At 42.8% G+C, this 144,179-nt stretch overlaps 1 protein-coding gene across 5 annotated transcripts; it reads right to left on the bottom strand.

Annotated features, from left to right (window-relative positions):
• Nucleotides 1–43,380: 43,380 nt before the first annotated feature.
• Nucleotides 43,381–126,392, bottom strand: ANO1 (anoctamin 1). Of its 5 annotated transcripts, XM_061453101.1 has the most exons (28): nucleotides 126,103–126,392; nucleotides 93,791–93,969; nucleotides 89,067–89,390; nucleotides 86,371–86,469; nucleotides 84,672–84,823; nucleotides 83,048–83,102; nucleotides 81,090–81,141; nucleotides 78,205–78,270; nucleotides 77,664–77,719; nucleotides 76,176–76,217; nucleotides 72,630–72,694; nucleotides 71,928–72,062; nucleotides 70,557–70,717; nucleotides 66,798–66,880; nucleotides 64,800–64,811; nucleotides 63,944–64,015; nucleotides 61,945–62,022; nucleotides 60,603–60,677; nucleotides 58,636–58,837; nucleotides 55,823–55,934; nucleotides 54,666–54,723; nucleotides 54,456–54,556; nucleotides 54,082–54,227; nucleotides 51,651–51,803; nucleotides 49,516–49,568; nucleotides 48,025–48,209; nucleotides 46,131–46,236; nucleotides 43,381–45,358 (listed from the first exon to the last, which is right to left on the bottom strand). In XM_061453101.1, the coding sequence occupies exons 1-28, from the start codon at nucleotides 126,143–126,145 to the stop codon at nucleotides 45,098–45,100; spliced, it is 3,126 nt and encodes a 1,041-aa protein (XP_061309085.1). In that variant the 5' UTR covers nucleotides 126,146–126,392; the 3' UTR covers nucleotides 43,381–45,097. The 5 variants fall into 5 exon arrangements, with proteins under 5 accessions (XP_061309085.1, XP_061309081.1, XP_061309082.1 ...); XM_061453097.1 differs by lacking the exon at nucleotides 61,945–62,022 and having other exon boundaries at nucleotides 126,103–126,389; XM_061453098.1 differs by lacking the exons at nucleotides 61,945–62,022; nucleotides 64,800–64,811 and having other exon boundaries at nucleotides 126,103–126,389.
• Between the last annotated feature and the right edge of the window lie 17,787 nt (nucleotides 126,393–144,179).

Genomic DNA, 144,179 nt, shown 5'->3' with positions numbered 1-144,179 from the left:
TTGAATGTCAACCAACTATCTTGGGCCCCTTTACCTTCAAGCAGCCCTGCCCATGGGATTTCCCATAGCAATTGCTTGAAAAGGCCAAAGTTTGCCCTGCTAAAGTCCAGGGTTGCAATTCTACTTGGTATTCTACTAGTCCTGCCACACAAGATCCTGAACTCCACCATCTCGTGGTCGCTGCAACCAAGGCAGCCCTCAACCCTTACTGCTTCGACCAGAGATTTAAAGGAACCGTGAGCCTCTCCAACCCACTATGCCCTAGAGTGGAAAAAAATAAAAAAAAAATTAAAATTTTAACTCAGTCACAGAGGAGCCAGGTCTGCAGATGGCTACATACCGAACGAGAGACATCTGATAAGAAAGACACAGCTGCAAGCAACGGAGACCCCGAGTTCGGGCGCAGGATCAGCCCCCGAATCCCCTGAATCCGATCCAGATTTATATCCTCTGCTTCCAGACCCTGACTCTTCGTCTCCCGGGTCGGTCTGCTCAGACTTACTGGCCCTGGAGACGCTCAGCTGTAACAATGGGTAACCAAAGATGCGATCATTACTGGTGAATTTTCTGCAATGGGCATCTCTGCATATCCTGTGTTAACTACACAGCAGGGGGCTAAAGAGTGGGAAGCTCTTGATCTCAAAACAGTTAAGGAGGCCTGACAAACAGTGACCACGTATGCATTAAAATCCTCTTATACTCAAGCTGTATATGTTATGATTTTTTCTTGCAATTGAGAGGGGGAGCCCATACAGTTTCTCTGTGATACTCATGTACTAGAAGTTGGTAAATATAAGTATGTCCAGGTTTCTATCAACCCTTGGAGACCTCTGTAGATACTGCTGGCCACTTCTTCCAGCACAGGCTGGCCACCTGTGTCGGAATGAGTGTGCATTTTGGTCAGTATAAAAGCCCAAGCCTCATACGATGTGGGGGAGGCAGAGCCTCTGCGGGGACGCCCGCTAAGGTTGAGCCTGCCACCTCTCACTGCAATGATGCTTCTCGGAGCTGGTTTGCTGTTAGTCTCCACGGGGTCCTTGTGCCACATTCTGTACGTGGGACTGTGTAGTGGGAGTAATAATTGTCTTTTTGTGTTTCAAATATTGTAGTTGTGTGGCGTGTGCTTGTGGGATCCCACACGTGTGTGTGTGTGTGTGTGTGTGTGTGTGTGTGTGTGTTGAGGGCAATCGGTGTTCTGTGTATTGTTGGGTTTATTGTAAAAGTTTTTAAGGGGTAGCTGTTTAACATTTTGGGCATGAAAGAGTTAATGTAAAAGTGCGGCTGCCGGCAGGTATTTATGTTCCTGCTGAAGCGGGCAGGCGGCTGTACCTGCTGCCGAGCAGGCCGGCTTTTGCAGGGGTAAAAAAAAAAACAAAACCAAAAAAAAACACAAAAGGGGGGGGGAAGAGCAATGATGCAGCAAACTCCTCGCCAGTTGACAATGTGCAGTTTAACCTGTCTGCTTCTCAAGAACTTATAACTTGAGGGAGGAGGGGCTATATTTGTGTCCTCCTGCCTACAGGTCCATGGTGACTGCCTGCAAAGTTTGTCAAGCCTTGCCATGAGCTGGACAGACAAATGGAAAAACCTGATGCCTCAGCTACAGGAGCTGACCGTGAATACCCCAAGCAGAATGAGATAGAGGAAGAGAAAAACAAATGACTGCAAAACATCACTTGGGGGCAACTGAAAAGTAACATCCTGAATATGTGTGCTTGTAAAGTAGCTATTATTAGAGGTTGTGATTTTGTGTATAAAAACCACCTGTATTTACTAGCTAGCTGCTAATAAGAAACTGCACCTTGTATTGTATAGATTTGTCACTTGTAAAAGAGATGTTAGAGTATGGAAATTTGCAGTAGCTGCTAGAAAATGCTAAGGCAAAAGCTAGAAAAATTTTAATACAATGGTAGTGTTATAAAGCAGGTGATGGAACAAATTTAAGAGGCGGGGAGAATTCCACTGGTAAGAAATTTCTTTGGCTAGTCCTTCACTGCCATCAGCATCTTCAACATGCTGCTGCACCCTGTAATAGTTACTCTGCTAATGTAAATGTGTGTGTGCCTTGCTGTAGTAGCCACTTGTTACTGGATGAAGCAGGTGAAACTGTGCATTGACAACAAGGTGCAAGGACTGAAGCTGACAAAATGCCTGCTGCCACAATCCAGGGCAAGACTGGGTTGGCTTCTGTGTTTGCCACCAAGAAGAACCTTTAGCTCCGCTGTTGGCTGCAACCCAGCAGGCATGGAGCGGTGGGGACACATCCATGCCAGACCTTGATGGCAAGGATCAGAGAGCTATACAGCCTGTTATCAGAGAGCCATACAGCAGAAAAAAGGGGCAGGCCCAGGCAGCCTCTAATTGGCATATGTTGGGGATATAATCTAGCCCAGATCCCCTGCTCAAGTAGGGTCACCCAAACCATACATAAAACATAAAGGGAGAGTATGCACAGCTCTGAGGGAAGAATGTTGTCTGTATGCCGATCACACTGGCATAGTGAGAGATACTATGGCCAAACTACGGGAGAGACTAGAAAAACGAAAAAGGGAACGAGAGGCGGAACAGAATTGGTTCACATCCTGGTTCACCAATTCACCGTGGCTTACCCCCTTAATATCTACCCTGATAGGGCCGGTTATAACAATCCTGATAGCATTGATTTTTGGACCCTGTATATTGAATAAGCTGATGTCATTTGTCAAAAGCCGTTTGGGAAAGGTTAACATCATGTTAATAGAACGCCAACAGTTGCTTTAGGAATGTTCTTGTTCAGAGTTTTGGTCTATCCCCAGTTATACCCTGTCATTCTCTGCTATCACTTGTTTCACGTGCCTTGCCCGATGTGCTCTGCATCCCTATTTCAAGCATATATTGCGTTTGCAGAAACTGTTTTCAATGTTGTGTGAAAGCATAAACCATATACTGTTGTTATACCCAGTTAGTTTTATTAAGCATAGGGAGGGGGGAAATGTAGGTAGTTAGGGCCTGGCGGCCGGAAGATATTGCACTGTATGGAAAGATAGAGCCCCCTGTTTAATAGCCAATAGTATGTAGCTTGTGATGTAAGCAGATGGAAGTGACGCTGTAAACCCAGAGTATATAACGCTGTGTTGCGAACTAATAAACGCCATTTGCCGTCCACCACACTGGTGTCTGTGAGCTGATGGCCCGAGCGGCCTGGGGTTGGTCGCCATGCCGTTCCTGAACCAGGTCGCCACGCCTTGCGAAGGCAACAGGCGAGAGCCACCAAGGGAGCCTCAAGTCCTGCCCAGGCCTTGCCCAGGAGCCAGCAGCTCAGCTGACGCGAGCAGGGGGTGGAGCCAGCTCTGACTGGTTAAAAACCTGCCTTAGTGCGAGAGGATAGGAGTGCGAAGACCAGGGCAGATCGGGGCAGTTTGCACTGCAGCTCGCGCGGGCAGGCGAGCCGGGTGGTGAGCACTCGCCTTATTGACAGGGCATGGCCTGGGAGCTCTGCTCTGGCTGCCCCGGTGGTGGCCAGCATAGGCACCCAGACAGAGCCGATGAGAGGGGAGGCTGCAATGCAGAGCTTGGAGCGTAGAGAGTGCCTGCACTTGCCTCCTGAGGCGAGGTTGCACAGTGGGCAGAGCTGTACTCAGTGCTCCTGGTGGAAGTCCTCCTGCAGCAGGGGCTGAGCTGCAGGACGCTGCCTGCTTGCTCCAGGCCCAAACTGTGCAGGGGCCTCAAGCGTCCACTGTAGCTCATGCAGGAAAGAAGGAGGCTGCTAACCCAGGAAGCTGGGAAATAGTAACGAAAAAAAAAACACAACAAAAAAAGGAGGAAGAGGACAATTAAAAGCAAGAAGCTTCTTCCTAAATCTGTTGTCCCCACCCACAACCCCTTTGCAGTTCTGCAGGGGTCTAATGAGGAAACATACACCTCACCACATGAACCACTGGCTGATGTACCAGTGAAGAAGATCACTACTAGTGCTGCCAGGAAAAAGTGGCGGGTCATAGTGTTAGGGGACTTTAATTTAAAAGGCACAGAGGCACCCATCTGTTGGCCTGACCCATTCTCAAGGGAGAGGTGTGTTGCCTAGCAGGGGCACGGTTCAGGGATGTTGCAGAGAGGCTGCCTGCTCTAGTAAGTCCCACTGACTATTACCAACTTCTAGTGGTCCATGTGGGTGCTAGTGATATAGACAGCAGTAGCCCAGAGAATATAAAAGAAGGACTACAGAGCCCTGGGAGAGGTGGTTAGGGGCTCTGGAGCTCAGGCTGTCTTTTCATCAGTTCTCCAGGATAAAGGGGAGTACCTTAAAAAGGGTAGGAGTATTGCCCAGGTTAATAAATGGTTAGAGAGGTGGTGCCATAGTCAGGGGTTTGGGTATCTAGAACATGGGACTCAATTTAGTAGGCTGTGGAGACAGTGTTCTCACGGGAGAATGCATAAGTAAGACATAAACTCTGAATAATCCTGAAAGATACAGCAAGGCCATGAGAGGCCCGAAGAAGCTTAAGCAAGCAAGATAAGAAGAAGCTGGAATTCACTGAGTTAATGAGAACTGTGGACTGTTGGCAAGCTTTTGAGGTCAAGTTCTCACACCTGTGCTTAACCAATTATATGTTAGTCACTAAGGGTCTTCAAGACATGTATCCAATCATAATATGCCAAATCACTGTAAGTGCATGTAAGAAATAGTATATAAGGAGTTAAGGCTTTGTAATAAATTTAGCAATTGCTTGATCACATTGATCGTCTCTGCGTTGTCCATGACTCCCGCGTCAACAAGTGGCACCCAAACAGGGACCCTCCGATCAATAACTCGACAAAGATGAGTTTGAAGGTCCGACGAAAAGGAGGGGGCGGAGAGCCGGCCGAAATTCAGCACTGCTCCAACGTCTGCAAAACTTTGGGAATCTCGCCCTGATCAGGTGAGTGGCCGGGGAGGAGATGGGGCACTTGCTGTCCAAAGAGGAACAGGCGGTGGTGAAGCTCCTCCAACACATTCTCTCTAAGAGAGGACTGCAATACGATAGTGCTGCCTTACAGAGGCTGTTAAAGTGGTCCCGTGATCGCAAGGTTAGTAAAGGGACCAAAGGTGCACAGAAACACTCTACACAAAGGAGATTGTTGTTCGAGACTTTGAAAGAGATGAAATTGGAAAGGGCGGCGGTAGCGTCTGTATTTGCCGCCACAGCTCCAGAAGGGGCTGTCTCCCCTAACCCACATCATAGTGCTGCGGCTATGACTTTTGCACCTCCTGTGGTACCTGGAACAGCACCGAAAAAATCAACGCCCTGAGCTGATGAAAGCAAGAGCCAGGTCACAGATGGCCACATACCGAACGAGAGACACCTGACAAGAAAGACATAGCTGCTAACAACGGAGACCCTGAGTTCGACCCAGGATCAGACTCCGAGTACCCTGAATCCGAGCCAGATTTATATCGTCTTCTTCCAGACTCCGACTCTTCATCTCCCAGGTCGATCTGCTCAGCTCATCAGCAACTGCTCACTTTCCTTGGAGACGCACAGCTGCAACAATTGCTGAAAAAGCTTGAAGCCCTGGAGACTCGGATTGACACATCTCCATCGGCGCCTCTACCTTATCCTCCTCAAAACCCCTTCCTTAAAGAAGGCAAACAGGGGGAGGGGGTGGGAGAGGTATCGGGGGGCCCAAATCCTGCGCACAGTTGGCACGGGTTTATCAAAGATGCGATTATTACAGGTGAATTTTCTGCAATGGGCCTCTCTGCATATCCTGTGTTTACTACACAGCAGGGGGTAAAGAGTGGGAAGCTTTTGATCTCAAAATAGTTAAGGAGGCCCGACAAGCGGTGACCACATATGGGTTAAAATCCTCTTATACTCAAGCTGTGTATGTTATGATTTTTTTTTGTGATTAACAGGAACTAAAACTCCGGGTATTCTGGTCCAGTACAAGGATTTGGAAACTGGCATTTGGAAAGGTCCTGCTGTAGTAAAACTAACTGGTTGAGGTTATATGTATGTAAATTACAGATTCCGGTTTGCAGTGGGTGCCACCTCGATGGGTGAAACCCTGGAAAGAGTCAGCACCGCTCCAGGACACCCCTCTTGTCAGTGATTGAATGAATTGAAATTTGAGCTCAGGGCATCCATTTTATGGATGTTTTCAGTCCCTCTTAAAGTGAAGGGCGCAACCTTTTTTACGTTAAAAAAAAAAAAACACAAAAAACCCAAAAAAAACACAAAAAAAAAAACAAACAACAAAACCACCACACACACACACACACACACACACACACCAAACCTCCAGGAAAGCGAGATCAGCGCGGGATACAGATGTATTGTGTGCTTTTCTGGTGGTGGGAAGGTCTCTCTTATGCTCTTATCAGGGGTATTGGGCATACTGTGACGGATCGTGGACTTGGGACCCCATATACAACTCATTTAATACAGTTTCTCTGTGATACTCATGTACTAGAAGTTGGTAAATATAAGTATGTCCAGGTTTCTATCGACCTTTGGAGACCTTTATAGATATTGCTGGCCACTTCTTCCAACATAGGCTGGCCACCTGTGTCGGAATGAGTGTGCATTTTGGTCAGTATAAAAGCTCAAGCCTCATGCGATGTGGGGGAGGCAGAGCCTCTGCGGGGACGCCCGCTAAGGATGAGCCTGCCACCTCGCACTGCAATGATGCTTCTTGGAGCTGGTTTGCTATTATCTCCACAGGGTCCTTGTGCCACGTTCTGTACGCGGGACTGTAGTGGGAGTAATGATTGTCTGGATTTTGTACTTCAAATATTGTAGTTGTGTGGCGTGTGCTTGTGGGATCCCATATTTGTATGTGTGTGTGTGTGTGTGTGTGTGTGTGTGCGCGCGTGTGTGTTGAGGGCAGACGGTGTTCTGTGTATTTTTTGTTGTTGGGTTCATGTAAAAGTTTTTAACCGGTAGCAGTTTAACATTTCGGGCAAGAAAGGGTTAATGCAAAAGTGCGGTTGCCGGCAGGTATTTATGGTTGCTGCTGAAGCAGGCAGGCAGCTGTAGCTGCTGCCGAGCAGGCAGGCTTTTATAGCTGCTGCCAAGCAGGCCGGCGTTTGTAGCTGCGCAAAGCAGGGTAAGCAACTTTTTGAAAACAAACAAACCAACAAACAAACAAACAAAACAAAAAAAAAACCAAAAAAAACCTGACCTCCAATTCAGCTCCTGGTGCTCCACTGGCGGAACGGCCAGGATGGACTCCAGAGCCAAGGAGTGAAGAAAAAAAAAAAACAAACCCAACAAAACAAACAAACCAACAAAAAACAAAACCAAACCCAACCTCTCAATCTATTGAGGTATTGAGGCAGTTTGTAGAGACACCACAGACAAAAGTTAAAGAGCACCTGCAACACAGTGGGTGCATGGTAGGAGCCTTGCTTAGTATGGTTAAGGTAACCTGGGTGTGAATCCAAGACTTGGAGGAATAAGGAGATTGGTTGAAATAAGAACTGCTAACTAAAAAAGTGAGAGGGGTAGTGCAACCACAAGCTTTATGAGTCGTCACATCAGCAGCATCAGGGTGGCAGAAAAAAAAAAAAAAGAGGCAATGATGCAGCAAACTCCGTCAATGTTAACAATGTGCAGTTTAACCTGTCTGCTTCTCAAGAACTGATAACCTGGAGGAGGGGCTATATTTGTGTCCTCCTGCCTACAGGTCCATGGCGACTGCCTGCAAAGTTTGTCAAGCCTTGCCATGAGCTGGACAGACAAATGGAAAAACCTGATGCCTCAGCTACAGGAGCTGACTGTGAATACCCCAAGCAGAATGAGATAGAGGAAGAGAAAAACTAATGATAGCAAAACACCACTTGGGGGCAACTGAAAAGTAACATCCTGAATATGTGTGCTTGTAAAGTAGCTATTATTAGAGGCTGTGATTTTGTGTATAAAACCACCTGTATTTACTAGCTAGTTGCTAATGAGGAACTACACCTTGTATTGTATAGATTTGTCACTTGTAAAAGAGATGTTAGAGTATGGAAATTTGCAGTAGCTGCTAAAAAATGCTAAGGCGAAAGCTGGAAAGATTCTAATACAATGGTATTGTTATAAAGCAGGTGATGGAACAAATTGAGAGGGTGGGAGAATTCCACTGGTAAGAAATTTCTCTGTCTAGTCCCTCGCTGCCATCAGCATCTTCAACATGCTGCTGCACCCTGTAATAGTTACTCTGCTAATGTAAATGTGTGTGTGCCTTGCTGTAGTAGCCACTTGTTACTGGATGAAGCAGGTGAAACTGCATTGATAACAAGGTGCAAGGACTGAAGTTGACAAAATGCCTGCTACCACAGTCAAGGGCAAGACTGGGTTGGCCTCTGTGTTTGCCACCAAGAAGAACCTTTAGCTCCGCTGTTGGCTGCAACCCGGCAGGCGTGGAGCGGTGGGGACACATGCCATGCCAGACCTTGATGGGAAGGATGGCCTCCCCTGTTATCAGAGAGCCATACAGCAGAAAAAAGGGGCAGGCCCAGCAGGCTGTAGTTGGCATATGTTGGGGATATAATCTAGCCCAGATCCCCTGCTCAAGTAGGGTCACCCAAAGCATATATAAAACAAAAAGGGGGAGATGTGGAGACAGTGTTCTCATGGGAGAATGCATAATTGGTAGATAAACTCTGAATAATCCTGAAAGATACAGCAAGGCCATGAGAGGCCTGAAGAAGCCTAAACAAGCAAGATAAGAAGAAGCTGGAATTCACTGAATTAATGAGAACTGTGGACTGTTGGCAAGCTTTCAAGGTCAAGCTCTCACACCTGTGCTTAACCAATTATATGTTAGTCACTAAGGGTCTTCAAGACATGCATCCAATCATAATATGCCAAATCACTGTAAGTGCATGTAAGAAATAGTATATAAGGAGTTAAGGCTTTGTAATAAATTTGGCAATCGCTTGATCACATTGATCATCTCTTCATTGTCCGTGACTCCCGCATCAGCAGTAGGCCAGGACTACTAGGGGCTGATGGACCTGGTCTAATGAAGGGGAAGAGAGGTTTTGGTAGGAGGCTTGCCAGGCTGGTTAAGGAAGCTTTAAACTAGATGTGTTGGGGGAGGGGGGCATCCCAACACACCCGGTCAGTTGCCAGCACCTATAATGAATGCTTGGAGCAATGTAGAGATATTCCAGGCACTCTAGCCACTGAGCCGGCTTCATTTGGAGGTTGGCTCAGATGCTTCTATACAATCGCCCATAGTATGGAGAGCAAACGAGGAACTAGAGATGTGTGCATGTCTATGGGGTATAATAGGCATCACAGAAACATGGTGGGATAGCTCCTATGACTGAAGCGTTGGAATGGAAGGTTACAGGCTTTTAGAAAAGAAAGGCCTGGCAGACGGGGAGGGGGAGTTGCTATTTATGTTAGGGATAGGCTGGAGAGTATGGAACTCTGGGGACGGGTGAGCAGTCCACAGAGAGTTTGTGGGTCAGGGTTAAAGGGAAAACAGCTCTGGGAGATATTACTGTGGGCATCTGCTACAGACCACCTGATCAAGAGGACTCTGTGGATGAAGAACTCTATAGACAGATAGGAACAACCTCACGCTCGCAAGCCCTTGATCTCATGGGGAACTTCAACCTCCCTGATATCTGTTGGAGGGATAGTACGGCCCGGCACAAGCAATCCAGGAGGTTCCTCGACTGTGTGGAAGTTACTTCTGTAGCAATTACTTCTGCAAGTAATAGAGGAGCCGGCAAGGAGAGGTGCCATGCTTGACCTCATGCTCACCAAAATGGAAGGGGTCGTTGGAAATGTGACGCTCCAGAGCAGCCTTGGTTGTCGTGAGCATGAGATGATAGAGTTAGAGATCCTCAGGACAGTGAGACGAGCATACAGCAAGCTCACTGCCCTGGACTTCAAGAGAGCAGATTTTGGCCTCTTCAGGAACCTGCTTAGTAAGGTTCCATGGGATATAGCCCTAGAGGGCAGAGGGGCCCGAGACTCTTCGTTGATATTCAAGGATCACCTGCTACAAGCTCAGGAGTGTTGCATGCCAGCTAGAAGAAAGTGCAGCAGGAGGGCCAGGAGACCTCCTTGGATGGATAAGGAGCTGCTGAGGAAAATTCAAAGGAAAAAAGAGGCTTACAAAAGATGGAAGCAAGGACAGACGGCCTGGGAAGAATACAGGGATGTTGTCCGGGAAGCTAGGAACCAGGTTAGGACAGCTAAGGCCCAGTTAGAATGAAACTTGACTAGGGAAGTTAAGGATAACAGGAAGGGATTCTGTAGGTACATTGCAAATAAAAGACAGACTAGGGACAATGCGGGCCTTCTCTGGAACCTACTGGGAGAGCTGGCTACCCTGGGTTTGGAGAAGGCTGAGGTTCTAAATGACTTCTTCGTTTCGGTCTTCAGTGGCAAAGGATCCTACCACACCACCCAAGTCTTGAAAGGCAGACGCAGGGACTGTGAGAATGAAGACCTTAGGCCCACTGTAGGAAAGGATCTGGTTCGAGACCATCTTAAGAACCTGAACATACACAAGTCCATGGGATCTGATGAAATCCGTCTGCGGGTCCTGAAGGAGCTGGTGAATGAAGTTGCTAAGCCACTGGCCATCCTATTTGAAAAATCATGGCAGTCAGGTGAAGTTCCCAATGACTGGAAAAAGGGAAATATAACCCCCATTTTCAAGAAGGGGAAAACGGATGACCCAGGGAACTACAGACCAGTCAGTCTCACCTCTGTGCCTGGCAAAATCTTGGAGCAGATTCTCCTGGAAGGCATGCTAAAGCACATGAAAAACAACAAGGTGCTTGGTGACAGCCAGCATAGCTTCACTAAGGGGAAATCCTGCCTGACCAATTGTCCTGGGTTCAGCAGTAGCAGTCATGTTTTTTTTTCCTTTGTGGTAGCTGGTGCAGTGCTGTGTTTTGACTTCCAGCCCGAGAACAGTGTTGGTGAAGTCGATGTTTTGAGTTGTTGTTAAGTGATGTTTACCCTGACCAAGGACTTTGTGAGGCTTATGCTCTGCCAGGGAGGAGGGGAAGCCGGGAGGAAGCAGAGACCGGGGGTGCCTGACCCGGGCTAGCCAGGGAGGTATTCCATACCACAGCACGTCATGCCCGGGGTGAGGGGTGACTGGGAGTTACCCAGAAGGACAGGGGCTTCCGGGTGGAACTTGTTTTCTTGGCCGGTGGTATCGTATTCTCTTCCCTTGTTATTTTCCCTTATCATTGTTGTAGTTGATAGTAGCGGTGGTGATTTGTGTACATTGGTTGCTGGACTGTTCTTGTCTCAACCCGTGGGAGTTGCAGTTTTTTCGATCCTCCTCCCCGTTCCTCCGGGAGTGGGGAAGGGGAGAACCCCGGTGGGGGGGACAACAGACACGGACCTCGATTGTTGTCAGCCCGGCACCACTCACTGGGAGTGAGTGAACAAGTTACCTGACTGGGTTTAAACCACGACAGTTCTTTTTGGCGCCCAACGTGGGGCACGAGGGGTTGAGATAAGAACAGATCTGACTGGATTGATAGTCGCTCGTCACAATGCTGATTTATTGGCTCTCAAGGTTGTTCCTCTTGATCTCACAGTTTCAGTATATCGTATCTTACGTCCATCCGGTATTTGCTGTATTAGTGTTTTTCAAGTGTGGGGCTTGGGCTAAGGTTTTTGTCCCATTGTAGTTTATGGTAATGACTTGTAATACAATAGAATCATTGATCATGAAACTGATCTGGCTTATGTTCCCAGTGTGGTCACCACCTTTATACTTTGGGAGGTATATGATGGAGGTGCTTAGCAATTACACATCTTTTTTCTCCTTCTCAGGTGCTCAACCTGTGAAGGAGACATCCTTTTACCCTCCTAGTCGTCCCCCCAGACCATTTACATTTGAGAGTTTTGAATTTTTTGAATGGCCTTTTAATGCTGTTGAGACTTGTTTGCTGATGGTGATGGGAATTACCATGCTAACACGCATACAGAGTGTGTTTTGCCCACTACTGATTTCAAGAGTTAAGCAGAGTCAAGTTTGGGTCTTGTCTGGGGTCAAAAGACGATTTTCCCTGAGGCTGGACAGTCATGAGTGGCAGGGTGTGTGGCATAGTATGGGCAAGTATCTAGGTCAGTGGGCCCCTCCAGTACTTTGGAATTTCACTACCGAACAACTGCAAAATCCAGAAGAATTAGTAAAACACTTAAATGAGGTGTGTGGTCATTCTGGCCATACCAGAGATGGACAAATCATGGCAACGTGCTGGGGCTTGGCCTATGCTTACAGGGCCTTGTTCAACACTATCCAGCACCTTCAAAAGGAAAAGAATGTCAGCGGATCTGAGGGCAAAGCGACAGTCGCTACTCAAACTTTGGCTGCAGTGAACTGCGCAGCTACCCCAGTGGCAACTACAGCAGCTGCTCAAACTTCAACTGCAACAGACAGCGCGGTTACCCCAGCTCCAAGCACAGCAGCTGCACCACCCCCAGCAACAAGTACAGTTCCTACTCAAACTTTGGCCTCATTGAACAGAGCAGCTACCCCAGCAGCAAGTACAGCAGCTGCTCAAACTTCAACTGCAACAGACAGCGCGGTTACCCCAGCTCCAAGCACAGCAGCTGCACCAACCCCAGCGACAAGTACAGTCGTTACTCAAACCACAGTGATAATCACTGCAGCCAAATCAGGGGACCAATTCGTACCAATATCGGTTGCCCCTGTACGCAAGAGAACAAGCAAAAAGGAGGCAAAAAGGGTGAAGCGAGATGAAGAACCAATGAATTCACCACCCGGTCCAGAATCTGATCAGGAGTCATCATCACATAGCGAAGAAGAAGAGGTAACTTCTCGACCTCGGACCTCAACCGAGCTGAGGAATATGCGAAAAGATTTTACCCGTCAACCAGGGGAGCACATCATCACCTGGTTACTCCGATGCTGGGACAATGGGGCCGATGGTCACGAACTAGAAGGTACAGAAGCCAAGCAGCTGGGATCACTTGCTAGAGAAGGGGGAATTGACAAAGCAATTGCAAGAGAGAAAACGTCCCTCAGCCTTTGGAGGAGGCTCTTGGCAGCTGTGAAAGAAAGGTTTCCGTACAAGGACGATGTTATGAGTCGTTCGGCCAAGTGGACTACTACAGACAAAGGCATCCAGTCTCTGAGGGAATCGGCCATCGTAGAGATGCTCTATCACATCAAGCTGAATAACGAGGAGACACCTATAGATCCAGATGAAGTTGAATGTACACGACCCATGTGGCGAAAACTTACACGGAATGCACCGTCATCATATGCCCATTCATTGGCAACGGTGACCTGGAATGACATAGTACCACTAACAGTGGATGAAATGGTTCATAAACTCCGAGAGTTCGAAGACAACCTCACCCCTTCCATCACATCAGCTGTGAAAAAACTGTCCCAGGACCTCGAACAATTGAGTGACGATGTATCTGATTTATCCAGCTCCTCACATGTACCAACACACGTCTCAGCTATTAACAAAAGGCGTCCTATTGTTCAAGAGAGGAGATACAGGACGTATACGGCACGGGGTACCCTATGGTTTTACCTGCAGGATCACTTAGAAGACATGACAAAGTGGGATGGAAAACCTACTTCAGCTTTGGAGGAACGGGTGAGTGAACTGAAGAGGGGAGCAAGGGCCAAGACTGATCGTCCCATGAGAGCTACGGCTTCAGTCTCTGGTGAGCAGTTTCCCAGGTGGAGTGGAAGAGCTGATTTTACTCCAGCTCCTGTGATAACGAAGAATAATCCCTTTCACCACGACTTAAGTGTCCAATGCTGTGACGACCATTAGAGGGGCCCTGCCTCCAGCCAGGTGGAGGTAGGGGGCAATCGGATTTACTGGACTGTGTGGATCAGATGGCCTGGCACATCAGTCCCACAGAAGTATAAGGCTCTAGTAGATACCGGTGCACAGTGTACCCTGATGCCATCAGGCTGTCAAGGGGTGGAACCCATCTATATTTCTGGAGTAACTGGAGGATCCCAAGAGTTGACTGTGCTGGAGGCTGAAATCAGCCTGACTGGGAGGGAGTGGCAAAAGCACCCTATTGTGACTGGTCCAGAGGCTCCATGCATCCTCGGCATAGACTACCTCAAGAGAGGGTACTTCAAAGACCCAAAAGGGTACCGGTGGGCTTTTGGTATTGCTGCTTTGGAGACTGAGGAAATTGAGCAGCTGTCCACCTTGCCTGGTCTCTCAGAAGATCCCTCTGCTGTGGGGTTGCTGAAAGTTGAAGAACAACAAGTGCCAATTGCGACCACAACAGTGCACCGGCGGCAATATCGCACCAACCGAGACTCCCTGATTCCCATCCATCAGCTGATCCGTAAACTGGAGAGTCAGGGGGTGATCAGCAGGACCCGCTCACCCTTTAATAGCCCCATATGGCCAGTGCGAATGTCTAATGGAGAATGGAGACTAACAGTAGACTATCGTGGCCTGAATGAAGTCACACCACCATTGAGTGCTGCCGTACCGGACATGCTAGAACTTCAGTATGAACTAGAGTCAAAGGCAGCCAAGTGGTATGCCACGATTGATATTGCCAATGCATTTTTCTCAATTCCTTTGGCAGCTCCTCCTGGCACCCCGGTTGCCCGTGCTGGGCTGGATGTTCAAAGGCAGGGTCTCCTCTACACATCATGCAACTGATGCTACATGGAGTAAATGGGCTGCACTAATTACACAACGAACTCAAATAGGAAATCTCAGTCGTCCAGGCATTCTAGAAGTCATCATGGACTGGCCAGAGGGCAAAGATTTCGGAATGTCACCAGAGGAGGAATTAAACAAGCCAAGCGGTTAAAGCCTCTTTGGTACGGAGGACGATGGTTGAAGTATAAATATGGGGAGGCCTGGCAGATTGACTGTATCACACTGCCCCCAACCCGCCAAGGCAAGCGCCATGTGCTTACCATGGTGGAAGCAACCACCGGGTGGCTGGAAACATACGCTGTGCCCCATGCCACTGCCCAGAACACCATCCTGGGCCTTGAGAAACAGATTTTGTGGTGACACGGCACCCCAGAGAGAATTGAGTCAGACAATGGGACTCATTTCCGGAATAACCTTATAGATATCACATCCCCTACCATGCACCAGCCTCTGGGATGGGTATATTGCATCATCTACCATGCACCAGCCTCTGGGAAAATTGAACGGTACAATGGGCTGTTAAAAACTACACTGAGAGCAATGGGTGGGGGAACTTTCAAGCATTGGGATACACACTTACCAAAGGCCACCTGGTTGGTCAACACCAGAGGATCTGCCAACAGGGCTGGCCCAGCCCAGTCAGAACTTTTACATATTGTAGAGGGGGACAAAGTTCCCGTGGTGCATATGAAGAATTTGCTGGGGAAGACAGTCTGGGTAATTCCTGCTTCAGGTAAAGGCAAACCCACTCGTGGGATTGCTTTTGCTCAGGGGCCTGGATATACTTGGTGGGTAATGCGGGAAGATGGGGAAGTCCGATGTATACCTCAAGGGGATTTGATTTTAGGGGAAAACAGCCAGTGAACTCAATTGTATGCTGTTGCCTGCTGTGTAATGCTTTTATAGCCCATCAACTAGATGTCTCCAGGTCACCAGCGACTGGCCCTGACTTCCCTCCAGCCATCATCCCAACAGAGAATGAACTTGGAACATCATGGACCGAATGGACTCGGCAGCATTATAGGGATTGGTCCATGCACTAAGAAAATGATTTTTTCCTCTTGGTCTGTATATATATGGAAGAGCGATGGTGTATTGAAAATGTGGGATCTGAGCACGACATGAATGGTATGGAATAAGGGGTGGATAATGTCCTGAGCTCAGCAGTAGCAGTCACGTTTTTTTTTTCCTTTGTGTTAGCTGGTGCAGTGCTGTGTTTTGACTTCCAGCCCGAGAACAGTGTTGGTGAAGTCGATGTTTTCAGTTGTTGTTAAGTGATGTTTACCCTGACCAAGGACTTTGTGAGGCTCATGCTCTGCCAGGGAGGAGGGGAAGCCGGGAGGAAGCAGAGACCGGGGGCGCCTGACTCGGGCTAGCCAGGGATGTATTCCATACCACAGCACGTCATGGCCGGGGTGGGGGGTGACTTAGAGTTACCCGGAAGGACAGGGGCTTCCGGGTGGAACTTGTTTTCTTGGCCGGTGGTATCGTATTCTCTTCCCTTGTTATTTTCCCTTATCATTGTTGTAGTTGATAGTAGCGGTGGTGATTTGTGTACATTGGTTGCTGGACTGTTCTTGTCTCAACCCGTGGGAGTTGCAGTTTTTTCGATCCTCCTCCCCGTTCCTCCGGGAGTGGGGAAGGGGAGAATCCCGGTGGGTGGGGGGACACGGACCTCGATAGTTGTCAGCTCTGCACCACTCACTGGGAGTGAGTGAACAAGTTACCTGACTGGGTTTAAACCACGACACCAATTTGGTGGCCTTCTATGATGGGGCTACAGAACTGATGCACAGGGGTAGAGCAGTTGATGTCATCTACCTGGACTTGTGCAAAGCCTTTGAGACTGTCCCACACGACATCCTTGTCTCTAAATTGGAGAGACATCAATTTGATAGGTGGACCACTCGGTGGATAAAGAACTGGCTGGATGGCTGCATCAAGCCAACCGTGTCCAGGGCTGCATCAAAAGGAGCGTGACCAGCAGGTCGAAGGAGGTGATCCTGCCCCTCTACTCTGCTCTCGTGAGACCTCACTTGCAGCACTGTGTACAGTTCTGGTGTCCTCAACATAAAAAGGACATGGAGCTGGTGGAACAAGTCCAGAGGAGGGCCACAAGGATGATCAGGGGACTGGAGCACCTCTTGTATGAAGATAGGCTGAGAAAGTTGGGGCTATTCAGCCTGGAGAAGAGAAGGCTGCATGGAGACCTCATAGCAGCCTTCCAGTGTCTGAAGGCGGGCTACAGGAATGCTGGGGAGGGACTCTTCATTAGGGACTGTAGTGATAGGACAAGAGGTAATGGTTTCAAACTTAAACAGGGGAAGTTTAGGTTGGATATACGGAAGAAGTTTTTTACTGTGAGGGTGGTGAGGCGCTGGAATGGGTTGCCCAAGGAGGTTGTGAATGTTCCATCCCTGGTGGTGTTCAAGGCCAGGTTGGATAGAGCCTTGGGTGACATAGTTTAGTGTGAGGTGTCCCTGCCCATGGCAAGGGGGGTGGAACTAGATGATCTTAAGGTGCTTTCCAACCCTAACTATTCTATGATTCTATGATATTTTGAATTTATACCTTTTTTATTCTTTTCTCTTTTATTTTTATAGGCTATGTCTTTTGGGAGGAAGAGTTGATCTTAAAAATTAGGAGTACTTAGTTGTATTCCTGCAAAAGAAAAATTTGTTTGATGGTATGGGAAGATAGATTAGTTTTCATTAATCTTTTTCACCCCATTATTGTTCAAAGGAATAACTCTGTAGAAACTTAGATACAGTTTATTTGCACATACCTGTTATATTTTTTTCCTTTCAAAAAGTACTTAATGGTAATTGCTTCTCATAAATCCTGCTGGGGGGGGGGGGGGGGGGTCAAGAAACTTTTGTTCACATCAGGAACCATGGGGAAGTGATTCTGAATGTAGTATTCTTGCACAAATCTTGAGATGCTTCATGCTGCTTCTGTGGTGTTTATAGAGATTGTACCTTTGAAGCATCTGTTGGTTACCAGACGTTAAATTATGTGGGCAGATCATTCAAGGATTTTTGTCAGTGCTGGGAGCAAAATCTAATTTCTGTCTGCCATATGCACAAATGTAGAGCTATCCTTCCTGTTAGCAAATAAGACTCCACAACAACACAAATTCCCCCCTGTGTTTTGTTGATGAAATTAATGATTTTGTGAACAAAGCTACTGTTTGAATTTCATTTTTCTCCAGTTGTGCTTAGATCTGTGGAAAAATACAATATTTTCTTCATAAATACACCATAATTGTTTCATACCAAATATTAAGTTTGAAGAGGCACTTGGAGCAACCTGGTCTAGTGGAAGGTGTCCCTGCCTGTGGCAGGGGATTGGAACTGTATGAGTTTTAAGGTCCTTTCCAACCCAAACCACTCTGTGATTCTATGGTTCTATACTGCCACATTTGCAGAAAGCTCACTAATTATCCTAATCTAAACTGAAAATCTTTCTTTTAAACTTACAGGGTTTTTTCATTCAAGTTCTCTGAAAGCACAGGTAGAGAAAGGGGAAGGGGGGAGGGGGGGAACAACATAAACTCTTCCAGTTATGGACTGCATCAAATTCCCTTCTGAAAACAGGTTATTTGACTGTTAATCCAGGTACTCAGGAACTTAAAAATCCTGAAAGCATTTTCCTCCATACAGTGCATTTTTGGTACAAAATAAATTCAAAATTTAAATAAAATATGTATTTTTTTTCATCTCAGTAAGTTATAGAGTGCTAAATATTACATGGTTAAATTTGTATTAGAAATGCCTGATTAAGCCTCCAGGCTTTTCAGCAGAGTTTTTGGTTTTTTTTGAGATTTACACATTTCTCTGTTTAGTTCAAGAGGAAAATTGTTCCTTCCACCTAGAAATACTGTAGATTACTGAAGAATTTCAAAAGAAATAATTATTTCAGCTTTATTTAGTAAAGATCAGCTTGTTTATTCAGCTTAAAATTATGAAATATATTGAATAATAACTTCTCTTCAAGTTTTGATCCCTATCAAGTTTTCAGTGTTAAAGTTTTGGCAGGGAGGCCAATGACAAATAGCTTTTTGTTTTGCTTCCTGCTTTCGCATTGTTCCTTTCTGCTTTCTCAGTCTAGTAGTCATTAAAAATACAAGTTGTTTATAATTACATGCTGAGCATAAAATCCTTCTTGTATGATACCAGCAATCTTTCTGTTTTCCTGCTCTTATGTTTGCGTTTCAAAGGTATGCACATCAGGGTTTTTTTCTCTCTTCAAATGATTCTGCTGAATTCAGTTTGTTGAACAATACTTTGCTCAGGGTATTTACGATGGACACTAAAGGTAATGGAAAAATTTTGCTATAAATGTCTCTTAATAATACTTCCCAGTCTCTAGTAGGATGACAAAATGACTCATTTTTTTATCTTGTCCATACAATGCAAAAGTAAGACACACACTCATAGTTCCATTTTTACAAATGATAATTTTTTCAGTAATTTTGGATCAAAATTATTCATCCCAATAAAGAAATGTGGATTTTTATATCAAGCTACATAAAAATGTTGATTTTTTTTTTTTTTTAGAATTTAGTATAACAAGTTTTTTAAAACGTTTCATGGAGTCTTACAGGAGGAAGCTTCTTTCTTCTGCATTGAAGGTTCAGCTCTTTTAAAATAATTCTAAAATAATTTGCATTACCTGATTTATTTTCCACTGGGAAGATTATTCTATCAAATTCTTTGGGGAGAGGATATTGTAGTGAGCAAGCCATAAGGTTCCTCTCCACAAAACAGAAAACCCTGCCTGAGGAGGTAATGACAAAGGAAGTCGAAGAATTCATTTTGAGTAAATCAAAGAAGGTGAGTGTCTTGTTTCAGTACAAACTTCAAACCGTGCCTTATCACTGGTGCTGCTTTAGAGGTCTGTTTGTTTAAACCACATGTAGAGTTAAGCACCATACAGACATGGTCTTCTAGTTACCCTAATTCTGTTCCAGTCCAAACTTTACAGCATTTTTTCTGTAGGAACACTAAAATAATGTTACGCTCTATTCATTTTGTAAGAGCAACTTTTATTAGAATCATAGAATCATTCACATTGAAAAGGGACTTTGGGAGATTGATCACCTCAGTGAATCATGCTCAGCTGAGTTCAGATCAGATTTCTTGGTGCTTTGTCCAGTTGGGTTTTGAAAACTTCTAAGGATGGAGATTTCCCATACTGTCTGGGCAGTGAGCTCCAATGTTTAGTTGTCCTCAACGTGATTTTTCTTTATCCAGTTGAACCTCCTATTTCAGTTTTATATCATTGTCTCATTTCCACCGTGTCCGCTTCAGTAAAGAACCTGGCTCTTACTCTTGGTGACTTACTCTTCACTGTTGGAAAATTAGTGTTGGGTTGCCTCACCCCCTTAAAGACTTTTTTCCTTTAGGCTGACAAACCCATTTCCTTAGGTTCTTCTCACAGGTCATGTCCTCTAGACACTGATCACCTTTTTGGCTGGGCTTACAGCTTACCAACAACTTCTTCATACAAGAGGGCCTGACGGTGCAGTACTACAGATTTGGTCTAGTGAGGGCATAGCAAAGAACAGTCCTCAACCCCTCAGTCTTCTGGTGTGCTGTTGTCACAGCCCAGGGCATCATTCATCACTCAAGGAGTGTTGCTGACTTATGTTTATCCTGCTGGCCCACAGAACCCTCAGGGTCTTCTCAGAAGAACAGTTCCCCAGCCACTTAGTCCCCAGCATGTGCTAATGCAGGGAATTTAATTCATCCCAGGTGTGAGACTTCGCAGTTTTCTTTGCTGAATTTCATGAGTTGAATTTCCCTAAGCTAAGAAAGATACAATAAGTATTAATAATGAGCAGGTACTCTTTTAACCTTTATTCTGCCTGAAGCACATGATTTTGTTAGATAGGAAATTTGTTCTTAAGGTTGGAGTCCAAGAAAAATAATGTTTCCTATGCACAGCTTGGTGGTAGTTACTTTGATTTGGAGGTGCCTACACTTACACTGCATGTTTTCATGTATTCCTTTAAACTTATGTCTTTAAATAACTAGAAGCTAAATTTAAATGCTAAATATTTACATACTTTACCTTTTCAAATCAACTTGGAGGTTTGCAAATTCCTGCCATAGAAATATGTTTTCTGGTGTTCTGTTAAGGTGCTTGAAGATGCAACGGTTGAGGAATTTGTTCTCTTTATGAAAATATTGTCTGGGTTAAAAAACTTACAGAAAATAAGTGGGAGGCAGTGGAGCTGATAGCTGAACAAGCTGGCCTGGGGCAAATGTGCAATCCATCTGATCCAGATTGTGTGGACAGACTTTTACAGTGTACTCAGCAGGCAGTGCCACCCTTCTCAGAGTTTTTTGCTTTGCAGGAGGAATACTGTGGAAAGTTACTGGCTGTAGCTTCTCTTCAGTGGTTTTCATTGTGTTAGAATGACAGCATACAAGTACTTCTCCACATTCATCATCTAATGTATTAAAATGTTAGAAAATATCCTTAAATCCTCTGAATGCAAGGATCTTTTGTGTTATTCTCTGCTCTTTGACATGTTCTTTCAAATTTAAGATGTTACAGTGAATGAATGACAAAATTCTCTCACTGGGTTCATGAATGTGTGAGTTTGATTATTTCAAGTCTAGTGCCAGGCACATGCAACATTTAAAGGCCTATTCTTGACTTACAGGCAATCTTTTCAGCCCCTGTTGCAGACAGCCTCTGAGTTTAAACTACCTGGAAGGGTCTCTGTGTTTTAGGAGTTAGAGGGAACTAGCAAAGCTTTAAGGTAGCTGTGTGGTAGGCATTTATTTATGAAGGTGGCAGAGTGATGGGGGAAAACATTCAACTCCTTCAAACTCAAAGAGTACCCTGAATCACATGTTTTCTTCTGCAGAAAAATGTTCATTCCACAAAATTTGTTAATTACTCCTGTGAGCAGGTTCTGCCAAACCTTAGCTCTTTGGCTACTCCAATAGAGGGTCTTGATATCCAATTAGAGCTAAGCCAGAGCTAAAATGTCTTTGAAATTGTAAAAAAAAAAAAAAAGCACCTCAAGTGAAAGCAGCTATTTTAAAAATTGCAAGCTCCTTTCCGAAGAGTTTTTCAGTTCTTGGCTTGGAGGCAAAAGATGCTTGCTGCATTGAGGCATGACTGAGCATTGCCTTTTAAAGCATGTGTCATTTGTCTCAAGCTTTTGAGGCAAGGGTGGAATAAATAAATGGGTGTAATAATTTTTATATTACTGTCAATTTATTTTTTTTTAAGCATATAGCATTTACTGAAATGATTGTTGCATGGCTTGTGCTAATTTAGCCTCCTAAGGGAGTGCCTTAATGCCTGTAATTTTGCCTATGTTAATCAGTGCTGCAGGTTCAGTTAAATCTGTCTGAATCTCACTTTGAAAGTGGGCTGTGATGCAGACATGGGAGGTGAAGTTTTGTCTACCATTAACAAATGATGCTTGTTGGGATTAAACACACAAACCTGTATTTCTGTTTGAGGACATGAAAAACAGACTAGGTATGCTCATTTTTGCAATCTATCCTGATATTTGGGAGGGGTTTAATTGTAGTAGCTGACCAGCTGCCTGTGCCAGCCAGAAGACTCTTCATCAGGGATTGAAGCAATAGAGCAAGGAGTGATGGGTTCAAACTCAAACAGTGGAGATTTAGGTTAGATATAAATAAGAAGTTCTTTACTGTGAGGGTGGTGAGGCCCTGGCACAGGTTGCCCAGAGAAGCTGTGGCTGCCCCATACCTGGCAGTGTTCAAGGCCACATTGGACAGGGCCTTGGGCAACATGGTCCAGTGGAAGGTGTCCCTGTCCGTGGCAGGGGGGTGGAACTTAAGATGATCTTAAGTTCCTTTTTAGCTGTCGTGGTTTAAACCCAGTCAGGTAACTTGTTCACTCACTCCCAGTGAGTGGTGCCGAGGTGACAACAGTCAAGGTCCGTGTCCGTCTCCCCCCCCCCTGCACCGGGGCTCTCCCCTTCCCCGCTCCCAGAGGAACGGGGAGGAGGATCGAGAGAGTGCAACTCCTACGGGTTGAGACAAGAACAGTCCAGCAACAAATCACCACCGCTACTATCAGCTAAAACAATGATAAGGGAAAATAACAAGAGAAGAGAATACGATACCACCGGCCAAGAAAGCGAGTTCCACCCGGAAGCTCCTGTCCTTCCGGGTAACTCCCAGTTACCCCCCACCCCGGGCATGACGTGCTGTGGTATGGAATACCTCCCCGGCTAGCCCGGGTCAGGCGCCCCGTCTCTGCTTCCTCACAGCCTCCCCTCCTCCCTGGCAGAGCATGAGCCTCACAAAGTCCTTGGTCAGGGTAAACATCACTTAGCAACAACCGAAAACATCAGCTTCACCAACACTGTTCTCAAACTAGAAGTCAAAACACAGCACTGCACCAGTTAACGCAAAGAAAAAAAAAAAACATGACTGCTACTGCTGAACCCAGGACATTATCCACCCCTTATTCCATACCATTCACGTTGTGCTCAGATCCCACATTTTCAATACACCATCGCTCTCCCACATATATACATCCATATACATACAGACCAAGAGGAAAAAATCATTTTCTTAGTGCATGGACCAATCCCTATAATGCTGCCGAGTCCATTCGGTCCATGATGTTCCAAGTTCATTCTCTGTTGGGATGATGGCTGGAGGGAAGTCAGGGCCAGTCGCTGGTGACCTGGAGACATCTAGTTGATGGGCTATAAAAGCATTACACAGCAGGCAACGGCATACAATTGAGTTCACTGGCTGTTTTCCCCTAAAATCAAATCCCCTTGAGGTATACATCGGACTTCCCCATCTTCCCGCATTACCCACCAAGTATATCCAGGTCCCTGAGCAAAAGCAATCCCACGAGTGGGTTTGCCCTTACCTGAAGCAGGAATAACCCAGACTGTCTTCCCCAGCAAATTCTTCATATGCACCACGGGAACTTTGTCCCCCTCTACAATATGTAAAAGTTCTGACTGGGCTGGGCCAGCCCTGTTGGCAGATCCTCTGGTGTTGACCAACCAGGTGGCCTTTGGTAAATGTGTATCCCAATGCTTGAAATTTCCCCCACCCATCGCTCTCAGTGTAGTTTTTAACAGCCCATTGTACCGTTCGATTTTCCCAGAGGCTGGTGCATGGTAGGGGATGTGATATACCCACTCAATGCCATGCTCTTTGGCCCAAATATCTATAAGGTTATTCCGGAAATGAGTCCCATTGTCTGACTCAATTCTCTCTGGGGTGCCGTGTCGCCACAAAATCTGTTTCTCAAGGCCCAGGATGGTGTTTCGGGCAGTGGCATGGGGCACAGCGTATGTTTCCAGCCACCCGGTGGTTGCTTCCACCATGGTAAGCACATGGCGCTTGCCTTGGCGGGTTGGCGGCAGTGTGATATAGTCAATCTGCCAGGCCTCCCCATATTTATACTTCAACCATCGTCCTCCATACCAAAGAGGCTTTAACCGCTTGGCTTGTTTAATTGCAGCACATATTTCACACTCATGAATAACCTGGGCAATAGTGTCCATTGTTAAGTCCACCCCTCGGTCACGGGCCCATCTATATGTTGCATCTCTGCCCTGATGGCCTGAAGTGTCATGGGCCCACTGGGCCAAAAATAATTCACCTTTATGTTGCCAATCTAAGTCCATCTGAGCCACTTCAATCTTAGCCGCTTTATCCACTTGTTGGTTGTTCTGGTGTTCCTCAGTGGCCAGACTCTTGGGTACATGGGCATCTACATGACGTACCTTCACCACCAGGTTCTGCACCCTGGCAGCAATATCTTTCCACAGTGCAGCAGCCCAGATGGGTTTACCTCTGCGTTGCCAGTTGCTCTGCTTCCATTGCTTCAACCACCCCCACAGGGCATTTGCCACCATCCATGAGTCAGTATAGAGATAAAGTACTGGCCACTTTTCTCGTTCAGCAATGTCCAGGGCCAGCTGGATGGCTTTCACCTCGGCAAATTGACTCGATTCACCCTCTCCTTCAGCAGTTTCTGCAACTTGTCGTCCAGGACTCCATACAGCTGCCTTCCATCTCCGATGCTTTCCCACAATACGGCAAGAGCCATCAGTAAACAAGGCATACTGCTTTTCACTTTCTGACAGTTTATTATATGATGGGGCCTCTTCAGCACGCACCGCCTCCTCCTCTGGTGACATTCCGAAATCTTTGCCCTCTGGCCAGTCCATGATGACTTCTAGAATGCCTGGACGACTGGGATTTCCTATTCGAGTTCGTTGTGTAATTAGTGCAGCCCATTTACTCCATGTAGCATCAGTTGCATGATGTGTAGAGGAGACCCTGCCTTTGAACATCCAGCCCAGCACGGGCAACCGGGGTGCCAGGAGGAGCTGTGCTTCAGTGCCAATCACTTCCGAAGCAGCTCGAACCCCTTCATAGGCTGCCAGTATCTCTTTCTCAGTTGGGGTATAGCTGGCCTCAGATCCTTTGTATCCCCGACTCCAAAAGCCGAGGGGTCAACCTCGAGTCTCCCCTGGAGCTTTCTGCCAGAGGCTCCAGGTAGGACCGTTCTCCCCAGCTGCAGTGTACAGTACATTTTTTACATCTGGCCCGGTCCGGACTGGTCCAAGGGCTACTGCATGAACTATCTCGCGTTTAATTTGCTCAAAGGCTTGTTGCTGCTCAGGGCCCCATTTAAAATCATTCTTCTTCCGGGTCACATGATAGAGAGGGCTTACAATCGAACTGTAATTTGGGATGTGCATTCTCCAGAACCCCACTGCACCCAAGAAAGCTTGCGTTTCTTTCTTATTAGTTGGTGGAGACATTGCTGTTATCTTGTTGATCACATCTGTGGGGATCTGTCTACGTCCATCTTGCCATTTTATTCCCAAAAATTGAATCTCCTGTGCAGGTCCCTTGACCTTACTCCGTTTTATGGCAAAACCGGCTTTCAGCAGGATTTGGATTATTTTCCTCCCTTTCTCAAAGACTTCTTCCGCTGTATCACCCCACACAATAATGTCATCAATGTATTGCAGGTGTTCTGCAGCTTGCCCCTGTTCCAGTGCAGTCTGGATCAGTCCATGGCAAATGGTAGGGCTGTGTTTCCACCCCCGGGGCAGTCGGTTCCAAGTGAACTGGACACCCTTCCAAGTAAAAGCAAACTGTGGCCTGCACTCTGCTGCCAAAGGAATGGAGAAAAATGCATTGGCAATATCAATCGTGGCATACCACTTGGCTGCCTTTGACTCTAGTTCATACTGAAGTTCTAGCATGTCCGGTACGGCAGCACTCAATGGTGGTGTGACTTCATTCAGGCCACGATAGTCTACTGTTAGTCTCCATTCTCCATTAGACTTTCGCACTGGCCATATGGGGCTATTGAAGGGTGAGCGGGTCCTGCTGATCACCCCCTGACTCTCCAGTCTACGGATCAGCTGATGGATGGGAATCAGGGAGTCTCGGTTGGTGCGATATTGCCGCCGGTGCACTGTTGTGGTCGCAATTGGCACTTGTTGTTCTTCAACTTTCAGCAACCCCACAGCAGAGGGATCTTCTGAGAGACCAGGCAAGGTGGACAGCTGCTCAATTTCCTCAGTCTCCAAAGCAGCAATACCAAAAGCCCACCGGTACCCTTTTGGGTCTTTGAAGTACCCTCTCTTGAGGTAGTCTATGCCGAGGATGCATGGAGCCTCTGGACCAGTCACAATAGGGTGCTTTTGCCACTCCCTCCCAGTCAGGCTGATTTCAGCCTCCAGCACAGTCAACTCTTGGGATCCTCCGGTTACTCCAGAAATATAGATGGGTTCCACCCCTTGACAGCTTGATGGCATCAGGGTACACTGTGCACCGGTATCTACTAGAGCCTTATACTTCTGTGGGACTGATGTGCCAGGCCATCTGATCCACACAGTCCAGTAAATCCGATTGTCCCCTACCTCCACCTGGCTGGAGGCAGGGCCCCTCTAATGGTCGTCACAGCATTGGACACTTAAGTCGTGTTGAAAGGGATTATTCTTCATTATCACAGGAGCTGGAGTAAAATCAGCTCTTCCACTCCATCTGGGAAACTGCTCACCAGAGACTGAAGCCGTAGCTCTCATGGGACGATCAGTCTTGGCCCTTGCTCCCCTCTTCAGTTCACTCACCCGTTCCTCCAAAGCTGAAGTAGGTTTTCCATCCCACTTTGTCATGTCTTCTCCGTGATCCAGCAGGTAAAACCATAGGGTACCCCATGCCGTATACCTTCTGTATCTCCTCTCTTGAACAATAGGACGTCTTTTGTTAATAGCTGAGACGTGTGTTGGTACACGTGAGGAGCTGGATAAATCAGATACATCGTCACTCAATTTGTCGAGGTCCTGAGACAGTTTTTTCACAGCTGAGATGATGGAAGGAGTGAGATTGTCTTCGAACTCTCGGAGTTTATGAACCATTTCATCCACTGTTAGTGGTACTATATCATTCCAGGTCACCGTTGCCAATGAATGGGCATATGATGACGGTGCATTCCGTGTAAGTTTTCGCCACATGGGTCGTGTACATTCAACTTCATCTGGATCTATAGGTGTATCCCCGCTATTCGGCTTGATGTGATAGATCATCTCTACGATGGCCGATTCCCTCAGAGACTGGATGCCTTTGTCTATAGTAGTCCACTTGGCCGAACGACTCGTAACATCGTCCTTGTACGGAAACCTTTCTTTCACAGCTGCCAAGAGCCTCCTCCAAAGGCTGAGGGACTTTTTCTCTCTTGCAATTGCTTTGTCAATTCCCCCTTCTCTAGCAAGTGATCCCAGCTGCTTGGCTTCTGTACCTTTTAGTTTGTGACCATCGGCCCCATTGTCCCAGCATCGGAGTAACCAGGTGATGATGTGCTCCCCTGGTTGACGGGTAAAATCTTTTCGCATATTCCTCAGCTCGGTTGAGGTCCGAGGTCGAGAAGTTACCTCTTCTTCTTCTTCTTCGTCATGTGATGATGACTCCTGATCAGATTCTGGACCGGGTGGTGAATTCATTGGTTCTTCATCTCGCTTCACCCTTTTTTCCTCCTTTTTGCTTGTTCTCTTGCGTACAGGGGCAACCGATATTGGTACGAATTGGTCCTCTGGTTTGGCTGCAGTGATTATCACTGTGGTTTGAGTAGCGACTGTACTTGTTGCTGGGGGTGGTGCAGCTGCTGTGCTTGGAGCTGGGGTAACCGCGCTGTCTGTTGCAGTTGAAGTTTGAGCAGCTGCTGTACTTGCCACTGGGGTAGCTGCGCAGTTCATTGCAGCCAAAGTTTGAGTAGCAACTGTCACTTTGCCCTCAAATCCGCCGACATTCTTTTCCTTTTGAAGGTGCTGGATAGTGTTGAACAAGGCCCTGTAAGCATAGGCCAAGCCCCAGCACGTTGCCATGATTTGTCCATCTCTGGTATGGCCAGAATGACCACACACCTCATTTAAGTGTTTTACTAATTCTTCTGGATTTTGCAGTTGTTCGGTAGTGAAATTCCAAAGTACTGGAGGGGCCCACTGACCTAGATACTTGCCCATACTATCCCACACACCCTGCCACTCATGGCTGTCCAGCCTCGGGGAAAATCTCTCGGTCCTCCTACATCGTCGTTTGACTCCAGACAAGACCCAAACCTGAATCTGCTTAACTCTTGAAATCAGTAGTGGGCAAAACACACTCTGTATGCGTGTTAGCATGGTGATTCGCATCACCATCAGCAAACAAGTCTCAACAGCATTAAAAGGCCATTCAAAAACTTCAAAACTCTCAAATGTAAATGGTCTGGGGGGACGACTAGGAGGGTAAAAGGATGTCTCCTTCACAGGTTGAGCACCTGAGAAGGAGAAAAAAGATGTGTAATTGCTAAGCACCTCCATCATATACCTCCCAAAGTATAAAGGTGGTGACCACACTGGGAACATAAGCCAGATCAGTTTCATGATCAATGATTCTATTGTATTACAAGTCATTACCATAAACTACAATGGGATAAAAACCTTAGCCCAAGCCCCACACTTGAAAAACACTAATACAGCCAATACCGGATGGACGTAAGATATGATATACTGAAACTGTGAGATCAAGAGGAACAACCTTGAGAGCCAATAAATCAGCATTGTGACGAGTGACTATCAATCCAGTCAGATCTGTTCTTATCTCAACCCCTCGTGCCCCACGTTGGGCGCCAAAAAGAACTGTCGTGGTTTAAACCCAGTCAGGTAACTTGTTCACTCACTCCCAGTGAGTGGTGCCGAGGTGACAACAACCAAGGTCCGTGTCCGTCTCCCCCCCCCCTGCACCGGGGCTCTCCCCTTCCCCGCTCCCGGAGGAACGGGGAGGAGGATCGAGAGAGTGCAACTCCTACGGGTTGAGACAAGAACAGTCCAGCAACAAATCACCACCGCTACTATCAGCTAAAACAATGATAAGGGAAAATAACAAGAGAAGAGAATACGATACTACCGGCCAAGAAAGCGAGTTCCACCCGGAAGCTCCTGTCCTTCCGGGTAACTCCCAGTTACCCCCCACCCCGGGCATGACGTGCTGTGGTATGGAATACCTCCCCGGCTAGCCCGGGTCAGGCGCCCCGTCTCTGCTTCCTCACAGCCTCCCCTCCTCCCTGGCAGAGCATGAGCCTCGCAGAGTCCTTGGTCAGGGTAAACATCACTTAGCAACAACCGAAAACATCGGCTTCACCAACACTGTTCTCAAACTAGAAGTCAAAACACAGCACTGCACCAGTTAACACAAAGAAAAAAAAAAAAACATGACTGCTACTGCTGAACCCAGGACATTAGCCCAAACCATCCTGTGATTCTGTGATTCTATGATTCTGTGGTGGGTTAATCACTTTTAGGTTTAAAGTTAAGCCTTCGTCCTTTTCAGTTAACACTTTTCAGTTAAACCTGGCTATCCTTACATATCGGTTTTGAAGCTTCTTGCTGAAATGAGTTCATGGAAAAGCTTGAATCAAATTTGAAGAAGCTGTTGGATAAATTACTAGTAGCACTCATTCAACTTTTACTTATGTAATGCACTTTCATCGTAAGTTTCGATGAAAACTTATTTTAGTTTTGATAATTAATGGTTTTTAAGAAAACATTAATAATGGTTTTATCCATTAATTATTTATTCTTTTTCTTATGTGGCTATATCAAAGATAGCTCTGTCTGCAGCAGAAAATCAAACATCATTTTGCAATTCAAAGCCTTTATAGGCTAGAGAGCTGCTACTATATAATGCTTTTAATCCAGTAAACCCCTGTGGTTTTGTTCTCGTTTTAATTTTACAGTCATGAGAGTCTCATGCTGACCTCATTAAAGGCTATACCTGCACTAACAATTCTAAGCACTAAATTCAGTTCTGTTACAGAAGCACTGGCAGTACATTGTTGTTCTCTGTGGTAGCAGTGCTACCCTAATGTCTCCTCTGAGTCAGAGGCGTCAAGTAAGTGTAGGCAAACCATCTGCACCAGGTCTTCATGCAGCAGTTCATCATGTTAGTATAGGCATGCGGGATACTTCTTAAATTGTGCTAAAGAAGCACAAATCAGATAGGTAGTAAAATTTATTAACAGATTGCTTTTACATTTTTTAGGTTCCAGTATATTGCTTGAGGGTTGCAGGTGTATATTTGACAGCTTTGTCTAGCACTGCAAGGCAAAACAGCAGGAAAACTCCTCTTTTCCTCTCCTTGAAAGCAGAAGAGGTAAGTATTGTTCAGGAATTCTGATTTTTCTACTTGAATCTACCAAAATAATCATTGACACAGATGAATGGGCTGCAGTCTGTTGTAAGTATGCAAACAGATTAAGGGAATAACACTGCTAATATTGCAAATGGATCTTATCTGATGCTGCATTTTGCCATCTAAGATCCTACAATCCCAGACTGGTTTGGGTTGAAAGGGACCTTAAAGCTCATCCAGTCCCAAACACCTGCCATGGGCAGGGATACCTCACACTAGACCAGGTTACTCCAAGCCCCATCCGAACTGGCCTTAAACACATCTTTTATTTTCTGCTGTTAGCTCCTCACTGCATCCCCATATATTTGGCTTTTAACTGGGCTCTGTTTTTGTTATGAGGGGAAATTTTCATATACTGGGGAGAGGAGGTTTAGTGGGAAGTACATTGGAACATTAAAAGCAACTACTGTAAAACTGCCAGAAGCCTAAAAACAGTTGTAATGAAAACTCAGAAGTGTACACACTTTTCACTATTGTTGTAGTGATTTACTGGGAAAAGCAGTCAGTTTAATTTTACAACTTCAACAAATGTAGTTGGCATAATTTAAAGCTACTGGAATAGTTGTTCAGTGGTGTTTCTTCTTTTACAGAACAATATCGAAGTGGCTGCATTGAAAATAACTGATAACACTAATGTCCTAATCAAGGCAAGTCCTCACATTGGGTAGGAGTAAGATAACACAGTAGAGCAACCTATGCAGAAGAAAGGAACAGATTAATAGATTTTAACAAGGTTGTGCTGTGGTATTAAGTTAGTCGGGGGTAGCCAGCTCAGAGTTGCTGCTGCTTTCCTGTTTCTGAAGAGACATGGATCTCCTGTTCATGAAAGCAGCTTAGCTTTTGCTGCTGCAGCTCTTGGGAGGGTGTCACTGCCTTGTTTTGCAGTATTAGTTGAATGTCTCTGGAGAAGGACACTCCACAACCCTCAAGGCAGCCTGTTCCAGTGCCACCCTCAATGTAAAAAGTTCTTCGTCATGTTGAGGTGAAACTTCTTGTGTTTTAGTTTATGGCCACTTCTCCTCATCCTGTTGCTGGGCACCACTGAAAAGAGTCTGGCATCATCCTCCGGCCACCTGCCTTTGAGATACTGATCTGCACTGATTAGGTCCCCTCTCAGCTCCTTCGGTCTCTCCTCAAAAGAGAGATAGATGCTCCAGACCCCTGATCATCCCTGTGGCCCTCACTGGAACCTCTCCAGTAGCTCCTTGTCTGTCTCATACTGAGAAGCCGGCAGAGGTGGCCTCACCAGGGTCGAGTAGAGGGGGAGGAATCACCTCCTTCTGAGTACTGCCACACTCCTTCCAATGCACGCCAGGACGTTCTTGTCCCTCCTGGCAGCAAGGGCACACAAAGGCCATATCAAAGCCATGCTCCCAAAAAGGCAGGATTCCTGTGATGTCCCTCACTGGCAGCCGTTCATGAAAACGGCTTCTCCCCTCCCTGTGCGGCTTCTGCTTCCTCTGGAAACAAGGGCTTGCAGCTTGGTCTTTGTTCCTTTTGGTCATGACATGAAATAACTCCTGACCTTTAAAAGGGAATGAATGGAGAAAAAATTCAGTCCCTGTGTTCTAAAGGCACTTTTTATGCAAGGTGAAAGCTTGTGAGCTTTATCTTAAATGGGACAGTTTGAATTCATCCCGTTGTTCTGTAGGTCCCCAAGGTCAGAAAAAACTAATTCGTTTTCCTCACAGCAGGTGTAGGTAGATCAGTGATTTCCTTGTTCCTCTGTGGCCACTGGCATGTTGATTCCCCAAGCTACCCCATTTCTAAATTGTTTCCAGTACAGCCTTTAGTTTATTATTATTGCAACACACAAATACACCTATGGTCCTGATCATTAAATATTGCCATGTCAGATACATGAGCTTAAGTGTTACCTCCTGCATCTCCTTCTCCAGGCTCTCATTCCAACATGAAGAGAAACTCCTACTTCCAAAACATCTGTAAAAGTCCAACAGGCACAAGCATTAGCAGTATTTTCTTAGATTTTTAACCAGATAATCCCAAAATTGACAATAAATTCCACCAGCCTCCTTTCTCCTCTTTATGTTGCTCATCCAGGAAAGATGACAGAGCACCTTACCATGCCAACCTGAAAAAGCAGCCAGCATGCATATTAACTTGCAGTCTCTTAGGTAAAGTATTAAACCTGTTTAAAAGAGAGAGTGTTGTTTAGTCTATAAATGCTGTAAATTGGAGGGAATTCACCTATTGCAGGGTAAAATGTGAGAGGAGTTGGCACTAAACTTGAGCTGGGGTGAGATGTGCCTGAGTTGAGAGCTGTGTTTTCTTTCTGAATATACTTTGAAGTGAAGTGTTAAGCACATTAATAAAAAGGGTAGTATGATGCCAAGGAGAAATATATTTGCAGTGTGTAGATTAATTTAGAAAGCAGATCTAAGATTTAGTAAGAACGTAAGAAGTACAAATGAATCCAGTTAAATAAAATCTAATTTTAATTTGGCCAAGGAAGGTGACTCTACAAAACAGGAGGAGCCAAATCACTTAGCACATAGCTTGTGACTGGGGTTGGCAGCCAAATTCAGAGACAAATCTACATGAAGGAAGTATAAATAAATCAGTGTAATTTATAGCTTTATTCTCCACCCCTTGACATGCAATTGAATGCAACATCAGCTGAGATTTTAATAGGTCCATACAACTTCAGTGGTCAGATGCAGCACTGATGTATGAGGAAGGGTGAAAGAAATTCCATACATCGGTGTAATTCTAATGGTGTCAGTATTAGTAACAAGCGTGGAGATAAAATACGCAAATCATCATTTAAATAAGATATAAATCATCACTTAAATGCTTTTAAAGTCACTCTTAATGCCTGGCATCATGATTTAGTAGTCCCTTTTATTATGTCTGAATTGGACTTGTTAACTCTGACACATTGACAGCTGAAAATATCCAAGCAACTTGCTTTCCTCCAGTTATTTCCTTTGAAAGCAGTTTGAGAGGCTTTAACAAAGCAAGTATTTGCCAAGGTCAACAGATCATAACTTCTGCACGTCAGAATCAAACTATATAGAAATGATTTATTAGACCAGCTCAGATTTCAGTGGAGATTTCCCAGAAATTTAAGTACTGTGAGTGATCCGGTTCCTAACCAAAGAATTGGTTTCTTGATGCAAGACTATTTCCTGCAAAATACTGCAGAGGGAGCTCGAAGCCTAGGAGTGTTCATACCGAGCCTTTTGCCTTCGTGTTCTCCTGTGAAAGAAGCAGGGGAAAGAGGGCAAAGAACAGCTTCATTTCTGCAGAGCTCTCGGTGAGGTCACCAGGACATTCAGGCCACAAACACCTATTTGGAGACTGTGGACAGGAAACAGTGAAACTGCCCATAGCAGGGCCTGTGCATTGCCAGGGGGCATAAATATATCTGGGGTGGCTGAAAGGTTGCTTGGGAGGGTTCAAGACTGCTTTAAAAAGCTGTATATTAATTCATGTGCCTTGAATAGTCGATGATTTGGTAAAATGTACATGGCTGTATTAAACCACAGGTGACCACGATAACAGCTGACAACAGGCTGAGAGAGCTGTATTTGTTCAGTCTTGAGAAGAGAAGGCTCTGGGGAGACCTTAGAGCAGCTTCCAGTGCCTAAAGGGGCTACAAGAAACCTGGAGAGGGGCTTTGGACAAGGGTTTGTAGGGACAGGACAAGGGGGAATGGCTTTAACCTGACCGAGGGGAGACTGAGCTGAGCTCTTAGGCAGAAGTTCTTCCCTGTGAGGGTGCTGAGGTGCTGGCACAGGTTGCCCAGAGTGGCTGTGGCTGCCCCGTCCCTGGCAGTGGTCAAGGCCAGGTTGGACAGGGCTTGGAGCAACCTGGTCTAGTGGAAGGTGTCCCTGCCCATAGCAGGGAGTTGGAACCGAGGGAGCTTTAAGGTCCCTTCCAATCCAAACCAGTCTGGGATTCTATGATTCTGTGATAAGTTTGCATGGAAACTTCAGCAGGTGCTTTGTGTTTTCCAGCCAAGGCAGCCTGCATTTCTGGTTGGCCCTTCTTCGCTCTAGCATCAAACTCTGTTCTGCTGTGGGGCTGTGGAGATGTCTTTGTTTCTGCAACTGCTGCAATCCCTTTGATGTAGTTTGATTTTCTATTAGGGCACATTAACAAGTATATGAGTTGCTAAATCTACCTTTGATGACTGTTTTTCTCTGTTTCTCTCAACTTAATATTTTTCTGTAAATATTAATAGCTTGCTTTCTTTTTTCAGCCAGCCCCTCTTCTCCAACATGGGTTATGCTTGCAGCCCGCTGTTCACACACCACAGCTAGTTTTAATCCAGCAATTTCAGATGCTGATTGCAACAGAGCTACTTCAGCACAGTACATGGTGTGCTCAAATCAGAGATGGTAACACAGATACTCAAAGTAATCTCTTTTCTGAGGCCCACAGCAAGGTTAGAGTAAGTTTCCAGTGTTAATACCTGTATTTTTCTTGTTTGCTTTTGTTCTGAGCTATGTACCTACTTCTTCATACCTACTTTGCTTACCTTTGATATGTTTAAAGCTTAAGTTTGTTATGTTTGTAAATTTGATATGTTTAAAGCTTAAATTGAACCACTCTTAATTCACTCCAGTTGCATGAGGTTAAAGCTCTGCTCTGGGTTTGTCAAGTGCAAAGGATGTGCTTCTGTAGGGTCTCCTGTCTAGTTTCACATAGCAGAGAGAGGTGAAAGACTCAATGGATATTCAGGTGTTCTATCAGGTTGGACAGAGCCTTGGGTGACATGGTCTAGTGGACGACGTCCCTGTCCGTGGCCAGGGGCTGGAACTACATGATTTTAAGTTCCTTTCCAACCCAAACCATTCTGTGATTGCCTCTTGACAGTCTTGACGGTGTAATTTCTTTAAATAATATGTCGGATGAAGAGGTAAGTCAATAGGTGTCTTCAGAGGTGGAAGCTGGAATCAAGTCAAGGAGAGCTTGCCGGTCTACTGCTCTTTCTTTACAAGCTGCTTAGTGATACTTAACAGATCAGCTGGGCTGATTAAGGGGGAAGTCAAATTGTCAAAGGAGGACTTGCTGCTTCTTTTAGTAAGTGGAAGGAAAGGGGGAAACATCCATACAGTGGACATGGCATCAAAATTGAAGGCATTTCATTATAATAAGAGCAATCTGATGCAAGCCCTGTGGATGGACAGCATGTTGGTTTCCAAAGCCCTGCAGCTAGAGAGGGGGGTACTCTTGCCCTTTTGAGTAATAAAAAACATGATGGGGTGCAGTTTCTAGTCACCCAAGTCCATAGAAACTAGAGTATTTGAAGCTAAGTGTTTTTTAATGAAGCCACCTGGATAACATTTCTAACTTCATCAGACAAATCTATACTAAAGAACCCAGGGAGGATTTAAAACTCCCATCCCTGGCAGTTCTGAGACACAGGTTGGACAAGCTCCTTGACATAGACTAGACCTCTTTTATCCTGTCTCAGTGCTAAGAAATTGTTTCTCTTTTGAGGTCCAATCAATTGTACACTTCTTTGATTATAACTGATGTTTTCTTCTCAAGGAAATTAGGAATCTTGCTTTCTTTTTCACTCCTCCAGTGAATAAACTGATTTTCTTAAAATTGGTTAATGCACTTATCCAGTGTCTCTCATAGATTGTTTGCAAACTCCTAAAATGCATGTTTTCAGCAAAGACAGCTTTTTTTGTTGTGAATTAACTGATCTATCCATGTTTCTTTTATCAGATATTACCTCTCTGTTGCTATAGCACAGAAGGAACTGCTCTAGCAAAGAAGTTAAAGTTGTGAAGAGACTTAGTATTCTAGGAGAAAACTGTGACAAAAGAGCCTATAAGAAATGTCAAATTCTTGTGGGTTGAAAGGGAGGAAATTAGAAGCAGAGTGTGGGAAAAGTAAATAAGTATTGAAAAGAAAGTGAACTTCTGCATGAATAGGTTGTATACAGAGAAAAGATCTAGCCAGGTAATAACAACAAGCAATAAGCTGTTAACAGATGCTTGAACTTAATATTGAAACAGAAGTGTTGATATAATTCTGTTGATACAGGTCTGTTGTATTATTGTTGGCAGAAGAAATCAGTTTAACCTTAGGGGAAGGGTGAAAATTGTGGACTTTTTTTATTTTTTCCAGTTAAAACCTCTGACTTGACTTTCTACCTATTTTTGTAGCGAATTTTCATCATACCATGTAAGTATGAAATCGTTCAGAACAACATTTCACATGCCAGTAAAGCTGTGTGTATACATTAGACCAGCACATTTCATTCTTCTAAACCATATTTATTACTGAAGCTCTGCAACATCAATATAGCACTTGGAAAACCAGAAGAACAGAGAAAACAGAAAACAACGGTTGTCTGCACAGGAATGCTGTTGTGAAATAAGCCTCCCCAAACAGCAGTGAATGGTCATTAGATCTCTTTTGAGTCATAGAATCATAAAACAGTTTGGATTGGAAGGAATGAATCAATTCTATCCAGTTGCAGCGCCCTGCCACAGGCAGGGACACCTTCCACTAGACTAGGTTGCTTCAAGCCCTGTCCAACCTGGCCTTGAACACTGCCAGGGATGGGGCAGCCACAGCTTCTCTGGGCAACCTGTGCCAGTGCCTCACCACCCTCACAGGGAAGAACTTTTTCTGGCCCTTTCTATCTCTATTCTATTCAGTCCCTGCTGAAACTAGTCTAAGTTGACATGGGAAGAGCATTGGAAGTGTCCATTCTCTGAGGGTTACCTTAGAATCACTGTGTGAGGCAGGTGTTCTGAGCAATTTCCTCCTGAAGATAAGCCTATGGCAGAGTATGACCCAGGGATATGAAGTCTTGTGTTAACTTATGCCGAGGAATCTCCACATGCCTGTCTTCTGCTGTGCCATAACAGAACCCCACAGAGATACTAGCATGGGTCTGAAGGCAAAATACCTCACTTAGAATGAGGAAGAGCCACTGGACTTAGGTCATTTGTGCGTCCAACACTCCCTCTGGCCCATTGACTCTCAAACCCATTGTTGGGATCGTGCCCCATGGTGCAGTGGTGGGCTCTCTGACTGGCTGAGAATGAAGTCAACGAAAATAGAGGAAGTTTCTATTCACCCAGGCAAAGAATCCAGTGGTTCTTATTCCAGGCTTGAAAGGTTCCTTATTTGTTCTTTATTTTCCTGAGCTGCTGTATTGCTAGTTCCCAAGCCCAGTAAAAACATGAAAAGGTAAATACTTACCATGTTAAGTTTTATTTTATTGGTTAGAAAATAAATGGAGGTGTTCTTCTTCAGTCTTCTTTGCATTGGAAAATACAATATTCAGAGCAGCTATAAAAAAGATTAGAATAACTTAATATTAATTACATGACATGGTCTAGTGTGAGATGTCCCTGCCCATGGCAGAGGGGTTGGATTTAGATGATCTTAATGTCCTTTCCAACCCAAACCAGTCTGGGATTCTATGATTTTGCAGAACGTGGGTAGTTTTTGCACTAGCTTGCACCATTTGGAAGTGTTTCTTCCAAGCATGAAAATATTCCTATACCACAGGACTAGATCCTCCCAAACAAGGCAAGGGGTTTTTCGCCTTTCCTCACCAACTACAGAAGCACTTTCAGTTAGAAAAGGAAAGGCAGGGATTTATTTTTTATATCTGTGAATATTCCAGCATTAATCTCTTCTGTATTAACAGACTCTGCTTTGGACCTGGTCATTATCATGAAAGTGATATGAAAAATGTAATCTTTTCCCAGCTATGTCTTTGCAGCCAGACTTTTTTCAGACCAGAGAATATCCTGGTCTCTAAATGTCTTCCACGGTTACTAAATTTTTGCTTTAATAAACATAAAGGAATAAACGTGGTCATACTTGCTTGATTTCATGAATCATGGAATGGTTTGGGTTGGAAGGGACCTTAAGGCTCATTCAGTTCCAATCCCCTGCTAATCGACCAGGTTGCTCCAAGTCCTGTCCAACTTGGCTTTGAAGACTGCCAGAGATGGCATTTCTGAGTTAAACTTAGCTCATTACAGTGACTAGAGGTAATGACAAACCAAGAGGGTAAGGGATACATTTCCTTAAAACAAGTATTACCCTAGATATCTGTGATTGTCAGTGAAATCACCCATTTGAGGAAAGATCAGTGGTTATCTGTTCTTCCCCTTAGGCATGTGCCAATACAGTATTTTCCATATGTCATTATCTCTCTATCATTGAAGTTGGAAGGTGTAAGGGTTTCTTTCCAATTCAATTAGGTAGGGAGTGCCTTGTCTGTTTGAACACAGTACCGTTATTATCCAGAGCCCTCATTTCCTTTTGAAATATAAATAGTTTTCTGCAAGCAGTCAGTGACACAGGATATGAGTAGGTTAGTTACTCATGAGGGATTTAGGTATAATAAATAAAAAAGCAAATCTGATTTCGTCATCCCTTTTCCTTGATTCTTCGGGGGGAAATATGTTTTTCCGCTCTCTAAAGAAACACTTTCATTTGAGCTAGTGTTGTAGTTAGAACCAGATGTGAGTTAGTCTTAAGCCACCATTTGGAATTCGTTTTCATACACAAACATAAGGGAAACTTGTTCCCAGAGATGAAAAGTCTCTTACTGAGAGAAGATTGGATTAATATAATATGACATATAGCATTTATGTATTTTCCTTCTGGTCTGCATACTTGACAAGTAAGGAAGGCCATATTGGATGGGGCCTTGAGCAACCTGGTCTAGTGTGAGGTGTCCTTGCCTGTGGCAGAGGTTTGGAACTAGATGAGCTTTAAGGTCCTTTCCAACCCAAACCATTCTGTGATTATATGATTCTTTAAGTTACAAACACAACAGCTTTATTAGCTTTATGCTAGCAAGAGCTAACATAACTGTATATGGTGAGGGGAGTATGGGTATATGTATTGTAAAACACTACCCAAGCAGAACCTAAGTTTAAGATAGCCAAAAAGGGCATACCAGAAGCATCCTGGTGAAGATGAGAGAATGCTAATGTCCACAAGACGATTGGGACCTAGCCAAGTAGAGAAAAGGTGAAGAGGACAACCTGAGGAAGACTTCTTACTTCATCTGAGGAAGACTCCTTCATCAGGGCGACCACCAGAGGGGGCTGCGCAAGCGCAAAAGAGGCTGATGTCGTAATAGACTGATGTAGCAATCCTTGATGCGTATGTATTAGTCAATGATGAAATCTGTGTTGAATATGTATTAGTTACGAAATTTTTAGTGTATAAATTGTGAACGCAATGTGATGGGAGACGGAACCAGATTTGGGTGCATACCCCTGGTTCCCAGCACCTCAATAAAAGCATCTCATATAACCATCCCGGTGGTTATGTGTTTGTCTCGACGCTGACAAACTGAATCTCAGTTTTACTTCTTTTCCTCTTTGAAGACATGAAGATGACGTAACTGACCACATTTACTCTCAGGACTTCCACTGTTCCTTCCCTGCTCCCAACTCCCTCCCACTCCCAAGGGTGCCCGAGTGGAGTAAAATTCTTCAATAGATCTAGGAGTGTGGCCCAGAACCCACCAGACTGCAGAGCTGCTGACCTGGGAGGCCATGCAGGAGACTTGGAATAGTCTTAGCCTGCTAAGATTCAGTACTCTCCCACTTGATGGTGACTACTTGCAATTACCTACCTTCTTTACGTACAGATGTCTTTTGAAGATTAACAGTAAGAAGTGCAAGCTGCTCATCCAATTACATGCTTCTACCAGGACAGATGGGAATTCCATGCTTGTGAGCACTGTGCCACAATGATGGTTCAAAGCAGACAGCACAGGCAGATCAACCACATGCCTGCACATCACCTTTGGGGCTTAAGAACCAAAAGCCTTGTGCCAACTGGGAACCAACTTCAATGTTGGAAGCTGTGTGAGAGCTTATAAGTTGTTCTGATCAATGTTTAAAAGAAGTGTATCCTAGAGGAACCATTTAGTTTTGATTGCCTAGGATCTTATTATTTGCAGTTTAGTACATCACTGGGGAAGGCACAGTCACCAAGCCCTTACTGATGTCAGTCTTCTCACTTTTACTCTTCATTTCCTTCCAATGGAAGTGTTCAAGGCCAGACTGGAGAGGGCTTGAAGCAACCTGGTCTAGAGGAAGGTTTCCCTGCCCAGGACAGTTCCAACCCTTCCTGGCAGGGGGTTGGAACTGGACGAGCTTTAAGGTCTCTTCCCACCCCAACCATTCTATGATTCTATGACCAAAGCCTTCCATCTTCCACCTGAACACAGTATCAACAAAAACCTCAGCAAAAGCCATCTAATGACCTGATGATATTCCTTTCTCTATCTGCACCTTTTCCCTAGCCTCCATTCTTATATTTGAAGTAGAGAAGATGAACACTCTTTTTTTCATTTAGAAGTAAAACCAAGGAATAACCTTTCCTTTTGCTCTAAGGAAGGTGTCTTAATACCCACACTTAACTCTTGCTCTGAAAAATGGATTTGTTACACTGTTAAGCTTGTTCAGCACAAGAATTCCTCTAAATATTTTGATTCTTTTTCTCATGAGCATCCATATGGATACATTTCCCATTTGGGCATGACTTTTTTCCCCCACAGAAAAATGAAAGCTGTAACCTCAAAACTTTCAAATTTGTGGAATGAAGTTCACATGACTGTATCATGCCTTAGATTTTCTGAGTCATTTACCTCATGGGAAGTAGCACAACTTCCTTGCTGCTTGCACAACTCAGGTGAATGAATGTATTTTGGCTTTACCTGACACTTTCGCTTATAAAAGTAACCAAGCTTCACAAATTCTTATTGTAACTTATCAAGAAGCAATGCTTAGTCTCACGTAAGGTGCACTGCAGTCAAGGGGAATCAAAAGAAATACTTTCTTTGGCTTCAGGTGGCCTTGACTCAGGTGGCATGCATGGTATTATTAAGGAAGGAGCTTAAAATTACAAAGAAGCCACATTAGTAGCTTCTTCTTCACAAAAGGCCTGCTGGGCTTAAAAAAAGAAGGAGGTTAAAGAAAGAACGTTTTTCTGTGCTGTACTAAAAATGGCATATTGTGTTTGGTCATGGAATAAATAGTACTCAAATGTGCAAAGAATTGAAGAAGAGTTTGAATGGAATCCATATAAATTTTAAGACAGTTTCTTCAGTGGCAAAAAAGGGGAAAAAAATGTTGCTTTCTCTGAAAACTTCATAGGAAAATATAAATGCACTCGAGTGATCTACGGGACTTCAGGAGAGTTCAGATTCCTGAGGTGGTAAGATGAAAAGTATCTAATTTTATTATTGCTTATTGGAAATCACAGCAGCCAAAAAGATCATTAACAGCTCAGGACCAGAGAGCATGGAGGATTTAAAAATAGAATAGTGTCTGTGCCTTGACGTGAGACTTATTCACCCTTAAGCTATTTAAGACTGCAAAATATTTGTAAGACAGTATCTTAGAAACACAATGACATAGAAATCCAGAACATTCAGACTCATACCCACCCTATTGTGCTGACAGGATGATTTCCTAATACCTAATGAACCCCTAGCTACTATTTTGTCTTCAAGAACTGACAAAACAAAACCAGTTACCAACTAGGCAGAGATTTACCTGCTTCTGGTTTTCATATCCACTACCTCGAAACAGAATTCTCACTTCTAACTAAATTTTGTTAGTTAGAGCATTAATATTTTTCTGGTTAAAAGGGGAGAATTGGTATGAAGCCACATTAAATGGGAGAAGGAGAGAAAATTGGAAAGGACAGGCCAGGTTCTGAGCGCAGCTTTACTTGTGCAGGTCCCACAAGGCAATAAAGGTGTGACATACACAGTGGAGCCCTTCTGCTTCCTCAGTCACTTCCCTTCAGAGCTGAATTCAGCAAGACGCAGCAGAAGGAATCCCCAAGTTTAATTCCTTCAGTTTTACCATTTCATTCGTAAGAGTGAATGCATTTTTCAGTTTAAATGAGCAAACCAAACAGCATCCCTCCTTGTTGCAAGCCCATTTCAAATGCCTTACTGAAAGTTCTTACATGTTAGATCCTGCTTAGTGCCTAAAACTAAAATCAGAAGCAAATTAAAGCTCCCAGGGTAAAATCAATCAGCTAATATTCAGTGTTTAGGTCAGTGCTGGCAGCTCTCCCATTTTAGGTGGGATTCACTTCATCCCAAAGTGAGAATCTAAAGCAGCCCAAACACAAGATCTACCTTGGATGTTGTGGGGAAGATGTCTGGAAATGAAGTAGTCGGTACCTGCAGATCTCAGTTATGGCCTCTGCCTTCCAAGTACACAAACGGCATCATAGATGCAGTCTGGAGCAAACTGCAGCATGAATTCCTGCATTTCTCGAACAGTACTCAGTTGCGTGTTCAGATCCCAAGGAGGACTGGGAACAGAACCTGTCCCACAGAAGAAACTCGTGCATATTTATTTCAAATAAGCATTCAAAGGAAAAAACAAAACAAACCCACAAAAAAAAACAAAAAACCACCACAAAGCACACAAACAACAAAAACCCCCAAACAAACTAAACCAGAATTTATATATATTTGCTTTTCTTAAAAAATGATTCCATGAAAGTTTTATAGTTCTCCAAGTAGTAATACAGGGGTTTTATATATACAAAATTCCATTTCGAACAATTTACTGTACAAAAGAAAGTATAAGCAACTGTTAATATTTCATGATTTCAGCAAATAAGGAACAATTATGATAAGTATGTGTTCAGGATATAGTTCCACCATTTACAGGAATGTCAGTATTAAGTCGGGAATACTTTTGGATAAGTATTTACAGATAAAATCCCCTTTGAGGCGGTTCCCCAAAGATTTCTCTTCTGAATAGGTAGTTCACATTTGGCTTTCTTCTGGATCGTTTGGGTTCCAAGGAATGAGAGGAAGAACATGGATGTACAGACAGAATTCTGCTTGATCTATTCCCACTCACAGTCCTGTTGCAGTCAGTGGGCCTGAACTAGTAAATACTACCAGGAGTAATGCTTGTGTGAATAGACCAGGCAAGATTTGTCCCTACAGTTGTAAGCTATCAAATTTACAAATCAAAGTTACAAATTTTTAAAATAGTGGCATTCCTGCAGGTCAAAGTATAACAGAAACAAGAGTTAACAAAATATAAGCCCTTTATTAATAAAAATCTTTGGTTGGATCAATATCTTAAATAAGCTTCAAGAATACTTGGTTAATACCATTTTCTTTCTTCCACACAATTACTCTTCTGGTACCTTCTTTGGACAGACTATAGAAATATATCAAGTTTATCACATACTTTAAAACAAATAAATAGATTAAAAGCTAAATATGGCATTTTTCTTTTTTGAAGTTCTAGCATTTATCTTTAAATTAGTTTGGCAAAGAAAAAAAGGAAAGGAAAAGGGAAACAACTAACTTCTCTTGAAAACAGTCTTTTGATGTTTGGTTTTGTAACAAACCATACAGTAGTTAGACTTTAAAGGAATCTTTCATTTTTGTTTTATTTTTCAGTTTGATATTTGTAATGTAAGCGCCATGGACAAAACAAAGCAATAAAAGAGAGGAGGTTAATTGCACCAATATTATTTGGAAGTGCAGTTTTGTCATTTGACAAAGCAAAACTGAAATGTCCTATGCTTCAAGAGGTGTATTGCTGGGATTTAGCTAGGCATTTTAAGTAAGGACTTTAGACTTCTACTTTAAGGAAGCTCCTTGTACAAAAGACAGAGTATTTTAAGACAAAAGAAAAGTCCTGTGACTAACTGACGGTCTGGTCCTATAGCCATAGTGCAGGCAAAACTTCCATTGAGGACAGTAAATGGGACGTGGTTTGGATTTACCCCTCTGGCACAGCCTCCTTGAAGTGCCATTCAACAGCAGAACGTCTGCAGGAACAACTGGCTGTGAAAACCTCTTCTGCAGAGGATAGAGGGCTACAGACAAAAGCCTGGCTGAGAAAGGGATGTGCTAAACTAATGGGAAAAGGGAATTTCCTCAGCAACACCAGTGTCTGAGTACTAGGCAGGGCTCTCTACATGTGCTAATTAATTCAGGGCATTTAACCAAATGCTCTGTGATCATCTACCTTCTGGGAGGATCTCCAGGGTTGTGCTGCTGCTGCCTGGCCGTAAGCAAGGAGCTGCTGGGGTTCTGCAGACACACAGCTGAGGCAACTTCATACCCACATCAGCCCTGCACTGGTAAGAAAGAACTTTTCCAGGTTCATTTTTCTGATGTTTCTGAAAAGACCAGTACCCTGGTGCTTGTTTCACACCTCCAGGGTCACACTCAGATGTCTGCCAGCAGAGCTACAGCCTGACAGGGAAAGCATGTCAGTCTGATAGGCTTTACATGGTGTCTGTCCTGCCAAAAGGAATACTAGGGCACACTCTAAAGCTGATTTTGCATACACTTTATGGAGTTATCCCATAGACCTTCAAGCCTGGGATTTCAAAATTTTTTTAAATATTTTAAATTACTAGTATTATCACTTAAATTACTAGTATTATGACTTAAAAGTTACCTTTAATTAGTTAATTAATAGGCTAAGGTCAGATTCTCAGAGAATATCAAGACATACTAAGTACCTGCATTTCTTAACACACACCACCATCAATAGTGTTATTAAAAATTCCCTGCATTGCTGCTTGTGCAAAAGAAAAAAAACACATTATCAGAAAAAGACTGTGGTCCTCCATGTTTGTAAGAAGAGCTTTTCTCACAAAGATGGGAGTAAAATGGCAGCACATCCTTCAACATGCACCAGGTTGTCCATTAATCAAGTCCTGCTCCAAATGCAATGGCTTGTGTATCAGTGGAATGCCCTGACATACTCAATTCCCTCCTCTTCTAGACATCAAGAGGGTATGAATGGCAGGAGGACAAGCTTCCACTGTGGCTCCTGGAGAGTCTGGGGCTGTGATTGTTACAGTTTTCACCTTTTTTCTTGTCCTTGTCTTTCCAGGTTTCTAGCAACTGCAGCTTCCCTTGCTCTTCTCTCATGAAGACCTCCACCATGAGAACTTTCTCCTTATGAATCTGCTGACTAATGTCCTTGGGAATGTCTGGGATAATCCAGTCAACAAATTCACTCATAAACATGACCAAGTTCTGAAAATGAAATTGTGAGAACATGTCAGCAAGATCAAATGAAAGGATGACTGTAGGGGAAGGGGCCATTCTCAGTGTACTTATGAAGGCAGAATAAAGAAAGAACAGTGTTTGAGTTGGGTTCAACTGCATGTCACAAGCCTGATACCAAGCCAAATTCACCTCTACTCCTTGCTAGAAGTAGAGAAAAATGGCAGACACAGATCTCTTGTTTTATGTACAAATACTGTCACAATCACCTAGAAATCCAGTAGAATACTGCCATTGATACATGCCCTAAAAGTTTCACATCGGAAGGACAGAAGCAAACAGCAAGAAGTAAAATGATGCAAGTTAGTAAAATACATTCCAATGAAATGTTCCTTATTTAAAAACTCTAACTTCGGAAATTTTGGACATTTAATTTCTTGGCTAGGTTTAGAAATTATTTGGGATGAAACTGATGCTGCTTCAGTGAATTTGTTGTTGCTCCCCTGGAGAAATTGGTGGGATCTAATCAATATTAGCCTTGTGCTTTGCTGCTTACTAAGGTTATTCTGTTGCTTCTGCATCAAACCGGTTCAGGGATTCTCTGGGGGTTACTTTTTCCACTGAGGATATAACTGGCTCTGCATGGGTGAAGAGGGTGAATAAGGATGGGCAGCTGAGAAAGAAGATCATTATTTTTTTTGACCTAATAGCTTATTTCCAAAGGTGGCTTGCCTTATGCAGCTAAAGAAATAGTATAACTCTTTTTCTTTCTCAGATAGAAAGTACCTGCAGTACAACCTACCTGGAAAACTATCACAAATGCTAATCTTGCTGCTAGGACAGCCCAGAAATCCTTTGAAATGTCATACTTGTTTTCAGACCAGGGGGGTTCTCGATAATCTTTGTATCTGCAAAACAAGACTCAGTAAATCAGTGATGTCATTCAGAAATTTTAGCACTATAAGGAATTAATACCAAAGGGTTGAACAGGAAATCAAGCCTTCTAAAAAAAAGTTCACTACTACAGTATGAGACATTATTAACCTCTTAACAACTGAAAGCCTCCCACAAGCTTTACTCCAAATTAAAGGTCTTCCATCTTACTACCCTCTGATTAGTACACATAATACCAATTCTGCATAAAGACGAAGTAAATTACACAGTTAGATAATTTATTTTAAGATTGGTAAAACCCAAGCCAACCTATATTTATAAGACTAATTTTAAAGACACAAATACTGATCTCAGATCCATGGGGTGTGTTATACTATGTAGTATTCTCCTTGCTCATGATCAGCTCATGTTTGCCATATAGACAGAAGATGAGTATTTTGCCTTAGCTGTTGCTCACAGAAAATCTATGAGCTCATCAACAGTAACTTGTTAGAAACGGGACCAAGAAAAACCACACTAAACTTGAATCACAGCATGATTCCTATGTTGAAGCAATTAGGGTTCTATGATTTCAAATTATTTAAAAGTCCATAGAATATAAAGGAAATGATGAGATGGGAAAGAGTCTAGGAGTAGAAAGCAAATAAAACTGGCATTTTTGTACTGGACTTCTATTCCATAAATTCTGTGCTAAAAATATGTTTGCAACCTTATTTATCCTGTGGCTGAGATGACCAGGACAAAATAAAAGGAAGCAAAGCTAGTCAGCTTTCTCTTTTTTCCTCCTTGAAATGTCTCTTCCCTCCTTGTTTTCCTCTTCTTCACCTCCTTTATCCCCCTTTCAGTTTTGCTGGCCTAAGTGCTTTCACTGTTATATTACAAGGGCCTGTAGGGACAGGAAAAGGAGGAATGGCTTTAAGCTGAAAATGGGAAGATTGAGATGAGCTCTTAGGCGGTTATTCCCTGTGAGGGTGTTGAGGCGCTGGCACAGGTTGCCCAGAGAAGCTGTGGCTGCCCCATCCCTGGCAGTGTTCAAGGCCAGGTTGGACGGGGCTTGGAGCAACCTGGTCTAGTGGAAGGTGTCCCTGCCCGTGGCAGGGGGTTGGAACTGGATGAGCTTTAAGGTCCCTTCCAACACAAACCAGTCTGGGATTCTATTATTTGGCTTTGGTCCCCAATTCTAAATGTTAAAATATTTGTTTTGAAGGTAATGCATATGCAAGGAAGCTTAGACAAAGTGTGTGTTTCAGCACTGACCTAGACTGCTTCCTAAGCCAAACTATGTGACAATAATTTCCTTTAAAAATGAAAAGAATATGTAGATATTGTTACAGGCATGCAGATTTCCTGTACAACAACAATTTAAATAGGTCTTAAGTTCCAGTGGAGAAAAGGATGCTATTAATCTCATCAGGAATTGTTACAGAAACATCATATCAACAGCATGTGGTATGACAACATGACATCAGAGTAACATCGTTTTCTTCCCTTAAAGCATCACTGTACTCTTTATCATAATTTATCTCTTTTCTTGAAAAAAGGAATACATAAGAAAAATCATTGCATGGACAAACACTGACTTGAACAACTCTAAGCCCTGTTTCCCAAAATAAGCAGGTTTTGTGGTTGCTTAATATGTAAGTGAAAATGTTCAAGGCAATGGATCCATCTGATAGAAAAGGCTACCAAGGTGCTAAAAAGGTCTTGAAAATACAAGGGACCTGCCCCAAGAATGTAGAAATTTGTCCCATTCTTAGTCAACTGTGAAAATACTTAACATTAGTTATCATTCAAGAGAGTACCTGCATATCTGAACCTCGTAGCCAAGATCCATGGGGTCATTGGGAGCTGTTCCTGCTTGAAAATCGCTGACATTAAAAGAAGACAGTGTATGGTTCACGAAGCCATGCATGGTGCCATTCTCACTGTACATATACAGGTACACGAGGCGTGGAATGAAGTCGGATGTGAATGAGATCACAAATGCCTAAGCCATAAGAGTAAAGAGTGAGCGCAACATTCAGGCAGTGGTTAAGTTCATAATATCCTCAAGTATGTCTTGTCCAAACAAACTCATGCAACTCAGGGACTGCTTTAGTAAACAAAGGGGGAGATTCCGGCCAACGGGGTCCTAAAAATGGAGTATTCACTGATGCAACAAGGTAGGATCTATTGCTTACTTTTTTTAGTTGCAGAATATTAGGTGGAATAGCTCCATGTTGACTGAGATTCCTACCTGGATAACAACTTGGACTCTGCAGAGAATGAAGCGGCCATACTCCCAAGCACCAGAGGAGAGCAAAATATGGCACTACATAAGCCACAGCTTGTCCCTGATGCATTGTATAAGGTCCAACTGATTGATTTCCAAGTAATTTTGTGTTCCGCAAACAACCAGCAGTGAAGTGACTCTTTAAATTCTCACTGCATTGTAAAATCAGGTATGTATTTCAACTCCATCAAGAGAAAAGGATGAGCAGGCTGAGCCCAGTTTTATATTAATAGTCCCCAAAACTGCATTGTATTTTGTGATTTAAAAAGGCTTTCTAAAAATGTGCTACAGAAAATGCAAGAGAACCAGTTCAGCTGAGCTCTTCAGGACTTTAGCCCTTCTTGTCATTCTTATGAAACATTCTCACTGGTATTAATCTCATGTACATGTGGAACAAACACAGTACAAAACATTTTACTTCTTTTACAATAAAGAGGCGTAGTACATAGATCAAAGAGGGGAAAAATAACACTGGATAATGACAAAGAGAGACTACAAGGAGGAAAAGAAAAAAAAAACAAAAAAAAAGGAGACATTATTTCCAAAAGAAAAGAGAGGAAATGGTAAAGACAAATGAGGGCAGTCTGCCAAATAACCAAAAGAATGGTTTGGTCATTGCACAACAGACACCTGTGAGCAAAATGAAGGGATTTCTAGTCTGGGTAATGGTGGAAAAGCCATAAGGGCACATGGAGACGTGGCTATAAGGCCCTACACGGCCCCTGTTTTTCTGTGTCTCAAATATGTTTTCAACTTGTCATTCATCTTTTCTTGTTTCAATTAATGAAACTGATGATGATCATCGTGGATGTCTATTCATATAGAATATTAGGTAAGTACATACATTAATATATTAAAGTGAGCTAAAATTTTCTAAGGGCTGGGATGTTCTAATATTTCAGAAAATATTTAAATCTACTTTCTCTTGATTTTAAGGGATTTACACTGAAATAAAACTACTAGAGCAGAATGGAAAAGCAGGCCTATTGAGTTAAAATGTTATTCATGCCAAATTACTTACATTTATGATGACGGCAAGCTTTCCAATACCTCTGAGGATATTATACCAGATTCCTGAGGAAGGAGACAAACATGTAAATGCTATTCCAGTCACTAAATTGTGATAAATTACTTTTTTAGTTAACAGTGTTAGGAGCACTTAAGACTGTGCCAAACTAGCGTTATATTTTAAATTAAAAGCAGAACAAATTATAAGAGATTAATTTGACAACCTGTAGGCAAAGGGAGCCCAACTCTGTCAATGTTTAGGCACCTATTTTTTGAGGTCTTAAGTTAAAAACTTCTTTGTGGAAGAGGGAGGCAAGTGTAAGACAGAGGAATGCCTGCATAGGTAGAAAAGAAAAACATCAGGAAATCTCATTCACACTTTTCAAATGCCTGAGGAGAAGAAAGCTACAGACAGGGAGCTGGAACTTTCATACACATGGTGCAGAACATACTGATTTACCAGCTTTAAAGATCTACCTGAATCTGTGTCTACACCTTCTCATCACTCTTGATCCTAGCTCAGTTTTGAGAAAGCAAAGCTCCAGTGGAGCCACTTGATGGGATTTTTCCAGTTGCATCTGGAAACCCCACAGGTACGGCTTTCCTGAGCATGGGCTCTGTGCAGACAAAATGTAATACCAACCAACCCTATGCTGAATCAGGTTCAACCCCTCCAGATTTAGCCTGAGAATGATGCATGAAGTACCCCAGCTCTGACCCATCCCCCTCTGGAGATCCCACTCCTCATGGAAAAGCTTCTTGATGAAGAAATACAGGGCTGCTACAAGATCCCTGTGGTTACAGTGCTGACGAGCCACTCTCCTATTCTGGGTCTGAAGAGGAAGAAAGATGTAGGAGGCTTTACACAGGGAGATATCCCTGTAAGACTCCTCCAGCCTGGCCAAATCATTTGCTTGAAAACTAACTGGTCTCCTGGCACAGCAGACAAGCCAGCCTGGACAGAACTGAAGGTCAGAAGTACAGAACTGAACTTCAGGAAAAGATATTACAGTAGCAGTGGAAACAGAGATAGATCTGTGTTTGCTGCCAGTGGTTGCCCACTGCGTTGAGCAGGTGGGACTTTCTCCCTTTCCTAATTTTTCCTGATTCTGCTGATGCCTGCCCTAAAAGCTTGTCTGGTATGTCTGTGACCATCTTACAGTCTCTGACTTCAGATCGTCTCTGAAAGAAGTGGGCTTCTTTCACCCACAAGATCAGGATTGAATTGCACCCTCTCAAAACCAAAAGAAAAACCTCAAAACCCCTACCACAACCATAAAACCAACAACACCCTGCCTAAAACGTCTCACCAGCAACCTTCACATACATCATCAAGCTGAGCCAGCCACAAAACACCCCCAAAAAAATGTGGTAAAGGCAACAGCATGCTAAAATGCATTGTGTTCTTCAGCTCTAGGATGATCTGAAGGCACAAGGATGAGCCCAGGGAAAATCTCTGCTTCCACAACTGGAATAAACACTGAGTTTGGTAACAGATCATGAACTCCACTGCTCTGGCTGAGTGGTCCTGTAACATGAACAATTACTTGAATGACCTTTTTAATGATAAGTAACCAATGCTTGGGAGAAATAGGTTCCTCATTACACACACCCATAGCTGTTACCCCCCATAGTAGGGGGAGGATTGGCCTGGTGTCGCCATACTGCTGCAGAGCCCAGTCCCACCTAAATTCACTGAAGCTTTCAGCTTAACCCTTCCAACGTTAATGCTGTGTAGGTTTGAAGGGATACATTTACCCACAGACTTCTGAGTCTTCTCTCATTCCCAAGGGTATTTCTCCAGGCTAACTCCAGAATTATTAAATGCAGGAATTTTTACTTCTGCAAGAAAACTGCGTGGCCAGGAAGGATTGTTGATGTGCAGAGCCAAGTGAGATATTTAACTATTGCATTGATCATTTTGATTTGAAAAATGATATTGTTTACTTAATAAAATATTCGAGCTCTGGTGTTTCTATTTTAAAAGTAAATCCTTGATAAGTTATGACAGTTCACAGTTAAAGTGCAGTCTAATGTTTTGAATTTTCCTATAAATATCTTCCTGTTAATGAAACTAACTCAGTGTAATAATATCCTGCCATCCATCCAGGAATAAACAAAGGGATAACAATAGCAATGTGTGCTTACCTATATCCTTTGCTCTGACTGCTACCGGTCTCCTCAGCTCAGTAACAAACTTTTTTGCATCTAGACGGATTTCAATTATGTTGTTCAACAAAGCAAACAAAGGTGCCAATGGGAAGGATGCAACAAACAAAGTCACAAACCCAAACTGAATAACTAGAAAGAAAAAGAAACCATTTCATTAGCTGTGTTCAATATTTATCAAATTGCATCATCCCATCAGTGCCATCCCATTAAATTCTAACAAGATGACATGTGCTGTGAAACTAAATCCCATTTTTGGCATCAGGCAGGGTTTGCCTGACTGCTGTTTCATTTGGGCACCAAAGGGCCAGTTGCCCCTCTTACAAAAGAGAAGATAAATTAATCAGAATCATAGAATCACTTAATCACAGAATCAACCAGGAAAAGACCTTTAAGATCAAGTCCAACCATTCCCCAGCACTGCCAAGGCCACCATGAAACCATGGCACTAATGGTCTCATTGCACAGTTTGTGAACACCTCCAGTGACTCCACCACTGCCCTGGGCAGCCTGTTCCAATGCCTGAACACCCTCTCAGGGAAGAAATTGTTCCTAATCTCCAGTCTAAACCTCCCCTGGCACAGCTTGAGGCCATTTCCTCTTGTCCTGTCACTTGTTATTTGGGAGCAGAGACCAGCCCCCTCCTGGCTCTATCCTCCTTTCGGGTAGCTGTAGAGAGTGAGCCTTCTCTTCTCCAGACTAAACCCCCCAGGGCCCTCAGCCATTCCTCACCACACTTGGGCTTCAGGCCCTTCACCAGCTCCATTGCCCTTCTCTAGCTCCATTGCCCTTCTCTAGCTCCATTGCCCTTCTCTAGCTCCATTGCCCTTCTCTGGACCTGCTCCAGCACCTCAATATCATGGATAAAGAAACTCCTAAACTAAATTTGCCATCAGTGAGACTGGCACAGGAGTGATCTGAAGGAGTGGGAATATGGCAGCAACTGTGTGAGCTCTATAGAAATGTGCCATACTCCACCCAGCAGGTTTTTAGCACTCATTCCCACTGGAAGCTTCATCTTCTGAAGTATAGAAACTTGCAGGCTTCAAAAGGGACGTGACTGATTCTCTGCCTTTATTGGGAATAATTTGCTTCCTACAACCTGGGGTCATACTTGCTTTTGTCTGATGAGGACATGACAATGATATCATACTCACCCTGATACTGTCAGTGCTCCACCTTTCTCTTCCTCTGTTACTTCTAAATGCTGATCTCAGTAACTGCATCTTTTCATATTTTTAGGAACTGACAGCATGACCTTGTAGCTTGTACTGTGAAATTTCAGTCTGTTTCCCCTACTCTGAACATCAAGGTCATCAGCTATTCTAATTTGCCTCTGCATTTACTGGAAATGCAAATTTTTGGTGTTATTTTACTTCATTACCCTTCACCACTGTTTTGCTTAGTCATTTCTTAAAATACTAAATAAAGTTGCTCTTTTAAGAAAGATCCTTCAGGAATGCTGGATACTGTAGCAAACAGCATTATAGAATCATGGAATCACAGAATCAACTAGGTTGGAAATGATCTTTAAGATCATCAAGTCCACTGTCAAGACCACCACTAAACCATGTCACTAAGGGCATTATGTTGAGCAGTTCTCAGCCTTTCCAAGATTAAAAGTAGGAAAAAAAATAGAGTTATGCAGCAACACAGAGCTGATATCCAGTGCTTAAATTTCATATCACTCACTAAACATAACATGTTATTTTAAAAATCCCAATTGTATGTGATGTGTTAAGTACAACCTCGCCTACAGGCACTTATCCCTAAGAAGATTTAGTCCAGATTTCATTAAAAAGAAACAATCCTGTGTGACAATATGCAGTGGAAATTATCAAATCTGAATTAAGTAACTTATTTCCAATGCAGGGTGCAACTGATGAGAAAGTGACAATCTCAAGTTTATGCCATTTAATCATTTGCATTTGAAACTTGACAGTGATATATCACATGGCTTGAGAGAAAGTATCTAAACAGGGGAAGTTCAGCTTAGATCTTAGGCAGAAGTTCTTCCCTGTGAGGGTGGTGAGGCCCTGGCACAGGTTGCCCAGAGAAGCTGTGGCTGCCCCATCCCTGGCAGTGTTCAAGGCCAGGTTGGACGGGCTTGGAGCAACCTGGTCTAGCGGAAGGTGTCCCTGCCCATGGCAGGGGATTGAAATTAGATGAGATTTGAGGTCCCTTCCAACCCAAACCAGTCTGTGATTCTGTGACAATATGCTGCCAAATTCATCCATGAAGCAGCCAGTGGTTGGCTTAAACATGCTACAGTCCGAGACTATATACTTCAATAATTAAGTTATGCCTCATATCTAATGTCCCCTTTATCTACAATTCAACAACCTCAGCTCTCCATCACAGTTTGTCAGAATAATTGTGGTTTAAAATGCCTTCTTCTCATCCCACTCACTCATTTCCATATACTCAGGGGTAAGTCCAGCAAAAGGCTCCAGGTTATAGTCCACTTCATAGCGCTGCTTTTTTTTAATGTGCTCTTCATGGTCTAAAGAATGCTGACGCTTTAACTTCATGTAGCGTATAAATTTCTTCATTTTTCTGGGGGAAAAGGGAAGGATTTCATTAGCATGCCCTTGGGGGCACAGTGCCTATTTTGCAGCTATTTTACATTAGCAGACATAATGAGCTTCATACCTATTTTCATAAACACTGTGCAAGAGCAGAGTACAAGTCAAGGGGCAGTGGACACACCGTGCATTTCACATGTCCTAAAAACCATGCGTTTAATAAAACCCCAACAAGAAACAAGCAAAAATTGCTACTTACGGGATGCCAATCTCAAATAAATTGTTCTGGATCAGCTGCTTGCCCAACATGATAATACTGAGCTGGATGCACAACTCCATTAGGCAACCTCCTGGAGCACACTAGGGTGGACAGAGGAAACAACAGTCAGAACATCTGCTGCATCCCTGTGGCAGAAGCAGATGGTGCTCACACCCAACAAGATCACAGACAGAGGGAAAGTGAAATTACCTCTTCCATTCGGAAAGAGTGGAAAATGTAGACATAGTCTCCTGGACGTCCAACAAATCTAGGGTACAATGGTTAGAATTATAAACTTGCTATGGATTTTATACTTTTGATATGTGATTCCTAAAGTCAAACTCTATGCCTTTGAATGGGACCACTTAGTGTTTAGTCCTGAAAAAATGAATGACATTATCTTTGGTTTTGTTTTAAAGAGCAAGTCCTGTTTACCGAGTAAACGACTTGGTAAAACTGCAAGTGTTGTGCCCTACAATATTCCAGGCAGAAATCCTCTGAGGTAATCCTCATTACTGTTGCACTAGCTGGAATGTGCCAGATGGATACTTTATTTTAGCTTTATGTTTTCCTGCTGATTGCAAGAAGAGAGATGATACTTGCTATGACATTAAATTAGGAGTGGTAAATAGAAAACAGTTAATAGTCTGGTGGGAGATTGTAGCTGAATGCATAGATTTATTAGTACAGGAAAAATATGGACCTGTTGGAGAGGGACCAGAGATGGGCCAAAAAGTGATCAGAGGGCTGGAGCACCTCTGCTATGAGGAAAGGCTGAGACAGATTGGCTTGAAGAAGGGAAGACTCCAGGGACACCTTATTGTGGCGTTTCAGTTCTTAAAAGGAGCCTATAAGAAAGATGGGGAGAAATTTTTTAGCAGGATTGTTGTGACAGGATGAGAGGTGGTTTTAAACTAAAAGAGGGGAGATTCAGGCTGAATGTGAGGAACAAATTTTTCACAGTAAGGGTGGTAAAACACTGGCACAGGTTGCCCAGCGAGGTGGTGGATGCACCATCCCTGGAGACACTCAAGGCCAAGCTGGATGTTTTTCTGGGCAACCTGATCTAGTTGAAGATGTCTCTGCTTATTGCATGGGGGTTGGAGTAGATGAGCTTTGAAGGTCCCTTCCAACCCAAACTATTCTATGAATCTTTTCTATGGTTATCTTAATAAATGGCTTTAACAAATTTGAAACTGCAGAGTACAAAGTCTGTGCATTATCCCATGAGACTGAAGAGGTTTGGGGTCAATACTGAGGCATGCTTAAGCCAGATTTACTTTACTGTCTGATTATGGTCTTAGCTCAGCAGCAGCTGTCTCATAAGCAACGAGTGGAAACAAGGAACAGCATTTAGCATAACTCACCGGCCTTTGAAGAAAGCAACATAGAAGATGGGTGTGTAGGCATTGACGAACTTCAGGAGGAAAGCCTTAAAAATCAGCCGCTCTTCAAAATTCTTGTCAGTTTTTGGCACCTCTGGAACAAGGTGAAATACGTAAGAAATGTTAAGGAATTAATCCTACCTGGAACATTTAAAGATCTTATAAAGGTGGGCTTTGGAAAACATGAGTCATCTTTTCATAGAATCATAGAATAGTTAGGGCTGAAAAGGACCTTAAGTCCTAGTTCCAACACCCCTGCCATGGGCAGGGACACCTTACACTAAACCATATCACCCAAAGCCTCTTCCAGCCTGGTCTTGAACACTGCCAGGGATGGAGCATTCACAACCTCCCTGGGCAACCTGTTCCAGTGCCTCACCACCCTCACAGTAAAAAACTTCTTCCTTATATCCAACCTAAACTTCTCCTGTTTAAGTTTGAAACCATTACCTCTTGTCCTAGCACTACAGTCCCTAATGAAGAGTCCCTCCCCAGCATCCCTATAGGCCCCCTTCAGATACTGGAAGGCTGCTATGAGGTCTCCACGCAGCCTTCTCTTCTCCAGGCTGAACAGCCCCAACTTCCTCAGCCTATCTTCATACGGGAGGTGCTCCAGTCCCCTGATCATCCTCGTGGCCCTCCTCTGGACTTGTTCCAATAGCTCCATGTCCTTTTTATGTTGAGGACACCAGAACTGCACACAATACTCCAGGTGAGGTCTCACAAGAGCAGAGCAGAGGGGCAGGAACACCTCCTTCGAGCTACTGGTCACACTCCTTTTGATGCAGCCCAGGATACGGTTGGCTTTCTGGGCTGCAAGCACATACTGCCTGCTCATGTTCATTTTCTCATCAACCAACACCCCCAAGTCCTTCTCCGCAGGGCTGCTCTGAATCTCTTCTCTGCCCAACCTGTAGCTGTGCCTGGGATTGCTCCGACCCAGGTACAGGAGCTTGCACTTGGCATGGTTAAACTTCATGAGGTTGGCATCAGCCCACCACACAAGTGTGTCAAGGTCCCTCTGGATGGCATTCCTTCCCTCCAGCGTATCAATCGAACCACACAGCTTGGTGTCATTGGCAAACTTGCTGAGGGCGCACTCAATCCCACTGTCCATGTCACCAACAAAGATATTGAACAAGACCGGACCCAACACCGACCCCTGAGGGACACCACTCGTTACTGGTCTCCAGCTGGACATTGAGCCATTGACCACAACTCTTTGTGTGCAGCCATCCAGCCAGTTCTTTATCCACTGACTGCTCCACCTATCAAATTGATGTCTCTCCCATTTAGAGACAAGGATGTCGTGTGGGACAGTCTCAAAGGCTTTACACAAGTCCAGGTAGATGACGTCAACTGCTCTACCCCTGTCCATCAGTTCTGTAGCCCCATCATAGAAGACCACCAAATTGGTCAGGCAGGATTTCCCCTTAGTGAAGCCATGCTGGCTGTCACCAACCACCTTGTTGTCTTTCATGTTCCTTAGCATGCCTTCCAGGAGAACCTGCTCCAAGATTTCACCAGGCACGGAGGTGAGACTGACTGGTCTGTAATTCCCTGGGTCATCCATTTTCCCCTTCTTGAAAATGGGGGTTATATTTCCCTTTTTCCAATCGTCGGGAACTTCACCTCTCTGCCATGATTTCTCAAATATGATGGACAGTGGCTTAGCGACTTCATACACCAGCTAAAAAAAAAAGCTGTTTATCTTTGTTTAGCTTTAGCTTTTAAACAAAGGGGTATATATTTGATAGAATCAGAAAACAGTTTGAGTTGGAATGGACCTTAAAGCTCATTGAGTTCCAACCTCCTGCCACAGGCAGGGACACCTTCCACTAGACCAGGTTGCTCCAAGCCCTGTCCAATCTGCCCTTGAACACTGCCAGGGATGGGGCCGCCACAGCTTCTCTGGGCAACCTGTGCCAGCGCCTCACCACCCTCACAGGGAAGAACTTCTGCCTTGTATCTATGTATAAAGAGTCCCTCTTCAGCATCCTTGTAGACCCCCTTCAGATATTGGAAGGCTTCTCTTCTCCATGTCCTGATGTTGAGGACACCAGAACTGCACACAGGGCTGCAAGTGGGTTCTCACGAGAGCAGAGTAGAGGGGCAGGATCACCTCCTTCGATCTGCTGGTCACACTAAATAATTTGTGGCAATATATATACACACACACATAAATGCAATATGGCCACACTGAGTGGTCAATCATGGAATCATAGAATGGTTTGGGTTAGAAAGGACCTTAAGATCATCTAGTTCCAACCTCCTGACTTCTGAAGATATCACCATTCAGATGCATTACAACAGTAATCCCAATTTCATTCCACATCTGGCTGACCTCCATGACAAACGTTTGCAGATGGACAAGAACTTACCTGAAAAAATTTCTGACCCTTTTGTCACTGATGCTTGTTGGAAATTATTCAGAATTCTTTTTCCTACTGTGTGTGGGTTTTTTGCACCATACAATTTTGCCTCTCACAACATGTTTTATGCCAATTAAAAAATGGCAGAAGATTTAAAGAACAGTTGTGTGATAGAGAAGAGGGAAGCTCAATATTAGATACAGGAATTTCTGCTGCTACCTGTAACTGGGTTAGCATTACCACTGCTGAAAAACACCCTTGACAAATGAAGTCAAATCTATGTGCCTTTTGCTATTTGTAAGTAGCTGGTTAGAATTTAGCCCCACATTTGAATTTCCTGAGTTTGCTCATCACTTTGAGGTGCATCATTTGTCATTTGGGTCCTCTCGCTCGAGCAAACATCAGTTGAGGATTTAAACCTACCAATCTGAGTGAGCCACCTCGCAATGCAGCCATATACTTCATCCAGGATGATGATGACAACCAAGTTGATAATGACGGCAGTGGCAGTGACAGTGACCCGAACACTGGAGCGGCCCGAGGGAGTTGAACTGATTGCCAGCGCTGCTGCAGTCGAGATCCTATATATGATGACTCCAAACACGATAGCGAACGTCAGCCCTACCTACAAGTAAGAAAAGCATAGCCTCTTATGAAAGATTTAACTATAAATACTTTGGGACTTAGTGGTGACCTTAAAAATGGGGTCTCTGGGCCAAGTCCCCCAGTTCTGCATGAAGGCTCCCAGCCACTTTGATGAACTGTGGGAGAATACCCTCTTTTGCTAGAAATTTGATCATCACATGGAAAAAATGATACAAGGATGGCATAATCACATGCAAAGGGATATTTTATTTTTTTTTTCCCCCAAAAAAGCCCTAAAGGTAAACTGCTTTGAATCATAGAATCACAGAGTGGTTTGGGTTGGAAGGGACCTTAAAGCTCATCCAATTCCAACCCCTTGCCATGGGCAGGGACACCTTCCACTAGACCAGGGACCAGGCTGCTTCAAGCCCTGTCAAACCTGACCTTGAACACTCCCAGGGATGCAGCATTCACAACTTCCTTGGGCAACCTATACTTGCTGATATTAAAAGTATTAGTGGGCTTCCTTTCAGCCCTAACAGCAACAGCATAGATCCATTGGATTTGCTGAATTATAAAATCAAGCCAGCGTTGAAGCAGAGAAGAGTATTTCAGCTTAAATCTGCACATAAGCCGTCAAATATCCTACTCAAGCTCGCTATGCTGTCATAATCCCAAACTGAAATTCAATCTGATGAATCAACACACATCTTGGGAATGTAAAGGTATACAAAATCTTACTCAACTCTTCTTTGCTTAAATAGATGAATAATTTTAAAATGTGATTCTTATAAAGTCCAAATTCTTCAACTGGGGTTACCAGATTTACTGCAGTTCCATTCTCTGAAAATACAATTACAAAAAAATAACCCAATCTCAAAAAAATTAAATTAACGAGTTGGTCTGGAATAGTCTACCTTTAGAAAGGGCTTAAGCTTTTCTATGCATCTGCCAATGCAGATGCATAGACCAATGTGTTCTATGTCTTTAATTATTATTTCTTCAAAATTTGTTTTAAATGCTGATGCTTTATCAGCAAATGGAAGAAGGCTCTTCTCATCCTTCTTGCACCTTTTTCCTCAGTGCTGTCTTTGCAATCCTGTTGTTTGTGATATGCTATAACCACAAATTTGACTGATTTATTAAAGATCCTTGCAATCAGGATTGCAATTGGCAACATCAATTTTTGCTTCTGTGACCCCATTTTTCATAGAATCCCAGACTGGTTTGCATTGGAAGAGACCTTAAAGCTCATCCAGTCCCAACCCTCTGCCACAGGCAGGGACACCTTCCACTAGACCAGGCTGACTCAAGCCCCGTCCGACCTCGCCTTGAACGCTGCCAGGGATGGGGCAGCCACAGCTTCTCTGGGCAACCTGTGCCAGTGCCTCACCACCCTCACAGGGAAGAGCTTCTGCCTAAGATCTCATTTGAATCTCGCCTATCAGGATAAACCCATTCCCCCTTGTCCTGTCCCTACAGGCTCTTGTCGAAAGCTCCTCTCCAGCATTCTTGTAGACTCCTTTTAGCTACTGGAAAACTGCTATAAATGTCTCCCTGGAGACATTTGTCCCCTACCCTATTTAGGTATTCTTATTTATTACTGGAAAGAGATGGAAAAGTATAAATTCCAACTCTTGAAAAGATTTTTAGATTCTAAAACACTAAAACGGTTGAATTTCTTTTCTCTGAGGAAAAGCCATAGAGAACCACATTAGTCTCAAAGTCTGTCATGGTTTCCATCTCTTCTGTTCTATACAATGAGTCAGTAACAAAAATTACAGATTTTACTGAGTGATGCTTACCATGAAGATAATGCCAACAAAATTGGTTAAATAGGCTGGAAAACGATCCTTCCATGTCAGCTTTTCTTTATCTGTCTAAAATGGAAGGGGGGGGGGGGGGGGGGGGGGGAGAAAGGGTACGTTTAATAAAGACAAAATGTGATTTTGCACACATGACAAAAACAGAGAGGGGGAAGAACAGGCTGCAAATACTCAATCAGTTAGAAAATGCAGACACAGTGTTTACAGTTACAATTCCAGCCAGGCAAATTGTTTACCCTGTATCTAGGTTCAAATTGGCCAAAAGCCTGCCCCAGGAGTATAAATAAACTAGATTTTCTGTATACTTTTTGAGGGAAACTTGAAAATAGGCTGTCAGAAACCATGAAGTAAGGTTTCTCTTACTGTTAAATATTTTCTTTTCCCTTCCCTAGAAAAATCCTCCTTCTTCCTCTTTCACTCCCCAGTTAATATTTGCAGCTTTGCAGTTGCACAACTGGTTCCGCTGAAATATGGAATCATGGAATCCCAGACTGGTTTGGGTTGGAAGGGATCTTCAAGCTCATCCAGTTCCAACCCCCTGCCACATGCAGGGACACCTTCCACTAGACCAGGTTGCTCCAAGCCCCATCCAGCCTGGCCTGGAACACTGCCAGGGATGGGGCAGCCACAGCTTCTCTGGGCAAAGGCTAGCTGCTGCTGAATAACTCCAAGGTGAAGACACAGTTGGCAGGGAAGACCTTGTTAGGGTGTGAGGTAGTTCCCTCAAGACGAGTGATTTTTGACTACCTGACTACCCACATGGGATTCAATGGACCATGCCAATAGTATTAAGATGCATGCATATTAATAACTCTTTATAGGATACCCTAAATCTGGTCAACCAGCCACTGCCTGATTTGGCTATGAAAATGTCATTTACAACAGTACTGGTCATCTAGAGTCTTTCATAAACTTTGATGCCAGGAATTGCTTCTAAACACCAGAAAATAAGCAGTGAAAGGAACATCAGGAAGCCGATGCACACATTACAACAAACATCAAAATATGACTCCAGTCCTACTTTTATTACATGCACATTGTCTCAGGAAAGTGCAAGCAACTCTTCCAACACACAGCCCATGCTCCACTGCAAAATGTAATGTCAGTCCAGGATGTAAATCTAAGATTAGCCATGCAGTGCCATTCCCAGTGCATAGAAACAGTGTCCCAAAGAGTGCTGAAGAAACAAGGGGAGGGAGGGGAAGAAACCAAGAACTGAATGTGAATATTAAACAAGGTTTAACAGCCAAAACCAAATTGATATGTGTCTTCCATAATTACTCATAATTTGAGTTTCTTCATAAGTTTGAATAAAAAGAACCAATTTCACCCCAGCCATGACTGTCTTAACTCTTTGTCTCCATTTGTTTGCTGTCTCTTCTGGAAAATATCGGTGCTTCTGATGGCAGCCAAAGGAAACAAAAACAGGGTTGGGCAATATAGCATTACAAAGCACTGTTAAATTGATCTCCATAGTCTCTACTGACTCAGCATATGTAGCAGTTTAGCCAGAAGTGAATGGTCTATTAGTTTGTTTAAGGCTCTGTGTTTCAGCTTTCAGTTAATAAAACAAACACCACCAAAAGACAAACTTGTGCCCCAACTCCTAGGGTAGATCAAGCGATCCTGCAAAGAATATTCCCTTTTTAATTTTGGATTCTGCCCTTCTTTTACCCTGATGATGTATAAAGAATGTCCAAAGAGTTTTTCTTTTTCTTTTTTTTTTTTTGTTCTTTAATTGGACTTCTCTTGAAAAATATAAGCAGTTTCTTGTTTAGCTTTAGATATTTCTCTTTAAGATTTCCACACTGTCTTACAGCCATTGGATTTGAACTTTAACAGTCTAGATCCCAATGCAAGATAATTACCAAGTCTTTCAGAAAAACCTCCCTTTCTCACGTTTCCCAAATTAGTAACATCCACATCGAACACAGCCCAAAGAGCTATAAATAGTCTGGTTAAAGGAAAAAAAAAAAGGAGAAAATCCTCTTTTAATTGCTCAGCTTTCGTACTCCACTATGTGGAGGCCACCATTTTGTCTGATTATCCTACAGCCGTCCACATCTAAGTTCTGAATTCTTAATATACCAAAAAGTACAGTGAGTCGCAGGTTTTTAGGGGACATATCTGTATTTAAATATGGCTTAGCCAGCAGATAAGAGGGCAGCAACCCAAATTCCTTCCCTTCTGCAAGAGATTTTAAAGTAGTGGTGCAAGTAAGGCATCCTATAGATCAACGGGAGCATTCCACCAATAGCTTTGTAGAATTTCTTAAGAGAGGCACAACTGTACTCAAGTACCATGACAAAGAACCATGCACATTTAGTTTAACGCCAGTCCAATCTATATATTCTGTCTTTTAAAGCATGTTTCATGTTAATGTGGTTATTGCAGTTGTATTTTCATAGGTTTTTCATAAAAATCCCAGTTTAGTGCATGATTCCATGCTGCTATGTCATTGCCAACAGATACAAAAGAGTAATTTCTGCCAGCAGGTTTTCTTTATTGCTGGAGCTTTTACTTCTCTTCTTCAAAATGTAGTCATACAAATGGCTGAATTCGTGCAGTGAAGGGGGAATAACCTCTGGTAAGGTGGAAACCAGGATGTAGGGAGAAAAGGAGCTTTTCCACATGGGTGAGCTGCTGACAGACAGTAAGAGGGAAGAAATTACAGCCTCAGTGAAAGCTGCTTATAGGGACTATGCTGTCTGTTGGTGAGATGCAAGCGCTCCTGAGGTGAGCAGCAGCACCTTTTCCACAGTAAAGAACAAGTTAAAAGCATAAAGTGAGCGCTACCTTATTCAGTGGGATAAAATGGAAGTAACGTTTTGTAAAAGGAAGAAAGTTATTATCATCAAAGCTTGAATTTGGCAAGGAAATTGGTGTTAATACTCTTTATAAATGCTCTAGTAATGTTTTATATACAACCAAAGTCTAGCAAGACAGAGAACTTTCCCTCAGAGGCTTTAGCTACTGAGACCAGCACAGAATGATGTGTTTTGTTACAGGTTTCTCAAACTTGATTCATTAGCCTGAAAGGAGCACCCCTTCAGTCAGGCTCAGTTAGTTTCCCTAAGCCACAGTCTTGTATCTAATTAAAGTATTGAAGCCGTTCTAGACTTGTCAGGTCTAATCAGGTTTTGTCCACTGGTGTACATCAAGTATCCCATGTATGCTGGGACCAAATACATCTGGAACTTAAAAACAATACACAGTGACTCTGGTTGTTACCTATTTCTTAGTCTTGGGTCAGTGCCTATAAAGGAACTGCTTCTTTTTCAGTCTTTTCTAAGTGAAACAGATGAATGTTTTTACCATACCTCTTTATGTTTGTGTTCTTTTCTCAGTGATTTTTCTAAAACTTTAGCTTCATACTCCGCTCTTGGATGATCCTGTGAAATAAATCATATTTAATAAAAAGCAAAACTTATTTACTTTTTATAGCAGATAGATATGAACTGTTTGGCAAGTCATTTTCTTGGCGATTTCCAAGTTTTCTAACTTAATTCCAGTTCCCTCGGTATGCCATTCACAGCTCTAGAGCAGCAACTACAGAATGATTTGGACTCACTACCACACACCTAGTTGCAATGCTATGGAGATTAAATTTAATACCTGAGAGTATAGAGCACAACCTGCAGATATCATGGTCCATATCGAGTAACATTATGATTGGATTTTAATTCTCTTTTTGATATAATTTAGAGTTTGCATGTCATTGACTGTAATTTCAGTGAGGGGAACAGTTATCTGCTGTAAGTATATAAATACTGGGCTTTGGGATCTCAGAAAATTGTCCATTTGGGGTCTTTGCCTAATCCGGTTTGGGACAGCATCCACAGATTACCCAGGGTGTTGAAGTAGAGGATGTAGGAAGCACTCAGAAGTAAGAGTCAGCCAAAAGATTCAGACAGATTCACAGATTCAGAATTCACGATAATTTTGCATTTACAAAAGACTCAGAATTCACAAGTATGCATTGGATGGGAAACAGAATGGAGTTGAAAAAAGTCTGAACAAGTGGAGAAGGGGAGGGTATAAAGGCAAAGAAATCAGTGGGAGGTCTAAAGAAAATCTGATGCTCGAAAAAGAAGAGGTGAAGATCAAAAGTTGCATTCATCAGTGGACATGTAATAAAAAAGGCAAGAGCAATTAAAAACAAAATGTTTTCCAAACCTTGACTGCCTCCTTCAGGAAACCAGAAAAAAACATGAAAAACAAGGGAAAAAAAAAACAAAAAAAAAAACAAAAAAACAAGAAACAAAAATTTGATTACAGAATGTTGCAGATCATATTGGACTTACATTTTAAAAATCACATGAAACAAGCATATTTACAGTGGATGGCTAGACACTACCAGAAAATACCAGTTTACTCCTGCTCTATATTATTTAATAATATTACTGTAAGTATTGTATAGAATCCCAGACTGGTTTGTGTTGGAAGGGACCTTAAAGCTCATCCAGTCCCAACCCTCTGCTATGGGCAGGGACACCTTCCACTAGACCAGGCTGCTCCAAGCTGTGTCCAGCCTGGCCTTGAACACTGCCAGGGATGGGGCAGTCACAGCTACTCTGGGCAACCTGTGCCAGCGCCTCACCACCCTCACAGGGAAGAACTTCTGCCTAAGAGCTCACCTCAGTCTCCCCTCTGTCAGGGTAAAGCCATTCCCCCTTGTCCGGTCCCTACAGGCTCTTGTAAAGGTATAAACTAGTTGTCCCTAAAAACACCAGAAGATAAGACACTTTGGGGTTTGCCTATCCTTTGAAACCCTCATTCTTCAACATATTACTAGCTAAAGTATCACCCAAATCAGCATAGGAGGGGCTTAAATTAATTGCCTAATCAATGACTTTATTATCTAGCACTGACTACACAAAATAAAGCATAAAATATACTGTATTAACAGCTGCTGGTTTTGTGGTGTAGAGCTCTGAACTCAGACATGAACGGAACAGACATCAGAAAGATACAGTTAATCCTTTCTACTTTCATTCATGCTAACAACAAGTTACCAAAAATAACAGAGCAGTATAGTATCCAAGAAATAAATCCCTATAGGCTCTCCCAGGAAAATATGTATGATCTAGCTAAGCATGCCTAAATATATTATGAAGGAGATAAACATATGAAGAGGAAATAATTCAAGAAGACAAATTCTGGGGGTGAGTGGAACAAGAACTGTGCCAGGCTTTTCAAGTTGTACAGTGTTAAACCCAGGGCTCATGAGGTTCCTAGTTTCACGTGAGCAATATTTGTTGTGTATCTATTTAGAACATCTAGAGATATGACAAGGGCAGTCATACTTCTTTTAATAATAACAACAGTAAGAAAACAGCCAGCAGCCAGCCAACAACATATGACAGGAAAATGGATGGGCTTCTACCACCTCTTAAGTGCAGTAAGTCCAGGGCAAGACTATCCTATAGTCCAGGAAAGTATCTCCTTCTTTGTAAAGTGATAATGTTAAAGACGAAAAGGTGGGATACAGCTTCTCAGCTGGCTAAGGATTTTCCCTCCTTTTCTTCTAAAACTTCATTGATTTTTAAGACTTTTTTTCCTTACAGATTCAGCTTTTTCCCCTTCATTCAATTCAGTACATGTAGTATAAACCTGGCTATGGATATTATTGTTTTTGTTTTAGCCAACACAAAAAATCCATCACCTCTGCACTGTGTTCCTCCTGTTTCCCCAAGCCCACATGTCTGGAAATATTTTCTTAGGTATTTTCCAAGTCAGGGCTTGATCCTGCATCGTTAACAGGAATTTTTCAGTGGTGTTTTTCTTTTACAGTGCTGTAACTTTATCAGCTTCAGAATGTTCATTTCTGATTTACAGCAGTGTGAGCTGAATGAGGTCCTTAACTGTTAGCACCCTGACATCAGCACAGCAGTGAGGTCTGAGCTGTATATTCCATGCTAGGCGTTACCCAACTACACACTTTAGGGTTGGATTTTATGGCTATATAATTATATTTCTATGGCTACAAGATGTACTAATCATACGCTTGCTATAAAAACCTCAAATAGTTCATGTACAGAGAATTTCCTTTCTTCTAAATGACTCAACCGCCCCAAGAGCTGTTCCCCGTGAAGCAATGTCTATCAGCTCAGGGCAAGGAGCTATGGGTAACGCCACAGTGGAAGTCAAAGAGCCAGAACTGAAAGGACAAACCTCCTCCTCTTCAAACCCAGTCAGGTCCCACCTGTAGTTGAGACGCATCTGTTTTCTCTTCCAGTGTTCCATAAAGGTGGCAGCTGAAACAACAGTTTAATAATTAGTTTGACATTTTTACCACTGGGATTTGTCTTAGGAGGCATGCCAGCCACGCTCCAGATTGCCTCAGGTCTGAGGACGTGCAATATTGTGTCATATCCCACAGGTTATCTTAGTTTTTATTACTGTTTTATTCACCATTAATATCTTCTACCTAGGAAATACTGATGTGCTAGGGGCCAAACTTTGTATCTAGGTAAGCTAAAAGAAAGGGCATTTGTTACATCCACAGCTTTACGTAGAAAGATGCCTACAACTTTTCAGAGTTCTAAGAAACCCAAACTTAATGAAATATTTGTTGGTGTGACTAATGATATTGTTGGTCTTCATCTGCATATAACTCCATCTGTAAGTCCAAACAAACCTCTGTTTTATCTGTATGAAATATGAATTATATAACTAGCCTTGTACTGGTGGTACAGTTATTCCCTCAAAGACATCAAGATAAAGCATTTTGATATTGTCATAATTATATCCATCTAGTGGTCTTCATAGCATGGCTATCTCTAATCATCACACCCAAACCCAAATACTCATGACAGTGTGAAAGCTGCATGTGAGCATGCTATTAAAGAGAAAGGCTTTAAGGGTTTTTATCATTAAAACACTAATTTTCTTTTTGATGGAGAAGACTTACAGACAAGAAACCTCATTCAAGCAATTCTTGAGTCCAAATGAATGATTGAGGTCTGTATCAGTCTATCTATCTGCCCCTGATGCTAAGCAAATTTTCAGAGGACACATTTAGATGCTGGGAATACAAAACTGCTGTATAATAAGTGATTAGGGAAGAGACAAGTCTACCAAGAAATGGTGTTCCCAGAGGAGTTTCCTGCGGTGAGTATTAACAGATGTGCTCAGAAACATTCATTTCCAGAAAAAACAGAGGCAGGGAGAGGATAAGAAAGCTGAATAAAGAGGAAAGGACATCCTCATGACTGGAACCAGGCAAGGGTCATGACATTCATGTGCTTTCCGAGCAAAACTCTCTGCGCAAAACTTACAACTGAACCTCTTTACAAACGATTGGCTTCCTATAAACTGGGATGGCCCTAGCAGTGTTTTAAGAGGGTCTGTGTCATTGTCATGGACTCGCCTTCCCTCTCCCCACCACTAGCAATTCTCACACTGGGGTCTGCAACTTCGACAGTGGAAAGAGGGAAAATGAAGATGTCGTTTCTTAGTGCTACTCAAAGTCCTTCTGTAGCACAGACTTATACCAATGCAAAATGAAAAGGCTGCATCTGAAACCCAGCCAGCCCATTCCAAAAGTTCCCAGTGAACATGCCAGGTAGTGATGCCACTTAGCCAAGTCCACCTGCATCATCACATTTCATCTGGGCCCATATGCATAAGTGGAACTTAAAAATTCCCCATGGTTACTGTCCAGATGATCTTATCCAGATTCTCTGACATTTTTAATGCTGTTCAATACCAAACAGCACTGGGCCACAGTCCATGTTTAATGTTGAACTTCTGACCGGGGCTCAGTTCACTGCTATAGCTGTTTTAATGCTCGTGTGAGTGAAGTTTTCCAGGGTGTTACAATACCACCATGATACAAAGAAAGCCTGGACAAATGTTTGCTCACAATCATACCCCTGAACGCGGGCTCATTTTCTTGCTATGCGAAGGAGGAAACCCAAGTAACCTCCTCTTCCTCAACTCTTCGACTGCACATGAACCTAATAAAACTTCTCTTTATGGGCAGAGATGCTCACAAACAGCACCAGAGACTCCATGTGTGCCTATGTTTAGAGACAGATAGTTTTGATTGAGACTACTTCCTTAGAACATAAAGTGCTCATTTCATTTTTATTTTAAACCATTTAGACAGGAAATTTCCACTAACCCAATTTAAAACTATGTGGACAAAGTCCTGAATTCAAAATGACCTCTTTGAAACAACATTTGAGTTTATATGGTATTGTACCACAATAAAACTTTATGTTGACCCTGAAAAACTTGAGGGATTTCACATCCCACTCCTAAGCTCTCTCAAATATTAAGCCTGCTTCTGTATAGAGCACAGAAACTGGCTTCTGCCAATGTGCCTTACTTTGCCCAAGCATGTAAAAATAAGGATGGATGGACCCCTAGTTGTTTGCTAAGGAAAGGGAGGGAAACAGCGTTACTTTTTGAACAACAGTATTATATGCCAAGAGTCATGTGGAATTCCCTTTAACGGTAAATAAGGGAGACCAAAACCAATACTTGACTCTCTATATGGGAGAATAAGACTATTTAAAGTCTCTGACACTGCATCCTGCTTTGGGGTGTATCACATTTCTCCCTGTATGCTACACGGCAAGATGATGATCTGTAAGATAGTGATCCCTCCTCTCTTCTGTGAAGCTAGTTGAGTTCAACTTCCCAGACCCACTTCCCAGCTTTCCCTCCGAACCTGCCATGCTCCAACTCCAGAGTTCTCAAAATCCCTCTGCAGGACTCTCCTTGTTCTTTTCGTTATGGTACTTGATAATGCTGTTAGCACTTCATCATTACGTCATTATCTCAAATGGAGACCTTGATCAAAATTATGTTGAATGGTACTAAAATCAGTTCAGATGAATGGTAATGTAAGAATGGTTCCCTACATACTAGAACAAATAAAAACTCAGGCTATAGTTTTCAGATTAAATATAAGCCAAAACCAGTTATTTGCTAACTCTGTACAGGAAGGGCAAACATCATCTTGTGCTGCTCTCCCTGTCTCTGGGAATATGTGGCCAAACTGCTAAACTGGTGGAAACAACACACATTTTCCTGTTCTCTGAAGCCTCTATAGGGCTGCCAGTTACAAACACAAGTTTTGAACCCCATCAGTTTCCATTTATCTTAACAGGCCATCCTGGTCCCCAGCGAAGATGACTGGAGGCTCCTCTCCTCCAGCACCCATGCTGGAGGAACCATGCACCCCATGGGGGTCTCCTTGGGGGAGGAGAAAAGCCCTCAGTAACCATTACTGAAGACAAATATTTCATGAGAGGGTTAATATTTTTTAACCAAGCTTGACAGACATGCCAAAAAATGTTAAAGTGACATGCTCAAAGCGCAAGGGCAGACAGCATCCAGAAAAATACCTCTAACGCCACCATTCTTGCTTCATAGTCTACATGCATGATGTCTGCCTGCTTAATTGCATCTCAGAACAGACTCAGGAATCAATGTTGGTTTCTCCTGAGACTCCAAAGGCCATTACACTTCCCTGTGGAGCCCTCCCCTCAGCCCCGGAGTACATTAATGTATTTCTTCTGTAATGGTCTAAAGTGGAAGCTGGCTCTGCAAATAGGTTTGGGTTATTTATTTATATATTTGTGTTTTGGCAAGCTGTGCAATCCCGTTAATGAAATTTTGACATACCATACAGCAGTTTTATGACAGATGCCTAACAGTTTCATTTGACATTCATCTCAAGCAACTTTGTGAATTTTAGCTTTCAGTCCAGAATATAAATTTGGGGGTGACAGTTTCATGGGGAAAAAAAAAAAAAGGAAAGAAAAAAAAATGGAAAGGAAAAAAAATTAGGAAAGACAAAAAAAAGATAAGTTATTCATATAATTAACTGCCTATAAATAAACTGCTTTATCTCTTCTGTTTCTTCCTGTTGTATTCTAAAAAATTAAAAACTTAACATGAAGGCATGTATCTTCTTACCCCAGAGAGCCATGAAGACTGAGAAGAAGACAGTTGCAGGGTTATCAAACAGATGACTTGCACGAGCAGTCGCACAAGCAGAACTCATCTTCCAGTAACTGCATGTTCTGTCACACAAGGGACACATGGTGATGTTGTTTCTCTGGTCACACATTTCCATACTGCAAAGAAGCAACAAGACAGAGAGAAAGTATGGTCATTTTGGCTCCATCTTCCATGTTCCACTGCTCTTTCTTCCTTTGCACAGCATCTGCTTCTGGTTTGTAGGCCCAGCAGATCCTACCCTCCCAGTGCTTCCCAGCTCTTGCTCCAGCAAGCGGCTCTGCTCACAACCTAGCCCATTGTAGAGCCTGAAATCCTCACACAAGGCTGCTGTCTTCCTCCATCCCCAGCCCTACTTGTTTTCCAGGGAATAGGAGAGATGCAGTATGAGATGCATAGGGCTCTATGCTCTTTACTATAGGATCTTACAGTAAAAAAAAAAAACAAATCTTGAAATTAAACATCATTCTGGTTTTGAAATACTAACTACAGCAGTAGATAAGGGACAAGAGAAGTGCTGAGGATCAAGAGTCTGGAGTTCAACCAACTTCTCTTCTATGCACTCCATCTGTGAAACAGCAACAGCAACCCTCCCTTTGACTTTCTTCAGTTGCTGGAAGCAGTACAAAGCAATCTTAGTGAACAAAAAAAACATCTATTTTTTGATATCCATTATCTGCTTTGTTACTCAGGGCTTATGGTTGCAGTACAAACTGTGTAATTTTCATCTTCAGCTGATGATACAAGCAGGGCAAATAATGCTAAACCATAGGGCTTTAAGAACATTATAATACAAAACTTACTAAAATGAAAAATAGTACAGATTTTGTTTATCTGATCACAGTGGCTTACTTAAGGCATATATATTCTTGATTCATCTTTATGTCATACAATGCCTTCTGCAGCATTTTATGATGGCAAGCACTAAACCCTGTCATTAGCAGTATTTTGTGGTTTGTTTTAACATAATGAACTGAGTTAGGGAAAAAAAAAAAACACCAACCACCTGCGCAACTGGCCAAGAATTATTTTTAGCACATCAATGCAAATTGCACAAGTCAATTTAACAATAAATGCTAATGATTTAAAACCATGCTGCAGCTCTGTGGCCTACTCTTAGCCCTTGAGAGTGCTCCATAGCTTGCTGCCAGCAGGAATCAGTGGACTGCAAACTCGCCATGGACAGGGACACCTTCCACTAGACCAAGTTGCTCCAAGCCCCATCCAAGCTGGCCTTGAACACTTCAGTAACAAAACATTTCTAGAGAAAGGTACCTTTGAGATTCTAGTGTCCTATGATAATAGAACTGGTTTATTTCTTTAGTTTACCTAGGTATATTCTCATCCACTGTTGCACAGCCATACAGGAAAACGATAATCCCAACAACTGAAGCTGGAATAAGCATCTGTGTATAAACTCCCAGCCAGGCAAAATATAGTCCAATCTTCTCTCCAAAGTACTTTCTGAAACACATTTTAAAAAGAGAATTGAGAGAGATAAATATTTTCTATTTCTTAAAATATAACATGGCTAAAATTATGAATTGCAGCTGGATTAAGCATGAACAAAGTAAGAGACAGTGACCTGTGGGAATTTTTGTCTTCTCAGAGGACTTTCTTTCTCATGATGCTTGGAGTTAATCCAGCGATAGAGGCACCATGAAAGTAAATCAGTCAGACTAGTAATTTTTTCCCCTGTGTTTCTGCTGTGTAAATTGGTATCTTTGGATCTTCTGTGAGCAAATCCTCCTAAAAAAGCACCACATTTTCTTCAGAGAATCTCAGCTCTCACCATGAGCAGACAAAATTCATTAAAAATATATCCCCTGCAAGCTTCCACGCTAGGTGGGATACATCAGTGTGCCTCTAAACTCACAGAAAACTCCTTTTCTCCCAGTGAATGTCTCATTCTCTGGAATCCCCCAGGGTGGCACTGAAGGCAGCATCCCTGTGGGGACACTAACACAAGCATCACCATGCACAGGTTCAGTGTTCCCCATGGAAACATGACAGGAAGGGCTGAACTCTCACCTCACCAGGTCGATTGGCTGGTACTTGTAAAAGACACCGTAGCTTGCCCACTCCTCACACAGGAGCTGTGAAACAGAAAGGCAAAAGAGAAAGCTAAAGCAATTGGACGTGAACATTTTCTCTTTTGGGCCCAGCAAACTGCGGAGCCCAGGCTGCGGATCCGGTCTTACCGCTTTGTGGTTTCAACTCATCAGCTGCCAATACACGCAGAGTGCATTAAGTATTAAAAACAAATATGCTGATTGGGCATGCTGTAATACAGTGATGAATTCGAGTACATTAAAAGGCTCTTCAGCAACTGGATTGATGGATAACTATAGCAGGGACAGGGAGAGTAGCCCTGATTTTATGATCTGCAGAAGGTATCTAGCAGAATGGATGTGAAAGATAGACATGCTTTGACTTAGAAGACAAAAAATAAAATCTAGAATGAACTGTTTTGTTTTCACTATACAAGCTAGTATATTCATCATCCATCAAGAGGTGCTGTGCAGAGGCGCCTCAAAGGCTGCATTTAGGAGGTTTTCAGCTTTAAAACTAACAGAAGACAATGATTTCCACTTATCCTTTTGGTTAGGATAGAGGCCAAGGAAAACAACGATCCCCATTAGTGATTTATAAAATTGAGTCCCTCACAAAAATAGATTCCTCTGAGACCTTCAATTTAACTTTTACTTCATAAAATACATAAATAGTGCTTCTCAGATCTGATTTTTTCTTAATTCAGTTCAGCTAACAGAGTGAACAACAAGTAAGCGTGCATACAAAAATACTAGAGAAGACAAACTGTGCTCGCTGGCCACCCAGCCATCACCTCCTCTGTGGAACAGGGGGAAAAAAAGCTTGACATCTGCTTGTGAAGTGAAGCCTCCCTTCGCTGCTTTTCTCCCTGCTTCAACACAGTGACATGAACTGGGTAGCAGGTAGTAGTTAGTTCCTAACTACTGATATTTCAGAGAGATGCTTTGATGGTCACTTCCATTTTCATTAATTCATCTAGCTACTTTTCTCAAGTGTAATAGCATAAACTGATTAGTGCTGAAGTATTCATTTTCATCAAGCATTGGGTAAAAAAAAGCAAAAGAAAAAAAGGGCAGAAAAATTCAGAGCTTGGTTATACAAGCATCCAGCAGTGTGTGAGGGCCGCACAACCAGCCCAGATGTGGAAGATACTATAACAGGGAATCAAGACCTAAACCAGTTCATAGAATCCAACACTGCTTTGTGCTGGAAGGGACCTTAAAACTCATTCAGTTCCAACCCCCTGCCACATGCAGGGACACCTTCCACTAGACCAGGTTGCTCCAAGCCCCATCCAACCTGGCCTTGAACACTGCCAGGGATGGGGCAGCCGCAGCTTCTCTGTGTAACCTGTGCCAGTGCCTCACCACCTCATAGTGAAGAGTATATTAAGATTAATCTTGTTCATAGAAGAATAGACCAAACAGGATGTTTTTGTTTCAGTCGGTAGGCTATTTTATCATGAGAAGCTTGACAGATGTCAGCCTCCTACATCTCTCCAGTGAAAAGCCACGCTGCTGCCTGGGTCCATTCCTACTTCTTGCCTTTTATCACAGAGAGGTCATGCAGCCAACAGCATTTCTAGAGCAGTTCTGCAATCCTCCTGCCAAAGCACTCACACAAACTTTCCAAGCTGAACTGCTGTGCTTCTTGTGCAAATGGATTAAATCATTCAAAGTATTACACCTTCTTTACTTTTACAGAAATACCACATCAAAATCCAAGTGGAGCGTGGATTTTGCCTTGCAAATTTTGTTTTTATTCTGTTTTAAGTTTCTTTCAACCGTATTTTCCAACAGTTTAAGGCCAGCTGCCTATGCCTGGGAAACAGTTAATAATTTGGGACACCTCAACATCCTTGTGCACTATTATTATTTATTTTTACTTCATTTTTACAAGCTAAGTTTGTGCTAGCTATGAGATTTTTTTTTGTGACCTAAACTGGTCAGGCATATCAGAAAAATGCTAAACTAAGGAGATTTTGCATCAGTGCCATGTTTTAGTTTTGTACAACATTCAAACTAAGTTTGTGCCTAAAGTACAAATAAATTCTCTCATTTATCCTGACATTTATCAGCCTGATATTCAAAGCACAGCCTCAAAGATCAGTGCACAAGCCCTAAATATTTACTTCCTTTCTATGCCTCAAATCTTGAATTTTGTTTTTAAAAAAGGCACAAGCTTGGCCTAGCACTGGATTAGATTAAAGAAAGCTTCAAGAAACCAGAAGAGATGTGCCAAAACACACCAAAAGATTATTTGAGGCAACTGGAGTCAAAAGCCAAGGTGCACATTTCCAAACACAGAGTGAACTTGTGAAATGAGTGAACTTGTGAAGTTTGAAAAGTTAGTAATAGAGATGATAACTCAGATACTTTAATAAAACATGGACTTCATCCTATTTTTGGTTGAGCAATGCGTTGCTTAATAATGAAATGACAGGTATGTGGTATTTTTATCACAAATCAATAGAGGTGGGGAGTGAAAATAAAAGTTGCTGTCTTTTGATGAGCCATTTGCACATTAAGAACCAGAAGACCTTCAATTTTGGGTACCTATTTTTATACGACCAACCTGAAGGGCTTTAGATGAGCTTTTCCTACAACCTGAATGTTCACAGCATTTCTTTGGAGATGTGACCATAAAACAAACTGTAAAGTTTCAAGTCTAAAAACCTGACATAAATGGCACCCAAATTTAGTGGCTCCTTCTGGGAGAACTGGTTATAATACCTCTACTTTAGACTGTGTGTGATGCACAGACAAAAAACCTCTCTTCTTTACAGAAGTGCGACCAGGAGTATGTAAATTCAATACTTTAATACAATTTCTACAAAATCAACATTTCTGGAAAGGGTGAAAGAATTGCTTTTTCTCACAGAAATATTACCTTCTAATAATTCCTACTCATTTTACCACAATAAATTTCTTTCAGTGTACAGACAATAAAAACACAATTTCAACCCCAGACTTAAGCCAAAAGTGATGCAATGCAGCAGTACACATCCATGGGGCAGTTCCTGGCTGAGCAGCCCACATTAAAGCTTTGCCGATAATGTCTTATTTCTGATAAATATTCAACCTTCATCTCTCCCAATAACTTTTATGCTTATGTTTTCAACTGCCACCCTTATGTCCCCACCAGTTCTGAACCTCACACTCCAGATCACAGCACATTAATTCAGCAGAGGTTGCAGTGTTGAGCCCAGAGCTCGCCATGGAGCACAGCAGGATTTATGTCAGATACAGATACCAGAATACAATTAAGCGTATTCTCATCAGAGCTGGTCCAAAATTACACCATCTGAACTTCAGGAGTTCTATGTCATTGCTGTCAGTACTCTTACCAACATGGCAAGAAATGTAACATTATAAAAGACCATATTTGGTCAAATTTAAACCTTGGAAAATACTGTATTTCTACTACTTGGCATTTAGTGGCTTTTTTTTTTGGTGGTATTCCAACAGGTGACCCCTCAGGCTGGGACCCCTGCAAATACATTAAACCCCCTTGATATCAACTTACTTTTCTATCATTAGGTTCAATATTTTCACCTTCATAGTCGCCCTTGAAAAGAAAAAAACAACAGAAAATGTGCGTCAGTAGTGAGTCTCATCCAGAACTGCTTTGCATCTTGCATACCCATGTATCCCACTCATTTAATGCATCAAAACCAGAAAAAGCAATCTGTAAAATAATGCTGTATTTTAGGAGGTCATTTGTCATAGCACACTTTGTCTTCTGTTGGCAGGCACATTAAGAAAGAGTAATAACATCTGTCACTGGGGCAAAAGAAATGAATAAGTGATAAAGGTGGCCTAAAAATGTCAAGGGAAAGGATGTGGTATTGCCATAGTATTTGAGGTTCAGCTCAGTCCACTTAAAAGAGAAGAGACCAGCTGGGAGAGCTGATCCTTATCTAGACTCTCCAAACACTCAGGGCTGATTAGATTTCAGGTTTTAATTTGGAGCTATTTTTAAATATGATAAAGGAGTAAACCAAGACAATAACTTATATACAAGACTATCAGTAGCTGTCTAAAGACGTGAGACATGTACATGCAGAGAAGTTATTTAACCTTTCTCGATTTCTAAGCAGTAATGGTGTAGTTTAAGAATGTCTGACATTTATGATAAACATCAGGCAGATAAAAAGGCCGTTCTGATCTCAGCTACACCGAGATAAAACACTTGTGGAACCATGCAAAAACAGTGTGAATGTGGGGAGCAGACAACTAAGAAGACATACTTCATCTTCACATCCCATGCCAGAAAAATGGCTCTTCTATGCTCACACAGCCAGCACATTGTGACCGGCACGACTGCCACATCACCTTGAAATCTGCCAAGCCTCGCTGTAAGGGTCTAGTTAAGAGCAAGTGTGTTTGTCAGTTCCAGTTGAACCTGTGCATCTCTGGCAGGATCAAGTAGGAGTGCCACCAAAAGTCCCTCCCTCTCTCTAACCCTCTCAATAAACACTACAGTTAAACACACTCTTGACATCTTACTCAACTGCTCAAAAGTAGACTTCAACAGGAAGAAGGTCTGCAGGCACATCCAGTCCCACGAAAGATGTCACTTCAAAGTCTTGCTTATGGTTCTTATTGTCTCTGTACTTGCAAGGAGGATGCCAGGGAGATGTGTATGAGGGAACTAGCCACTTGCTGCCCCAGGAATAAATATGTTTCCTAGCACTGATGCCAGGGATTGTAGGTGCAGAAGGTCAGCAAATAACAGAAGCATTTCATTTGCCAAGCCACCAAAACAACTCTTCTAATGTTACATTCAAATGTCAGTTATGATCATCAGAGGCAGAACAAAGGTGGGGGATTCATTAAAAGCAAGCAGAATGATGGAAACAACCTGCAGAGGTTACTGCAGTCATGATACAATCAAGCAGGAGGTCATGCCCAAAAACACTCATGTTTGAGATGATGCCATTAATACATAACACATTAAGGATTTCTTAGTGTCAGGTAGTAGACATGTAAAATATATTGCAAGATCACTTACATCATGCAAAGGATATGCAGCACTGTAAACTCCATTGGCAAGCAGGCTGGTGATCCCTTAAAAAATAAAGACATAACAGTTATTTATAATTTTGAGATGAGACAGTCTCACTTTATCATCCTTCCTAAAGATTTCCCTCAACAGTCAGATAATGATTTTCCTGCCATCTCATTCCTTTCCATGTAGTTTCATTTTTAATCATATAGGTTATTAAATACAACTCATTTTATGAAATGGGAAACTGCAGAGAGCAAGAGGAAGTCATATATATTTGAGAATCAAGAATTAGTAGCCAATGACTTGAAATGAGTTATTAAAATAAATTGCATTTTTTGAAAAGTCAGTTTGATTGAAGGGCAAGCCTGCAGATTTGAAAGTGTGTAGCAGAAGGCTGGATCACATGAAGAATATGGCTGGAATTGACGGCATATGGGAATACGCATACGCACGCATCATCCACACAAAGTGTTGAATTCAGATTTCAGATTGATTAGAGAAATTGTAGGGAAAGCCTTTACAAAGACCTTGGCATAATACTCACCATATTTACCACATTTTCGTCTTTTATTTAAAAGGGTAGCTTCCTTCTTTCTTCCCTCTCCTTTCCCTGTTTATACATCCGTTTATTAGTGACATGCATGAGGCTGAAAGCAATTAATGCTTCATCTATAAAATGTATGTGTCAGAAGGGACTTTGAGGAGTCCTGCTTTCCCAGGTGTGGTATTGCTCCCTAACTTGGGGCCAGAGTACAGGTGGGTTGCGAGGACTTAACATGTAAGTTTGGAGGAGCACAACACTGAGGGGCTCCCGAAGGTCACTTGGCTGGAATTGGACCTTTGAGGGCTGTAGCCCTCAAAGGGAGAACATGAAAGAAGTAATGTGGTACACTACGACATTACTTCTTTGATGTTCTTGCTGCAGCTGCTAGCACTAATAGAGCTACTTCCAATTATGGTGTATTACCCGCATCTGAAGGTGCCGTGTTATCCGTGAAGATCTATTTGGGGATTTAACATATCAGTCTTGGGTGCTGAATCAGACTAAGTCAAGTACTTAATGAGACATTAGGCAGAAGTTCTTCCCTGTGAGGGTGGTGAGGTGCTGGCACAGGTTGCCCAGAGAAGCTGTGGCTGCCCCATTCCTGGCAGTGTTTAAGGCCAGGCTGGACGGGCTTGGAGCAACCTGGTCCAGTGGAAGGTGTCCCTGCCTGTGGCTGGGGGTTGGAACTGGATGAGCTTTAAGGTCCCTTCCAGCCCAAACTATTCTATGATTCTATACTTGTCTTTGTGCAAGGCTAAGTTCATTAATGCAAAATATATATGGCATCTTGGAGAATTTAAAAGGACTTAGAAAAACTAAAGAAAAAAGATGTACTACAGTGTGCTCCATGTTGCCCATCAGTTCATTGATAAGAGCGTGGGATTAGATTTGGAGGAACAGTGACTATGAACCAGGAAACAGCTAACTGAACAGTGGGTTCCTGAGACTTTTTTGATTGTTCTTGAAATGAGAATTTTTCAAGTTCCTGACCATTTTTGAAATACTAATCACCTACTGGAGGAACTGCTCCAGGAGTGCTCAGTATCTTGCAGTACCATTGATTTTCAAAGTCCTATATAAGATTACAATAGCACTATGAATTGTCTGCAAATGTCTCCACATATCTGCAGAAACAACTAGTAGGGCTGTGAGACCAAGAGCTACATAGTACCCTTCCACATCTTAGCATTTAACAATAAAGGCCCATTGATATTTTCACACATTTTCATACTAAACAACAAGGACTGCAGTGTTCACTAGGCAGCTGTCTTTTTCCTGCTGGGCAGAAACGTTGCAGCATTATCTGTGTTTGCTCAAATCTGTTTGCCACCTTTGCTGGGTTGTAACCCAGCATTCCAGTGCTGGAACACAAAGGACCTGATTGAGTTAGGCTGAGTGTACCCATGGATGGGCTAGCCTAATGACATTTATTAGGTATACTGTATGGCCTTGCTAATCTCAGAATGGTTCAGGAATCCTAACACCTTACCTTCCTTTAGCCTCTACCCTATTCAACTAATCTCTAATGTGTTTCCCATTTCTGGACACACACAAAAAAGAAAGATAAAAATAAATAAATCGAGTTAACCAATTACAAAGCAAGAATTCAAACTGAGCTGTATGACCTTCCCCTTTCAAGAGTGCAAATTTCCAATGAAAATGATCCAGCACCAGGCTCAAAAAAGGTCCTGAAAGTCACAGATTAATTTGGATTTCACATGCTACAGGGAAGCAGTTCTGTTAATACTGGCTGAACACCAAAATTTAGTATATATAAGGACTCAACAATTGTACATTGTATTTTGTTACTTCAATAGAAAAGTCAAAGCATGGAAGTAATTTTTGGCATAATTATTCTTCTATTATTTGATGTATTTCTAAGCAGCTCATGGGTCAATATTGAACAGAACTACCTGTAATTCAAGTTCCCATTGTTTTATTTAAGCGCTTGTAGGCAAATAAGTACCATAACAGATTCCAACAGTTATCAAACATTTTCTCACATACATTTTTCTCTTACAAATTTGTTTCTATTCACTTACTGTTAAGAAGCTTGGATCTGAAGGAATTCGTCCTTCTACATTCTATGATTTGGTTTATCATTAACTATTTATTAACTCTGGTCCCACAGTCAAGTATACACCTATCTATCATAATACACATAAAATCAAGTTTCTAAGTGCCAACAAATCTTTAAGGTGACTTGATTTGCAATTCATGCTTACCTGCATTATGAATTTAGTTTTTACAGTGAAGCCCTAAGGCTGAAATCCTAAAAGCGACTTGCCATGGCAGTACAAACTTCACACTCACTGACTTGCAACAACTGCTCTAAGGGCTAAGAGATATGCCAACTTTCAGTCCATGCCTTAGTCCTTGGCTGTTTAATCTGGGTCATCTCAGTTCCATTTAGGACAGTGTTTGGGGCAGTCATCAATTAAGACCATTCGATTTAAGTCACTGAAAGGCAATCCCATGATAAAAATGTAAGGTTCCTACTTAGAAGGAATGAACCAAAACACAGACCTTCACTGCAGTTATTGAAATTCATGGTAATACTCTCATCCACACCAGTATGTGCAAAATTGCACCAATGCAGAGCAGGTATCAGCCACAGGTTTATATCACTATCCAGTCCTGCTGCAAAGGACCCAACTAACATCTGCAGGGCCTATATGCTCACCATTTAATTTAGAGTTGAACCTATAAATTCACATTTGAAAAAAATCCAAATGGCTACATTAATTAAATTAAATTTCCAAATAAAACAATTATATCCACATACATCAAATTAGAGAGCAGGGAAAAACCTAAACTCCACAGCTTGCAATTATTTTCAATACCTGAAAACAGTATCGATCTTAGAGCTAAATGAAGTTCCTTACCCATGCTATATTTTGCTTTGGTACATGTTGTTCTTTTCAATATTTCATAAACCTATAGAATTAAAATAAAAGAAATGAAAGGGTTACTTCAGATACTGCCAGTGAAAAGCACGATCTTTTTGTATACAGCTCAAATATTGGCAAAAACACGATGCCGATGAAGTCATCATTCTTTAATAAAAGTCTTGGTATTCAGAAGAGCAGGGCTTAAAGATTTCCATGCAAGAGAGAAATGCTTAACGAAATAAGCAGCTACCAACATAACTGATTGTAGGAAACAGAGAAACATATAACCTGTCACATATCAGAAATGCTGGTTTTGCTCATGGTAGACATCGATCACTGATCAAAAGCCCTCTTATACCAGGACCACGTGGTGTGCTGGACCAGCTCTTCCCTCACCTCTGATGGCACAAGCTGGCTTCAACCCAAGGATCTCAGCAGAGCTTCAGGCTCCTAACATATCCACAGCATGCAGCTGTTCATCAGAAACTGGACTAACACAGGCTGACCTTAAAACTTCTGAGTTTGCACAACCTCAGTGGCAAAACAGATGTATTTATTTTAGGATTTATTGCATTTATTGTTAAATAACCTTTGCACATCTCACCATCCTGCCCGAGCAGCGAAGCTTTCAGCCACTCTTGTGCTTTTAGGCAAGCACTGTATCGGTGTGAGGCTGGCTGGGGAGAGGGCACTAGGGCACTTAAAGGCACCTGCTGCCCATTGCCTGGCCTGCCAGAGGAATCAGGGACCAGTTTCCTTTGGGATGACCACTAATCCATGCACTAACTTGATTGCCACCCAATTTCCAGAGGAAAGAAAACGAGTGAGGGCATGCAGAGCAAGCCCCACAGCTCATCTGTCTGTCATCATCTTGGAGCTCCATGAGTTCAAGGGCTGTCACAGAGATTTCCAGTTATATAATGTATATTTTTATTTTAAATAAGTGAAAGGTCCTTGGCTTAGCTTCTATTCATCAAAGACCCACAGGCAGTGATTAGATTCCTGTTCGTTTTGGAGTGGGTGAAAGGGTCAATATTTGCACTGTGGTTTAAAAATACCTATGAGAAAGGCAGGACAGAACTTTAAAGAAAGAAGAACACAAAGGATAAAATGATGCTTGGGAAACATTCAACATGTCTTCTATTACTGGGTGACTTACAGGGGTTTCACACAAAGCAACATACTACTAGCATTTTTGTTATCTGCCCAGTGTTCCTTGACCAGTTTACAAAACCCCCATCTTTCCTCTTCCTCCCAGCCTCTGCTACGAGCTCCTTTTGTTTCAGTTAGCTTTGCTCACCCTCTTGTTCTACAGTGCCATTTTGTCTTGCCGTCATTCCCAGCTTGTTGCCATGAAATTTAACTCTTCGTGTGCTCCCTTAAGTTTCTTGTACTTACAACGGTTTTTAACATACAATTGGACGTATAAAAGAAAGTCTACAAACAAAAGCTGGGTTTTTTGTTTTTTTTTGTTTGTTTTTGGATCTCAACTGAAATCCTTTATCACAACTAAATCAATTCAATGTTTGTCTTTTTTTTTTTTGATAAAAGCATGCTCACAGTCACATTCCAATGCACTGATTAGCAGCAGTGGAATGGGGCAAAGAGTCCACATTATACTTGAAATGTGTTGCAGCAAGTCTGCTTGTCATGGACCCTTCTGACTGCCCTGGATTTCATATGGGCTGGATTGCAATTCCCCCCTCAGTGGCTATAAAAGAGGCTGCTCCTTCTTCCCCGCTCCATTTTATGTTCTGTAAGTCACAAGAAAGCACTGGAATGTAGTTTGTGGTATCATATTCCTGTCCTAGCCTTGATTTCTTGTTTAATTACAAAAGGAGAAGTCCTGAACTAGCACTGAAGAAGTAGAAAGACCGTAGAGCTGGCAAAGGGGTTATTAACACCACGACTAAGGCAATACGCCCCATACATTATTTATATATGGTACTTACTATAGTGCTCCTTGTTTTGCTGTCAAAGAAGGAATCTCTGTCAGACAAATCAAATCTGTTAAAAGATTAGAAGGAAGCCCATTAGGTTAAAAAAGAAAAAAAAAAAAAAGACAGTAATTTTCTGCTTTTGTTGTTCACTTCAATATTTCTATTGTTCCTGTGGATCTCCCATAGCTAATATTGAAGAACAGCTTGTAGAAACCTCTTTAAAAAGAAAGTACGTCTCAACTGTCATATTTTAAAGAGTTCGCCAGTTATATATTTCTAGGTTTTTCCATACAAAAGAGACTGTTGATGCTCACTGAAGAATTCCCAACCACTGCTGGCCTTGAATTTTCCTAACAATCTTTACATCTTGTCTGTACATCAAACCCTGTGAGGCCGCTCTTGCCTCCCTTATTCAGCACAGACACAGGTAGGATCACTTTAAAAAGCCACCACTGCAAAAAGCATAAGGTACATCCACACCTAACCTAAGGAGCACCTTTGGGGCCATCTCCTTAGCTGCAGGAACATCCTACATGCAAGTCCAAGAACTTGTCAAATGTCACAAACATTTCCTGGCCCAACTAACACACACAACTACATCAGTGTTCTGCATCTCTTGATTAAAAACTAAAATCCCTTTATGTACCATGAAGAAATCCTGCCCTAGGACTGTTATTTGTTCCAGCTGGCACAAACATAAACACAACCTTCAAAGCTTCTCCTTTGGGATGCTGGCCAAGGAAGAGGAGCCGTAAAGCGATCCAGGGCAGTCAAAACTTTGGCTAGGCCTCACCTTATGATTTTTTCTTACACCCACATTCACAGCTTAATCTTTCTGATTAGAAATCGAAGGCAAAGCTACCACCAACTTCATCACGTTTCCAAAGACAAGGCCTGGTTGACAGAACATGTCTGAGCTCCCCATACCGGATGACTGAAATGATTCTGGAATTTATCAACCCACATCTTTGGCTACAGGTTTCACCAAGCATTTTGTTTTACATGGAAAAGAGACTATTGCAAATCACATTACAAATCATGTTTGGCAAGTCAAAGAGTTGATATGTAGAATTACACAGATACGCATTATATATCACAACAGTAGCTAAACCACACAGATTTCACAAGAGGGGCTCTACAAGCCTCATTCCTCAACAGTGAGTAAAAAGAAAAAAGTATATTTACTGCAAAACGGAAATATTCTTTATAATAATCACAGAATCCCAGACTGGTTTGGGCAGGAAGGGACCTTAAAGCTCATCCAGTTTCAATCCGCTGCCATGGGCAGGGACACCTTCCACTAGACCAGGTCCCTCCAAGCCCCGTCCAACCTGGTCTTGAACACTGCCAAGGATGGGCAGCCACAGCTTCTCTGGACACCCTGTGCCAGTGCCTCAGCACCCTCACAGGGAAGAACTTCTGCCTAAGATCTCATCTCAATCTCCCCTCTGTCAGGTTAAAGCCATTCCCCCTTGTCCTGTCTTTACAGGCCCTTGTCCAAATCTCCTCTCCAGATTTCTTCTAATCCCTAAGAAAGTGCTGGCATTCATTTTCCCTGTCACCTTTTGGTGCCTTAGCTACTAGCAGAAAGGCTGGAACCTCTTGACATAGACATTTACAGAAAGCTTTCACTTACAAGTGCTGCTTCTCCCTGGAGAAGGGGTAGGAGAGGCGCTTCACTGTCTGAGGTTTGTGTTCTGCTACTTTTGGCTGGATGGGTTCTGTTATTTTTTGAACGACAGAATTAATCTTTTTCAGAAGACCGTGGGTCTGATTGATCTGATACATCTGAGTGGGCAAAGAGAAAAACAGTAAAACTTCATTGCTTTTTGCTTACCCTTAAATGATAGTGAACTGTAAGGAATAAACCGTCAATTACATGAATACATCACAATAAATTATCAAGAAGTATAGCTTGCCTTCTTGAAAACATTCAGAAAGACAGAGATAGATGGGAAAACCAAACCAAAGCAAGCAGAGGAAGGCTACTGCTCTTCTTCTGAGCCAAAACATGGCCTGTGTTTGATTCCAAATAATCAGACTGAGATGTGCAATGGACATACAATCAGCACTGGCTCCTGAGACACCAGCTCCTTTGGCATTTACTATTTTCATTGTGCAATGGGACAAAAAAATGAAGGAGTCACTGAGTCCCTGTGCAAAACAGCAGAAGTGGTCTCCTCTCTCAGGGGGCTTTCCTGGGGATATTGTGCAGGTTTCAGGAGTTTCCCCTTTTCCGTATAAAGGAACCACAATATCTTGAATTGCAACTGCAATTCTGTAGCACTAAATGCAGAAATTGTGTGCAGGTCACAGAAGAGGATTTTACAGGCTTCTCTCTCTGAGCCACAAAAACTACGTGCAGAGTCAGGGCCAGACTCCCACTGCAGGAAGATGCTTGTGTGGAAATAAGGCTTTAGGGGTCTGAAGGTGTTCTCAGGCACATCACTTCTCCTGGGCAATGCCTGCAGGGCTCGGTGACCTCTTTCACACTCAGTAAAAAGCCCCACAGAATGCCCATATAACTTCTCTTTTGTGGCAAAGCAGCTTTAACCACAGGATCACAACAGACATTTTTTTAATCTTATTGTGCTTTTGATTAAAATCAGTGGCGAATGAGGCAATAACGGGGATTAATCTGAAATCCAAACCAAAAGTATGGCTTTAGTGTTGTAACAACTGACGCTGGGGTTTATGACTGTCTCTTGCTCCATTATAGACTTCCCTCTGTAGTCTGGAACGTGCACTTAGTAAGTGTTTAAATATTAATCCATCTCTAAGCTATGTTCAGTGAACAGGTAGCAATCTATCACAGATGAATTAGAACTGATGAAAATACACTGTTATTTCTTTAATGATACTTCAAATCTTCTGAAAGGTAATTTATTTTGTGGTACAGTAGTCCCAACTCCTGTAAACATGACTAATGATGTATATGACTATTCACTAAACCCCGCAAGACTGCAAATTGTTACCCTCATAATCATTTTTAGCAGTCCAGTGTTTCGGGTGAGGAAAAAGCCTCTGAAACACACACAGAAATGTCATCATCAGTTGCAACCTCTTCTTTTAAAACACACTGTGAGGATGAGACATCATATGAGATAACTCCCACTGTGTACAGGTACCTGCCAGGAATTCTGGATTTCCATTCCTCCTTCCATTTATTCTTTCTGCTTTCCTGAGTAAGCAAGCCTGTGGCACTTATTTTCTGTACAGATTAGTTAACTATTTTAAAAACACTTATGGGAAGAAAAGTCCATGTTTATAAGTTGCTCAGAGATATGTTTAAACTATACCTTCCAGAGGAGCAAAAAAAGAAAATCAGGACTTACCTTTTTTGTAGGCATCTTGAGCTTAAGAAATTCAGCCTCTCGACACAACACATTCCATGGTGCATGTATTTTTATGAATCCAATCCCATGGATTTTAGTCTTTAATGAAAAAAGCAAGAGGTTACTGAAGAAAAGAAACTAGATATTTTTCCCCTTGTGTTTCACAAGTATTTCAGGAACAAACTATTGTTACTATTACCACCAACACAATAAATCTCCTTCGTTTGGGACAGCTAGTTTCTAACAACAGAACAATCACTGAACACCTCTGCACTGAGCTGCTATAAAATTTGACTCAAAAATGCTATTGTCTTCCAGAACAATTACCACAAGGTTAAACCGATCAAAATGGTTTGGGAAATAAAAGCTAATGACTATGGACACAAATACAGACTAAGGCAGTTAAATCTGAAGTACAGGCATCCAGCCAAATGGTATGATTTCTTGAGTGTGTTGAGCTGAAAGAATCCCTGCTGCCTCCTAAGAGCTGCTCAGTGTCTCAGAGGATCAGAACTGCAGGAAGAAAGCAGTCTCAAGTACAAAAGCAAACATCTCCATTAAAACACAAAAGATTTTAATTAGGAAAACTGGTAGGTAGAATTAAACAAAAAAAAATTAAAAAAGGAGCAAAGTTAATGATAATGTTCACCTGCATCCTACAAGTTCTCTAAGCTGAATTTTGTTCCCGACACTCTCACATGCACCTGTATTGACTCCTAAGGAGTCAATAATTTCAAAGGAGTCATAATTTCAAAGCCACTGGAGAAATTACTTTAAACTAGCAGGCACTCAGCAAACAGAAGATCAAGAAGCTTGAATGAATCTTTCTAACCTCACTGCTCTGTCAATTCAGGCAGTAATTATAATAACTAGCTTTCATGCAGCAACATTCCACACTGGCTTTCTAGAAATCAGTTACTCAGAGGTCATAAATAACTGCCAGGCTTCTCATAGGGCACGGCTTCCAAATCACCTTTGGATTTATTTCACGGAAGGGAGTTTCAGTGACTTAGCAAACATAATCTGTTTAAGAAACCTTTGCTCTCTTTGCAATTAGTATGGCCTCCAGTGCAACTTTGGGGTGTGCTTTTCAAGCCCAAGGGATTGCAGGTTTTTCCCCCTACACTGAATGAAGGATATGGAAGCTGGGGGAAATCCCTGTGGCTTCCTTTCATCTCTATACATTCCTGATCTGGTTTGGTATCTTGTACTGAAAGAGCAGAGTTCTCTCTCTTTCATGGTGTTCTGGCTTGAACTCTGAGCCCTCATCTGTCATTTCAAACAATATTACATGTCATAGGTGGGGACCTCCCACTTTGCTAGGGATTTAACTATCTATGGCTGGCACAGCAAGCTTCCAGTTCACTACAACAAATTGCAAGTTTTAGAGAAAGTAAGTCTTATATCCATCTGGGGGACAGAGAAGTGAAAGTGTTTTTTTTTGCATTATAACATGCAAAATACGTGTTTTATTTCATAGATCATATGAATCAAAATTCCCAGACTGGTTTGTATTGGAAGGGACCTTAAAGCTCATCCAGTTCCAACCCCCTACCATGGGCAGGAACACCTTCCACTAGACCAGGTTGCTCCAAGCCCCATCCAGCCTGGCCTTGAACACTGCCAGGGATGGGGCAGCCACAGCTTCTCTGGGCAACCTGTGCCAGCTCCTCAGCACCCTCACAGGGAAGAACTTCTGCCTAAGAGCTCATCTCGATCTACCCTATGTCAGGTTAAAGCCATTCCCCCTTGTCCTACAGGTCCTTATTAAAAGCCCATCTACAGATTTCCTGTAGGCTCCCTTTAAGTATTGGAAGACTGTTACAAGGTCTCTCCCTAAGATAAACATATGATATATATATTTTATATATCTTTCATTATGTATCTGCATGTAATTTGTGGGTAGTAGGTGGCAGATTTAGTTTTTTTAACACTCTGATCACAGGTCTGATCTCAGCTTTTAGATCCAGTAAAGAAACCCAGCATAAATGTTTACCCTCCTTCACAGGAATTTCAGGTTGGATCAGTTAATTATAATAGTTTTCTTTGAAGTCAGTATAGCCCTGCTTATTCCTACTAATCACACACTGGCAGTACTTCACACACATCATTTTTCACAGAGTCTAATGGTCTTTTAATAGAATATGCTGTTTTCAGGGTACAGGTGAAAGTGTTACAAGCTGTACTGTTCATATCTAAGAATGGAAAGAGTAAACTATAACACAGACCCACGTGCTCCAGCTAAAGCATGTACTGGAACCTCCTGAGCAAATTGCATTCCCCTGAAGTCTCTACTGAGGTAGAGAAATGTCACTGTCAGTATCAGATATTTTTCATCAGAACTGGATTTACTAGTGGCTCCAAACCACAGCATACTGTAAACCCACCAAACTGGGATTAGTACTTGGAGCAAAGTTGAGAGCAGTCTAAGTCTCACATCTAGACGTGGCAACACATCAACAAGCTGTGCAATAGTGGATGTGCCATGAATCCTGGCCAAGAAAAGTAAGGAACTTCACCTCACTGCAGCATTAACACCACCACGGCCCATTGCTGTGAAGTGAATTAAATCACTGGGCAAGGATGGAGCTGCCAGAACTGGAATCAAATTCTGGAAGAGTTGAGCTTTTATAACATCTCCCAGGATTCAATCACTAGTTATCCTCCTTATCTTTGTCTTTGAAATAGCTCCTTACATCCTCATCGTGTTCCAGTTCCAGGCCAGCCTCCACAAGGTTCCCTTCGTACTCCTCCCTGCGAAATCTCTTGTCATCTTCATGGTAATCCATGTGAGGCTCGCTTTCCCCCATCTCCAGCTGCACTCCTTTCCCAGGAAGGGGCTGCTCCTGCTTGGTGCTCCGGGCGGTTGAATCATTGTGAGCTCTCCTGGTGACTGTCCTCCCCGCTGAGGACTTCTTGTATTGATAAACTAGGATGTAGTCTACTTTTCTCTTGCCATCTCTGAAGTAGAGTCCATATTTGCAGTCAGCATCTGGATTTTTGGATAGGGAATTTAATAACTGGAAACAGGGAATGAGGGTGTGGAGAAGGAGAGAGGGGAAGAAGAATGAGTACACATGCCAACATGGACACCAGACAGACCATATCCTTGTATCAAGGACTCCTTGCCTGGAGCACACACTGACCTATCTTCAAACAGCAAGCAGAGGGGAGGAGCCCCCCCAGTAATACTCAAAACAATTTTGCAAGTTAACACCTGCAATTTTACAGCTAGCCAGCTGGATTTCATTGGCCAGAAATAAATAGATAAAATGACAGGGATTTAATCTAACTACCAGCACACTAGTTCATAAGTCATCTACTTGGTGGATTTGATTTTCTCCTTTGGGGGTTAATCACCACTAAGATCATCTGTCTTTTTCCACTCAAAACATATCTGGGTTTCAATTCTGACAAATAGATTAATATCATGTGGAAACATTTCTCACTTCTCTTATCTATCATTGCAAGTTTGTATCATCTGAGAAAGAGATCATCTTAGATACAGACTGAAGGGAGCCAGCTGGTCAAGAATCCAGGCCAAAACTACAGATGGCTCATAGCCAGGAAAGTTCACTGCTTACTGAGTCCATCACCTTTTTTTTCCCCACTTATAAAACCCTTGTGGCTTCGCAATCTAATGGTGCCAAAGGTTTTATCCCCATCTTGAATTGACGCTGTGTAAGTGCTGCAAGATGCGAGAGATGTAAGACTTAAAACACAATTCCATTTCCAAGCATTTATCTGAAAAATTGCCCAGGGCAACTGTAGAAACATAAAAAAGTACTAATTATTAATTTCTCCTTTCAATAGCACTTCCCATGCCTAATTCACAATTCTACCCTTGGAGATACACAGACCATTCAAAAAGCATGAAAATTCACTGGTAACTTGCATTTGTTTTTACAAAAAATGCTGTGTGGATTTTTTTTACAAAAAATGAGTGGATAATTTCAGGAACATTTTCTGGCCTTTAATTTTACATAAGTATGTTAAGCCTCCATGTAGGGAAAAGGACTTCTGCTCAATATGATACCAATTGGCTATGAGTTAGAAATTCTATCAGTCAAAATCCATTTGGGATATGTATACCTTCTGCTTTCACACATAAGACCATGAATCTAAGTTATCTAGAATGAGCTCTTTAAAAAACAGATTAAAAGAGCAACCTCTGAGTTTACTGCACAGTATATCACAGGCAATATGGCCAAAACGTCATCAAAACCCACCCAATGTTACACAGATTTGCATCTTTCTTTGAACATCCTTTTGGGGAGGGCAGGTCCCAGCTACCTTAACTATAAATCATTGCATCTAAGAGACAGACTGATCTCCCTTTTTTGCCTTGGCAAAATTTTTACTCAGACAACAAACTCAAGCAGGAAACCCCAACTTCCTGAGTTTGGAAGGAGGAGGAAGTGTAAGTAATTAGACACGTGTAATAAGATGAGCGCAAAGCAATACCAAGCAACAAGGAGGACTGCAGAGAGCAAGAGCCCGAGATGCCAGGCAGTCTGAAGTGGGAATGAGGAACATTTGTTACCTTCCAAAGCCTGACTTGATTATGTCTGCCCAGGGCCAGCTTGGCCACAGATCTGCATCTCCTCAGTCCCTCACAGCTTCACTCCATGCCTGCCTTTGGTATGTTTCTCTCTCCTTTTCATGGAATCCCAGACTGGTTTGGGTTGGAAGGGACCTTAAAGCTCATCCAGTTCCATCCCACTGCCATGGGCAGGGACACCTTCCACTAGACCAGGTTGCTCCAAGCCCTGTTCAACCTGGCCTTGAACACTGTCAGGGATGGGGCAGCCACAGCTTCTCTGGGCACCCTGTGACAGGGCCTCACCACCCTCACAGGGAAGAACTTCTGCCTAAGAGCTCGTCTGAATCTTCCCTCTGTCAGGTTAAAGCCATTCCCCCTTGTCCTGTCTCTACAGACCCTTGTCCAAAGCCTCTTTAGGGCACTGGAAGCTGCTCTAAGTTCTCCCCTTAAGGAGCCTTCTCTTCTCCAGGCTGAGCAAGCCCAGCTCTCTCAGCCTGTCTCCAGAGCAGAGCTGCTCCAGCCCTCGCAGCATCTCTGTGGCCTCCTCTGGACTCACTCCAACAGCTCCACATCCTTCCTGTGTTGTTGCCCCAGAGATGGACACAGGACTGCAGCGGGGGGTTCTCCCTAGAGCACAGTAGAGGGGCAGAATCCCCTCCCTTGACCTGCTTCTCACACTCTGGGGTTGCAGCCCAGCACATGGGGGGGTTCTGGGCTGAAGCACACACAGCTGCTTGCAGTGGGATCCTCCAGCATCACACCTCTTTTCCATTGAACTTAAACCCTTTGCTCCAAATACATAAACACAGAGTAAAACAACTTAGCATTTGCTGCCACCATGTCATTCACTCTCTGTCCTATTCCCGCTTTCCCCTGCTCCACATCTGTCTTATTTAGCCATAACAATAACATATTCTTCAGGGCATAGGCTGCTACCTGTTTGTGCCCTGTCTAGATATTCCTATTTAGCTCTTAAGCATAACTACAATATAGAAGTCCATTATTAAGTATTCCTTTCTGACTGCTTCATAATTAATGGCATGCACATGTGAATCCAGAATATGTTTCTAAGCGAGCTGACAGTCTGCTTGTGGCTGGCAACTCAGTTAGTTATGCAGATTTCTATAGAAGCAAAATATACAGAAATATCAGCTAACTGGATTTTCAGGTTATAAAACCTCAAAGTAAAGAGCTGTAAAGAACATACAGGAACACTGGGATTTCTTTGAAGGCAACTAATTGTATTTATATTTTAAAGCTGTATTAATCATTGATTAATTAAACATCAATTTCTGAATTACAGAATTAGTGAGGTTGGAAACCACCTTTAAGATCACCAAGTCCAACCATACACCAGCACAGCCAAGGCCACCACTAAACCATGTCACTGTGTACATTGTTTGTGAACACTCCCAGGGACAGTGACTCCACAACTGCCCTGGGCAGCCTGTTCCAATGCCTGAACACCCTTTTGGAGGAAGGAACTGTTCCTAATCTCTGATCTAAACTGGGCTGAACCCAATGCAGGGAGATAAAATAGGCTGAAGACTCAGACCCAAAAAACTCCCTACCTTCATTGTGTTGACTTCATGAAGGACAAATTAACTGGTCTGTTCTGGAGACTAATAGATAAGGGAAATAGGCAGGACTGAAAATGGCTCTAGAAGATGACAGTGGGGAGCACACACCAGGTTTTTCTAACTACGTGAGGAGCTCAGGAGAGATCAATATATCCTCTTTTCCTAGAGCATACTCTGGCTGGAGAAAAGGGCACCAAAAATCCGTCACGTCTCTTTCTTTGAGCCACTGCACGGGGAAACGGAGGGGTCACACTGCAGAGACTGAATGAAAGCTTCTTCACATTGCTTTGACCTTTTCTGTTGAAAAGCTGACCCTTGTGGGGCCTCACTGATGATATAGGAGAAGGTGCTGCACTGTAGACATACTAAAGCCTCAATAAGTATATTAGTATACAAGAATAGCTTTATGTCACTGTGAAAGGAATGCAACTGAAAAACTCAAAGCCTGTTGCTCCTGTTTTGAAGAAATCAAGGGTTAGATTATTTTACGGATGGGATATTAATGCTGAAAGGTACTCAGGCCACATCCTTTCTTGAAGTGCTGCTACAATGAGAGTTACACTGACCTGGACCATGTAAAGCTCATGTCAATTCAGCTGTAAATGAGACAGAGAAACAACATTTCAGTTTACCACAGCAGGAAGGATGCTTACACTCTGACAGAATTATTCCTCCATGCTCCATCCCAATTAAGCACAAGCACAATGAATTCAACATTGCTTTGTCTGGTACAGCTTCCCCCAGGGAGAACTGTTACATAGCTCACTCCACCTCAGTTCCTTCACCTGAATAAATTCCTTTTTATGTGTTTATGACATAACCAACTCCTAATCCTTTTGGGTACTCAGATTATTTTTAAATTTGTCTTAAAGAATCCACCAACGCACAATTAATGACACTGGAAATTGAACCTCTATTGTGTGCTACAGAATATTAGTTATACCTACATTAACAATAGCTGTTGCATGAAATTTTGGACATTTTTTCTGTTCTGCTGTTTATGGGCCAAGAGATTTAAAGGCTGTCACAGCCTCGTTGCCAGATTCTTTACTTGGAGAACAGCCAGATCCCTTTTACACTACAGGTTAAATAAGGATCCCTTGCTTTCCTTCTTCACATCAAAGAACAAACCCCACTAAATTAGCGTGTACTATGGCTGGTGGCAATCCTCAGCACCTCTGAAAAAAAAGGAGGGAGAAGATTCCAGAGAATCCTGGGAATGGAAAGAATGAGAAATAAGCTCAGGAGTAAAGAGCAGGACACCAGTTATGACATGTCTAGCAAGTCATTTACTCACTGTACTCTCATGCTGGTCATATCCTATATCCTCTAGAGCTCGGATGTTGATGATATGGATCCCCTTCTCCTCAGCAGGTAGACAAGAATATGTCTTGTTCACCCTCATTTCTGTCTCCTCTGGAGCCTCGTTGAGATCTTCTGGTAGAAAATCCACCCCACAGAACTCCCTGTCTGCATCTGAAAAGAAAAGGCACAGTTTCATCATGACACTTTTAATCCCAACCCTTGCTCCTCCCAGAGCCACCCAAAAGGTGAAACGTATCCTGTTCCTGCCTTCTTCTGCCAATGAGCCCTTGTGCAGGGCTCCCACCCCTTCTCCCTGCCTCCTCCACAGTCCTCTTTAGCCCTGCATAGGTTTCCTCCTCTGGAGGAGGAGTGCTCAGTTAACTTTTAAGCACTGCTGTCTCGGGATGTGTTTACTCTGTGGTCTCATAAAGTAGTTTTATTTATCAGTAAAAGGAAAAAAGGGGGGAAAAAGACAGTCTGAGAATGAGCTGGTGACAATAGGTGGCACAGAGTTTTCCCCTTTTCAGTAGGCATTTTCTCCTTCAACAAGCACTTGTTCATGCTGAAAAACTAAGCAGTGGGTTTCTTCTCAAGTCCCTATGTACTGTATCTGATTTATGAAACCATTCTTATTTAAGTAAATCTTGAAAGTCTGAGGTTTGCCCCCTCTCACCCTGCCAGACATCCATATGTTTCTGCTTCTTACTGAAGTCTATAGATGGGCTAAAGGATTTCATGTGAAAATTTCCCTACCAACTAAGCAACCAGACAAAATGCAAACTAGTGGTTGCATATGTGCATTTATGCCAGCAATAGAAGGCATAGAAGGCAAAGTTTTCCAAGATTTTATTCATTTTGACATTAAAATAAAACACTGCAGCATTATGGCCTTTTTATTAACCACACAGGAGCTGGATTTACTTGTCTAACGAGTGAAGATAACGCAAGAATTTTAGAATGGATCCCAAATTAACTCTCCCCCAGAAACGAACCACAAAACCAAGCAGAGGAGCATGCCCTAATAGCAGCTATATTACAACAGGCTGTTGTTGCTGCAAACAGTCAACACTGTCCCTGGAGCAGATAGCAGCAGATGTCTTACACAATTAGCTCATTAGGAAAACTACTTCCCTCCTACCTAGAGCTGCCCCTAAGCTTATGAGGAGAAGATAGATATCACCTGTTCATTAGCTATATCTTAGCCTAAGAGCATGTTACTCCTCTTCACCAAACTACTGGTCTGGATTTGATTGAACTTCAGGGATGCTGTGGAAGGAAGATACCAGGAAAATTTCATTCCCAAACAAGTTTGCAGATGAAGTAAAACTGAGGAGCACGGCTGATAAGCTGGAGGGATCTCCAAAGCCTGGAAGAATTGCCTGAGAACAGCCTCACGGAACTCAACAAAGTCAGATATGAAGTCCTGCACTTGGACAGACTAGTCTCAAGCACAAACTGGGCATGAAGTAGATAAAATGTAGTTCCACAGAAAAGGACTTGAGGGTCCAAGTGGACAGGTTCAAAGTGAGTGACTGTCTTCAGTGGTGAAGGGTAGCTGCATATAAGACTCCATTAGTAAAAAAGCCAAGACAGTAGATCTAAGGAAGCAATCTTCTCCTTTATTTGACACTTGCCAGAACACAGCTGCTGTGCCCAGTTTTGGCTCCCCAGCACAAGAAGGACATTGACAAACTTGAACAAGTTTGTGTAAGAATGGTCAGAGGCCTTAAAGTGTACAAGTAGAGGCTGAGCTACCTGTATTTATGAAGCACAAAGAAGACAAGGCAAATGATGGGACCCAAGAGCTGGAGTACCTCTATTATGGGGACAGGCTGACAGAGGTGGGCTTGTTCAGCCTGGAGAAGGCTCTGGGGAGAGAGACTGTAGGGGCAAGACAAGGGGGAATGGCTTTAACCTGACAGAGGGAAGATTCAGACGAGCTCTTAGGCAGAAGTTCTTCCCTGTGAGGGTGGTGAGGCCCTGGCACAGGTTGCCCAGAGAAGCTGTGGCTGCCCCATCCCTGGCAGTGTTCAAGGCCAGGATGGACAGAGCTTGGAGCAACCTGGTCTAGTGGAAGGTGTCCCTGCCCATGGCAGGGAGATGGAACTGGATGAGCTTTAAGGTCCCTTCCAACAAAAACCACTCTGTGATTCTATGATAAACATACACTCCTGGAACACATGGGAATTGAAACAAATGTGATAAGCTGCAGAATCCGATGTACACATTTTATTCTATAGCTGTAAAATACTCATTTAGTAATACAACAACTTTTGGAACTTAGTCAGCATAACAACCTAGGGTTTTATTTAGAAGAATGCCTGAAGCAACTTTCTAGAAACAATAACATAAGTGCTATGAAAATCCTGTCTCCTTTTCCTCGTTTCACATTTTGTTGGGCTTGTTTAGCCTGGAGAAGTCTCTGGGGAGACCTGAGAGAAGCATTCCAATACCTAAAGGGGGCCTAAAGAAACCTGGAGAGGAGCTTTAGACAAGGACCTGTAGGGACAGGACAAGGGGGAATGGCTTTAACCTGACAGAGGGGAGACTGAGATGAGCTCTTAGGCAGAAGTTCTTCCCTGTGACGGTGCTGAGGCACTGGCACAGGTTGCCCAGAGAAGCTGTGGCTGCCCCATCCCTGGCAGTGTTCAAGGCCAGGTTGGATGGGGCTTGGAGCAGCCTGGTCTAGTGGAAGGTGTCCCTGCCCATGGCAGGGGATTAGAACTGGATGAGCTTTAAGGTCCCTTCCAACCCAAACCAGTCTGGGATTCTATTGAGTATGGATCTGACTACGCTGAGTATTTCACAATGAACCTGTGAACTGAAAAGTGCTAGTTTAGAAACTGCAATTGGGATGGATTAGGTTTGGAGCAGAAAATCACATGCTTCATTGAGTATGAACAAGCTAACTGTGCTCTGGAGCTGCACACTGAGCAGCATTTGTTAAGTCCACAGTAGAGAGCAAGGAGACCTGCTCAAATGATTCAGCGCTATTGTGCAAGCCCAAACAATCACCTAGCTGCGAGCATATATTTACACTGCTGTTTACCCATCTGTAACTTGGCAATATACTGGAAAGAACAAATACCTCAGGTAGACAATGAATCATACCAGTTTGGTTCATTATATCTACTGGAAAAGATGTGAAATGGGAGAACTTTAATGATACAATCTTAATTACAGCAAGTTGTATTTCTCTACTTCAAGATGATGTCAGGATTTAATACTAAGTAAAGCCATCCAAGCCACTTGGGTAATTACAAACGCACAGGGATTATACCTACTGCACTTATGCTGATTTGGCAGAGGTCAAACCAGTCTCTTGTGGAACACAAGAGACTTTTTATATGGAATAGTTTTTTAAAGACTTAAAAACATCAACCTCTATTTTGAGTTAATTGTATTAAACAAGGACAATAATTTCATCTCAAATTCATGTTCAGAATAATTTATGGCAGGATAGTAGATGCAATATGAAGAGTATAAAGCACATGTGTGTCTTAATTCCTCTAGAGTCACATATTAATCTCTCTGTTGGGAGCTGAAAAAGGAGAGTATTGTGAAAATTGCTAGCTTTGCTGCCTTCTAACATTAACTAATCCACTCTCTTCTATTTACTAAGCAGAAAACACTACAACAATGGTTTGAAGACGCATTCAACTTATTTCAACATAGACATATAACCAACTAGCCCTTTCTCCTCCATATACACAGCTGCAGTTGTTAGGAAACCCATGGATTTCAAGACAGCAGAAGTTCCTAATATTCCTGGAACATAGACCCACGTGATGCTTCTTTTAGTTTATTATGTATTGCTTTGTCATTTACCTGCATTTGTTACGAACTGTAGAGCACCCTGCCAAGAACACAATATATAATGATACACTTTAAGGTATTCCTTGCCTTGAATCATCCACATTCTGTAAGAGTGCGGAATGCTGAAAAGCATTTGATACCAATTTTTATCCCACCCATGAACCAGGTTTGAGGAAGTATTTGGTGAACATCAGTGTATAGAACTTCTACCTTCCTTAGCACCAGTGCTGCTGGGTTATTCCCATATTTCCTGTTAATAATGTTCTATTTTTCATAGCTGATATAAAAGAACAGGCTTTTAGGTAGCATTTATATTTACAAAGAGCTCCATAGGGTATGTGACCATACAGCTGTCTTAACAGCTTTTTGGTAAGGGGTGAGGTAAAATGAGACAGCAAGAAAATAACCATAGATATTTGCAGCAGCTCTCCAACTGCCTTGATGCTCTCTGGGGGGATTTTCCCAGAAATCTGGGGATGTCATGGATTACCCTAAACCACCAGCTGCAATTCAGAGCATGGAGATACTACAAGGACCTTGAGAACTGCAACAAAATTAGATACGTTTTAGCCATTCTGAAAAGACTTCTATGTAAGATGCACCAGGTACAAGGGGCTCTCTGCCATTTCCAGCACTAAATACACATGCACTATATTCATCTGAAGTAGATCAACTTATATGAATGACAATATAGGAAACAAATTAATAAACCCCCTTCAAACTTGCAAACATATGATCCTTTGTTCAAACTTCATCTGTAAAAGTCCTCAAACTCTTCTTGCAAGAATTAACACTATTTAATTGATAGATTTTCCACTGCAGAAATTTGACATGTTATGCTTTAACTTTTACTTATTTGGATAATGCTCCGTCCTTGGGTTTTGATGACCAGGTGAACTAGAACTGAAAATCTGCTCTAGAAATGGGTATATTTTCTGCATTACTAGCCTCAGATTTGATCATCTACTTTTTACTTTAGTCATAATCACATCTAAACACTGAATATTGGCAGGAAAAAAAACCAAACAAAAAACGCAACCAAACAAAAAACCAACACCAGATTTCTTCATTAAAATAAATGGAAAATTGCATTCACACAACACAGTTTTAACAGAAGCATCCTGTACTAGTTCTAAAATGGAATTATCAAATCAGCATGATGATATATATATATATATATATATATAAATGAACAACTATTTCATTTGTTAGTCTAAAACCAGTGACTTTGCTGAAGCTGGCTTCTTTGAAAGTGGCTAGAACAAAAAAGTCAAAGAAATCTAAGTAAGTTTGCTGTACTAGTTTTTCTCAACAAAGAAGAGGCATAAGTGTTGCAAGACAAAATTATTCAAGACTTTTAAATGTTCACATAGATATCTTTCTGACTCAAGGGAGAACTTAGAGCAGCTTCCGGTGCCTAAAGGGGCCAACAAGGAATGCGCAGAGGGGCTTTGAACAAGAGCCTGCAGGGACAGGACAAGGGGCAATGGGTTTAAACTGACAGAGGGGAGACTGAGATGAGATCTTAGGCAGAAGCTCTTCCCTGTGAGGGTGGTGAGGCCCTGGCACAGGTTGCCCAGAGAAGCTGTGGCTGCCCCATCCCTGGCAGTGTTCAAGGTCAGGTTGGACAGGGCTTGGAGCAACCTGGTCTAGTGGAAGGTGTCCCTGCCCATGGCAGGGGGTTGGAACTGGATGAGCTTTAAGGTCCCTTCCAACACAAAACAGTCTGGGATTCTGTGATTATATAAATAGGGATAAAATTCAGAACATAAAATTGAGGATCACAGAGGATGAGTTCCCCGAGTGAATTGATATTATAATGACCTAACATCAGTTCTTCCCCAAAGTATTCTGAAATACTATCTCTATGGAGATTAGGTTCCTTAAACTGAAGACATTTGTTTCTTATGAATTAACCAAAAGTGGTGTGTGCAGCTCTCAGAATTGGTAATGACCTAGCAATAGTGAAGAAGCATACTGAGGAAGCTGGGCAAACACAGAGAGATATACATGGAAAAAACAAAACACAGAGAGATATATATGGAAAAAACAAATTATACACACACATATATAAAGAAAGGCTGTATATTTTCTTTATACTATGCTTTCTGCAGAAGAATTGCTAGTATATGCAATATCATAGAATCACAGAATGATCTGGGTTGGAATGACTGGCTTCCAACCCCTTGTCATGGGCAGGGGCACCTCACACTAGACCAGTATGTCAGATATTTTCTGGATTTGGGTTCTTTTTTAAAATCTTTGCTAGATACTGAGTGATTTCTGCTTACTATACATTGCCCCCTAGCAGTAGAATCCTCCTCCAGCACATTTGAAACCATTTCTCTACCTCTTGTACCTTCCCAGTTTCAAAGCTACAGGTTAATCCTTGGGCTAAGAAAAAAAACAAACAAAAAACCACCATAATTCTTACAAGCAATTCACCTATCACTTCTTTTCCCTTTTTGGTGCTTTATTGTTTTCTTTTATTTTTTCCTCCCTTCCTGATCTAATAGAAGGTTGTTAGACTTGGAGCCTGAAATCCCTGCTTTGTCCCCAGGAAAGGCAAGGCAAATGTCAAGGCAGCTGCAGTGTGCCACCCCAGCAGTGCCTCTCATTCCTGACCTATGGGTCATTCCTGCTGGCCAGCAGAGCTGTGCAACGGGAATGCCAGAGAGGATCCCCGCCGCTGGCAGGGAGGGCAATGCTTTTTTAGGTTGCTGACACCTGTTGACGAGGCACTGGCAAAGGACCAAGAGCCCAGCCAGGAACCACTGTGCTCTCCAAGAAGCGCTCATACACATCCTGAACATTTGTTCTGTTGAAAGTCCAAAAGTTAAGCACTGATAAGATCCACGTCTGTGACCATTTAAGTTTTCCCTTGCCTCTCCAGCTGGGAACAGCCAGATGTTGCCTCTAGCTGCACTGCTTCAGGAGGTGTACTAATACCATTAACTAACGTGGCAGGCAAAAGGGCTGCTGGAAAAGGCAACCAACCTACCCGTAGGCAAGATGAATGCTGTCAGGGATGTTGCCACCTCCTGTTCTGTGAGGCGACACTGAGGTGACTCCTTGCCACTTCCATCTGCTGTAGGAGGACACCCTGGAAATCACCTATCTCCTTGCTTTCGCATTTCTTTTCAAACGCGGCTGCAGCCTAGGCCTGTACATGTTATTACCTTAATGAAGCAAACAGGAGGTTATGATCCAATCCATCAAAAGAAAAAGAATAAACGGTGAAATGAAATTTGGATTTCAAGGCCAGTTTCCTTTACAGAACAGAAACACTTTTAAAGCTGGACAATCTTAATATAGCACTGACAACTTTATTCTCACTTCATCTTCCACTGAACAGCAGAGCCCTTTCAGACATACTGTGATCAGGATTTGGGAGTCTGAAAATCAACTCGTATCACACAAGTGGAGAAAATTCAGCTCCTGGCATGACTATTTGAAATGTCATTTTGCTTCCTCTATTTCTCCAAACTGCCTTACCAACACTGGGTCTCCAGAGTGGGACTGTAGCTTTTTTGGAAGGCCCTTCACACCTTTAAAGTTATTGATCTATTACTACCAGCAGCATGTTAAAAGGAGGTTAGAAGAACACACAGCTATATGAAATCTTTTATATTCCTGCCTTTCTATTTTTGTTTTTAAAAAGTCATTTCCTGTTTGCAGTAGGTAGCCATAGGCTTTAACATGTCTGACCTGACACAAGAATTATGACGTAAAATGTAAAAAAGGTGGAGCAAAATCACCTAAAAATTGTAGTGATAGTAAAATGAAATAGCATTTTGAACAATATATAAAGGACCAGAAAATATAAATTCTATGTATCAAGACTCATGCTGCCTGTTTATTTAGACCCTGGAAAATCCCACATTTCATATAAACACACAAAGCCTCTCCCATCCCCATCCCACATTTCATATAAACACACAAAGCCTCTCCCATCCCCATCAAGACAAATTTGCACTTCCCCCCCCCCCCCCGCTACTTAATGTCTATTAAGTAAGTCTGTTTTCAGACTTATTCCTCAATTACTTAAATTAAACATCAGCTACCAGACACTGGAAAAAATATTTCAGCTTTGCTTCTGTTGCTATTCAACAGTAAGCGGCACTGAAGCCTTGCTCAAGTCGACTGCAGATTGTGCTTTGCAAACTGTAACTATAGCTTTACACATTGATAGTACTTCAGAGAAAATAGAGATCCACTAAATCTACACCCTATGAATCATATTAGTTCTGTTTTGAAGGGTTATGATGCTCGTCATTTTTGCTTGTGAGTTCCAAAGGAAGGCAAATGTTACTAATGGGAGCACTAAAATCAAAGGAAAAAATACTAAAAAAAAGGGATTATGGGGAGAGAATTAGTATCTACTGGGACAATGTACACCTAAACTCTCACAGCAGCTTTTAGAAGTATCTGAATACATTTAAAATATTAATTAGCATAGAATCCCAGACTGGTTTGTGTTGGAAGGGACCTTAAAGCTCATCCAGTTCCAAGCCCCTGCCATGAGCAAGGACACCTTCCACTAGACCAGGTTGCTCCAAGTCTTGTCCAGCCTGGCCTTGAACACTGCCAGGGATGGGGCAGACACAGCTTCTCTGGGCAACCTATGCCAGCGCCTCAGCACCCTCACAGGGAAAAACTTCTTCCTAATGTCTAGTGGACTTCTTTCTCGTCTAGAGGAAGGTGTCCCTGCCTGCGGCAGGGGGTTGGAGCTGGATGAGCTTTAAGGTCCCTCCTAACCCGAACCAGTCTGGGATTCTATGAAGATAGTCTGGGTAAGAAAGGAAAGAGCAACTCCTGCCAAGAGCAACCCTTTGACATCAGTGCAAGGAGACAGAAATCATGATTTGTTTTCATACTTTCTCAGAAAGACATGGAAGATGTTGTAACCTTGTTATTTAGATAGGGCCAAGGTTTCATCCTAGAATTTAGGAGAGGGATTTATTTTCCTCTAAAGTGTGATTGAGTTTATAAGCTTAAGACAAGGGCTTATTGTATTTTTCTGTTTTGGTTAGCAGAATAATGTTTCATTCGTTGTCTTTTTTTTTTAAAAAAAAAAGGAAAATGTTCTGTTCGCTTATTTAGCAAATGTTTATCAGTTTGGTGAAAAAAAAAACTCAACAATGGAATAAAATGGTATTAAACTTTAATATATTGCTTATCTTCAAGCATTGAAGCGTTTAGAAAAAATAATACTCTGCATGAAAAAAAAAAGGTTTTGCCAAAATATTTAGAAAAGTAACTTATTTGAATACTGTCCTTTAGTGTATCTATTATTGCATAAACTTTTTCCATATAGATTGTAAACTGCTATTTGCAAACTTTAAGTTTGTTAGTAACAGATACTCTATGTTGGTTGCTTCAACCAGTTTACAAAACATATGATGCATTTTTGCCAGAAAGGTGTAAAGTCCCATGAATAGTCTCTCTATTTTTTATTTGATTTTAATATATTTAGTCTCTTCAGAAATTACCTTGAAGTGATTACTTTTAAGCATGCAATACATTTCTTGCTGATTAAGAGAAAGGAATTTTTCTTTCCCTGACCACAGTAGTGATGTCAATACTAAAACTTTAGAGCAGCTCCCAGCGCCTAAAGGGGCTGCAAGAAACCTGGAGAGGAGCTTTGGACAAGGACCTGTAGGGACAGGACAAGGGGGAATGGCTTTAAACTAACAGAGGGGAGATTGAGATGAGCTCTCAGGCAGAAGTTCTTCCCTGTGAGGGTGGTGAGGCACTGGCACAGGGTGCCCGGAGAAGCTGTGGCTGCCCCACCCCTGGCAACCCAAGCCAGTCCGCTATTCTGTGATTTTATTATTAATGTCCCACAATAACACATCACAAAAATGGTATTTAAATTGTATTTTGTGGAAGGCTGGATGCTTTAATGGTACTGAAAAAGTATACACGTAGCTACGACTTGACCCAACCCGAAGCTTTTGAAGTGACAGTTCTCATGGGAGAAAATATCTACAAACCAGCAATGTCATCCCTGAAAGTGATGTTCCAGCAGAAAAAGAAAAAAAAAAAAGTGCCTCATGGCACCTACTCCAGCCTGGGTCACAGTTCTCACATTGTCCTACTGGGATCTCCCTGTACAAGAACATAGAATTATAGAATCAGACAGGTTGGAAAAGACCTTTAAGATCACCAAGTCCAACCATGCACCAGCACTGCCAAGGCCACCATTAAACCATCTCACTGAGGGACTCATCTGCATGGTTTGTGAGCACTTCCAGGGATGGTGACCACCACTGCCCTGGGCAGCCTGTTCCAATGCCTGAACACCCTCTGGGGAAGAAACTGTTCCTAATATCCAGCCTAAACCTCCCCTGGCACAGCTTGAGGCCATTTCCTCTTCTCCTGTCACTTGTGACTTGAAACAAGAACATATCAAGCTTTCTCTGCTAATCTTTTATCTTACTTAATTAGACCTCTGGCTCTTAGAAAGGACTCAGCCTGTCACCTTTCAAATGTGATTTAAGAAGCCAAGCACCAAACCCAGCCAATTGTAGAAAATTCTGAAATACTATTTTTCATAGCAAAACAATGACTTGCTGGTTTGACAGAAAGGGGCACATTTTGCTGACCTTGAGGCCTTTTTAGCGCTTGTATCCTGTTTGGCTTCTGTCCTTCTGCCTATTTATTGGGGAAATTAATGGTACAATTCCCAGAGGTTTGGATGACTTCATATAAGCCACTTCAATAAACAATCTGGAGTACTGTTTACATATGGAAATTCTTAGTAGCAGCACAAAGTGACTGGTGGCGCTGCTACTGTACCCTAGGAAAATGATGCCTTAGGTAAAAAGAGGGAAGGGGAACAGGATCATCTTGTACAGAAAGACATTTAGCTTTCATTAACCCACCAGCATCACCAGGGCACACCAGGGCTCTAAGATTTACAAATTGCAAAATATTGATTCAGTTCAGCAGATAAAAACTTTCCACTCAGCAATGACCTTTTGAAACTGTGCCCTTCTGAACAAAGCCTTGTTGCTTCATCATCAGGAGCCACATGAGGTTGTATCTTCATGGGTTACAGTCCTCATGGGTGCAATGGCTGGCAGTTCAAGCTGGGACACCAAGCTTCTGCAATTCTCAAATCCATCAATATCCCCACCACCAGCATGATGGCCATTCTGCCCTTAAGCTGGACTCTTTCTGCTGGTTTAGGGGTGGATACTTACTGGTTTTATTATTTACTGACAGTTCTGCTTTCTCCGTACTTTGTATCTATCATAATGAGGCCCTTAGTGACATGGGCTAGTGGTGGACTTAGCAGTCTTGGCAAAACAGGTGGACTTGATAATCTTATAGGTCTTTTCTACCCTCTATGAAAGACAAGGCTGCTTCTGCTCAAGTCCTGGTGTCAATCATAGAATCAGAATAGTTAGGGCAGGAAAGGACCTTAAGATCATGTAGTACCAAACCCCCTGCCATGGGCAGGGACACCTCACACTAAACCATGTCACTCAAGGCTCTGTCCAACCTGGCTTTGAACACCACCAGGGACAGAGCATTCACAACTTCCTTGAGCAACCCATTCCAGTGCCTCACCACCCTCACAGTAAAGAGCTTCCTCCTTATATCCAATCTAAACTTCCCCTGTGTCGTGGTTTAAACCCAGTCAGGTAACTTGTTCACTCACTCCCCCCCTTCTTTCCCTCCCCCTACTCCCGGAGGGACGGAGAGGAGAATCGAAAAGAATGCAACTCCCACAGGTTGAGAAAAGAACAGTTTAGTAACTGAGGTATAACACAAATCACTACTGCTACCACCAATGATAATAATGATAAAGGGAATAACAAGGGAAGAGAATACAACACCTCAGCACCAGCCGACCGATAACTCACCTCCCAAGCCCGACATCTCCTCCAACCCCGCAGTCGCCCAGCCCTTCCGGCTCACTCCCAGTTACATCCTGGGCATGACGTGCTGTGGTATGGAATACCTCTTTGGTCAGTTTGGGTCAGGCGTCCTGTCTCTGCTTCCTCCCGGCTTCCCCTCCTCCCTGGCAGAGCATGAGGCTCACAAAGTCCTTGGCCAAACCAAAACATCACTATCAGTTCTGTTCCCAGGCCGAAAGTCAAAACACTGCACTGCACCAGCTACCAAGAAGGAGAAACATGACTGCTACTGCTGAACCCAGGACACCCTGTTTACGTTTTAACCCATTACCCCTTGTCCTACCCCTACTGTCTGCAAAGAAGAGTTCCTCCCCAGCATCCTCATAGCACAATAATGAATACCTTGAACTTCTCAGAGTATGTAAAATATAGCCACATACAATATGATGTGGTTATCTTTCTGATCTCTTGCCTCAGCTGCTGTAAGAAATAGCTCCTCTCAGAAACTAGACTTGCTGTCCACAATGAGAATGTGTGATTCCCTCTACTGAAAGAGGTGAGGGTGATGAATCTTCTGAGTCTTTATACACTGCCCAAAAACCTTCACCTCCAAAAATCAGCTGAGGTTGTTGCTCAATCTCTAGAAAACTTCACCTGGTACATCAGTTCCTCTCAAACATATGTTTTAAGGGGTATCTTTGTAAGGGCCCTTCCAACCCTAACCAAACCTCTTTTTGCTATCAGTAACAACTTCAAGTTGCTGTGTTGCTCGAGTTCCCTTATGATGGTGTTAAGAGATGGCTAACACCCCTCCACTCCAACAGCCACCTAGGTCTTCTCTGTGGGAGACACATATCCTGTTGAGAATGCCTAGTTACCACTGGTGGCAGAGGTGCTCTCAGAGCAGAACAGCAGAAAACAGTGTCAAACCAACCTTTTGACTTACACTTTATGATCAAACTGCAGCTAACACCTTATGATTGAACTGCACACCTACTGCCTGTCAGCCCTGTGCCCAAAAGCAACAGGACTTCTTGATTCCAAGGAACACCCACAAAAATACCTTTTCTATGACTGTAATTCCTTTACAACCCCATCAGGGCTCTCAGTACGGTGGAATGTGATTTCTGATTAACAGGCTGTTCTTAACTGTCTGCAGAGGTAATACTTGGTGGCTCTGTCTAGCATTGCAGGATACTTCAGGACTCCTTTATGTATCAGTTGATCTAAGTACAACTATCCATCTGTGAGACACAGCTCAGGAAAAAGGCAAAGGACAATTTAGGGTATATCAAGCAAGAGACTTCCAGTAAAGATGAAAAAACATCATTTCTCTAGGATATGGCCTGCAGTATTCATCACCCCCTATTTCAGCAACATGAACTCAAACTTAAACAGATGGAGAATGACTCGGGGGGGAAGGGGGGAGGTGGTGGTGATGGAAGGAGAAGCTTGTCTTTCTAGAAGACAATAAAAGAACTACCCCTTCATTACTCTCTTTTCCCCCTGAGTCAAGAAACCAAAGGGCAATGAAGAACAAATAAAGCACATATGTGACTACATTAACATTAACATTTAGATCATTAGAGATAAGCCTCCAAATCAAAGACATGAGGTTTCTATCAGAGGAATAGAAGCAAAGAAAATAGAAAATAAAAATAAATAAATACATCAAATCAAACTATTTTTATAATGGTACTTGAGAAATTCATGAGTGGGATTCTGTAATGTGGTTCCCCAAAATAGCAAAGATTTAGACATGATGACCCAAGAGTTCCTGAAAGCAGCTGGCACAGAGGCCATGCATACACAGAAGGTTTCTCACTAGTTCCTTTCCTGTCATGTAAAATGGATTTTTCCCTCCAGGTTACAAATAAATTCCAGCATTAACATAGGGCACCTTAGAACAGGACAAGGATAATGAATGTTCCCCACAAACAACAATTCTACCTGGAAACCCAACGGGAAGTTTGCAAACCCTGTTGGCCAAATGCCTCTCTCCCATTGCTTTCTTCTAAGACATATTTTCTTAGATTTTTCTTCATTTTTGTTGATGTTCTCTCAGCATTAACCTGTATAATACACACTTTTCTTGCAAAAACCTGCTTGAAACTGGGTAAGATACTCCAGGTCAGGCTTTTCCAGCCCTGAGCCGAATTACTACATGTTCCCTATGACATAAGATATTGTGGATTTATGCCTAGTTTATGACTTCTAGACCTTCTTCTGAGGAACTGCTATTTAACCAGCTAACCATTTCTACTCAGGTGGAGTGTTTTGTATTTGTCTGGTTCTCATCCCAAGTCATGAGAGCACATCCTTTTCCAAGAAGGTATGCACAACCAAGTCTGGTTTAACAATGTAAGATGTAAGGCTGCTGGTACCACATCCAACAGTTCACAGTCCCATAACACAACATGCTAAATGGTAAATATAATCACTTTACTGCTTCAAGTTCCAAGAAATTTCTGGTAGGGTAATTTGTCATGAGCACACTTAATTTTAGATCCTGTCCTGCCACAGCCAGCATAAAGCTGGCATAGTATAGAGCTACCATTAACTCATTTGGGTGACTTTCTTAAGGAATCTGATAGAAATGCAAACCATAGTGACCATAGTGAAATAAAACCAGCACTTTGGAGTAACCCAGTAGTACACAGATGCAGTGTCTAAAATTGTGGAATCAGGGTAAAGGTTTGGTTTTGATATAGTAAAACTTCAGTTCATAGGTACAGGAAGAGATTCTTCTCTGTAAACACATCTGATGCAAGATCACAAAGAGAACTTATGGTAACACATACACTAATTACACTAAAAAAACAATCAGGGCTCCAGAACAGATAATAATGAGAAATGAACACTGAAGGAAACTTTGATGTACTTCTTAGATAACTATGGTACTTTAAAACTGGATTCAGTTCAAACATCTGAAATATCTCAGTCTGAGATCTACATTTCAGATTGAGAATATGTTGATTCACAACTAGATTTTAAAATAAATACCCAGAGCAGAATACAAACATGGATTTAAAAACACAAGAACAGACACCACTAAGGACAAAGCTTGTCAGTCCTGATGGAGGGAAACACAAACCTGTGCATATTTAAGCAGGCTATTTGTCTTGCTGATGCTAAGCAAAGATTTCTCAGAGTAGATAGGTCTGGTTCATTAGTAACCTGTAGGACCAAGTTGAAAAGGTAATTCCAAAAGCACTAGCATTCCAATAGTGACAAGGATGAGGGATAACAACACAAAGCAAAAGGACAGAAAACTGCAGTCATTCAAGCTTTTCTAAACATGCCTTCTTCACCCATATTCCCATATAGCAGTATGGGAATAACTTTTATAATAATTTCTATAACACCCCTCACCAGAAAGCCTTCCAGCTTTTCAAATTAAACAAATTAAGCAGTAGCTCTCATTAATATAGCCACTCTTAAGTATATTTGAAACTAAGGCATGGAATGGGGCATTCAAGGGGAGACAGGGCGCTCCCAGTTGCAAGTATGCATGGGCTTACTGCCACCAAAATGTCCCATCACATTTCCATCATGTTATTCTCAAAACAGCTGCTGTGCACCAGCTCTGATGGAGTGTTTAATTACATTCAGTAAGCGTGGCAAGCCTGCTGCCACTCCTGCCTGATGGCCATCAGCATGGCCACCAGGATGGGTAACAGGACACAGACCATGGCTGTCACCTCCAAGATGGGTCCTGGCACCAACACAACTAAGTTACTGCTAGAGCCTAGCCCTTGACCTCAAGGCCAGTTTGCACAGGGCTCGGAACAACCTGGTCTAGTGGAACGTGTCCTTGCAGGGGGTTGGAACTGGATGAGCTTTAAGGTCCCTTCCAGCCCAAACCAGTCTGGGATTCTATGAACTCAGGGAAGCTTTGGTGCCTATCTTCCAACACAACATTTCCAAAGCCACCTAAACAAGCAGCATATGAAATCTGAATCACTACAAATATTGTGTTAACTCACCCTTTCTTTAAGAGGCAAAGGAATCAGCTCTTGTAATATTTTCAGCATGTTAATAGCTGCTACTACCAATGAAAACACAGGTGGAAATACTTTTCTAAAGCCCTTTCAAAAATGTTTGCATCTCCACAACGGATGATCTACCATGCTCACACACTATGTGATGCTGAGAGCAGACCAGGGATTTCAGAACCAGTCAGGAGTCAAACATTTTCTAGTGAAGGGCAGCATGTCTTTCTTTCAATCTTTCAATGCCTACTGGAGCTGAGTTACAACCAGTGGAAAACACTATTAGAAACCCTACAGTCCATAACTCTCATGGTTCAAATTCATTATTGGAATACATCAATATGGTAAGACAACGTGCAGCTTCTTCTCAAGCCTAAAAAAGGTTCTGGATCCCATGCTACCATCTCCCAGTCAGAAAGTCCTGCTCACAGGGCAGTTTTAAAGAAAAGAACCAACATCAGAGTGCCTCCTGTTTATAATTAAGAGCTTTAATAACACTCCACCTCCTTTCTAATTTGTCTTTCAGTCTGCCTTTTTGGCCTGTTCTCAGTGACAGCCTCTCACAGATGTTGACCATACTGTAACGCATACTTTGGTGACTATCAGCTTCACTTACTCCAGACAGATTTTTACTTAATGGCTGCTCCCCTCCTCACCCTGAGAATTAAAAGCCACAAGTTATTCCCTCATAAAGCCTTATAAAGAGAGCTTAAAGGGTAAGCTTTAGTGCTTTCAAAAAGCAGAAGGTTTCAGACATCCATCAGTTTACTTCTATATGGATATTTTGACTGGGTTTAAGTTTTGCACACCGTAGGTAAGGAAGGACAGGATGTTCATTTTAAACTATGAGATTATTGTGTAAATTAGGATGGAAAGAAATCATAGAATCCCAGACTGGTATCGGTTGGAAGGAGCCTTAAAGCTCCCCTGCCACAGGCAGGGAGATCTTCCACTAGACCAGGTTGTTCCAAGCCCCATCCAACCAAATAGCAGTAGCAAGTCCAAGGAAGGGTTAAGGCTCAGACTCTGTAGCAGACTCATAATTGACTGATTGAGGTTTTAAGCAATAGAATGGTGAGAATGGAGCAAAAGCTGATGAGCTAAAGCTGGTATTACTGTAAGATCCCTGCTTCTAAAACAGAACACCCTACTGGTGCACGGGGGGAGGCTGTGAAAGGCTCCAGTTACAACCCTCATAGTCCAAATTCATCATTTTATTGCACAAATTTAGTGAGGTGAGATAGATATTTTCCTCTTTAACAGACTTCCTTGATCCTATGCTGCTGTAATGCATCACTAATACAGAAAACACAAAGTGAAGCACTCATTCACACAGACTTTGGTGTACTCTCACTGTAAGACACCAGTTGATGCAAAGAGCTGATAGGATTCAAGAAGGGCTTTGACATGTGTCTTACAAAAGCAGCCTCTCAAACAGCACTTTACCAACCAACCCAGAATTCATGTTTTGAACCTGAAAGAAAATTCTTCAGGGGCAAACTATCCTCTCTGTTTTCTGTTTCAGGTAAGACATTTTGCACCCTTCTTGGAGAAGGCTGCAGGACATGCCTGGAAGCAAACTGGGGCCTGAGGGAGCTCCAGCCTACAGGAACACACCAGGTTCCCACAGCAAATTTCTGTGCCCTTCAAATGAGGTGATGCCTCATTTATCGATGGTGCCACAGATGTATAACAGATCAGCCTAAAATGGGAGCCAGAAAAGGCAGAGCATCACCCATATTTACGCACTTCCAAGAGCTTTAAAATTAATCCACTTCCTCCCAGGTGCAGCCTCTCCAGACTGCCCTTAAGAATTCCAAAAGAATTCTTACCTTTCATCCTATTTCCTCTGGATGTATTTGGTGCTGTGAGAGCATAGATGGATGCAGAGAGACAGCAAAGCTGCCTGCATCAAGCATGCTCAAGCACTGGTGAACAAACTGTTTCTCTATTTTGAAGACCCTGATGTTTAAATCTTCTTTTGGTCACAAGTATTGATCAGATAATGTACTGGTTTAGACATCTAACCCTCCACTGAACAACCACATGGTTTGGGAGTCTGCTCAGTTATGCTTGGGGCTGACCTCCACCAGCACTACTCTGCTCAGTGGTACTTACCACCAACCTCAAGTGCACACCTGATAAAAGAACAAAAGGCATACAGAAGAATGAAAAAATAGGAAAAAGAAAAAAACAGGAAAAAATCTGGATTCTTCTGCATGAACCCTGGGAACAGCTCAGGAGTATTATCTCTTACCTGCAGACAGAGACCCAGAAATTCCCCCAGCAGAAGGATGGGGGGGGGGGGGGGGCATGTCCCCCACAGCCAAAGACCTGTGATTCCAACAACATCCAGCTGCTCTTTGCATCCATTGCTTCCTGCCCAAATCTAACCAGTTATTTACCCTAAAAAACCAAACTTAAAGAGCTGGGGCATTAACTTTTTGGTGTGAAAAAGAAAAGAGAGAGGAAAAGAAGGGAGAGACAGAGAAGACATACAAAATTAAACAATCTACCTTAAAATAAACTCTGCCGCATTATCTGTCTCTTGTCAAAAGTTATTAGGGAATGAAAGGGACAGACTGTCTCCAAAGATACATCCCATGTGCAAGTGACATTAAAACTTGTCAGAGATTTCCCTCTGTTGATGTGTCTACTTATCCTTAGTGCCCACACATGTGGGCAGAATACGCTGCTGTATATTCCTGTACGGTGGAAGCACTTGATTTGTTGAAGAGAAAGAACACTCTTTTTCCCCCACTTAATTTTACTCCTCTGATGCAACAGGTCTTTGTCTGTTCCTCACATAAAACAGAAAAGTCCTCGACTAAAACCAGACTCCATGTACTTATTTTTCCTTAAAATTAAAGTAAATAAAACAGGCAAATGTGAACAAAAAAATGGAACTGATCTATCAAAGAACTGTAAACTGATTTTCCTTCACCGTACATTCTTCACATTAAGAAATTACTGCTGATCAACATTAAAACCAGGCAAATTAGGTGGTGTTTAGGTGAATAAGAGGCTAAAATGACTCATGCGGACAAGTTACAGGAAGGGATAAATGAGATGCTGCTTCAGTCCAGACAGCAATTACCTTTTGGGAACTTGGTGTCTGCTCTCCAGCCTTCACTGAACATTGCAAGTACGGTTTCTAGAGAACATATCAAATCAAAACTGAACCACCAGACCTGATCAATGCTGGGGGTTGTTTAGAAACCACAGCTTTCATGTGGTTGTGGACGGGCTACATTCCCATAAAGTTTTAGTTTGTATTAAAGCTACACAAGGGGAGTGCAAGGACACTAGAAGAGTTCACAAGAAAAGTTCTGCCCTGGAGATAATGTGAAAAGGGTTTGTTATGTGGTGAAAAGAGGCAATATAACCAGAAACAGTCAAGGAGATTTAATATATATATATATATCTGCAGTTAAATATCTGTATTTTTTTCTTAGAAGAAATTTCAAATGAAAATTAAACCAAGCAAAGCGAACTACAGCTATTTCTATCTATTGAGACAGAAAGCATATGGATAATGGGAAGGAGAAAAGAGCAAGAGAAACACTTCTCCCTGAAAGGTGAACCCCGGGGGTGCAATTACACGAGAGTTTAAGTGAGTCAGGATTTAAGTTGTGTGTCAGAAAACTGTCTACACATCAGCTTGACAGATGGAGAAAGAGATCTTACCCGTTTAACCTTGGTCAGAGCAGATTAAGCGCAACATTTCATTTTGTTTCTTCATTCATTTGTTGTTGGGGAACCTTTTGAAACTCTTTCCTCCATAATGCAAGTATCTACTTTTATTTTCATTTAACTTGAGCATCACAGAATGGTTTGGGTTGGAAGGGACCTTAAAGCTCATCCAGTTCCCAACCCCCTGCAATGGCCAGCGATCTCACGCCAGACCATGTTGTCCAAGCCTCCAACCAGCCTGGCCTTGAACACTGCAAGGGATGAGGCAGGCACAGCTTCTCTGGGCAACCTGTGCCAGCACCTCAGCACCCTCACAGGGAAGAGCCTCTTCCTTACATCTAAGCTGAACAACAGCAAAGCATTTCTTGCCCCAGACTGTGAGGAATCCATAGCCTGGGGGGCTGCAACACTGTGGTGCCTTCCTAGACTGCTCCTCACGGTATCCCAACACTGACAAAACACTGGTTCACAGGACCACATCATCCAGTTTTAGAGTTGGTACCAAGTCAACCAGAAGAGAGAAAAGTGCCTTGACATCACAAAAATAATCTTTGGCCACCCCAAAGTTAGTGCAGGCTCATGGCTGAACCCAGAGAAACCCCATGGTCACAGAAGGTTCCAACTTTTAATATGGTTTAGATTAAAATCCTATCTGTTTGCACAGCTTCAATGAAGTTAGTTTTCTATGTCAAGGCCCAAAGCAATGAACTAAACCCAAAGAACGTAACATGGACAGTCTCCAATATACAAACAACTCTTTGTCTCCATGAAAAACTAGAGAACCAAGAAACTGAAGTAACTCTACAAAAATGAATTTCTAATTTTATAATAAAGGCCACATGGTCCACCCAAGCAAACACAGCACTGGAGAGGCCTAACTGATGAGTTTTAATCAACCACCACTGATTGCATTTATGACTTCCATGGATTTTAACCATCTCAGGACACATCCCCATGCCTCAGTCACTAGGACCTGCAGGACTCACCTTCCTCCTTAGCAGAGCATTGGCAGAATTAATTATTGAGCACTTAAATCAAACAGGGAGTGAACTTACTCCAAAGCAGGAGTTCATGAAAAACACAAAGCACAAACAACACCACCATCCTCATTTTTGTGTTTGAGTTTGAATCTCTTATCTCACTGAAAAAATTCTGGTCTGGGTTGCACACAAACTTAGTTTGTACACCAAAGTTAAATAGAGTTCAAAACAGCAGAAAATTAATGGAAATGTCATTTGGAGGTTAAATATTACAAACACCTTTTGCAAGATTTTTTCACATCAGACTCCAGATTCTGCCCTAATTTGAAAATAAACCAATATTCTGAACCCCATTTTCCAAATACCACAAACCCAAACTCAACCTCTCTTCCACTGGCCATCATTATTAGCAAAAAGTCACTGAACAATAACGCTGGCATTGTATGCTCATGCAAGGAATAGCACTTTTCGATGCAAGCTGAAAACCCATTCAGTTAAGACTATTTTATTGTGGAAAAGGACGTGGAAACAGAAAACAAGTTAAAATGATAAAGAGACCTGAATAGAAAACCCGTGGTTATAAATGGAACAGTTGCTGTAAGCAGATAGTTCTGTACATCCACATCTGTTCCAGTTCAAAGCAGTTCATGTGAACCAGGGAAAAGAACTATTTTTTCCCTTAGCTTCACTGCTGCAAATCTATCTGCACTCAGGCCAGGGCAGAGAGGAGGAAGAGGGATAAACCACCATTCCTGAACTGGCTCAACCCAAATTTCAATGTGACAGGGCTGCCACTGACATCTCTTTTTGCCTTTCTTCATTCTCCCCACCCCCCAACATTAAAACACTTTTAGAAGAGAGCAGCAACATTTGCAGATACTTAGGGCAATTAGAGTTTGGTTTTGCTAAACCGGAGGCATCTTTAGCTTAACAAAAAGCTCTGGTTTTGTTCCCCTACTCAGATAGTTTCTGTTTCACAACTGTCCCTTCTGGAGCCACTTTGATGATAACGTGGGAAAAGCAAGTAGAATAGCCAAACAGGGAAATAAATATATAAAGAAAGAACAAGACTGTGCCAGGACTCATTCAGGTTCCAAAGGAGCTCAGATTTCGTGCCTCGGGATAGCGGAAACACTTTGCCTGTTGGGTCTTTGTGTCTGTAATAGCCTCTTTTCTCCTTTTAAATCTTAAAAATATAGTCTGAAAGAGAGTAAAACAAGACAGCAGCTGCAAAAAGAGGTATCAAACCTTGTAAAAGCTGAATTAGCTCCCTGGTTTGGTCTGGTAGCAGTACCAGACTCCAGAGGAGGCACATTCCCCTGGAATCACCTGGTTATAAGAACTCTCTTTTCCTACTCATGTTATTAAATGACACCACATATACACCCTTCACTCAGTAAATGACATTAAATGTCTTTTGGGGAGTTTTCAGCATCAGCTTGTTCATGTTGAGGTTGAAATATGTTTGCAAAGGTCTCTGGTTTTATTGGCCATCTGCAAAACAGGAAAACTTTGCGCAACTGAGTCTATGTCGGCAACTCCTGCTCCTGATGGACAATGTGTCCAAGTCAGTCAATACAGAGTAATTGCTGGACTGAAATCAATTGCAGGCTCCCAGGAACTGCTTTGACTGGGTTTTCCTTTAAAGATCTAGTGCCATGAGTGATGAGATGCTGAACTCTGCTACCATTAGACATGTGCTTGGCTGCACAAATTAAAATGAATGGCACAATCTTTGCTGGATTCCAGAGCAGAGTTCACATGAAACACAAAGATCCTCTACTTCAACTGAATAGTTCTAAAAACTGCTTCCACAGATGCATAAATGAAGTATCAGGGCTGTATTGTGAAATACTGTCTGTGTTTGGTGGAGAAAACGCTATGCAGAAGCATGCTGCAGGCTTCCCTTGGAAACACAGGCATGGAAGATGTTGGGATACAACCCCAATGAGCTATTTTGTGAAAATATACTTAAAAGAAAAAGGGAAATCTTTCATTAATTTATGTTATGAAGACAACAAATACCTTGCTTTGGAAACTGGCTCTTTTAACTGAAGGCTTGTCAGCAAGATGTTACAATGAAAAATTTTAATAAAACTTAAAATAATTCATCTGCCATTTAGAAATAACTTGCTTTAAAAAGCTCAGACTTAATTTTTATGCCTCTGGTATGTAACAATGTTTAAAACCTAATCCAAAACCTGGTTTTGCTCTTCCACTGGTAATTAGTATGTGGGTTTTGTTTTTTATTATCCAAAGACTCAGTTATATTGTCAGATGGACTTAAATGGTTAAGATTAATTAACAATAATGTATGGCAGCACAAAAAAGTCATGAGGGCAGGATAAGAACAGTGCAGGCAAGCACAGAGAATTTCTCTTGGGTTGATGACTTGTCATTATTCTTAGCCTGTTGCGGAGACCAAATTCATTCTCAAATGAAAATGATTAGCTGTGATTTTAAAAAACAGCTATTTCATTCAGTCAGATTTTCCTGTAGGATGACTCTCAACAGTCCCCTGCAAAGTAAAGAGAAGAGTGAATCAACATAGCCTGACAGTCTAATCTCCACTTCTGAACCAAGGAGTACCCAGAACAACTTGACCCTATTGAATTTGGGGCAGACACATGCCGCTTTGCTCTTTCCATTCTCACCTACACAATGCCCATGGTAGTTTTCTGAATCTTCTCTCAGCTGAATCTGAAATGAAAAGTGAACTAAAGTGACAATTCTCATTTTCCGTTACTTGTCAAACCCATAAATTCAACATATTCATTCCTGCCATATAACAGAAGTTGTGCAACAGCAAAGAATGCAATGCAAAAGGAGTCGATCAACTCTTCTGGCAGCTCACTAAAGTTTATGAATCCTCTAAGATCTGTGGGTAAAGAAATACATTGCACTTCTAAAGCATGTCCAAAAGGGCTAGGACATGATTTCTGTGTTCAGCCTTGGCCTCTCAACCTGGCTCTCTACCATGGGAGTTAAAGGAGGATCTTCTGTACACCCTCAAGTGCAACTGTTCAGAAACAGGATCTGTTCTATTTGGAGAGCCCAGACATCATCTTAAATCTCAGGGCACATGGAGTATAATATTTCTACAAGACGACTGAATTTGAAACACAGACCTGTAGAATAGAAATAGCTGTTTCTCTTAGCTGGAGTATATCCTCTCAACGTACCATAGGCTGTTCTCTTATGCTTTTTAGCCAGTCTCAGCTGTCAAATAGATTATTGACAGAGATTGTAAAGATGAAATAGCATTTCAAATCTATGCCCCTGTTGATATCAACACTAAACCCTACAGATAAACCGATGGAGCCTGCAGACACAAGCCTACTAGTACACTGCTGCTACTGATAGCCCCAGAATAATCCCTTGAAATGAAAGTTTTGGTCATGATGATAAAAAATTGGAATATGTTGACACTCACTCTTCATTGTTCTGCTTGTTAGGAAGTCTGCTTCTCCCATGAGACAAAGAGTGAGTCCTATTATCTCCCAACACACAGCTATGTGTATACACAGAGGTCCTGAGAGCATTAATTCATATTGTCCAGTCCACCTTGTAATGGGTCTTTCCTATTTAACGTACGTTGTAACGGACAGATGTGCTCCTTCGCAACAAAGAGAGGACTTCCCAAAATATGTTCTGGGAATGAAAATGATACTTAGAATGTTTCAGGTCAGATTACTTCACATTTCTAGTAAGTAAACAAAATTCTAGCATGTTCTGATACTGTTGTACAAATCAGGCTTAGATTTTAGTAGGCAATCACCAGAGAAAAGAGACCTACTTCCTAAAGATCCCAACAACATGATTTCTGAAATGTGTTTGATTCAAGTTTATGACTGGTTTTGGGCCACACTATTAGCTGCATGATGAATTGACTATTTGCCCTAGGAGGATAAATTTGTTAATGTTTGTTTCTAGAACAGATTAGATGAAAGTAACCGTTGCCTTAGATGTTGGTCTGATCAACCCTTGGGTATGCAAGAGGAATAATTAAAGGGACTCTCACATGGGTTACATTATTTGAATGATAAACTAACCTTGAAAATACACTCTGCTTATTTTCAGCTCTTTGCACAGAGCTGCAAGGTCTTACCAACTTGGAAGAAGATGCAGAAAGCACCTCTGTGCTGCCTTGTTTCATATGCAAGACTCCTGAAGCACGACCCCAGAGCCAGCCCTTTCCCTTCACAAGCCCCAGGCTCCAACTCCTACACCTGGCTAAAATCCTGGAAAAAGCCTGGCTCAACATCCTTACTTTGTGACTCAGGCTCATTTTTGTTTATACTCTTGTGAGCTAAAGAATGATGATGACTAGTAGCCATATAGATAAATAAAGTATATTAAGTCACAGGAAGTAAGAAAGGGAAAACCATTAATTTATTTTTAGAAACCTGTTCTTGCCATTCATCAGAAAAAGAACATTCAAAAGTATGCAGCAAGCTACAAGCATCTGGACAAGGTTTGCTGACCACATACCAACATTCATACAACATGCAGAGAACCATTTTCCTTCTTTAGACCACTCTCAGACTCTGTGCCAGAAATACAGGATACAGACAATAAAGTAGTAGTTTTCACTAGTGAGCCTTGGGAAAGGGTGCTCTCACTGCATACAGAATCACAGAGTGGTTTGTGTTGGAAGGAACCTTAAAGCTCTCCCAGCTTCAACCCCTGCCATGGGCAGGGACACCTTCCATTAGACCATCCAACCTGGCCTTGAGCACTGCCAGGGAAGGGGCAGACACAACTTCTCTGGGCAACCTGTGCCAGCGCCTCAGCACCCTCACAGGGAAGAACTTCTGTCTAAGATCTCATCTCAGTCTCCCCTCTGTCAGTTTAAAGCCATTCCCCCTTGTCTTGTCCCTACAGGCCCTTGTCCAAAGCCCCTCTCCAGCTTTCCTGTAGCCCCTTTAGGCACTGGGAGCTGCTCTAAGGTCTCCCTGGAGCCACCTTCTTTTCAGGCTGAGCAAGCCCAGCTCTCTCAGCCTGTCTCCAGATCAGAGCTGCTCCAGCCCTTACAGCATCTCTTTGGCCTCCTCAGGACTCACTCGAGCAGGTCCCTTTTGTGTTGGGGGCCCCAAAGCTGAACACAGTACCAGGTCCAGCTGCTTTGACATGGTCTGCTTAGTCTTATCCTTGCAGTGGTTCTGCCTCTGATACCTCCCTTCAGATATACTGTGGCACCAAACATTACATCCCAAACTGTTACATGCATCCCTTCCATCAGCAGTATCTATACCTGATCAAACACAAAAGATTGGCTTCTCTATAAAAATACACCATAGCAATGCTAACCCAAACTAAAGAGATGATTTAATATGAAGCTGAATGCTCTACTCACAGAAACACAGCAGCAAATGCAGCATGCCCACACAATCCTTTCTCCTCCTCTTGCTGGGTTGCCAAAATTGCCTGCATCCATCAGCAGAAAACCTTTTCAGGACAATAGTGCCGCAGCTTGCTGTGATGAATTTAATGGTATTTGCATAAAAGCTGTCATCTTTTGCAGTCTGCAGTAGATTTCTTCTGGGCAATCATAGCACAAGCATAAAGTCATACCATATTTTGAATCCCTGCCTGCCAAAATCCAGGAAGAATCGCAAAGCACATTCACTGACATGTCTTGTGGTACATCGTCAGCCAAGATGCTATAGCACTAATGATGTGACATAAATACAGAATAGATTTTGCTTTGACTGTTAACACAGCACTAGACACATTTCTGACACTTTCCTTACTTCAAAGCAGTTGAAAAACTAAAACTTTGAGTGATGTGTAGCCCTGAAACCTCCACCTTGGCTCTTGGTCCTCTTCTTAAGAACCCTTACAAAACTCCCACAATATCATGCTAAAAAGCAGTTTAAAATGCATTCCGAGGACTCTGAATTCATTACTTTTACCTGTGTGATGTTGCTGAAGTCAGTATCTGCTCACTTTTCCTACTTTTTTTTTAAAATGTGTTCTGAACCTCCACTGGAAATGACATTTGGTTGCCAACCTTTTCCCTTTCTCACTAGTTGAGTGCTGTGAAATGTGTTCTTCTCTCTCTAGACATTTTTTTTCCTAGTGAACCTTACTTCTAAACACACCGATCCCTACTGCACATCCCAAGTTTGTTCTGCAAGCAGAACTCCAGCTGACATTAATGAAGAGTACAAGAGGCAACAAATATTTGCAATGCGTTTAGAAAGCAAAGGGTTTTTTTTTCTCATTTTAGTACATAGTCAGCAAGTTTCTCTCTACACAAGATACAAATAGTGGGAGAGGTAAGCCAGCAGGACTGGGAGCCAGGAATACTTAACTTGTAATCACTGATGTCATGATGCAAGTTAAATAATTTATAAGATAGAAAAAGAGCAGTTAATGCCTGCAAACCACTTAGCCTTTTCATAACAGATTTCAGGTTTTAAATCTTCTTCAGAGCACTTCTAGTCATGTGCAAAGAGCCATAGGTGTTTGTATCGGCTTAGAAAACGAAAAAAGTTCTATTTTTCAGAGCTGCAGCCTGAAAGGACATTTTGACAATTCTATAGATTATTAATGCACCATTCTTAGGAAAAATCCAGGTCCTCGCACAGATACAGAGCTGCCAAGAGTCAATCAGATATGCAGATAAGGTAAGCAGGCAAAGCTACTAAAGAGGAATGGCATTGGATCAAGTGTTACTAGTGCATTTTTATCAGATCAAATCTGGAAATAGTTCCCATAATGGCTGGAAGGACACACTGCAAGCAGAAGATTCAAAGACATAAACTGTGGAAGTCTGAAGGAGAGAAAAGGAGAGAAAAAAACCCCTGGCATGTGGGCCAGCCACAGAGGAGAGGCAGGGACAAGACCCTGGAGACAGCAAAGGAAGCTGTAGCAGCACAACATGGGGTGCAGCACAAAGAAACACAACAAACGAGGAGTGAGGACAGACACAGGACAAGGGGCAGTTGCCTGCAGATAATGGTGAAAGGATACAGGGAGACTAGGAGGCAGGGAGAAGGGACAACCCTCCCACCAGAAGGTAGTATGACTTTGAGAAATAAAGGGATGAGGGATCCAAATCAAAGGCTAAACCAAATAAATAAAACTCCATTTCCCTTGAGGGCCTGTGGGCCAGCCACTGAAGTGGCAGTAGGGACAAATGTAGTCCAGCACTAGGAGCTTTGCTTCTTGTGTGTTCCAAGCCTCCCCAGCAAGGCAGCCACTGTGTTTTTTTCTAAAAGGCCTGTATTTACCATAAATTACCTCACAGTGATAACAGAGACATCACTATCCTTTTGTGCTTTTCAGAGTACCGGAAAGAAATTGTGCCCTCTTAGTCACATTACTCCATGACATCTAACAGTTGACACAAGATGACTTAGCACCACTGAAAATAACCCTGGGATGGGGCTGCAGCAAGGCACATAGGCTGCCAACACCCGAAAACATGGCATTTGTAAACCCCACAATGGGGTTTATACCTACAACACAACTGCAAGTCCTGCCATCATTCCAAGTCTGTCAGTGAGCACTGGGTGAGGTCAGGAAGGTGAATATTCCCATAATAGCACAGATCATCCCCAGTTAAACTCCTTTTGTAGTCTGAAAGTAAGCAGAACTATTTCATGCCAGTATTGTTGTCTTGGCTTGTAGAATGAAATATGAGGATGTCACAGAAGTACTTCAGAATGCCTGAAAACACTCACAAGAAATAAGAAAGGAAGAAAGAAGTGGTGACTTGTTCACGGAGCTGATCAGTCTAATGCTTTACCTTTCAAGTGACCCAAGAACTCTACATAAACTTTATATGAAATGAGTGTTTGATAGCTCAGGTACTTTCAATTCCCCATCATCTTACCAAAGGAAAATGCTAAGGACTTCAGGCAGGCTATCCTGTGGAGACAGCTCTTCCCTGTGCAGACTGCAGCAAATGAAGATGTAACAGCCTTTCAATGCTACAGTTCAAAGATTTAGGAGTACCTTGATAACACACAGCAGGATATAGAGCTCTGTGTGGAGGCAAACAAAATCTCATTCCCAGGAAGCCAAAACCCTTGCTGTATGGTGGTTTACAGCTATGTATCTAAGGCTGGCTTTCAGTGAGAGCAGCTTCTCCCTCCTTCACCTCCTGGAGAAGTCTCTGGTCAGGAGTGTATCAGAGGATGGCTTACTGAGGACCCAGTGGCATAAGACTGTGAAGTATCCCCATGAAAAAGGAGGGGAGATGAGCAAACTTAGCATTCACTAGCCTTTCACACAGTAAACTCAGGAAGTTTGTCGTACCTGTCACAGTCCCTTCCTTTCTTCCCTCTCCCCAAAGCGAGTCTAATTTAAAGCAAGCCTTTTTTTTTTTCCCCAACCACAGCACGTCCCCAAGAATTTCCTTTCCTCAAAATCGCCAGAATCCAAAGGGTGTAATTCAAGTCAAAAGGGGCATTTTTCCCTTCCTGATGCCAATAAATTCTGCTTCCCAGGGTTAGTCTTCTGCCTGCTGCTTTGGCCAGCTACTTTTACCCTGGATTTCACATCCCACCCATCCAAACACAGCATGCAGCCATCGGGCTACATGCACATCACTAGCACACCCACCGATCTGGCACTCCAGTGCCCCACTTCCCACCGTCTCAATCACAGAATCCCAGACTGGTTTGGGTTGGAAGGGACCTTAAAGCTCATCCAGTTCCAATCCCCTGCCACAGGCAGAAGCACCTTCCACTAGACCAGGCTGCACTAGACCTTGAACCTGGCCTTGAACACTGCCAGGGATGTGGCAGCCACAGCTTCTCTGGGCAATCTATGCCACCGCCTCACCTCCCTCACCTCCACTTGCAGCAAGAGACCTATGGTTATGTTTCCATGCATATTACAGTCTCCAGAAGAGGTCCGAGTGACTGACACACTGCCCTGCTTCCTGCCAGCCTTGCACAGGACAAGGGAGCACAGCTATTCAGCATTCCCAAGGCATATGCCTGCAGCCCAGCACCAAGCCAAAGCAGCTGCTTCAGATGTGTATGTGCTCATCCCCTAGAAATTAATAAGTTATTGCTACAAATTAAAATACTAAGTTAATGATGTGCATGACTGTGAGTTACAGGGCTGGAAAAGGAGTCCTAAATAAATCAATACGGTTATTAGTCCCTTGTCATCTCTGATTATTTATCAGCTTAATATGCTTCATCGTTTTCACTGCTAATGGAAATAGCTGCAGTGCTACCATGGGAAGCAAGGCTAAGACATATGAAAAACCTACGAGGCTGTGCTGAAGTCCCACCTCCAGACAGAACTATGTCTTCCAGAGGAAAAAGAGAAAGCATTTCATTTTCTGGGCTGGTAGTCTGATGACACTGAAGTTGGTGACAAAAACTCATGGTTTTCAAATGGGTGTTCCCTCACGGAATTTTTGATTGTTGAAATGCAGTGGTTAAAGATTTGACTCCTAATCCCGGGCTTAGTCCTGAGCAGTTGTCCCAGTGCCTCTGAAGCGATAGGATATCACCATGGTCCTCTCAGAGGCCAACATGCCAGTAGGTTTCCCCAGAGCCCACCCCAAATGACCTTCATTAGGTACTTCATTACCCCAGAACATGAGGAAGAAACTGGCATCAAGTAAGCTGGCAGGCACTAGCTGTGGTGTCTGGGTCCTCAGGGCACAGATGTAGCTAAGGACAAGTGGTATCCTTTTGGCCTTTGGTGGCATCCTTTCATGCCACCAAAGGCCAAAAATAAGGTACTGAGGTCACTTTTTTCCTGGTTAACAAAAAGTAAAATAGCACTTTGGATACAGGCAATTGATAGGATTTACCCAGAGCTAAGTGGAGTTTGGGCTCCACTTGCTCTCCTGTCTCCTATTATCCTCTCATTTACTCCATCTTTTTCCTAACTCTTTTTACCAAGCAAGTTTCCATCACTGACTGCAGGAGGCTTATTGAGTATAAGGACCATGTAAAAACCTCAAGAACAGGTTGCCACATATCTCTCCGATAGATGCAAAAAAATTGCCAAACAATTGGTAAGATTTGTACCACAATACATGGATCCATTATGGAATTAGGCAGGACTTTCATCTGACAAACAGCTTTTACAAGCAAGCTCTTTTGGGTGGGTGATCAACAGAGATACAAACACATGACTCCAAGAAGAAAAGTGCTCCTTGAACTCACTGATGAGGCTGGTGTGCAGTGTTCACACTGCTAATGGGTGATCTGGTACATTAAATGACAATGTAAAATACCATGTGAAGTTTCTCAAAGCTGAAGAGCACTCAAACAATTTCTCAGGGCTCTCTCCCTCACACTGTGATGATAAATTGCCACCTGCTCCATGACTAATGATAGAGCTTTGTTAGTGCCATTTTATCATTTAGTCCTCTTACCAACAGCTCTATTATAGAGTCATAGAATCCCAGACTGGTTTGCGTTGAAAGGGACCATAAAGCTCATCCAGTTCCAACCCCCTGCCATGGGCAAGGACACCTTCCATTATACCAGGTTGCTCCAAGCCCCGTCCAACCTGGCCTTGAACACTGCCAACTTCTCTGGGCACCCTGTGCCAGCGCCTCACCACCCTCACAGGGAAGAACTTCTGCCTAAGAGCTCATCTCAACCTCCCCTCTGTCAGGTTAAAGCCATTCCCCCTTGTCCTGCCCCTACAGGCCCTTGACAGAACTCCCTCTCAAGATTCTTTGTTAACATGCTTTGAGAACACTTCAGCTTCCCATGCTTTTCTTCTTCCCATTGCAGTTTTGAGAATTTCAAGCTCCTTTATTTTGATAAAGAAGTTAATGGGGGACAGCCAGTGGCCCACAGAAACCCCATACCCCAGTATTTGGATATCAAGCCCAGCTGGTTTATGTCAGACACTAAAGAAACAATTTTCTTTCCAAGCTGAGCACTTGGGCTAGCCTACAGTTTGATGAGCATACAGCAGTTCCTTTAGAAATGGGCTGATCTCCAGTGAAATATTTGGCCATTTAATGAGTAGGCTCCAGGATAACAGTTTTCGTGGGAATCCAAAAAGAAGTAGTAAAGACTAGGGCTCCCAATGCTATTCTTAGCTGCAAACAGTTTGGAATTTTGATTGGAAAGCATGGAATTTAGAAATGGTGCCATTCTAAATTTACTGCACTTGTATACAGTTCAGCTGGATAATCATATGTGTTCCAGTATGTTCCTGGTTAGCATCTCAGTTTGAGTTTTATTGTCTCTAAACTGGTAGAAAAATGCAGTCAGTAAATAGTGCTTTGCAGAATTTGTGTTCCAGTGAGTGTGTGCACAAAGGTTTTACACACACAATGTGGATGCAGATTTTATATAAACACCTCTGTGGGTGCACATGCATGCACACAGACACCGAGCTGTGAATTATTTCCAGAGGAAAGCCAACGAAATTCCCACCCCCTACCATTTAAACGATCGCTCTTTGGCTCTAAACATTCTCTAAATTCCCAGCCAAGGAATGTATTTTCCCCTTCCAATACATATAATTTATTTTGCTGCACACATTAGTTAATGATACAGAGCTACATGATTTTACAGACCCAGCGCATTTTCTAAGACCTTTTTTGCTTTGCTGCTCTTTGGTGGCCCAGTGCAAATTCACAGCAGTCATCAGCCCAAGGATTTGTCATATCTGCTTTGTACTCCAGCAGTTTTTCATAATTAGATTGGCTTTCCGGGGTTAGACAGGCTTTTAATTATTGTATTAATGGAGGTAAAAGGGACTTTACACTGGTTCATCGTTTGGGGCGGGGTGGAGGGAGGGGGAGTCATTACGGGACACAGCTATTTTATTTCTTTGTTACTTTGCAGAGATTATTCCTGAATTTTTAAATATAGCCGATAAAACGCTAATAATAAATCCCTTATCGGGGCACTGGGAGCGGAGGCCCGAGGCGAGCGACCGCCCGCAGAGCCGAGAAAAAGCTCACCCCATACCACCCCATTCCCGTACCCCACATTCCCGCAGACTTACGCGGTGCCGGCAGCCTGTCCAGGTGGATCTCATCCTTATCCATCTCCGAGCAGATCCCCGCAGCCCACTCGCTACTTGGTATCAAACTGAACTTCCCAGGATCCCTCCTCCTCTTCCCCCTTCCTCCTCCCCCTCCTTCTTTTCGGGGAGGGCCCCGCGCATCCAACTAGCAGCACCACTCGGCGTCCCGGCCACACTTTAAATAAGGGCGCGGGGAGCGCGTCCCTCCGCGGTAGCCGCCTCCCATACGCGCCGCGCCGGTCCCTCCCCGCGCACCCTGCGCGCAGCTCCGCGCCTACCTGCGGGGGCAGTTAGCTGCCCTGACCTTGGAGCTGCGCCGGAGCGACGGCGGCAGCTGCCTGGCGGGGACAGCGCGGCCGCGAAAGGTCAGCACGTCCTGCGCGCCGGCGGAGACACCGGGGGCACCCCGGCGGGGCAGAACCCTCTGGGACCCCGGCGCGGCAGCGGTTTAATCGCTTCCCCGCTGCGTTTCCTACCGGCGATGGTTGTTCTAAGAGTTCCCGCGCCTCGCAGCTTAACAAAAAGGGTTCAAAAAGGACCATCCCGTGCCGATACGCTTCCGGAGCGGAGCTACTGGCGGGGTCACACGCCTACCCCCCCCAGCCGGGGTACGGCTGGACCGCTCCCGGCTCCCCGCTGCCCGTGCTTCCCGCTTCTCCAGCCGCGCCGACCGGGCAGGAAGGGCCCCACTGCGAAGGGAGGCTCTGCCCTGCCTGCCACGGTCGGACCCAAGAGGGACGCGCCGAACATCACCAGCAGACTCAGGTCCTCGCAGAATAACACCAGGTTACCTTGTGACCACTGGGTTTTTAGAAATCACAGTCACAGGCTGGTTTGCTTTGAAAGGGACTATAAGGCTCATCCAGTTCCAAACTCCTGCCATGGGCACGGACACCTTCCACTAGACCGGGTTGCTCCAAGCCCCGTCCAACCTGGCCTTGAACACTGCCAGGGATGGGGCAGCCACAGCTTCTCTGGGCAACCTGTGCCAGCACCTCAGCACCCTCACCGGGAAGAACTTCTGCCTAAGAGCTCATCTCAGTCTGCCCTCTGTCAGGTTAAAGCCGTTCCCCCTTGCCCTGTCCTTACAGTCCTTGTCCAAAGCCCCTCTCCAGCTTTCTTGTAGCCCCTTTAGGCACTGGGAGCTGCTCTAAGGTCTCCCTGGAGCCTCCTCCAGGCTGAACAAGCCCAGCTCTCATCCTGTCTCCAGATCAGAGCTGCTCCAGCCCTTGCAGCTTATCCGTGGCAACCTCTGGACAAATGTGAGGTGTGAAATAGTTGCCACTACTTTTTGCACCTCCAGCTGTGTGGCTACTGTATTTGCCAAGATTTTTGAACAGGTTTCCAGGCTTATCCACCTCCACAGAGGTGCCCACACAGATTCTCTGGTATTCTCCAAATCTGCTGCTCGATCCCATGCTGCGCTGTAGAAGCCCACTCAAGCAAAACCAAAGCCGCACCATTCTCTGTTTGCTTTCTCTTTGTATTGTTTTTGTTGTGTTTTTTTTTTTTTTATCTCAGACAAGCACTTAACCCTCAAAACTGCAAAGACAGAAGTGCACAAGGGACCTGCCAGAAGCAAACAGGCTCAGCAGTATTCCCAACATCTGGCAGGCACTCCTGATTGGGTCAAGCTCCTGGCACTCCTGTCCCCAGCACCCATAGAAGGGACACTGCTGAGCAGCATCTAATCCTACTCTCAACTCTCCTTTGTCACCAAAAAAAGAGCAGGTTATGGCTTAGAGAAATCTATGGGACTGTAGTTTAAAATCAGAAAAGCATCTTCGTCTTTGTGGTTGGAGGTTCGACAGCAGGGACAGAAAACACGTCAAGATAAAGTTATATTTCTATATATTTATGCATATGGACTCTTCCTTCTTGGAATATAATCCCTAGATGTTTTGAAGCTGAGTCAGTATGCTTTGAGGCTACGTTTTGTATCTTTTTAGTCGTTTTTTTTGAGATGGCGTTTCAACTTGCATTTATTTAGTGTATTCTTTGCTGAAAACAAGCAAGTAGCTTGTGTTGAACTTGAAGCCTCACTTACCAGCTTGCTTCACCAGAGATGCAAGGCACTTGCAGAAAGAGCCTGCTCTTTTTCTTTCCCTCAAAATTAACATTTTGGATGGAGATTTACAACAGAACCAAATATGACCACAAGACCAACATGGATACTTGTTTTATGACTGGAAATAGCACTGGATTCCAATGTCCTAATCTCATCATGACTGCAAGCTGACCAGCTTGAGGCAGGCCAGCTAATCAAGGACATCATTTTGTAATACAGCAATAAAGCCAACATTACTGGCTCATTCCAGGTGTCTACATGTTAATGAGCAATCAGGCCACAAAGATGCTGCAAGGAGCACCTCTGTTCTGGATCTGGAGGGATCTTCAAGGTTCCTTCCAATCCAAACCAGTCTGTGATTCTATGATTTATTTGTAGTGTCCTGAAAATTAAAATACATTAATTTTCTAGTATTATTTTAGGAGGTCTGGAGCTGACATGGCCCAGATTGAAATGGAAAAAAATCTTGGTGGGATGTGGTACCTGTGCTTCACCTGGGAATACCAAGAGGCAGGACAAGGTTCCTTCCCATTCCCCTGTAAGAGCTATAGCAGATCCCTTAGCTGCTTTGGAGAAGCCCCTTGTTGGAAACTGCTGTCAAAAGCATGGGAAAATCCTGCATCTGGAGAGTTTGCCTGGCCTCCATCACTCCATGCTGCTTCCCACACTACTTCATTTTCCTGTCAGTATTTCCTGGGCTCTTCCCTGTGTGGGTGTACAGACTTTGTAGTTAGAGTAACAAAAACTGGACCACTCTTTCACCTGAAGTGACAGGACAGAGCAGTGGGACTGCTCTGACTCTAAGAGCAGAGGAAACACCATTTGTCTTTTTAAGAGTCCCATGAGCTAAAATAGGCTGTTGGGCTGATAGGAAGCAGAGCCTCCAGCTACAGCTTTCTTCCTTAGCATGAGATAAACCCTGTATGCCATCTCAACACCTTCTTGGGAGAAGACTGGTAAAGGGATGGAGGAGCTACTGTCTATATAATAAAACTGCTTTCTTAACAATGAGGAAGGAGACAGTGCTGCTTGGCATCCACATCTATAATAAGTGCACTCACTGGAAACATTTAGAGTCTGCTCCTGCACAATGTACTGTGTACCTTTGTAACAGCAATAACGATGCAGTTCTTGGCTTCTGGAATTTGGAGCTGAGCAAAGGAAGACTCTGGGTCTTTCAGTACTCATAATCTGGGGAAATGCCAGGGCTTAAGGCCCACCATCCCAAATGGCAGAACAAGCCCACCAGCCACCTCTGTGCCTTGCACTTGCCTCTGGACTATTTTTATGAAGTCCTTTCCCCTTTGGAGGGGCAGGCAGTGAAGGCAGGAATACACTTCAGCTCTCTTTTCGGCTGGGGCATCCGGAGATAAGAGCCCATATCCCTGGCAGCCACCCGAAACAGCATGAACACAATCACATGATGGTGAAACAAACCCTGGCCGTGGCTGGGACAGCCTTCAGCATGGCATGCGGCACTCTCATTGGTGCACTCAACAAATAAAAATTCAAGGGATACGTTGTATATGAAATAGAGAATCAGGTTCCAGGGAGCCCTAAAATCACAGGCAATGAGGGAAAGACTAATGGAATAATAAATCACAATATCAAAACTGAAGCATATCTGAGAAATTAGCAAGTGGCAAGATTAAGATGAACAGAAAGCCTTTTTGCCATGTAATATACCAAAACCATAAGATTATGATGTAAATTGTAATACAGCACTAAAAACTCTGGCTGTTGCTACATTTTCATGTGATACAAGCCAAGTCAGAAGCACAGATTTTTTTAAAGAGCACTGAGAAACATTTATGAAAAATAGCTCCATGGTGTCTACCATACAAAGTAGCCTGGCTATAATTTTCAGCTCAGTAAGCTCTTAAGCCTCTGATTGTTGGAAAGGCATTTGCAGGGAAAGACATTCTGTTTCTTATCTCCTTCCTTTCTGCTTCCCACTGACAGGCCCTGAGTCCTGGGCTAGATGGCAAGTCTTTGGGCTCTGTAACACTGCATTGATGCAGAGCTCATGTACTTAAAGCACATAATATTTTGTTTGTTTCAAATTTATTTAGGTCAAGCGTAGATGTATGGGAATTATTAAGCAGATACTGCTAAAAACATTATTCCATCAATGCCCCAATCTTGCAAGTGCTACTGTGCATATTTATATGAAATATTACTTCTGTAAACAGTCTCGACTTTCTTGAGTGTGTGATTTAACGTTTTGTCGAAATGGAGTGAGAAAACCATTACTGTTTGTAAATAGTAATGCCTAGTACAGCAAATAGATGCTTAACCTGAAGGCAGTTTAAGGACTGAATCAAACAATGTCTACAGTAAAAAAACATTTGCTACTTTACAGGTCTTTGTGCCAGTGGCAAAAGCAGGTTGGGGGTCACCACACATTCCCTAAATTCAGAATAAATATTCAGGATGACTGATTTTCACAAGGTTAGCCAATGTAACAGGAGTGAAAAATGAAGTTCTGCATAGCAAAATTTGCAAGACAGAGCCCTCCCTGCTTCTGCATATGTAAAGAATATTTCCTTATGAAATGCTTTCACCAGTTACCATTATGGATGCAGGCAGGGTTTTCCCATTAATGATGCTGAAGTTTCCAAGTGTCATTTGACAGAAGTTAGAGAAACCTCCCACTTTCTCCCCCTGCAATTTACAGTTGGAAGTGACAAAGCCCAAGAGGCCAGCCAGGACAGGAAGAGAGAAGATTTGACTCAGATGATGTGAGTCATGGTTGGTTTCCAATTCTCTCCTTGCTGCTCCTGCAAGGAAACTCTTACAGCCATGGCAAGCTGACTGGAGGGGTGGGAAGCAAAACTGAGCCCACTCCAGCTTCTTTTAACCCTCTGTCTTTGGATCCATTCCCTCCTCATCCCAAAGCAGATTAGCTGGACCCAAGCTACTGCTGATCTGAGTTTTCCTGATTTGTTTCTATGAGGTCATCAGTTTCAAGCTTCTGAAGGAAGTTGGTGCTATACTCAAGAATATCCTTGCATGGAAAACAAGCAGGGGGAATTAGAGGGTTGTACAAGCCTGAAGGGCTACAACCTCATTGGCATTACAGAGATGTGGTGGGACACTGACTAGAGTGTTGGAATGGAAGGATACAGGCCTGTGGCAGTGGGATTGGAACCAGATGATCTTTAAGGTCCCTTCCCACCCAAACCATTCTATGATTCTATGATTTAGAGAAGTTTTTCCTAATCTCAATCCCTTCTTGCTATATGGCAAGTCTATTAGCCCACAGCCATTTCCATTACACATATATGTTCCCTTCTCTTTGATCTGCATGGCTAAACTTACTGATTACTTTCTTAAACTGAACCTTCAAGTAACTAGGATAGAAAAAATACAAATTTGCTCCATAGAGAGCAAAACAGGGTAAAGTATTTTCTTGCCACTGTTTGCATTCCTTGGAGCCAGCATCCTCCTCAGCACACGTTTAGGGCACTAACAGTGGTTCAAATTAATGCACTGTCAGCAGCTTGGACACTGGAAGACCATACCCTATGTGCTACAGTCATCTACAACACATCTACAGGGCAGAGAGACAGCAGAAACAGCATCCTGCACAGACTTACCAGTTATCAGCAGATATGACTAAAACAGCTCAAGATTTGATACCCACTGCAGGTTAGACTCCAAAAAGCCTGGAGGTTAGATAGCGCTTCCAGAAGGTTCTACTGGTGCTTCTAGCCCCTCAGTGTGACCACCTGCTTGCCATCAGAGATCACACCATGATGCTGGGCTCCCTATCCAGCCCACCTTGTGGGCAGCTAGGGAGGAAGCTGAGGCCTCTATTAACTCTGTGCAGGCTGTAGGCATCTCTGGTGCGTGTGGTCCTCTCACAAGTGCCTTTTAAGCACTGGGAGCTGAGGATTTAAGAGTCTTATTTTACAGTAACTTCACAAAAATGGATTGAGGACTTGTGTAAATGAGTGAATATCTGAAGTTAAAGCAGTACCAGATTGTAATAGAGCAGCAAAGAAGCTGTTGCGCTAATATTTGGATAATATTACACATGGATCTGCTTTTTTGCACCATTACTATAGTGCAAGTCTCAGTGATCTCCATACAGTAATTATTTCCCACGTAACATATAAATATTATAATGTCTTTCATGGGCGTGAGACATCAGCAGGAAAATTACACATACGACTGTCACTGAATTGTAGGTTTAAATTGTGTTATTTCATCCTTTCAATTATCATTGCTGGTAACAGGTGTCTGGTAGTTTTTCAGTGTGTTTGGTTGTGTTTGGGGTATTTTTTAACTGGTTACAGTATCTATGTTAATATCCACAGTTTATCACCAAGGTGTTTGTGGTTTAAACACATGAATCATGAATTCAATCAGGATCTCCATGAGGACTCCCTGAAAACAGGAGAACAATGACCTGAGAATCCAGCTTGGGGCTGTGACTCAGTAGCAAGTTCAGAGTGATTCCCCAGTGTTTTCCCAAACACAAATATCCAAGGACCTGCATGAGAAGCTGGTTAAAGAAACAGTTGTGTTTACTTTTCCAGCCTCAAACCTCTGTGTTTCTGTGGCACAGGTATGGAAAGAAAGAAGTACAGAACCTTTTGAAGAAGAATTAATATTCAGTGATCCATCTGGGACAAGCCAGAGCATCACCTGCAATAGAAGGGTGCTGGCCTTGTAGTCAGGTATGGTTGTATCTTCATGTCTTTGAATATCAAAATGATCCAAGGAAGAATATAGACATTTTGGTGTTCTGCTTTGAATCTATTGACATTAAATAATGCAGCAGGAATTGTTTCCTTTTCAGATTGAACAGCATGTACTTTCTAGCAAGGTATCTGCAAATATAACTAACTTGTCTATATCCAGCTGAGTAATTATTAGTAACAAAGCCATGTCAGTTGTTACTGGATATAAATGCACCAGCACATAGCACATATGGATGTTTTAAAAGCTGTGGCTTTTAAACATGTAGCTGATGCTGGATCCAGTGTGTTCCCACAGCCCAGGTCTCTGCTTTCTTCAAAGCACCACCGTCTAGGCCATTTCTTCCCCTTTAATGTCCCACTCTCCACCTAATCTTAATAAACCTCTTTAATTGCACCACATGGGAGTTAATCTGTCATTTTGCAGCTCACCCTTAAGACTATCAAGCAGACATCTATCTGCAAGAAAAGGAAAAAGGGTGTTTGCAATCCCATTTTTGTCAGCACTGTGAGCCAAGAGGTACCAGGTCCTGGAGTCTGCTTTCAGAGGCGAGCTGCCTTTCAGGAAAACACAAATTACAGCAGCCTCTTACTGACCACAGATGAAAAGGGAATTCAAGGGAGTTTAGGCAGTTCTGTGTTTATCATTCATGTATATCAAAGTGGGAAATAGATACCCGCACACAAATTTCTGGTGCTTCATATTCTTCTCCAAATCAGCTCTTGAATATTCCCTTTCAAAATATAGGACCTTGAACAGCTTTTAAGATTTGCTGGACTCTTGTGTTGTGCTGGGGTATTTGTCACCAATACAGCCTTTAGCTGGTCACTGCTCTTTTCATAACTGAGTCCAGCAGTTCTTTCCCATCTGCTGGGTTGCTGACATGCTTTGTCCTATGCTCCCAAGTCACAACTGATGGGATGGATGCAATTTTCTGCCATTAACCAGGACCACAGTACAATATGCTTGGCAATATGGCCACTGACCCCAATTATGATTTTTTTTCCCCATTCTGTGTTGCTGGACAGAACACAAATGGGGAGATCTGGTCCTTCATTACCACATCTGTAACTTTTTCTTCTTTCACCTATTTTATCAGTTGCTTCAACAATAATTTAAACCCAGGAGACTTATACTCAGTTCTTCTATCTTAACAGGTTGAGTTCCTGAGGGAATATGCCAACACCTGTACTGAAGATGGGGATATCAACACCTATGAAGTGATGTACTCGGCACAAGGTGTGAAAGGGTACCAGTGACAGAGTAAGAGACCTTCCAGTGTCTGATTCTGCTCCAAGTCCTTTTTCACAGGCACAACTTGCACAACCAACAACCCCCACGTGTATAGTACCCCAAAAGAAGTCCTCAAATGTCTTTCACCATGAGATAATAAAGAGTATTATTTCATTATTGATTATATGGATGGAAACAATAAACCTGAACTGAATAAAGATAAGAAATGTCAATGTTCTTTATGAATATTTGTTTAAATACTTTAGAAAAATACACTTGCTATAAACCTATACATGTCTAATTTATCAGTGGGATTGGTATCATCTGGAAGTATGTAAAAACAATTCTGAAAAACTACAAGTTAAAAGTCTGGTTTCAATCCTTTATTTTTCCCCCCTCTGCTCTGATTTTCACACCTCTATCAGGTTTAGTTATTTAAGTTTTTTTCTCTGAACCTTGTGTCTTAAGAGACTTGCAGACTCCATCAATCTTTATCATGCTCTATTAAACACAAGAGGGCACCAACAAGCCAGTGGAGCTAGGTAGAAACTGTTCTGTCATAGAATAAAGCAGAAAATCAGTTACAACTCTTGAGAATGAGGTGGATTTTGAAAATAAAGGAAGGAAAGCAGTGCAATGCTTTATCATTCCTTTATCTGAAATGACTGGGAAAGTAATCCCTGGCATGTGCATATTATGGTGCCTCATTTCTTTCACTAGCTACAATTTGGACTATTTCCGATGGCAGATGGTTCAAAAGGAAGGTGGAATCCTGTTTCCTTGGTTTTATAAAGAGGGAATATAGCTTCTATGTTAAAATAAAAATACCAAATAACCTCCAGAATGCAAAGTTGAGCCAAAAGAGCATTAGCCTGTTCTTTAACATAGAAATGTCAGCAATATTTCACTGTGAAACACCAGTGAAGTGATCAGTGAATACCAAGTGCAAGGGTCCTGCACCTGAGTCAGGGCAATCCCAAGCACAAACACAGACCGAGTGGAAACTGGGTGGAGCAGCCCTGAGGAGAAGAATCTGGGGTTGGTTGGTGATGAGAAGCTCAGCATGACCAGGTTTCAGTGTGTGCTAGAGACAAGAACCTCACCATATTGGGCTGCATCCGCAGAACACGCATGAGCAGCTGGTCAAGGGAGGGGATTCTGCACCTCTACTGCACTCTGGGGAGACCCCCCCCCTGCAGTCCTGTGTCCAGCCCTGAGGCAGCAACACAAGAGGGACATGGAGCTGTTGGAGCGAGTCCAGAGGTGACCACAGAGATGCTGTGAGGGCTGGAGCAGCTCTGCTCTGTAGGCCGAGAGAGCTGGGCTTGTTCAGCCTGGAGAAGAGAAGGCTCCAGGGAGACCTTAGAGCAGCTCTCAGTGCCTAAAGGGGCTACAAGAAACCTGGAGAGGGGCTTTGGACAAGGGCTTGTAGGGACAGGACAAGGGGGAATGGCTTTAACCTGACAGAGGGGAGACTGAGATGAGCTCTTAGGCAGAAGTTCTTCCCTGTGACGGTGCTGAGGCGCTGGCACAGGTTGCCCAGAGAAGCTGTGTCTGCCTCATCCCTGGCAGTGTTCAAGGCCAGGTTGGATGGGGCTTGGAGCAACCTGGTCTAGTGGGAGGTGTCCCTGCCTGTGGCAGGGGGTTGGAACTGGATGAGCTTTAAGGTTGCTTCCAACACAAACCAGTCTGGGATTCTATGATTCTATGTTTGTATTACTCAGATTTCCAGTCTGTTTTTGGTTTCTTTGTATTTTCATAAACCATCTGACTAAAAAAGAAGTCTTGAAATATAAACTCAGATATGAAAGTTCTTAACGTAGTTCTTAACATCTCTTGAAATATGGCCATCTGCACATGCAGACAAGTAGAATCTGCCCTGGTGCAGAGGGTGCGTATGAGACCAGATACCACATAAATCATAAAAACATAGTTATGCTCTGATGGAAGGGCAATGTGAGCTGTGCTTCACTCGCCTGTCTAACTGCTGCATTTCTGCTGTGCTTTCTAGTCCCATTGCAAGATCCTAGGTCAGATTGAAAGATCACACATGTGAAAGATAAGTTGCTATTCATTTTCCCACTGTTGCTCATAAAAGCCTAATTCAAAGGATCATGATGGTTTAGTGCAACAAATGAGAGCAAGTTGGTTTTGGGGCTCCAGTGAATGGTTTTGACAATGGTTCTAACTTTTCCATCTGTCTCTTCTTTGACTTCAGACACTGAACGTTCCCTCCCTAGGTATTTCCTGCTGTCTTAGGTGCACTCTCATTCTTCCTGGGTTTTGATGTTCTAGTTCCCTCCCTAGGTATTTCCTGCTGTCTTAGGTGCACTCTCATTCTTCCTGGGTTTTGATGTTCTAGTTCTCAAGGTAATTATCTGTCTAGCCCTTCCCTCTTCCCAGCCTAAACAAACATTGCTAGAACTTGTTTCCAAAGGAATTAACACTTTACAGGTGAGCATGAGGTCTCAAAGGAGACTCCCCTGACTGAGAGCTCATTGAAATGGGACCTCTAAGTCAGCAGGTAGCAATCACAAGGACAAAATACGTTGTTTTACAAGTGCTAAACTATTTTTGCTCATATAAAAGCACATCTGAGCCCTGCACAACCCTGTAGAGCGTTAAAATGATTTAGCAATGTAGTCATACCATTAACAGGACAATGATTCCTAGGATGATGATCCAAGCATGAAAGTTTCAAGCTCTATTCTGCTTGGGAAAATGGTTCTACAATGACACAGATCTCACCATTAAGATTTTCATGAGAATTCCTCATGTTTGGACCTGCACAGAATTGCTTTTACCGTTCTCTGTGTTCATATAGGTAATGACCTCTCTGTTCACTGCTCTGTTCACCAGTCTGCCATGCCCAGGATGGATTTATTGGTGCATTCCAAATCATGAAACCTGTAGATGGGATAACCTCTACTATCAATTTAGCTGTCCTGGAACAAAGATAGAGGTGGTTGTGCAGAACCAAAGGCAGAAGGTCTTTGGGGAGTTTGGGGAAGGCAGGAGCAGGGCACTCGTGTAATCATGGCTGTTAAGTTTCTTTGTTCAGATACCCTCTAATTGATAGACATGCAATTACAAATGCTTGTAGCCTTATTTTTCACCTAGGTAAAAGTGCTAATTCATGGTTTCTGGATTTAGAAAACTCTCTTGGTTTTGTAAATATATATGTGTTGAAGATGTAATATGTATTAAATTCACCATAAACTCAGAAGTACCCTGCGACTTCAAAATGGTTTTGTGGATAAAACACAGAAGAGGGAGTAAAGAGATGCGAATCCTTCTCACACCATTAACTACCTTGCTTGTGAATATGAGTCAACCAAATTGTCTGTGCTTTATTTCTAATGTGTAAGTGCTGACAACATTTCCCTGGTTTACTAGGGAAAGAAAGACCACCACTCCTGCAAACTTGAGACCAAAACCTGGCTTTTCCAACCTTTGCAACAGTGGCTTCCAACTGCACTTACCAACCCTTGAAATCAGGAGAGTCTCTGGCTTAATAAAGTTTGTACGTGTGTGAGAGGGGCTTTTTCTTCAGTCACTTCATCTTAAGTAGCTGGTGGGATTGAGTAGAGAAGAGGAGCAGTTGGAGAGGAGTGTCCAATCAATGCCCAAGCCAAATGTTTCTCCATTTTACTTAATTCCAACAATACTAGTGGTTTTTCCTGAACTGTGCCACATGCCTCCAACTGTGTTTATGATGCAGGCATTTTTGTGCATGTGCGCTGGTAGCAGTGTTGATTCCTGCACTTGCAAAAGTTAGAGTTTTGCTTGTGCTGAACTGCACAACATCACTTCAAGCAGAATTGTTCCTGTCTTGTGCTGCTGGGACGTTTGAAAGTCAGCTTGTTCACTACACCTAACCAAACACTGTCCTCTGAGGCTTTTGGTCAGGGCTTCAGTAATGGATATTTGCTGACATCCTTCTGTCTTGCTTCCTTTTCATGAGTCATCATTCCTATTTTCATGTTTACCTCCTCTTTTATTTTACCTCCATTTTATTCTTTTTGCCTTCCTTTAATTTCTGTTCTTTTTATCTACAGAGATTTTACATATGTGCCCTAGACTTCTGCCATGCCTTCGGTAGATCCCTTATATTGAACACGACTGCAGCGTCTATCTCTGCAGTGTATCCAAACAGTATACAGTTCAAGTGACAACCCCAGGGAAGGTAGCCAAGAACACAAAAGCAATCTCTATCCCTGCAAAAACTATCCTGAATTTTCTACTATTCATATCAAACATCTGTTTCTCATCCATGCATGGTACTTAACAGATCTTCCTCAGACATACAAATCAACTCTTTGGGGATTTGGATACATTGCTTTAGGGAAGCAAGGTACTCCATATGTGATAATGAAAGTATACAGTGATTGTGGTTCCACACAAATAACTTTCTGTGGTAACACTGACTTAATCCATCTCTCCTCCTTTACATGCTGGGACTTTTATTGCTGCACTCACTCCTTCCCCTCACTCTGGCTCTGCAAGCATAGGAGAAACTACTGAGGTAATTTAATGTTTTATTTTCAGTTGAATCAGTTCCTCAGACAATCTCACAATATCATAGAATAATAGAATCCCAGACTGGTTTGTGTTGGAAGGGACCTTAAAGCTCATCCAGTTCCAGCCCCCTGCCACAGGCAGGGACACCTTCCAGTAGACCAGGTTGCTCCAAGCCCCGTCCAACCTGGCCTTGAACACTGCCAGGGATGGGGCAGACACAGCTTCTCTGGGCAACCTGTGCCAGTGCCTCAGCACCCTCACAGGGAAGAACTTCTTCCTTATATCTAACCTGAACTTCCCCTGGTTTAGTTTAAACCCATTGCCCCTTGTTCTATTGCTACTGTCCCTGATGAAGAGTACCTGTCTGGACAGCACACATGCTAGTGATGATCCAGAGCAGGAGGCAGCTCAGAAGAGGGGCAAGAGTTAAGGGCTACTCATAGCATCCTCAATAACTGTGCTGCTGAATGTGGCACTAGAGCCTGAATTGAAATCAGTTATAGAAAAGTTAGAAAATGTCCCATTGTGAATACTGAAACTTCTAACATCAGGGATGCCAAGTCTGATGAAATTTCCTTTCAGGAACTAATGCAGACTTTCTGAGTTTTATGTCATTCACAATGTCAGCTATGGCATGTAATGTTTCAATCAACCTGAAATAAAGTGTTCTTCCAAAGCATGGACGTTTCCTGCAGACAGGAAATTCTACTAACCAAGCAAGTAGGAATAAATTCAAATGCTGAATCCAACCTGGTTTTCTTGTTGTTACATTTAAATTTCCACTCAATAAAAAACAATAGAAAGAAGCTCTTGACATGATAAAGATAAGGCTGCAAAAGCAAAGTACCTAACCTTTCCAAACCCAAAGCCTCAAACTCAAACTCAAAAGTAAAGCTTTCCGGCCATGGTGCTCTTTCTTATCTGTGCTGTGGAGGTTTGCTGCAGATTGCCCTTTGTTTTGCACACTGAATTTGCATTGATGACAAAAGGAACTTTGATCTGCAAAACTGAATTTCAATCATGAGCTCCAGAGATGTACTTTAAAAGGAATTACTGTCTTCTGAAGGCATTTGAGATATGAAGAACTCAAGAGCAGTTAGAAATCTCAGCTATACTAGATAATAAAATAGACCAGGAAATGAGAAAAAGATAACTAACCTGAATATAGAAATGCACAGAACTCATGTAACTCATATGCATTCATACATTCATCCCTTCTCCCCAATTTTTACCCTCTGCATTTGCCACCAGGGGCCTACAAGAAACCTGGAGAGGGGCTTTGGACAAGGGTCTGTAGGGACAGAACAAGGGGGAATGGCTTTAACCTGACAGAGAGGAGACTGAGATGAGCTCTTAGGCAGAAGTTCTTCCCTGTGAGGGTGCTGAGGCGCTGGCACAGGTTGCCCAGAGAAGCTGTGGCTGCCCCATCCCTAGCAATGTTCAAGGCCAGGCTGGACGGGGCTTGGAGCAACCTGGTCTAGTGGAAGGTGTCCCTGCCTGTGGCAGGGGGTTGGAACTGGATGAGCTTTAAGGTCTCTTCCAATCCAAACTGTTCTATGGGTCTATGATTCTAAGTCTATTTCCAGTGACAGAGGCCATAGTTGCCATCTCTTCAAGTGTCTCTGTTTCAGTGGCACAACATGCTAGAAAGAAAATGAAGTAGTAGCAAACATGTGCTCCTTGCCTTAAAAGCATGTGGCTGTGAAAAAAAGGTGGTGGTGGAGGTAATTTCAGCCTTGCTGTTTTTGAATGTCGAACACTCAGTGATGAGAAAAACTTGATCTGGCAGAACTATTTCAGCACCTCCTTCAGCACTGCAAAGCTTTAACAATTATAATAGCTCTTATGGGTTTTGTCAGAATTGAAGACAATACCCTTTCCTCTGAAATGCACTTCTTTGCTCTTGTTTCTGGGGAGTGAAACCCCAGTGAGTTTCATTTTCTGTTCAGAACATGAAGCAAACTAGTAGTAGGGAATAAAATCCAGAGGATGTCTTTCATCTGCTTTGGCCTGGATCTGATGCCAAGAAAACTTCCAGCAAGATGAAGGGGTAATCAGGCATCACAATCAGGAGAGTCCAAGGTAGCTCTGATAAACAGCTATTGGACTTGCAGGGGAAGGAAGGAGTAGGATAGAAAAATGTTTAATGAGGTCTACATGGTGAGAATCTGTTTTCTTTCACTGGTGTAATTCTGGTTAAGTCAATAAAGTTACAATAGTAAGTGGGAATAGTAACAAATATTTGGTCATTAAAGAACTTCAAGATGATTTCAGGCAATATGATGATTTGATTTTGATAAGACGCTAAAGCATTTTAAGTATCATCTAGTGTAGGGCTGAAGTATTTATATACTTTATTAGCATTCATTTCATAGTGATCACAATATTATAGTGCCAGATGCCTATTTATAAACACCTCCAGATTCACAACAGCACCAACTTTATTTATGCGGTGAATATTGACATGTTTGTCTTAGGAAATGACCTCTTTTGCCTGAGTGTCTTTAATTAGTTCCGCTCGCTGTCAGCCTCTGGAACTAGTTTTTGGATGTTTACTCTTTCTGTTCTGTATGGCCAATCCTTGCGTAAGGCCAGAACTTGGGTGATATGTTGTTCATCTCTGAAGCTTTGTTTAAGTGTTTGGAAAAGGGAAAACTGGAGGTTTCTATAAATCTGCCAGAGAAACATAGCCAGTTGTGTTTGGGATTTTTTGGTTTAGGAGTTGAAGAAACTTGGGAATGGGCAGGAAAAGTTGAAATGTGTTTTTCTAACAGCTTGAAACATTGCATTTCATGTTGATATTATAAACAGTGAAATGCCCTGTTACCTTATTTGGTTAAAAAAAGCAGACAAGCTATATATATAGTGGGTATTCTGCCTGAAAGACCTCCTTTTACAACAATTAATTACAGTGTGTGATAGTTGGCATACCCTATTGGTGCTACTGAGCTGAGCAGCCAAATCTTGCAAGTTTCTGTTTGAAGGTTCAGTTCATAACCCCTCTGTTTGGATTAAGAACAGAATGTTTGTGCAAATTTTCTTGCAAAAAGCTGAGCTTCCAATGTTTAAGGGAAGTGGTATTATAAAACAGGCCATGTCTCCAAAGCCATCTGAAAAGGAACAGCAAAACAGTTTGAAAGGCAAACATACCTTTCAGAAACTTTTGCCCCCCCTCCCTTTTTTTTTTGTTTTAATGAGATGAATTTTACAGCTGACAAAGGAGAAATTAGACAGTATTTATTATGTTCAACAAGCATTCCATCCTGAGGGTTTTTAAGCTTTATAACCAAGATTCCCACTTATCTTTGATTACACAATACTCAGTGACTGGAAGTGTAGCTCTGTCCCTGTCTACAGTGTTCTGACATGAATCACCACATAACTTCCCAATATGTTAATGGGATTTATTCAAGAGGAAGGAGTTGATCTCAGAAGACACATGTCAATGCTTGCCCATGACTTGGGTGTCAAGTCTGGTGTCTAGAGGTGTAAAATTGCAATGAAGTACAAGTATTTTTATAGGAACATGCTTTAAATGGAAAAGTGGAATAAAAGAAACACTTGTGGAATTCTGAGGAGAGAGAATTTACCCAAGAAGACTTTGCTGATGCAAGATTCATATAAAGCACAGTATTTGAGATGCTGTAAAAATACATCAGCAACCTTCAGACACCTGCACTAAGAGGTGCAGAATCCCTTCCCTTGATCAGATGCTCATGCTCTGGGGATGCAGCCCAGCACATGGGGGAATTCTGGGCTCAGGTACATACTGAATCTGAGTCATGTTGAGATTCTCATCACCCAACAACAACCAAGTCCTTATCTTTGGGGCTTCTCCATCCAGTCTCCACCCAGCCTGTATTTGTGCTTGGGATTGCCCCAACCCAGTTACAGAGCCTTGCTAACAAAGATGTTAAACAGTGCTGGTCCTAATACCAGTGCCTGAGGACCACCACTCATCACTGATCTCCAGTTGGAGCTTGTTCTTACTCAGTTCTCAAAGAAGACCTAAAGCTGTGCCTAACCCAGTTAGCCTCTTGCTTTGGAGAGTATTCTGCTCCATCAGAGAAAAGGCTTCTGAGCTGCTCTCTGTATGTCAGCAGTTCTAATAGCTGTTATTGTATGGCATGAAAGAATCCGGTGGGAAATGTAACACCAGGAGTTCCCAAATTCTCACCCCTGTGTAAAAATTGGAAGACTAATAGGGCAAATACAGAAGAAAATATGAGACTGTGCTTCTGCTTTGAATGTCTGGGAAACTGGCATTTTCTTGCTGTGTGTTTGTGGAATCAGGCTTCATTTATTAACAGCAGGTTTTGCCATTCAACTGACAGTCAAAGCTGAACAACCAGTAAAATTAAACTATTGATCCAGAATCTGTCTGTATATTGTATATAATTGGCGGAATAGTCTATTATATGAGTGTGCTTCACATTAATATAGTTCCAGGGATTAATGAGATTAAGAAACATCACTGGAGGCAATGGGCAAACTTTCAAATCTGTTGTTTCTTGTGAGGGTGTGCAATTAGAAATGTATCTAGTCTCATTCTTAGATCTCAGACTTAGACTGCAAAAAACCCTATGACAATCACTCCCATGCAATATGAGCTGTTACAGTCACATAGCTGAGAAAAATGACAAGGGCCCTTGTTCTCATGGGGGACTTCAACCTCCCTGACATCTGTTGGAGCGACGGTATGACCCAGCACAAGCAATCCAGGAGGTTCCTTGATTGTGTGGAAAACAACTTCCTTCTGAAAGTAATAGAGGAGCCGACAAGGAGAGGTGCCATGCCTGACCTCGTGGTCACCAACATGGAAGAGCTCATTTCAAATGTGATGCTCCAGGGCAGCCTTGGTTGCAGTGATCACGAGATGGTCGAACTCGAGATCCTCAGGACAGTGAGAAGAGTGTGCAGCAAGCCCATTGCCCTGGACTTCAAGAGAGCAGATTTTGGCCTCTTCAGGAACCTGCTTAGTAAGGTTCCATGGGATACAGCCCTAGAGGGCAGCGGGGCCCGAGACTCTGGGTTGCCTTGGTCTTCACTGGCAAAGGCTCTGACCACACCACCCAAGTCTTGGAAGGCAGACAAAGGGACTGTGAGAATGAAGACCTTAGGCCCACTGTAGGAGAGGATCTGGTTCGAGACCATCTTAAGAACCTGAACATACACAAGTCCATGGGACCTGATGAAATCCATCTGCGGGTCCTGAAGGAGCTGGTGAATGAAGTTGCTAAGCCACTGGCCATCCTATTTGAAAAATCATGGCAGTCAGGTGAAGTTCCCAATGACTGGAAAAAGGGAACCATTTTCAAGAAGGGGAAATGGCTGATCCAGGGAACTACAGACCAGTCAGTCTCACCTCTGTGCCTGGCAAAATCTTGGAGCAGATTCTCCTGGAAGGCATGCTAAGGCACATGAAAAACAACAAGGTGGTTGGTGACAGCCAGCATGGCTTCACTAAGGGGAAATCCTGCCTGACCAATTTGGTGGCCTTCTATAATGGGGCTACAGAACTGATGGA

The sequence above is a fragment of the Pezoporus flaviventris genome, unplaced genomic scaffold (assembly GCF_033815535.1).
Source record: "Pezoporus flaviventris isolate CSIRO_AGI_PZ_B2104156 unplaced genomic scaffold, CSIRO_AGI_Pfla_v1 ptg000014l, whole genome shotgun sequence".
In the NCBI taxonomy this organism is placed as follows: domain Eukaryota; kingdom Metazoa; phylum Chordata; class Aves; order Psittaciformes; family Psittacidae; genus Pezoporus; species Pezoporus flaviventris.
This window is presented reverse-complemented; position numbering and strand designations above follow the sequence as displayed.

Excerpts from the sequence above, each read along its gene's own strand:
- ANO1 (XM_061453101.1), bottom strand. The coding sequence starts at position 126,145 with ATGGATAAGGATGAGATCCACCTGGACAGGCTGCCGGCACCGC. Across the intron at positions 62,023-63,943 it reads AAGAACACAAACATAAAGAG|AAGCACCGATATTTTCCAGA; the intron begins GTATGGTAAAAA and ends GGCTGCCATCAG. Across the intron at positions 60,678-61,944 it reads TCATGGCTGGGGTGAAATTG|ACAGATAAAGAAAAGCTGAC; the intron begins GTTCTTTTTATT and ends CTTCCATTTTAG.